The 144,179-nt window shown below is 39.9% G+C and overlaps 5 protein-coding genes and 1 long non-coding RNA gene across 10 annotated transcripts; 5 read left to right on the top strand and 1 right to left on the bottom strand.

The window, feature by feature from the left end:
- The first annotated feature begins 5,992 nt into the window (after positions 1-5,992).
- Positions 5,993-15,710, top strand: mip.L (major intrinsic protein of lens fiber L homeolog). Its single transcript, NM_001094835.1, is given in 4 exon segments — positions 5,993-6,569; positions 9,201-9,365; positions 10,882-10,962; positions 13,699-15,710. Coding segments are annotated over 4 exon segments (795 nt in total). The 5' UTR covers positions 5,993-6,206; the 3' UTR covers positions 13,885-15,710.
- A 12,103-nt stretch (positions 15,711-27,813) lies between these two features.
- On the top strand, positions 27,814-80,770 carry timeless.L (timeless circadian regulator L homeolog). 5 transcript variants are annotated; one of them, XM_041582524.1, is made up of 33 exons: positions 27,814-28,012; positions 28,154-28,246; positions 34,455-34,591; positions 36,643-36,796; positions 38,148-38,262; positions 40,084-40,146; positions 41,418-41,519; positions 42,924-43,079; positions 43,321-43,454; positions 43,854-43,941; positions 44,548-44,724; positions 45,845-46,062; positions 47,870-47,973; positions 50,413-50,582; positions 51,568-51,696; positions 51,799-51,950; positions 52,061-52,158; positions 53,831-53,954; positions 54,786-54,987; positions 57,060-57,211; positions 57,302-57,387; positions 66,160-66,283; positions 66,999-67,081; positions 67,471-67,613; positions 71,470-71,686; positions 71,844-71,912; positions 72,621-72,739; positions 73,139-73,337; positions 73,909-73,966; positions 75,124-75,194; positions 79,270-79,339; positions 79,982-80,058; positions 80,224-80,770. In XM_041582524.1, the coding sequence occupies exons 3-33, from the start codon at positions 34,495-34,497 to the stop codon at positions 80,337-80,339; spliced, it is 3,867 nt and encodes a 1,288-aa protein (XP_041438458.1). In that variant the 5' UTR covers positions 27,814-28,012; positions 28,154-28,246; positions 34,455-34,494; the 3' UTR covers positions 80,340-80,770. The 5 variants fall into 5 exon arrangements, 4 of the variants coding, with proteins under 4 accessions (XP_041438458.1, XP_041438459.1, XP_041438460.1 ...); XM_041582525.1 differs by lacking the exon at positions 27,814-28,012 and having other exon boundaries at positions 28,117-28,246; XR_005965507.1 differs by lacking the exons at positions 27,814-28,012; positions 28,154-28,246 and adding an exon at positions 31,886-32,040 and having other exon boundaries at positions 79,260-79,339; positions 80,224-80,278.
- Positions 62,195-66,150, top strand: LOC108708574. Its single transcript, XM_018247422.2, has 3 exons — positions 62,195-62,469; positions 62,694-63,984; positions 65,533-66,150. Exons 1-3 carry the CDS (start codon positions 62,195-62,197, stop codon positions 65,644-65,646), a joined length of 1,680 nt encoding a protein of 559 aa, XP_018102911.1. The 3' UTR covers positions 65,647-66,150.
- Positions 80,771-84,392: 3,622 nt separating the features above from the next.
- On the top strand, positions 84,393-87,408 carry LOC121400047. Its single transcript, XM_041582522.1, has 2 exons — positions 84,393-84,759; positions 86,158-87,408. The coding sequence occupies exon 2, from the start codon at positions 86,178-86,180 to the stop codon at positions 87,192-87,194; it is 1,017 nt and encodes a 338-aa protein (XP_041438456.1). The 5' UTR covers positions 84,393-84,759; positions 86,158-86,177; the 3' UTR covers positions 87,195-87,408.
- A 5,685-nt stretch (positions 87,409-93,093) lies between these two features.
- On the top strand, positions 93,094-123,023 carry stat2.L (signal transducer and activator of transcription 2 L homeolog). The gene is made up of 24 exons (XM_018247420.2): positions 93,094-93,236; positions 96,563-96,702; positions 97,086-97,230; positions 98,483-98,578; positions 100,270-100,362; positions 101,432-101,510; positions 103,167-103,252; positions 105,736-105,884; positions 106,514-106,672; positions 107,215-107,307; positions 107,405-107,464; positions 108,795-108,815; positions 108,991-109,078; positions 111,215-111,271; positions 112,055-112,138; positions 112,421-112,519; positions 114,136-114,271; positions 114,757-114,806; positions 115,636-115,730; positions 117,911-118,047; positions 118,502-118,690; positions 120,323-120,377; positions 121,725-121,822; positions 122,615-123,023. Exons 2-24 carry the CDS (start codon positions 96,572-96,574, stop codon positions 122,725-122,727), a joined length of 2,313 nt encoding a protein of 770 aa, XP_018102909.1. The 5' UTR covers positions 93,094-93,236; positions 96,563-96,571; the 3' UTR covers positions 122,728-123,023.
- Positions 123,024-132,329: 9,306 nt separating this feature from the next.
- On the bottom strand, positions 132,330-135,655 carry LOC121399660. The gene is made up of 3 exons (XR_005965246.1): positions 135,500-135,655; positions 134,453-134,623; positions 132,330-132,418 (listed from the first exon to the last, which is right to left on the bottom strand). It is a non-coding gene; the product is annotated as an uncharacterized LOC121399660 (long non-coding RNA).
- Positions 135,656-144,179: the final 8,524 nt, after the last annotated feature.

The raw sequence follows: 144,179 nt of genomic DNA, 5'->3' as shown, positions 1-144,179 counted from the left end.
TCCTGGGGTGCCAAATAAGGGCTGTGATTGGGCATTTGGTTGCCCCTATGAGGATTGTCAACCTACATTGAGGCTCTGTTTGGCAGTGCACCTAGTTTTATACAACCAAAACTTGCCTCCAAGCCCGAAATTCAAAAATAAGCTCCTTCTTTGAGGCCACTGGGAGCAACATCCAAGGGGTTGGAGAGCAACATGTTGCTCACGAGCTACTGGTTGGGGATCACTGGTATAGTGTATATGGTACACTCTCCAAATTATTTGCATCCAGCTGAGATTCTCCTATTTTTCTTTTCTTTTCTCTGCTCAGGGTCAGGTATCAGGAGGCAGTATGAATCCAGCAAGATCACTGGGCCCAGCACTGGTCACAGGCATTTGGGATCATCACTGGGTAAGTGGCTAAAAAATCATCAGTGTGAATTCACTGGAGAAAGACGTTTCTGGATTGCAGTTCTATGAAAAAGGATCCGACCCCTTTTTGATCACTATTGAATGTTCTTGCTGTTGTAAGTTATCAGATGTTTACATGAATATTCCTTATTATAAATGCAGTCTCTATGAAAAACAAACCAAATCACTTCTGCACCAATGGTAGAAAAAGGAATTCTACTGTCCTAGATCAAAGCTGTATCCAATATTTGAGTCTCTTTTAACAGTAAGAAACTTTAGCTGATTGACCAAGACCTTAATAGATATAGTTCTTAATGGATGAATTAGACAAAATTTCAATCTGACTGGGACTGAAGTTACATGAAAGTCATTTGTGTTCATTTTTGGCAACTTTAAGATGGTTACAAGTAATTGGAATCTGTCCATCATCATCACCCTTGGTAGAAGTAAACTTGAGATACATGAGGCAATCTTCGTACATCCCAACTGTCCTGTTTTCTGTGGGACAGTCCCGATTTTGACAGCTCAGCCGGCAGTTCAGTGTTTCTTACTGATATGTCCCGACTTTCTCTTTGATCTCCTGTAATGATGCCAGAAAAAGATACAAAGTTTCTGAAATGTAATTAAAATAAGAGGCTTTTTGGTAGAGAGCCCAGAACAGTCAGTAGCTGCACTTAGATACTTTTGTAACAATTTAAGATAAGCAAAGAAACAATTGTAACTATTTAAAATAAGCAGGTCTCTTCGGAGAACTGAGACTAGCAGCTGAAAGGGCAATTCACTTTCATTAGCAAAACTGTTATAACTCACAAAACATTGCACTAAAACTCACAGAAATATGTTTAAACTAGGGATGCACCGAATCCAGGATTCAGTTTGGGATTCAGCCTTTTTCAGCATGATTCAGAGTCAGCCCAATCCTTCTGCCCGGCCACACCGAATCCGAATCCTAGGGTGGGGAGGGAAATCATGGAAGTAAAAAAACTGGTTTCCCCTTCCCACCTCTCAGATTTGGTTCGGTATTTGGTCAAATTTTTTGCGAAGGGTCCGAGGGTTCGGCCGAATACAAAATAGTGGATTCGGTGCATCCCTAGTTTAAACTTTCTTAACCTGCCAAATTTTGTAAAATGGACATGGAAATTATGGGTGCGGCGTAGCGAGGGAATCTGCATAGGAGATTGTGTATTTGCTTTGATAATGTTTTATAGCATTCTACATGTTATTATTATCACATGTTCTTGCATCATATACCTTGTACTTACCTTTTAATTTATTTTCCTTTCTGTTTGTTTATTTTTGCTTGTATTGTACAATAAAAGCAGATTTGAATTGAAATTATGGGTGCGGCCATAACATTTTTGGTACATTTGCTGTACATTTTTCCTCCACTATTTGCCTATTTATTTTCAACTCTGTCATCCTTTCAGGTATATTGGATCGGCCCAGTACTTGGTGCCTTCCTGGCAGGTGCTTCTTATGAGTTCTTCTTTGCTTCTAGTGCCTCACGGGAAAAGCTATTTGCGTGTCTCACCTGTAAGGATATCGAAATAGTGGAAGCAGCAAGCATGTCACACTCTTCCCTTTCCACTGCCACACAGACTGCAGCTCGAACTAGGCAGCATGAGAACAAACAGGAATGCAGTTAGAAGAGCTTTGGGAGACAAGAATAAAAAAGATACTGCCATATCAGCGCAGTGCTCCACTCTAAGCTCTTCTGGCACCAATTAATGTATATATGCTGATCTTTAAGTCAAATTATTATGTCGATTTTTTAATACATTTAATCTGGTTCTGAGACTGTGAAAAGTCGGGAATGCTTTTAGAAAATTTAGCTAGATGGCTGGCCTGAATGGATGCCCCTAGATGCATTTAAGATTAGTATGCAATTGGTGCACATTGTCATTGGAAATAAACAAAATTAAAGGAACAATTGTTTGGACTGTTTGTGGGAGATTTAACCTTTTTCCTGAGTACAGTACATTTTCCAGGTATTTCAAGTGTATGAGGTTAGAATTGTGAGACAGAGGAAATAGTGTCTGAAGCTTAAAGGAACAGTAACATCAAAAAATTTGTGTTTTAAAGTAATACCAATATAAAGCAGTGTTGCCTTGCACTGGAAAAACTGCTGTGTTTGCTTCAGAAACACTACTATTGTTTATATAAATAAGATGCTGTAGGAATGAGGGCAGCCATTCAAAGGAGAAAAGGCTCAGGTTACACAGCAGATAGCAGATACGCTCTGTAGAATACAATGATGTTATCTGTTATCCACTATTTAACCTGTGCCATATATCTATCTATCATCTATCTATCTATCTATCTATCTATCAATCATCTATCTATCTATCATTTATTATCTATATCTCTATCTATCATTTATTATCTATCAATTATCTATCTATCATCGATCTATCTATCCATCATTTATTATCTATCTATCAATTATCTATCTATCAATTATCTATCTATCTATCTATCTATCTATCTATCTATCTATCTATCTATCTATCATCTATCTATCTATCTATCTATCTATCTATCTATCTATCATCTATCTATAATTCATCTATCTATCATTTACTATCAATCATCTATGTATCTATGTATCTATCTATGTATCTATCTATGTATCTATCTATGTATCTATCTATGTATCTATCTATGTATCTATCTATGTATCTATCTATCTATGTATCTATGTATCTATCTATGTATCTATCTATCTATGTACAGTATCTATCTATCTATCTATCTATTTATCTTTCTATCTATCTATCACCTATCTATCAATCTATATATATATATATATATATATATATATATATATATATATATATATATATATATATATATATATATATATATATATACAAAAGAATGAAACCGCACTCCTAGGACTTTGATGAAAAAACATGTGGTGAGTTTTATTTGAAATAAAACTCACCACATGTTTTTTCATCAAAGTCCTAGGAGTGCGGTTTCATTCTTTCGTTTGTATGCTGTATGTAACCAGCACCCAGGCATTTTGTTGGTTGATTGGTGCACCAGCTCTGAACTCTATATATATATGTATATATATATATATATATATATATATATATATATATATATATATATATATATATATATATATATATATATATATATATAAAAATATATATATATATATATATCTGCACCTGCGTTGCTATACAAGAAATATAAGAAATATTACAAAGCTCTCCAACCCCCATTGGGGAAAAAAATATTGAGAGTATCTGCATGTATATAATATATATATTTAATGAAGCACATTATTGTATTTTTGTAAATTGCTATTTATGTTTGGGGCTGTTCATTGCTGATGCTGCAGCACAGAGAGAATGGCAGGGATCTAAAATGAAAGAAACTTCGCACACAGCAAGTGCCTTTGTTCCACATGGTGCTCGCACAGCGCTTTCCAAACAAACCAAACTGCTCACAGGATAATCTAACAGGGGAGCAGTGGATTTACAATACCTCTGCAGACTAAGGGGAGCCAAAAGGTTATTCACAGCCACAAAATCCCTACTCAGATGCAAAGTGCCGTGCAATTAACCCATAGTACGTTTCATTTTTTTTCAGAACTTGATATCTTACTATACACTGTTCATGGTTAAATACTGTGGCTTCCCTCTAAAGATCACACACAATAAAGAAAAACAAAAAAAAAGATCACACACACATTGCACTACATGGATCTACTCCACAGCTACATGTAACATACTTTTAATGCTGAGAGAGTGTAGAGCTAGCTGTATTAATGGGAGTGAAAGTAAAAACGTTATCAAGTATTTGGTATATGGCCCTGTGCTAACCTTCAATTCCCAGCCTTTGAAGGGTTTCAGGTTGAGCTATACTCCGTGCTACTATCACCCTCATGATACAGCTGTTGTCTCACAGACACAGTCCTACAAATGCTATTTTCAACTACTATTATAAAAAGTATGACACACTACTATACAGGTACCTGCTATGCCACATCCATCCCAAAGGATATTATACCAACTGCTACTATAGGCACCATCTCTCCCTACTATACCTGTTATCCCACAGCCACAGTCCCATCCCAGAGACTATTATCCCACTGCTACTATAGGCCCCATCTCTCCCTACTATACCTGCTATCCCATGGCCACAGTCCCATCCCAGAGACTATTATCCCACTGCCACTATAGAAACCATCTCTCCCTACTATACCTGCTATCCCACAGCCACATTCCTTTCCCAGAGACTATTATTCCGACTGCTACTATAGACACTATCTCTCCCTACTATACCTGCTATCCCAGAGCCACACTCGCTTCCCAGAGACTATTATCCCACTGCTACTATAGACACCATCTCTCACTACTATACCTGCTATCCCACAGTCACACTCTCTTCCCAGAGCCTATTATCCCACTGCCACTATAGACACCATCTCTCCCTACTATACCTGCTATCCTACAGCCACAGTCCCTTCCCAGAGACTATTACTGTGGTGTTTATACAAGGGGCCTGTAGATGTCACTGTGCACAAGAGTTATACTGTGTACATAGTACTTTCTATACTGCTTAAAAGTATTAGAGTTCAGTGTAATGGCTGCATGAACCTGCTAATAAAGCACTGTTATACTCTACTCTACTCTACTCTACTCGACGAGATGTCTCTTCTACCTCTGCAGCATTCTCACTGCTACAGGTTCAAGTTCACTGTATTATATTTGTTTTGCCACAGCCACATTTCCATTACAGACTATTGCATTCTTTTGGCTACAACCACTGCTTGCACATTAAAGGTGTAAAGGTGTGGAACATTAGAAAGCTTTCTCACTCTGTACAACTTTTTGCTGCTCTGCAGAACCTTATTTGGAACCCTGCTTGGATCTCATTAAAGGCATCACTTACGTATGGTGAACCACCTTATTCACTTTAGAAAGCAGCATCACCTTATCAATCATAAAACAAAATATTTAGATATGTTACTATTGTTTTATATGTAAAGAGTAAAAGTTTGCCAGCATGCTGAAATCATATTAAGACAATCAGAAACCTAATACACATTACTTTTGGTTCCTCTGTTCCCCTTTTTCAGGCTCTAGCAGAATTCTGCACACATGCAGAAATAAAGCAAATTACTCTCTGCAGCATTAACCTCATCCTTTTCACTGCACACCACTGAACTGAATGGTATTTTATGAATGGCATCTGTAAATGTAGGCAGTTTTCTCCTTTTAAATGTTAGCTCTAACATATGTAATATTTAAACCCTTCAAGAGCACAGCAATTTAAAAATATGTAATCCACCTGTACAAATATATTATTTGGGTTTACATTGTAGTAAGTATAGATTCATTGAAAATTTTTTTATGGAAGATGAGATTGTGATGTGACAAGTTGATGTTGTTGTAGTCTTATATAACAATGTGCTTCCGAGAAAGAGAGGGTATTGTGTATGTGAAGGGTTAACCCTTGTGCTGTACCTCCCATAAGTGGGTGGTGTATAAATGGATGGAGGGATTAAACATGTCACGACCACTGCCCATTATAAATCCCCCGCCACTCTATAAACAGGTTGGGGGGTTAGTATCCACAGCATTTGGAAGTTTGAAGCTGTTGCTCTGTGGCTTTTTGGGTCCTCGTTTTTTTTTTTAAATAGTGTTTTAAATTTGCGTAAATTTGTGGTGAAAAAGTAGTTTCATTAATAATTTTTATTATTCATAGTTGTGCTCCCTATCCATTTTTGGGTTCATTCCTGGCCTCTGTTTGCTTTTTCCTAACCCCTAGTTCTTTTACCCTCTAACCACACACAACTTGCAATGATGTGGGAATTCCGCTCTTATTCCTTCTGGAGGGCGATTTTCGCTGAGTTCTTTGCCACCATGTTTTATGTTTTCTTTGGTCTGGGTGTATCGTTGAAGTGGGCAGCTGGACCAGTTAATGTACTGAACATCGCACTAGCCTTTGGCTTTGCTCTAGCCACTCTAGTCCAATCTGTTGGTCATATCAGTGGTGCCCACATCAACCCTGCAGTCACCTTTGCTTTCCTTATTGGCTCACAGATGTCTTTCTTCCGTGCCATATTTTATATCGCTGCACAGCTACTGGGTGCTGTTGCTGGAGCAGCAGTACTGTATGGTGTTACACCTACGGCAGTCCGTGGCAACTTGGCTCTCAATACGGTAATTACTGAATATGAAAAAACGTTTTAAAATGGGAGAAAATCTCTTTAGTTGCAAAGACATATTTGTATTTGAAATATTGGGGGGGGGGGTTAAAGTTAAGTAGTGACATGTTCTACAACAGCAACCAATCAGATATTTGCTTTTATTATTCTAGTTAAATTAGGAACAATGCAGCATAATTTCTACTTGGTTAAAATGAACTGCTGGAGTGAAAAAAAGTTTGTGTAAGGGTATTACATAAGTCTTTAAGTTTATTTATATTTCAGGATTCAGCTTTAAAATGTTTGGGTAACTCATTGAAGCTCACTCTGAAGGTATTTTTATTACCCCGACGTCGTTTATAAAGCAAAACTATAAGAAAAGGCTAATCAAATAAGGTCATTTATTAGACAAAGAAAAACTGCCTTGGGTTTAGCTTCTGTGTATCAGAGTGGGGCTCTTAAGATTTTATATTTGATTTATATTATTGTACCCTGTTTACCAGTTGTTACCCTTTTCCGATAGGATGTTCTCATTATTTTATTGTCAATATCAATATTTTATTGTCAACTCACAGATGTCAAATAATAGTATTTAAAGTGTCCATTTTATTTTACTTTTTATATAAATATACTTATAGTCCAGCTCCACAAAGGATCTGGAAATCAAACTCATCTCAATCAAACCTAGCATAATCAATTCGCTATAGATTTTATCTACGTTTTCTACTTCTTTCAGTTTTTTCTTGCGTAACAATGCCTGTAGTTTTCTGTTGTCTAGTTTAGTTTTTGCCTATGAGACCTGAGAAAAGCAAGAGCAAAACATAGTCATTTAAGTTCCATTAGCTGTTACTAATCTTTACACGTATATGTCCAAAATCACTACCTTCAAACACAACAGTTCATTGAGTACAGTATTACCAAGTGATAGCTTTGCAATAGCATCTACAGTTTTGCCAACTAGTAAGTTTTGTATAAACATGGCTGATATCAGTGGGGCAAATTACATGTTATGAAAAGGCACATTGTAACAATGTTAACAAATGTTGTTTGATGAAAGCATGAAAATTATATAAAAAAATAATGTGCAACAACTACTCCCTTACATACAAACCTGACTGTACAAACAGAATTCTTGGTGGCTATGAAAAACATACAATTTCCCCTATTTCTTTACTATTTCTTTTCTGTTTGAGGTCCTTGCCTGTTATTTTTATCCAATTGCCATTGTTATATTTTATTATGATATCTTTGGAAAATATTAGTGTCTTCTGTAACATAGTTCAGAGTAAGGAAAACATGGAAGCCATTACAATCTACGTGAAATAGACATGCATTGTTACTTTTTAGACTTTTCTATGGCACATATATCTTTTTTACTAATGCTACACCACATCCGCAATCATGTCCAGAAAACACTCTGGTACACATATTAGGGGATAGTAGTCAGTTCCGGTTGACTGCTGAGCTTTTCAATAATGTCCATGGATAATGACACAAGGCGAGTTAGAAGCCTTCACAACTGGTAGTCTCCACTTTTACAACTATGACTATTTATATGAGTATAGAGCTGCTGAAGTAACACACATTATTATATAGTTCTTTTCCCAATTCAAATCCTTGAGCAATCTCTTATTTTTCTAAATAATAAATTCTAATATAAAAGGTCCTGTAGTCAAGTGAGAACAAGAGAGAGAGAAGATTTTGCCTCATTAAAAACAAAATTTGAGTTTTAGTTTCTTTTATTAAAAATATCACATAGAGAAAAAGTGCAGTGTAGGATTTTTTATGTTTTTGTGTTACTGGCGTTATGGTGAGGAAGATATATATTTAATATCTTATATAATAATATATGTATGTATATTTTTATTTGTAAAGCGCTCCTTGAGGGCAAAGCACTGTACAACAAAACAATAAATTAGAAGTAACAAACAAGGGGTCATTGGAATAAAAAGTTATAATGATATATATAATATTGTATAATTAAAGGGGTTGGTCACCTTCCAAACATGTTTTTCTGTTCAATTGTTTTCAGATTGAAAAGGCTTTTTTCAAATACTTTCCATTTTTAATTTTTTATCGTTGTTTCCAAAATCTAAGTTTGAAGTTTAATTTCCCTGCCTCTGCTGTTTCAATCTGGCAGTTGAGTAATTCAGATGCAGACTCTAAATTGTTACAATTTTGCACCATTTGGTTGATACATTTTTCAGCAGCATCTCTGGAGTATTAGCAATTATTGTATCAATTATAACAGCCGCCTGTAATAAAATTCAGGGATTCTGCTCAGCAGGGACAAAGATAAGAAATGTATCAACTAAATGTATCTATTTAGAACAGTTAACAGGGTCAGTGACCCCCCCCCTCCCAGAGCTGATTTACTGTATAAGGTGAAAAACTTTTTACTTCAATTTAGAAAAACAGTCACACTTACAAAATAGAAAGTAATTGGAAAAAGTCTTTATTTCTGGTGAACTATCTGAAACCAACTGAACTGATGTCCCTTTAAGGATGTCAATGCTTCATTTAAGGTTCATAAAACTAAAATCTTCTAAATCTTCTTAAATTATAATTTGGAGACAAAAACAAAAATGTAACGTGTTTATGTATGTTTGTGTCATTATTTTGTTGTCCATTGTCATACCATGATTAGATCCATCCTGGATTGAGCCTTGGTCAGGCAACTACTGTGGAAGCATTCCTGACTCTTCAGTTTGTGCTGTGTATCTTTGCCACCTATGATGAAAGGAGGAATGGTCGCATGGGATCTGTATCCTTGGCTCTTGGATTTTCTGTTGTTCTGGGACATCTCTTTGGAGTAAGTGGCATAAGTATATTTGTACTGATTAATGTTCATCTTATAGAAAGAAGCCCTATGAAGTTTGCCCCTCCTCAAATTATATTTAAAGGACCAGTAACATCAAAAAATGTAATTGTTTTAAAGTAATAAAAATATAATGCAGTGTTGCCCTGCACTAGTAAAACTGGTGTGTTTGCTTCAGAAACGCTACTATTGTTTATATAAATAAGCTACTGTGTAGCCATGGGGGCAGCCATTCAAATGAGAAAAGGCTCAAGTTACAAAGCAGATAGTAGATAAGCTCTGTAGAACATAATGCTATCTGTTATCCATTATCTATCCTGTGCCATATAGCCGTTTTTCAATTTCCGCAGCTACCCTGCCATTGCAGCTTGTTTATATGAACTATAGTAATGTTTCTGAAGCAAACACATCCGTTTTACCAGTGCAGGGCAACACTACATGATATTTTCAATACTTTAAAACACTTTCAGTTTTTGGTGTTACTGTTCCTTTAAGGCAATACTTAGATCTTTAAGTGACTAAAAGTTTTGGTTTGTGGCATAAAAATTCTCTAAACAATGCAGATAAGTCATGGTTGACTTTTCAGTTTTCTAATAGGAGCTTTTCTTGAAACTAATTAATTTAAGAAATCTGAATCGAAAATGTTTTAGTTTACAGGAAAAGGAGCAACCCCATTGAAACTGAAATAGTTCCATTCATTTTTACTGATATGAATATTTAAAAATAAATACAAGCAAAATAGATTGAATGTTGAAAGTACAACTCTTATTGACTTCTATTGATGCTCAACAGGTTTTAGCTAACAAATTATTTTTTTTCTAAATTTTCAAGATTCTCGCATAAATCCTGATAATTCAAGTTCCGAAAATGCTAATTTGAAATTGCCTTTTTTTCATAGCAATTTTCTTGAATCATAAAAAAAACACACAATTCAATTTTAATAAACAGCCTACTAACCACTGTCACCAGAACACACAAATTGGCCATGCTGACAGTTGTTTTGGTCACAGTGAGGCTCATTTATCAATACTGGGCAAATTTGCCCATGGGCAGTTACCTATAGCAACCAATTAGTGATTAGCTTTTTAAAGTCAGCTGCAAGTAGAACAATGAATGCAGCAATTTGATATTTATAATTACAGAAAGGCCGTCTCCCTTAGACTCCATTATAATTAAATAATCCAGATGTTTAAAATTGAGTTCCTTTTCTCTGTAATAATAAAAACAGCACCTTGTACTTGATCCAAACTAAGATATAATTAATCCTTATTGAAGGCAAAATCAGCCTATTGGGTATGAAGGTATGAAGATCCAAATTACTGAAAGATCCATTACCCAGAAAACCTCAGGTTTCGAGCTTTCTGGATAACACGTTGCATACCTGTATATTAATTTATAGTTCTACATAACATATTAATATGTAGTTTGTCCATAACAGAATATCACGATTTGTGGGATTGAGCATTCTAGAGTAGGAAATAATTCCAGCTCTTTTTATGACTCTATCTAGATTTATTACACTGGAGCCAGCATGAACCCTGCAAGATCCTTCGCCCCAGCTGTACTTACCAGAAACTTTGTCAATCATTGGGTGAGTCAATAAAAGGAATGGCAGATGAAGAATATTCCGATTCTCCCAATGCACCCTTTTGTACATTGCTGCAGACAATAGATTTCATTTATGAATATAGTGCAATATGCAAAGTACAAAATGCCATGTTTTCTATTCACAATTTAGTATTTACTCCAGAATGCTTCACAGTACTTGTGGCTGAAAAAATTTGTGTATTTTTGGAAAATTGTGTGTTAACTGCAGCACTTGTTCTTCAAAGTAGGGATGACGTCACTTCCATGTCTTGAAAACTTGCAGTTATGTTCAATTCATATGGCAAAAATCAGCCACTAAGGTCAAGGCTGCCAATAAGTCCAGTCCAGGATTTCCTTGCATCCATGCAACAATTCATATGAGCAGGATGAGTGGGTTGCTCGTGATTGAATAGCATCCAATTTTGTGATCTTTTAAACACCCCCAGCCAGATACTGGAAGTGGTATCTGACAACCATATGAAGGGCCTTTAAAGGGATACTGTAATGGGGCTAGACATATTGTCAATTTCCCAGCTGCCCATAGTCATGTGACTTGTGCTCTGATAAACTTCAATCACTCTTTACTGCTGTACTGCAAGTTAAGGTGGCCATACACGGATAGATCCGCTCGTTTGGCGATGTCGCCAAACGAGCGGATCTCCCTCCGATATGCCCACCTTGAGGTGGGCAATATCGGGCTGATCCGATCGTGGGCCCTAGGGCCCAACGATCGGATCCTAGCGTTCGCCAAACGGGCGGTCGGATCGCGGGACCGCATCAACGAACAGATGCGGCCGCGATCCGACGGGATTTTTAATCCCATCCGATCGAGATCTGGCTGACTTTCGGCCAGATCTCGATCGGGGAAGCCCGTCGGGGGCCCCCATACACGGGCCAATAAGCTGCCGACACGGTCTGTCGGCAGCTTTTATCGGCCCGTGTATGGCCACCAGGGCCGCCATCAGGGGGGACAGGGGGGACAAGCGTACCGGGCCCGGGCATGAAGGGGGGCCCGGCAGCGCTGCATTTTTTTGAAGATCCGGGCCCCCCTTACGAGCGCCCGAGCCGTACGTCTTGCCTCTTCAGTGCCGAATGCGGAAGTGCCGAAAAGCCGAAGCCGATGCGACGAAAAGACCCGAAGTCACGGAAAAAGCCGAAGTCCCGAAGTCACGAAGCGCCGAAAAGACCCGACGTCACGAAAACAGCCGAAGCCGAAGTCCTGAAGCAGCGCAAAGACCCGAAGTCACGAAAACAGCCGAAGCCGAAGTCCTGAAGCGGTGAAAAGACCCGAAGTCACGAAAGGAGGCGAAGTTGAAGTACTGAAGCCATGAGTTCAATTCTACTGAACACCAGTTTGTGTTTTTTTTTTTTTTAATCCCCTGGCCACCAATGTATTATTTTAATATTCTATAGGCCCCTGCCACCAATCTTTTTTTTAAAACTTTTGTTTTTGGGGCCCCAATTTTTTTTTTAACTCGTAAGGGGCCCCTTGCCACCATTGTTTTTTTTTGGGTTTTTTTTTTTAAAAAAAAAATTAATTTTCTTTTTGGTGGCCCCAAATTTTTTTAACTTGTAAGGGGGCCCCTGCCACCAGTTTTTTTTTTTTTAATTTTTTTTGGGGCCCCAATTTGTTTTTAACTTGTAAGGGGGCCCCTGCCACCAGTTTTTTTTTTTTCAAAAAAATTTTTTTTTCTCCAAATTTTTTTTTGGGGCCCCAATTTGTTTTTAACTTATAAGGGGGCCCCTGCCGCCAATGTTTTTTTTTTTTTTTCAAAAAAAAATTAATTTTTTTTCAAATTTTTTTTTGGGGCCCCAATTTGTTTTTAACTTATAAGGGGGCCCCTGCCGCCAATGTTTTTTTTTTTTTTCAAAAAAAAATTAATTTTTTTTCAAATTTTTTTTTGGGGCCCCAATTTGTTTTTAACTTAGAAGGGGGCCCCTGCCATCAATGTTTGTTTATTTTTTAGGTTTTTTTACATTTTTTTTGTTGGGGCCCCAAGTTTTTTTTAACAGGGGGCCCCTGCCACCAATGTTTTTTAAAAAAAAAAAATTTTAATTTTTTTTTTTTTGGGGCCCCAATTTTTTTTATAAGGGGGCCCTGACCATCAATAGCTTTTTACAACTTGTGTGGGGGGGGGTTACTTTTTTAGCGCTGATGTCTGTGTGGTCTTTTAACTGCGATGTGGGCGGGATATGGGGCGGAGCTTGGTCGTCAGTTGTACGGGGCCCCGTGATTTCTAATGGCGGCCCTGATGGCCACCTTTAGAGTGATATCACCCCCCTCCCTTTTTCCCCTTAGCAGCCAAACAAAAGAACAATGGGAAGGTAACCAGATAACAGCTCCTTAACACAAGATAACAGCTGCCTGGTAGATCTAAGAACAACACTCTATAGTAAAAACCCATGTCCCACTGAGACACATTCAATTACATTGAGAAGGAAAAACAGCAGCCTGCCAGAAAGCATTTCTCTCCTAAAGTGCAGGCACAAGTCACATGACTGGGGGCCGCTGGGAAATTGACAAAATGTCTAGCCCCATGTCAGATTTTAAAACTGAATATAAAAAAATCTGTTTGCTCTCTTGAGAAATGGATTTCAGTGCAGAATTCTGCCGGAGCAGCATTATTAACTGATTCATTTTGAAAAAAATGTTTTTTCCCATGACAGTATCCCTTTAAGGTGAGTGCCGATGTGTATTAGCATTTGTTCTAACTGGAAATTATTTGTGTATTACTCACAGGTCTACTGGGTTGGCCCTATCATTGGCGGAGCAGTTGGAGGTTTGGTCTACGACTTTATCCTTTTCCCCAGGATGAGAGGCCTGAATGAGAGATTTTCAATCCTTAAAGGAGCCCGGCCAGCAGTGCCAGAGGGCCAGCGTGAAACAGCTGGCGACCCCATAGAATTGAAAACACAGTCTCTATAAATAAGACCTCTGCCCAACCACATAGCATTAAAGAGACATTAAGATAAGACACACACTATACATATACACAGTTTTGACCTATACTCATCATCGGAGGTGTGTTTGGGGAGAGGGATGCGGGTTATATTTTGAAAGATCGTTACTAGACAATGGGTACCTAGTTGAAGTAATGGCAAATGGACATGATTGATGCAAGAAGGAAACAGAGCTGGGAAGGTTAAAGGAAATACAAAAATCTATTTTGAAAAACGGGTTTAATCTTATATATCAATAAAGTATAAAACATCGATAGGCACCCATTCCCCTTGGGGAAGTGATTTGTTACTTGACAATTTTAGGCATTCAATGAAGTGAAGAGATTGCAACTTCCAATTTCCTCTCAAATTGCCAAAACTCTCCGATCGTTGCTGCTGTACATCTCACAAGCATTTTTTTGCTGACATTTTCCTTTTGTAATAGGTAGAACAAGAAGGCATGTACCAAAAATATTTTAAACATACCACATGTGTTTTCACATTAACATACCAAAAATGGTCTTTTCTAGCTTTTTACGGCCTGTAATGAAAGGTACACTCCTAGAACAAGGCACCACTTGGGTGTGTGTATTCAAAACCGTTTTCTATGAAACCAAGGATAAATGGTATCGGTAGGACTGCTCAACTAAAGGGAGTTTTTAATGAACCCAACTGCACAGACTATTTTATAAGACATCACACCTAGTAAAGAAGGCACATCATAAAAAGTACCCAATACAGAGAGAGTTGGGCAACTATTACATCATAGTATAACTAATTATGACTGCATTATAATGTCTCCCTTAAATGATATAGTAATAGGCATAGAATAATGATTATTTTTCCAACCTTATTTTTAATTTGTTCAGATGTCTATGATGCAACAAGGCTTTAGCCAGTTCGATCATCTGAAGAATCAATGTGGTTTTGACACTGACAAAAAGTCTTTTTGTACTGAGTGATTAAAAACCAGCTTAAAGGTGTGTTTAGTAGTGAACAAATAATTAGGGCATTTTATTAGGTTGTTATTCTAATTCATAAATAAGTATAATTTTTCTGATGTGATCTGATGTGTATTACAGTAGGGAATTACATGTACTGTAGAGTATTCCTCTCATAGTTGTAGTAAGAGAAGCTAAAAATTCCAGAAAAGATACCGGTTACATGTGACATCTGCCTATACATGATCTAGCTGTGTGTTTATATGCCACGTGTTTTTGTAAGGACATACTTTAATATGGGCATCCTTCTATTCCACGCTGGATAAAAACCAAATCTATCACAATATCATATTCACTAAGTCATGTCTAAAAGAAGAATGAAAGCTTACTTACTACCCCAGGCCCTTTCCAATAGGTCTTCCTCCCTGTTCCTGAACTGTTTATCTCACAACTGGATCTATATGTGCACCTGGCTAAAATGCAGAGTTGCATAATAGGGTTGACAGACGCCATCTCATGCCAGTTCTGGCCCTCTTTTGTGTGAGATTGCACAGGAGAATCTGCATTTGAATCTGCACCTGGTTTTATGTGAATGCTCTATCCGAAATAACAAAAAAAAATGTAACCTGAAGTGGCGCAAGATAGTGCCCGAAACCCTACTGTTCTGCACTAATTTAGCCATGTACACAGATAGGCCCAGTTGTGAAACTGGAGGTGAGGGAAGAAGGATGGCTTTGGAGGGGACCTGGAGTTGTAGGTAGGGGTTCATTCTCATTTGAGTACGCTATATCATATTTCCTATGCTATATAGTATATATTTATATAGTGTATATTTTCTTTGTTGTTTGCTCACAATAAAATCTGAGTCATATATGAAGAAAAAATCGGGAAATTAATAAAAAAAAGCAATATCAATGGGCTCAGACTCATACACATGGGCTTAGATAAAAGAATGTTCTTGAATATCAAAGAAACAACAGATAAATATTGAATCCAAACACACACAGGTCACTTTGGAGCAGCCCTGGCCCAATATGGTTTGACCAAGTTAAGTCAGTAGGACTAGACATATCACAATATCTATGGTAACTGTATTGCTCCGTACCCACTACTACCTAATCCCAGGGGAGTACTCGGTGTAATACAGATTATTCCATTAAGGTTAAGATCCCTCTTAAAGCATCTCCTGCTGCTGAGTCCTCAGAAACAACGGTAGTGTGATCTGGCTTAGCCAAACTCATTGGATAGCACTGTATTTAAAAGTGAATGAGACCTTAAACCAGAAGAGACTGCTTGTTCAGGGAACAAAACTGTGAAACAGCAATACGTAATACAGGGGACATTTTTTGGATGGGGTAGGAAGTGTACAGGCTACAAATTGGACATCTGTGATTTTTGTTAACTTTCTCCACTTCACGTAGAGACTCACTCCTTTATACATACAGGCAGCGTCGGACTTGAGGGCTGCTTTCTCAAGGCCCTCTGCCCCCCCGGACAACAAAGCCCCTCCAGGCTTAGTCACAATCTTCCTTCAGCCCCCATGCCGCACATGCGTGTGCGCAGGCATGTACTTGTATTTTGCTGCGACTGGGCAGGAGAGGGAGGTCAGGGCAGGTCCGGACTGAGAATTAAAATAGGCCATGGCATTTCAGGTACACAGAGACCCAATCAGCCCACACAGAGGCCCAAACAGCCCCCACCAGCCAACTAAATAATATGGGACCTTATATAGCAGCCCCTCTGGCATTAGCCAGAAACCACAGGTTGCCAGTCCGGGCCTGGGTCAGAGGCAGGAACAACAAACTGGGGAAAGGAGCGGGTCTGGGCAGACGGGGCCCACGAGAGCCCACATGGTTTTTTTACCTGGTGTCTCACGGGGCCAGTACGACCTTGCATACAGGCAGGGTTAATTCAAAGCCAAAATTGTTTTTATAGAAATAACCATCTCTATTGTATGAATATATATTTGCTTTTTGTTTTCAAAAATATTTTTTCCTCTAAAGGGAACACATTTTTGGACACATTTTTTATAAATATGGTTTATAAATAAGAATGCTACACAGACACATCATGAGCATTTCATTTTCTATTTTTAGTGGGTTCATGGAAATCTGTATTAAATCCTCACCCGAATCCAGTGGTGCAGTGTAAATGAATAAATGTTCATGCAGCAGTTGCCTTTTTTGATTTCCCCATATAAAGCAACTTAATCACAACAACCAGGTGCTTGGGTATCAGTATTTCCCAGCAAGTTGAAAATTTGGAAAAGAAGTTGGTCGAACGCATCTACCCATTAGAGCAAGATATTAGGGTATATGGTGCCCTGTTTACCAGCATTAATATGATAATCTTTTCTATTACCCAAGAATAACATAGAACAGTATATAGTGATATTTTTGTAAATGGGCTGGCACATGTCCTTCCTTTATATAAAGGTACAAGTTTTTTACAGAGGTTTTACAGACAGTGAGCAGCCATATTAAAGGTTCGACAGTTTTATAACATTGCCAGCACTAAGTAGGGTTTCATAGCTCCCTTTTCCCTGTTTCACGAGGTGCAGGTACCTTTCTCAACCTCTCACGTGGACCTGACACCTGCTTTGAGTTCTGACAGACCAGATCAAGTTACAGAATGTGTGGTCAGCTTAAATTTGACACAAGATGAGGATTTCACGTCTACTGGAACAACTATTATTTTTCAGTCAATAATGAACAGTCTGCTGTACATGTGAACTTATCTGTTTACATATGGGATGGAGCCACAAGACATGCAGATCTTTTATAACAATTACAAGCATGCAATAAAAACAATAGTTACTGAGTCAATTCAAGCACAAGTAAGCAAGAGAAAGGACACATTACCCCCAAAATTAAAAATCTAACTGTATTAATGGGCAAACAAACTTCCATTGATTTAGGTTTACAGCTCTTTATAATTTAGATTTGGGCAGTACTGCTGTAGATTTAGGTATTGTTTAGTGATATGTTTCCGTCCGCAGTTCATTTTATACAAGCAAGATATGTGCTTTTGGGCTGCAGATGTTTCTGCGGCCAAGATCGTTTATCACTAATAAGTGTTTGTATGTGAATCCTTTTCATGTTCCTGTACAGCACTTGCAGGTGTTTTCAGCATATTGGGAAACATATTGTGTGACCTCACTTAGGGGCAGATTTACTCAAGCCCGCAGGAACATCAGCGAAAGAGATAGATGCTAGCGCTCATTCACACTCTATCGCGAGGCAACAATTCCCTCGGGCAAATGCAGTTACTTTGCAAATTCACTAAAATGCAGATCACACGGTGATTTTAGCTTGAATTTAATGGATAGAAACTGTCTTTTGCCACATCATGCTTTATGGGGATTCTGTAGCTCTGATTAATGCTCAGGATGCTTTTAGATCAGGAAATGAGCACACAGCAAAGATACCCTCATATGTCTGCCCTTAGGCAGTATTCTCATGTGTCCATAAGAGAAAGCTGAAGGGTTCAGCCTCTTCATACGAGGCACAAACACAGAATGATGCAGTTTGTTGATCCAGTTTCAGAAGGGCAGTCAGCCAATAGCATCAAAGAGCACACTTCATTCAAGCAACTGTTCTGATTAGACTCCTTATGTAATGCCATTCATTAGTAAGTCGGCCACCAGTCCTCCTACTGTAGGGGCACCACTGAAAAATTTGACCAACAGAGGGATTGATGGGTTTACACTACATTGATAGGTTTCTCTTAAATATGCTTCTGCAATGCAAACTTTATGTCAAAAAATATAAAGGATAATGTATTATAAACATGTTTTTATAAAGGTTTATGGGATAAAAGAAAAACAAAATGAAGCGTATATGTTTCATGCTGGAATTAAAATATTAGGGTTTTTGTAGCTAATTAATTTTCCCTACATATAGCCTTGTATAACATATTTTCACAGAGTTTGTACACTTATCACCTATAACTCTGGAGCTGCAGGCTAACTTATATCCCCCATCATATGCTGTGCTCCCCACACCAGGAGTCCACTCTGGGGAACACGCTGCACATTATAAGTGAGTGTGCTGGATCTCTAAAATGTGCATGTGACTCCATGTAGACAGTTCCCTTATTAGAAAAGTATCAGAAACAACAGAATTATGATGGCGCTATATAAATACATGTTAATAATAATAAATAATAATAGTTTGGCAGTGGTAACTCCGCTAATGCTATCTGCAACTGTCTTAAAGGAGAACTAAACCCTAAAAATGAATATGGCTAAAAATGCCATATTTTATAAAATTAACTTATTGCACCAGTGTAAAGTTTCAGCTTGTCAATAGCAGCAATGATCCAGAACATCAAACTTGTCACAGGGGGTCACCATCTTGGAAAGTGTCTGCGACACTCACATACTCAGTGAGCTCTCAGCAGCTGTTGAGAAGCTTAGTTTAGGGGTCGTCACAAATTATCCAGCAGAAAATAAGTTTGGTCTGTAATATAAGATGATGTTACAGAGCGGATTATTAAATTATGATGCTAATTGCATTGATTTCTGTGCTGCCATGTAGTAATTATCGGTAATAATTATGAATCTGCCTTATATTGTGTCATTTCTATTCTATGTATATTGTATATTATGAGAGGGTCCCTGATGTCTTTAAAAAGGAGCTCAAATGTCTTTGTGTACGGGCAAAATATACAGGTCTTTTCTTGCTGATGCTCGGTGCATATTGATTTTAGAAATGTATGTGTCTTTTTTCAACCCAAATTAATTATGAAAGCACAGAATTAATGCAGGATATGTGGCGATACACAGAAAGATCTGAGCACTTGGCAATGTTGCAAAAATTAGTAAATCTTTGCCTAAATTGGTAGTAAATTCAATGTGGCATTAAGAAAAATGTGGGGTGTCAGAGCGTTAGGTTACTATCTTCAGCAGGGGGACGAGGGAGTGCAACAGGGGTAGGCAGATGGAAATGGTAAGTGATCAGTGCCCCTCTCACCTTTGCACATGCCTCTTCTGCAACCCTAGTTCCATCCCTGGTGAGAAATGGTCCCTTTCACATTTTCATACAGGTACATGAGAGGGCATTGAGAGGAAAGTTTCACCAGCAGCAAATTCACAAAGAGTGCAACTCAAATATATTTTCTGGCATTTTGGTATCAGTGGGGATAATGATTTTACATGGACAACAAATGTCCTGTCTTTAATTGCCATTAGATTTGTTTTATTCTCATTAGTAGAGTTTTATCAGCCTCAATCTTCTCTGGACAATTTCCCTTTAAATGTTGTACACTGACTGTAGGTATATAATGACATACCTGTCCCTTTCACCAAGCAACATGCTCTTTTTTTGTATTGCTTCCACTACGTTCTTATTTTATAGCTTGCCTTATTTTGCACATGCTGTCTATATAAGCCAGCAGTATCCCCTTCATACGGTGTACAGACATGGCTTGCTCTTTAATATTTGAAATACCAAACTTGCAGCAATTTTAGTAACATTGTTGGACTGTAACAGCTTTGTGATATTTAATCAAACAAAAAAGTGATCCCTTATCAAATTTATTTATCCTGCGGTAGAAGCAGAGGTCTGACCTAAGTCAGTAAGGATTATTCAAATAATAAAGGAGAAAAAGTACCCCACTTGCTTGAAACTCGCTCAGTAGTCTCACAATTATTTCAACTACATATTGGATGATATCTATATTGACGTGCAATGTTATTGATTACCTTAAAGTTATCACAAAAATAAAGGTATAAAGTGCTGTGCTATAATTTAACCGGTTAAAACTACCAATTAATTTCAACTTAATTTAATAAACTTAAATTGCAGGTACGATACAGTTCATTCCATTATATATAATAAGGCTTAAAAATATAGTGATATGATCTTTACTACAATCAATTCTACTCCACACTGATTTATATCCTTTGCAATAAGGTGTGTTATCATAGAAATTGCTAATATACCCCGAATCGGATTTAATTGCAATACATTTAAAGTGCTTGAGTGCTTACGGTAATAATTGATTGTGACTGGCAATTAACATAAATTAATTCAAACTTTAAAATGAGTTCATTAAGTTTAAATTCTAGACTGAAGAGAGCTATATAAGCCTAAAAAAAACACAAATCCAGAGAAAAGAGGTATCAGAGAAAGAGGTAGTGAACCGAGCACTGGTTGAGATTTTTATCCTCCCCACCCCTTCTATCCGGTCGAAACCCAATTGACTTGAAAGTAATTTTAAAATAAGGTTAAAAGAACTCCAAACGCCGACGCGCGTTTCGCAGTAATAGCTTTGTCAAGGCGTAATGGGCCCATGGATTTGAGTTTTTTTTTAGGCTTATATAGCTCTCTTCTGTCTAGAATTTAGATTAACAATCGAGACCACAGTCCCGGGTACTCTGCCTCCTTTGTCTTTGTGGTGTCCTAGGGAAATAAAAATTTAGGCAGTAGATTTGGGACAACTCCACCTCCTCTTTTTTTCCCTTTCTGGCTTAACTTTTGAACCTGAGCATTGTGTGTTTTTTTAGTATTTATCCTATTAATTGCGGTCTCTCTTTAAATCAATTACCTAATTTATAATCTATTGTTAAGCACTGCTAAGCACTTTAAACTTAATGAACTAATTTTTAAGTTTGAATGAATTTATGTTAATTGCCAGTCACAATCAATTATTAAGCACTCAAGCACTTTAAATGTATTGCAATTAAATCCTATTGGGGGTATATTAGCAATTTCTATGATAACACACCTTATTGCAAAGGATATAAATCAGTGTGGAGTAGAATTGATTGTAGTAAAGATCATATCACTATATTTTTAAGCCTTATTGTATATAATGGAATGAACTGTATCGTACCTGCAATTTAAATTTATTAAATTAAGTTTAAATTAATTGGTAGTTTTAACCGGTTAAATTATAGCACAGCACTTTTATACCTTTTTCTGTGATTACTTTAAGGTAATCAATAACATTGCACGTCAATATACTGTAGATATCATCCAATAGGTAGTTGGAATAATTTTGAGACTGCTGAGTGAGTTTCAACCAATTGGGGTACTTTTTCTCCTTTATTATTAGCTTTGTGATATTTATCACTTTGATAAATGGGCAACTCTGTATTCCAGCTGAGGAAATCTATAAACAGACTGCCCTGGGCTTGTCATCATTCATCTGGGAAGGGATTACAATAAAGAGATACTCCAGTTAGATGCAACGTTCTTTCAAACCTGCTGTACATCTTACCACATACAGCAAACAAATGGGAGAAACACATGGGATAGGCTGGCATGTCTGACACTAATTTGTTACCAATCCATATTAAATTTGGTCCTAGAAAGGATGCAGTTTCTAACCTGCAAAGGTGGAAAAAAAGTCCCAGACATCGCCACCCTGCTCAAGACTTTCTTCTGATGTTACTGCATCCGCCAGAAATTGACTGGAAAAGACACAGACTCTGCTGGGAGCTCCTGCTTCTTTCTTCTCCCACTTTGAAATAGGCTGGAGTGGGACAGCTCCGATCCTTAAAACTGGAACATCACCAGTGTTACAAAGTCTGGGAGGGAGCACCAACTGGAGGGAGTCAAGCGCGACTTGTGTAAACCAAGGACAATCCACAAGTTGATCAGAACCAAGAATGTGTTGAAGTCTGTTCCAGGGCTCCCATCTGTCACTGCAACATTTGTCTGAGAATTTGTTTCTTCAGACAGGCTAACCAACAAACACTTTGTATGGATGGCTATCCAAGGAGGGCTTCCATTTAGAACGTTCTCGCATGTCTATAATCTGTGCAGGTATCTGTGATTGCCCATGGTGCTTCATTCATAAAGAAATATCTTTGCAATTTTTTTGAACTGCCGATTTGCAGAGGCCCTGCTTTATGCCCTGGAAAATGAACTCAGAGACTGTGTGCCGAAAAACATTCAGTGCATTATCAGCTGTTTCACGGCACCCACACAGACAATCCTGGAAGCCTGGCACCTTATCTACTGTGTTAAAAGAACATTTTGTGGCTTTTCAGGAATTGCCTCATTCTGAGGACGGAAAGCAGCCAAGACTGTCCAAGACTGTTGCACGCTGATCCACAGCCTGCTTTGGGAATGCAACATAAGAGACAGTCTTGTGAAAGAAGAGGACTAAACCCCTCTTCTTCCCTCATCCTTGCCTCATTGTGTGTTTTTCTAGAAATAAAGCTTTGGGCCAGTGAACTCCACTACCCTTACTCCATTAACGTTTTCCCTATTCACTCCCCCTTCCCCCTTCCCTTCATAGCTTTAATATGTCTAGATTATTGTATCTTTGAAATGCGTTGTAATGCAAACTTGTTATTTCTATATTTTATATATTAACAAAATATATTTTTTAAATTAAAAAAGGATGTAGTTTTTATTAATTAAACCCATTCTGCATTTACAGTACTGTAACCATAACTTTTAAAGCATCCACCAGGCCAGCCTGTGTCTTTGTTGTCAGGCTCCCTTAAAGTACAGGAATGGGATCCGTTATCAAAATTACAGAAAGCCCAACTCCCATAGACTCCATTTTATCCAATTAATCAAATTTTTTTAAAAATGATTTCCTTTTTCTCTGTAATAATAAAACAGTACCTTGTTATTGATCCAAACTAAGATATAATCAATCCTTACTGGATGCAAAACCAGCCTATTGGGTGTAATTAATGTTTACATGATTTTTTAGTAGACTTAGGGGCAGATTTAGCAAGGGTTGAATTTCGAAGTAATGGGAGTTTTTTTGAACTCCTATAACTTCGGAATTCGAATAAAAAAAGCCCAATCGAAATTTATGTAAAAAATCAATTTCAGGTGAATAGACTGTATTTGAATAGTTCGAATCGAAGGTTTAGCGCATTTGAACGAATTTGAATTGAAAGTATTTGCCCCATAAAACTTTAAATTTTCAAAGTCCACCAAATGACTCCAAATAGTTTCTAGGTGGTCCCCCATAGGCTAAAACAGCAATTTGGTAGGTTTTAGATGGCGAATGGTTGACATTTTAGAGAGACAGTAAATGATAAATTTCGATATTCGAATAGTCAAATTTTTTTCTTAAAATCAAATAGAATTTTGGCCTATGCGATAGTCAAAGTACACAAAAATAGCTCAAAATTCGAATTTTTTTTTACTTCGGATTTTCACTTCAACCCTTGATAAATCTGCCTCTTAATGTATAAAAATCCAAATTACAGAAAGATCCATTTTCCAGAAAACCCCAGGTCCCAAGCATTCTGGATAACAGGTTCCATACCTGTACAATATATATATAACTCCTGCCATACCAACAGACACAACAGCCTATACACGCCTTTCCATGAACCCCATTCCCAACATTTCCTCCACCCCAAAGTTGGAATAATATATTATAACTTTAATCCTTTACTTTCAAATTACTGTTTTGCTGCTTGTTGAGCCAAAAGGAAGGACAAATATTGTCAAATTTGTCAACCATAGCCAGGCACATGTATCTGTACTTAATTTACCTACCTGTCATAAGAGCAGTCTCTTGAACCCTACTAATGCCAACTATATTAACGAATGGGTTCTGTAGCCTACTGTCTTTTTTGATGGGTAACTGGAAACTCAGCAAGAATTTCCCATTTTAGTATTTGAACAAGGAGCAGTTTCTGATTCCAGTATGATCAAGAAATCTTTTATATGCCTCAAGCAGTCAAACCTCCAAATAATCTGAGGGATTTAACCAAATAACTGTTCCCATCCTTTCCAACTCATACTTAGATCTCTTTATAATAAATCAACTGTAAATCTGTTAACAATTATGTCCACATCTGTTAACACTAACCCTTCGGGTCTTGCTTAGTCCCATGTTGCTTCCTCGCTCCCCAAAAGTATGCATGAATAAACACCAGCAGAGCAAATTCATAACTTTCTTGAAATAATCAAATGCTAAAATTGGATTTGTTTTATGTGTTCTTAAATGTTTCACAATATTTCCCCAGATTTGTTTTATGATACCTTCCTTGTTAAAAATGTTTTTAAAAAAATACAAGCTTGACATTTGCCCACAAAGCAACTTTTACATTGCAATTCTGAGGAATAAAGGCAGTATTGTTGATCTACTGGTCTATCTGGAAGAGGCAGCCCTTCAGTTGTTATGATCTACAGGAGGACAGTGGGCAGGAATTCTATGTTTTACAATGTGACATTACTGAACTGTGCAAATTTGACAAAGATTGTGTTTTTGCATTGCTCATTAAAAACTGCCAGCAAATGTGGCGTTTAGCTCCATTGCAGCATTTCCAGTAAAGTTGTGTGAACAGAACTAGAGCCAACATTCTAGGTATAGTGTAGAAAACTTCATTCACTGTTGCTGATTATATGCCAGCCAACTCTTTTAAACTGTCCAAGAGAAAGATGCAACTTTGCCTCTAGTATATATATATATATATATATATATATATATATATATATATATATATATATATATTGAATAAAGTACCCCTTTTTGTAAAATATAAGGATATTATAAGTTACCGAGGAGTTTCATGACCATATAAAAATACGAGGCCGAAGGCCGAGTGTTTTTATACAGGTCATGGAACTCCGAGGTAACTTCTAATATCCTCATATTTTACAACTGGGGGTACTTTATTTATTATAATACACAAATTTCAATGATTCATGTGACAGAAATGACATCAGAACTCACCGTTTATAACTGATGACATCAGAACTCACCGTTTATAAGGATATAATTTACAGGATATTCATGGCTTTTATGTATTATATATATATATATATATATATATATATATAATATCAAAACAGGGGGGTTGTGGGAGCACTCTAAAGGCTTTAAAGTATATATACAAGTATAATAAATGCTATTGCATATGTACCCAAAACAGGGGTTATTTTGTTACAAAGTTATGATCATAAAATTGATAAGCCACCATACCACGTCAAGGTAAACCCCGAATGGCGGTCCCTAACTTGTTTTATATTTTATGTGCATTTTAGCATTACCTGTAATCAATGTCCATTGAACGCTGTTTTTTCACTGAGGGCTGAATCCTCCCCAGCCAGCAATCAGGCTTTTAAAGGAGAGATATTCCCTTTAAAAGCCTGATTGCTGGCTGGGGAGGATTCAGCCCTCAGTGAAAAAACAGCGTTCAACGGACATTGATTACAGGTAATGCTAAAATGCACATAAAATATAAAACAAGTTAGGGACCGCCATTCGGGGTTTACCTTGACGTGGTATGGTGGCTTATCAATTTTATGATCATAACTTTGTAACAAAATAACCCCTGCTTTGGGTACATATGCAATAGCATTTATTATACTTATATATATATATATACTTTAAAGCCTTTAGAGTGCTCCCACAACCCCCCTGTTTTGATATTATATATATATATATATATATATATATATATATATATATATATATATATAAAATTGTAGAAAGGACCAGCACTCCGTTTTCCAAAATAATTCAATGGTTTATTCAAAACTCACAGTGTATATATATATATATATATATATATATATATATATACACTGCGTAGCTATATATGAATGTTTATTAATTGCCTACTTGGAGGAAGGCCATAATCTCACAAATAAACCCTTAGCTATGGAGAGTTATTGCTAAAAAATTCATTATTGTAAAAAATAGGGGAATGGAGCTAAATGTTCAGGCAACAGCCATGTGCTATGCAATCTGATATCCTGACTTATCTTTTTAATTCTCCAGTTCGCTTCGTAATATTACAGCTTTCTATTTCTATCCATGTGAAATGCATGACCGGTTTTTATATTTTTTTTCTCCCCCTGGCCTTGTCAGAGCAGCAGGATGGCTAGGAATCTAGGTCAGCAGAGAGAGGCCTTGTGGGTAACTAGATCTCTTGCATAACCTAGGTTATGTGATGTGCCTTCCCATGCTATCCCCACCCCCTGCCCAACCCATTGTATGAGCTGCTCAGTATTTCTTCCTTAAAGGGGAACTATCGCGAAAATAAAATTGTACAGATATGATGAAAATAATAATATATATTTGTTTACCAAAAATGCTTACTTTTTAAAATAAAAGAAATAATATTACATACTATTAGGAGCCTTTCTCTGAGAGCCAGAGTGTGGGTTTGGTATGCCTAGGACCAACACTAGGACTGTGCGGCAGCCTGGGGGCTGACGTGGGACCATGAGGCCTTGGGGTGCCGCTTTACGAAATCCAGCCCTGGGGCCAAGGGCAGTGAGGTGTCTGGGGCAGCATGTCGCCCAGCTGCATCCAGGTGGCCACTGGGGAGCTAGAACTCCATAGTGTCTTACCGTTCACAAGCATGCAGGGGGACTGTGGTGCGCATGTGCAGGGGGTGTGCGAGACTCGGCGCATGCACAGGGGAGGCGGGGGAGCGCCAAGCCTAGGGGCGCAAAATATGCAAATCTGGCCCTGCTTCTATATATATTGTGAGACCCCCTAACTGTACAAAGGCCGTGAAAGCCATATGGCTTTTTGGTAAGTGTTCATTCAGAAGAATCCGGCAGGGATAAATACAGTAGAACCCCCATTTTATATTTTTCAGGGGACCTGAAAAAATTGGTGTCAACTACAGGAAAATGTATTATGCATAATATAGAGAAGGGATCACAAAAAAAACAATGTCCAGTCCAGTGTTACCAGCACCAAAAGCTGTTATCCATCTATACCCTCATGTTTTTGTTTTTATTTTACTTTGTCAGTGCTGTGCTGCATTTATCCTTTTCTCCCCCTGCAGACAGACCCCTCACCACCCCCCAGCCAGTCTCAATACTTTAATAACTCCATTTCACTAAAAGCTGCTCTCCTTCTGCAGCTCCCCCCCCCCTCCCTCCCAGATAAGCAAAGGGAAAGAAAGCTCCGAAACAAGCTCCCCACCCCTGCAACCAGCCTCCGTAGCTTCTGGTCTCCCGTGTCCGAGTGCTCTGAGCACTGACATGCGCAAATGTCACATAAGAAGCAAAATTCAACTGAAAGAGCACCTATACTCGCGCGTGTCAGTGTTTAGCGCATAGAAAGGAATGTGCGGCAAGGAGCAAATACACAGCCAGCCTCCCTTTATTTCCCGTGCCTGGCTTTCCACAACTTATGATTGACAGCACTGACAGGCAATGAGCGTGAGGACAGAACTGTTATGCAAAGAAACCCGACCCCGACCTCAGAGCTGGCTAGAGGCAGGTAGAGAGAAGCAGCTGGGAATGGATTCCCTATAATGATTGCAATGTTTTTAAAACTGAACATTTTTTTAATACATTATAATTAGACATTTTAATAACTTCGTGCAATGAATCTTTTTACCAATTTTTAATTTCGCGATAGATCCCCTTTAAAGACACCAGCTGCTCCTGCTATCAGTTCTGGAAGAGACGGCAGATTCCAAGTTACAGAGCCAACTGCCACCCAGATTATCAGGTAATGCACATCCGACAGTCTGCTCATGGGCAGGTAAGGGCAGAGTTGCACCGCCAGCATGCAAAGAGGAAACTTTAGGAGCAGAGCTGAACAAAACAAAAATGAGTCTTAATCTCTCACCACTTAACAGTGATCATTTAGTTTTGACACAAATGTAACTTGCTAACTCTGTGTTGTGTAAATGTAATGCTACCCAAATGATTCAATTTGGATACAGTTATTTTTCATTGAGTTCTGTTTCAGTGTCATTACCATTTAACCTTGGTTATACCGCTGGCATCTGCAGTGGTAGGGGGGGTAACAGTGTGAAGGAGACAGCAAAATGCATGATGAGTATTAATGGATGTGTGATGGTTTAAGTGCATTAAAGTGAGGGGTGGGAACTTGGGAAGTGGGGAGCTAGAGGCAGGGTGACAAGATATGTACTAGTTGTGAATTGTGCACTCGGAGCACTGTCTGTGCTGCCTCTCAGCAGTTCCTTGTTGTTTTTCCCATGCGTAGAGAAGTGATCGAGCACCCCAAAGCAGCTGTCAGCACATATCACATTCACTTAGAAACAACAAAATGAACACTAACTGACATATACCTGTTATGAATAGGAAGGATAGAAACAACAAGCGTCCCATTGAGGAGGAACAAGTTTAATGTGCAGAATGTCCAGAATGCTCAGGACCTGTTATCCAGAATGCTCAGGACCTGGATTTGCCAGATAACAGATCCATCTGTTACTCGGATCTTCATACCTTAAGTGGCAGATGTATCAAGCGTCTAATTGAAAATTCGAATTTTAAATTCAAATTTTGAGTTTATTTTAGTGTAATTCAACTAGGGAATAGTCCAAATTAGATTCGAGTTAAAAAAAATTGAAATTTATCCTGTACTGTCCCTTTAAAAATTTGGATTCCACTACTCGCCATCTAAAACCTGCTGAATTTGTGTTTTAGCCTAGGGGGGACCTCCTACAATCAATTTGGAGTCTATTGGTGGACTTTTGAAAATCTTTTTTTTTAATTTTTTTTTTAATTCGATTCGAATTCGGTTAGAGTTTGCTAGTCGATCATAATAAATTTTGATTGTTTGTTTCTTTTTGAATTTCGACCCTTGATAAATATGCCCCTACTATGTCTACTAGAAAATCATGTAAACATTAAATAAACCCAATAGGCTGATTTTGCTTCCAATTAATTAGGATTAATTATATCTTAGTTTGTATCAAGTACAAGGCACTGTTTTATTATGACAGAAATCATTAAAAAAAATGTGGATTATTTGGGAGTCTATGGGAGACAGCCTTTCCATAATTCTGAGCTTTCTGGATAACGGGTTTCCAGATAAAGGATTCCATACCTGTACTAGTAGCATTGCAGTGACTTTGTAGGCAGCTATATACATTATCCCTCTCACCTCGCATTCTCTAACTCTATTTGTGGCATTTGAAACATAATCAACACTTCTAGAGAATCCCTATTAGTTCAAAATATTTATCTTTTCCTGTGTAGATATTAAGCTCTTCAGGGTAGGGACTGTATCTGTAGGAAATTAAAGGGGTAGTTCACCTTTGAGTTAACTGTTGGTATTTTGTTCAGAGTGATATTCTGAGACAATTTGCAATTGGTTTCATTTTTTATTATTTGTGTTTTTTGAGTTATTTAGCTTTTTATTCAGCAGCTCTCCATTTCAGCAATCTGGTTGCTAGGGTGGAAATTACCTTAGCAACCATGCATTGATTTGAATACAAGATTGGAATATGAATAGGAGAGTTCTTGAATAGAGAGATGAGCGATAAAAAGTAGCAAAATTAAAAAGTAACCTTACAGCTCACTTGTTTTTTAGATGGGGTCAGTGACCCCCATTTGTAAGCTGGAAACATAAAGGCAGCTAATTCAAATGGATAATAAAGAAAAGACGAAAGGTGAATATTTAATGTACTGTGATTTTGTGAACTTCTGACAAGGTGCTGCATTCAGTCTGTTCCACTCAGTGATGAAGTGCTCAACCCCTGTATTCTTTCCTTTTGGATCAGATGCCAAACAGTGTATAACCCAACCTGCCACGGGTCAGGAAAATCACATATAGTCCAAAATACTGTTGCACACTGACAGAGTGAATCAACTTTTTAGTTGTGCAATTTTATTGGCTCAAACAAAGTAGACAAAGGCAACATTTATCAAGCCTCAGGTGCTGCGTTCAGTCTGTGGCATTATGTTATTTTCAGGATGTTTCCTGAATTATTTTATTGCATTTGGTTGCACTCTACAGAATCACAAATTCCCAACAATCCAGCAGAAGGCAGTTTTGTGTGGTCACCTGGGATTGCTGCATGTAAAGTCATATCAGTGATTCCAGTAAATCAGAACAGCACGTATTTTCAGGAGGAAGACGTTTTAGTATGACATAGAAATTAATATTCTGAGACACATAGCATTTTTTTTTTGCACTTTTTTGTGGTTATCCGTTAATTTACATTTTGTTCGGCAGCTATCCGATTGGTAGGGTCATGTTTACCTTAGCAACCAGGCAGTGGAGTGAATGAGAGACTGGATTAAGAATAGAAGAGGGACTGAACAGAAAGACAAGGAATAAAAAGTAACATTAATAATAAAATTGTAAACTCACAGAGCAATAGGCTTTTGGCCAGGGGCGTAACTATAGAGGAAGCAGACCCTGCGGCTGCAGGGGGGCCCAGGAGGTATAGGGGCCCCATGAGGCCCTAATTCATATACAATTTCAATAAATATTGGAGAAACAAGTCAACCTCTAAACATTTTGGGGGCCTGAAAAATAATTTGCTGTGGGGCCCAGTAATATCTAGTTATGCCACTGCTTTTGGCTGCTGGGGTCTGAAGGGTAAGTTCTGCGCAAATTGGGGGCAGGCCAAGGGCTTTTTTTAAGGGGTATTACAAATTACCGGCAACTGCATTGCCGGTAAATTTGTAAAACCGGCCCTGGCCTTGGCAGGTGTTTTACTGGCTAAGCCGGTAAAATACCGGCCGGGTGGCAACTCTATCTCCAACCCTCCAGGACGCCCAATAGTCAGTGCACGTGACTCCATCCTGCAACCCTTGGCGATATTTGTGGACAGGGGCGATCCTGGCCCCTCCGCCACCTGAGGCAGCAGCATTTGCTGCTGCCCCCCCCCCCTCCCCTGGAAATTCAACGCTTAAAATACCAGGAGCAGCATTTTTGCTGCCCCTGGTACCTAGCTGGGCGCTGCCGCCTGAGGTGACAGCCTCAACTCGCCTCATTGGGGAAGCACCCCTGTTTATGGATTACTTCCTACAGCCTTTGGTACAAACCACCCCAACTTATTTGAAAGACACTGGTGACTCGGATAGCAAATATGTCTTGTAGTTATCAGGTTTATTGATCAGTCCCATTGTATACTATTTTAACTGATGCGACTATTTCCAACTTGTAGGATGAGCTCCTACACAATCTCATGTGGAGTTGACTCCTTAGGTGTAATTTTATGAGAGGCAGCAGGTATTGCCGACAAACAGGTTATACAAATATTTTATTTTTGTTTCCTCCCTGACACAGTTCTGATTAGAATAGACCAATTACTGTGTATATACTTTTGGTTACACCTCAGGAGGAGGCATGCGCTTCACCGCTCTTATATACATAGAGTGATGACGTCACCGTCTCGCGAGATGAGACTTGTACTCTCGGAAATAGCAGTCAGGCGGGAATTGAATATTAATTGTATTGCGGAACGTTCAAAAGTTGTTCCTTGACTGCGGGCTGTATTAAGAAAATCGGCGCTGTCCCGCGGAAAGCGGGACAGTTGTGCGGTAGGTAACAATATGTGACTGCTGGTAACGGAGACTCTGAGCCATAGCTGTTCGTGCTTCTGTATAGTTACGCTGGAGGTTTCTTACTTCTGCCCACACTTTAGCCGTGTTTTGCTACTTCCAATGAAGTTAGTAGGGTCTAACCATCTGACAGGGAGGTTTTCATTTCAGCGCATTCCACTTAAGATGGAAGTACAGCCACGAATTAGAAGCATTTCATTTCAAAGCTGGAGGCAATATCCATGCACTGGGGGAGTAGAGAGGAAAGCTCCATGTGCCGATGCTCTGTGTGTGTTTGTACTAAATGGAACACATTCTAACTTTCTTTCAGCGAATAATAATGACAGTCATACAGATTTGATCTCATCCAAGTATGAAGCACAATTAAAGGAGAAGGAAAGTCTAACCACAACGTTATGTATGTCAGGCATGTTGTGGAAAGAAACTTATCTCTCCCCAGTTTCTCTGCAATTCTTTACTTAAAAGCGATACCGACATGTTCCTATAAAAATCACAGGAACGTGTCAGCAGCAACTAATCGAGGCGACCAATAGGCTAAAGCGTTGAGTGAAAAAAAGACTTAAGCGCATGAGCGAAAAAAATACGTGCGTGAAAAAAAGGACGCATGTGCGAAAAAAGTCGAGAAGGACGCATGTGTGCTTTAGGATGGAGAGGCCGGCCAGAGCATCGAGACGGGACCGGACTAGGGGGTAGAAGGCAGAGAAGGTGCCTGTCTGGCGCCCTAGGCACGTGCCTACTCTGCCTACCCCTAGTTCCGGCCCTGTGTATTAGTATCAAGTATGTGCTGCACCTGGAATAGTTCCCCGCAAACCCCTCCCCTCAAAGCCAGCCCCGCGAACCTTGGTGCAGCAGACCGGCCGAACAGATCTTCCGTATTGCTACAGTGATGCTGGGCTGGGGGCGGAGCGATCCTTCCATATTCTGAAGTCCTGTTTTCATTCGTAATCAGCCTATGGAACGTTCACGCAGCCCCCCAGCACCGAAGATCATTTAGCAGTGTCAGAGGGTCGGGTTCATGCAGGTTTGTGGGCCTGGTGGCAGCTTTCAGGGGGGCTTTCATGGGAACTATTCTGGGTGCAGCACCTATTTGATACTGACACGTTCCTATGATTTTTATAGGAACGTGTCTGTATCGTTTTAAAAGGGGAGCTTTATTCTAAGCATCTTTTCAATTGGCCTTAAAGGAAACATATTATGTAAAAAACAAGAATGTACCAGTGCATTAAACGCTTTTAGCTATAGAAGGAATATGCTTTAAAAAGTTGTTTCTGACTACTTTATTAAACATTTCTGCATTTCTTTTCAATTTCCTGCTGCCTCCTTTCCCAGGCTGTGCAAGGGAGCCAGTGGCAGTCCCCACACTGCACTGAAGGATACGAATCAGCAGCTAGGCTGACCTGATAGGGAACCGAAGCCTGTTTTTGCTTGTGTGACTGCTGAACTGTGATTGGCTGTCCCCTCCTACAGTCCTGACAGGGACTATTAGGACACGACTCACCCTTCATTTTGACACCTCGACAGAAACCAGAGAACATCTATGGAGATCTCAAAAAAGGGGCTAATTTTGTAGACCATTTTAATTTAATTTTCATTTATCCTATATCCTTTAATATTTCCTTTTTTTTCTTTACTCTTTCCAGTTTTCAAATGGGGGTCACTGACATTGAGAATTACAAAAAAAAATTATAGTCATTCAGTTGGGGGATGCTCCTATAGCTGATAGTTGGGTGGGGGATGCTAAAGGGGCAGATCAGGGTTGGGTGAGGTCGACCCCCACATCACTATTGTGTTGCTTGCTAACACAACTGACTTTGGGGAAAGGCTACATGTAAACAATCTCCTAGCCAGTACTTTACCCTGCCCCCCCCCCAAGCCCAATGTAATATGACATGAGGGGGGCAGGAACTGTGGTACAGGTCTTTAAAGGGGCAGTGCTCCCCTTGTTCATCTGAAGATAAATGAATTGTGCTTGTGCTGAACACAGCTGCTTTGTAGCCATGGGGGCACCCATTCAAGCTGTAAAAAAGGAGAACAGTTAGGTTATTGCAGTGTCCTTAAATAATGATGCTGGCCACAGTTTCTACAGTCTGTTCCAAATCTTTTTTTTCTTTCTTAATTGCTGTATGAAGAAATATTTGATATAAACTTTATAGAGCCTTGGCAAGAGTGGGCATCAAAGAGTTTTTGCCATGGCCCCCAGCCTACCCCTTTCTTGCTTTTTATATATGACACTGTTTGTTTAATAGGACTCGCTGTACAATTTCTACATTGAAAATGGGAAGTGATGTCGAAGTTATACCTTTATTAGTTAACTTAATGGGTGAAAGTTGTTAAAAGCTATGCCTGTGCTATAATTAACAGCTGTTTTGTTGTTTTTTTTTGTCTTTTTTTAGGTGATCTTACTTTATTTTTTTTTAAAGCTGCAATAGATATATGGACTTGTACATGATGAATTGTGAATTGTTAGCAACGTGTAGCGCCTTGGGGTTCCTGGAGGGGGATACTTACCACAAAGAGCCTGACTGTCTTGGTAAGTTTCGACTGGTTTATACAAATAAAGTGAGTTGTCAGACCATTGATCTTAGAATGATTTATATGAGGTTTATTAAGGGACACAGTAGTAGATTTATCAAGTTTATCCAGACAAGAGAAACAAAACCGCATTCGCTTGAAAGCAATGCCTTTAATGTGGGAAGCATAGAGTATGGTTAACATAACTTTGATTTTTCTGAAAGGTTGACCTAGTTTAATGAAAACAGTACTTTAAAGCAGTAGTTTCCAAACTGTTGGGCTAGACCACCTGGGGTGGCTTGTAGCAGTAGCAGGGGGCTCTCAGCCTGAAAGCCTGGCTTGAAGGCCAGTTAGGGTCAGATTTTGGATGAAATTGCATTTGCAGTCTTAGATATTATACAGATGGCTGAATGACTAATACACCAATATGTTGCTATATCTGTGCTCATGTTATGAGCCAAGGGGGGTCCTGGCCAAAGGTTGGATCTTAAATTGGGACTTAAACTGAATGGCACTGCTTTAAAGTCAGTGACGCACTTCCAATTGTAGATGATATGTACTAGCATGTTCCAGATGACTACAAAAACATTCCAGGCACTGGCCTATTAATTTAACTACAGCAATTGTCCTCAATAGTGGCACAGATATTCTCCTATATTCTTTATTGAAAGCATGTTTTGTATTCACTGAATAATGGTATTAAGCGGGGAAGAACATTTTGATTACTTTGTTTTTCAGAGAACGACACATTGATATCTTAACAATTTCCATTAAACAAAGGTATATGTTGTTAATGGTATTATTGCTCAAAAATGCTGGCTAATTGAAAGGGAGTGATTCTAAATGTTCTCTCACCCTTCAAACAGGAAGGTGCTTCGACAACAAAACACATTATGTGCCCCGTGTGCCTGTACCTTTAGGGATGTTGCTTGTCAAGCCCAAAATAATTCTAAAGTGGATTTGCGCTAGCTAGATGGTCTGTCGATACAGAACTCCAATACCAACTTTTCCATTACCAAGCAATCTTATCCTTTTCTTAAGCTGTCCATGGATGATTGATTTCTTTGTGTTAGTTTCAGTCTAACGATCCGCCATTAACCATCCAGATGAAAATAAGTAGGAAAAGTACACCAGACATTGTTTTGGCCATTTATTGACAGGCAGCAATCGTACGAAAGTTATGTCCAACAAATACTACAGGTAATGGGACCTGTTATCCAGAATGCTTGGGACCTAGGGTTTTCTGGATAATTGGTCTTTCCGTAATTTGGATCTTCATACCTTAAGTCTACTTAATCATTTAAACATTAATTAAACCCAATAGGATTGTTTTGCCTCCAATAAGGATTCATTATATCTTAGATGGTACCAGCTACTTTTTTATTACAACAGAGAAATTTTTTTTGAAGAATTTGATTACAATGGAGTCTATGGCCTTGACGTAATTCTGATCTTTCTGGATAAAGGGTTTCCTGATAACGGATGCCATACCTGTAGTAACAGTCACCAGTACATGCAGTGATCCTATCGGTAGCTGATATAAATCTTTAACCTGTCCGTTCGACTGATAAATGCGATAAATGTCAGGACACACCTCACATGGTCCGAAAATCATATGGACCTTTGTTTCCCAGGACGATATCTTTGCATCTATTGTCCACTTTAGTCCCCTTTAAGTAATATGTTTTATGTGACATTGTTTTAACATAGTCTAGCCCATGAACATGTAAGGGATTATATACCAGTTCTAAGTACTATGCATGGTATCAGGCTTAAAATAAAACTCCTCAGCGCAATGCATCTAGCACTTGTACTATGTACATCTATAGAGCGCTGTGCTCTGCACCCTTGTGCTGTTTGCCCCGAATAGTGCACTGGGTGCAGATCATCATGGCTCGTTGTCTAAGGAAACCTTATAATGAGACATATACACAAAATGCTTTTAATTATTTATGGGGTAGAATGATGTCCAACCCACATCCCTCCTGGTGCAGTGGATCTATAACATTTTAATTTAGCATTCAACATCTTAAAGCCTTATATATAATCTTATAATGTTTCCTTTCATAGAGAGTATAAAAGATTTAATTCGTTACCTGCGCCATGAGGATGATACAAGAGATATTCGACAACAGCTTGGTGCTGCCCAGATACTACAGAATGATCTTGTTCCCCTGGTTATCCAGCATCACAATGATAAACAGCTGTTTGATGCTGTAATCAGGTACAGTTGACTTGTTCTTATGTAGATAATTACCATTACATGATTTCATATTGTTGTGCATTTTTTTGTATTTAACCATAACACATTACTCTCTTAAAGGGGAACTAAAGTCTAAAATAGAATAATGCTAGAAATGCTGTATTTTGTATAATAAACATGAACTTGCTGTACCAGACGCCTAGTTAAACACATGATTTATGCTTTCAAAGTTGGCTGCAGGGGGCTGTCGTCTTGTAACTTTGTTAAACATCTTTGCAAGACCAAGACCACGCACATGCTCAGTGTGGTTTGGGCTTCAGTTTGGAGGTTAAGCTTAGGGATCATCATAAATTATCAAAACCGCAAAAATATCTGCCAGATGCCGATACAGCAAGACTAATTAATAATCAAAATATGCAGACTGCCCTGGGTCTGCAGATACAAATCCCTACACAGTAGCCAGCTGCTTTATAGGGAAACAAACAAAGCTGCTCCAGGTCAGGGAAGTAAGGTGGGTGGCTCCCCTCTGCCGTTTGAAAATATGATTGTTTCCCTGCAGAGCAGTTAGGGACCGTCCGCAGTCACAGCACGTAAAACGAAGGGGGAATGTCACTGCATACAGTCAGGTTTTTTTAAAAAAACACTAGACATATTTTAATTAAAGTAAATTGGAGATAGATTTCTTTTTCATTAAAGAAAGTAAAAATGGGATTTTATTTTTACATCCTCTTTAAAGGAATTGTTCAGTATAAAAATAAAAACTGAGTAAATAGGCTGTGTAAAATAGAAAATGTTTTCAATATAGTTAGTTATCCAAATATGTAATCTATGAAGTCTGGAGTGACTGGTTGTTCAACATAACAGCCAGAACATTACTTCCTGTTTTACAGTGCTTTTGGTTTCCACAAATTGGTTACCAGTCACTACCCAATCAGTGACTTGTAGAGGGCCACATGGTTCATAACTGTTGCTTTTGAATCTGAGCTGCATGCTAAGGATAATTTGCAAACTCACTGAGTTGCACACCTGTAACATTTAGTGGAGGAGAAACAATGGTCTGGGGCAGTTGTTTTTTGTTCTATGTCTTCTGGTTAGTGTGAGTTTCATTTTCCAACAAGCAATTTTTAAATCCCGTTTGGCGTTTTTGTTGTAGATTTTTATTTTGCTGAAGTACAGAACGCTTTGTTATGGATTCCTTTCAGAAAAATCTCGTGTATTTTTATATTTGAATTGACACTTTGGCAGCATTTTCCAGAATTCCTTTGTTTTGTCACAAAATAAAATTATCCATTTAGAGAGAAAAAAGCTTAATGTAAAAGTAGTTCTGATCATAGCATCTTAATTGTTGTTGTTTGCTGTTATAATTTATCAGGTTGATGGTAAATCTAACACAGCCGGCACTTTTGTGCTTTGGGAAAGTGCCTCAGGATCCTACATTTCGGCACCATTTTCTGCAGATTGTTTCTTATTTACAAGCATACAAGGAGGTGAGTGTTCTGGACTCTACATCACCCATGAGTGTTATGTTTGACTTGAAGTACACTGGTGATTTTAACCATGGCTATCTCTTGTATTATAATATTAGTCTGTGTGTATTTGTACTATATATTGATCTTATACACACTCTCTCGTTATTTAAAGGAAATCTGTACCCCTCAAACAATGTTAAACCCTGCTTCATGTATATAAACCATTTTCATAATAATGTACTTTTTTAGTATGTGCCATTGGCTAATCAAAAATAGAAAACTGCCATTTAAAAAAAATAAGGGCATCCCCTGGGATAGTATTCACGGTGCACACAAACATACCTAACAAACTATACATGTTAGGTCACATGTTCTGTCTTTTGCTTCAACACTTCTTTCTGTTACAGTTAAGCTGGCCATAGATGTTGAGATTTTTAAAAGATCAGATCCTGATCGTGAGACCACGATCTTCTCAGAACAATCGTACGAATTGACCATCAACTAAAAAGACCAATTTGCCAGGAAAACAGGGAAACAAAGGGGAGCTGCCTGCTTGGCCCTGCAAATATAGATAGATTGCACTGGGGCCGACAAAGATTTTTTGACCTAGCCGATCAATTTCCTGACAGATGTCGGCCGAAAAATCGTAAGATGTACGATCGTTCCAATCCCACTAACCGCATGATAATTTCGAAGGATTGGTCGGGCTTCCCTAAAATCGGTCGTTCGTCAAGAAGAATCGTCGCGTCTATGGGGAGTTTTAGAGTTGTAGTATTTCTGGTCAGGTGATCTCTGACGCAGCAGACAGACCATCACAAAATGGTGGTTCAAGGCAAGAGATGTTAAAAGGCAATATTTACTTAAATATATATACCAGTTTGATAAGATTCTTTAATATGCCACTTCATTTGATATAAACTCTCTGTCGCTCAGGTATTCATTTTGGGGGTATAGTTTTCCTTTAAGGCTGCAGTGTGAGAAGCCATCTAGAAAACCTTCACCCACTGTAGTATGTCTTATTCTAACCCCACACAGAATAATGTCCACTGCAAGGCAAACGTAATTTTGGCTACTAGGTCAATGTATCATTTCTATTTTTATTATGAAGTAGATTTTAGATGAATAATTTCATAGGTAGTAAAAGTGGCATTAATATATGGCCTGTCATTTGCACTTGATCTTATATATAGGGGTTATTTATCAAAAGTCGAGTTGTGCTTTTCCTGAAAAATTCGAGTTTTCAAGGCTAGTTTCAGGAAAAACTCGAATCTTTCGAGATTTATTGTGCCCGGAAGCTGCAAAAAGCTTCAATTCAAAAATACTCCAGCTAAAACCTGTTGAGGCCAAACTCGAGCAATTTGATTTTTTTTTCCTGCTAACTCGATCAGTTTGAGTATTCAAGTTTTTCCCCCAGATTGCATTCATTCGAGGTTTTTTCATAAATAAGCAAACATTCGAGTTTATTCGAGGTATAAAAAAAAAAAAAAAACTCACAAATGCAACCTGTTTCCCTAAGTCTGCTGCCCTAGACCTGGGGCTGTTTGGCTCCAAGGATAAATATACCTATACTTGAAAAAGAATGGCCTATATGTGAATAATTTATTGTTTCTTGGTTTGATCTTTTTACCCATGAGATCATGCAATGTTATAACATGGCTTCTTGTCAGGTAATCTGGCTCTGAAACATGATAAACACAAAGCTTTGGTAATGACAGATCAGTTCTTCTCAGGGCAATGCCTTCCAGGTATTGTATCTCCCTTCTGTTGTACAGCTTTGCAAAATATGTCAGCACTGTATACTACTTGTTAATAACAACTGTGCTTATTTTCACTTCTCAGGCATTTGCAGATGAAAGGCTGTTTGGAGTCTTAAGTGAAAAACTGTATGATTTACTGCAGATGGTAAGTATACTACATGTGTGGCGGTCCTGTTAACTACAACCATCACAAATCAAGATGGGCAGCACTCCAGAATAAAGTTAAAAACGCCTTTATTCACAATCAGCAGGGCAGCATTTGCAACGTTTTGAGCTTAGCACGGCTCTTTTTCAAGCTAGCATAACATTGTACAGATTCTTCTTTTTATACTCTATTGTCATAGCACCCTCTAGTGAAACTGCAACATAATAGCCCAACACTTAATCAGTAACAACTGTTTCACTTCTCTGACACTATGTCAATTGGTAGTCCAGTTTCAGAAAAAGTAGCAAAATGTATCCTCAGGCTGTAAAGAAAGGAGAACATTAAAATCATATAAATTAACTAAAAACAGGAGATAAGTCATATTCCTGATTTTAAAAAAGAAAAACTTACACTCGCACACCCTGGCCGTCCAAAATCAAACGAATCCCAGGTGCTCGATGATAGAGGAATTGGGCAACCTCAAAAACAGCGTAGACACAGAACACACCGGCACAACATGGGTAATTCTAGCAGGTTTAACCTTGCTCGTTTATTGCGGATGCAACGTTTCGGGGCGTGACCCCTTTCTCAAGCATTGAGAAAGGGGTCACGCGCCGAAACGTTGCATCCGCAATAAACGAGCAAGGTTAAACCTGCTAGAATTACCCATGTTGTGCCGGTGTGTTCTGTGTATATTCCTGATTTAACCCATATGGTGTTAAACTATCCAATTTTCTATTCCACCATGCCTCTTTATATAGTAACTTTTTGACCCTGTTGCCTCCCCTTTTCATCCTTGGGACAGCATCTAGGATCTGGAACTTTAATTGTTGTACAGTATGCCCTAGTTCCACAAAATGTTTAGCAACCGGTTGGTCCAGTCTTTTGCATTTTATAGCTGATTTATGTTCCCTGATCCTATCTCTGGCCATACGGTCCTGTTAACTACAACCCCCAGCAACCTTAGCTGTCCTAAGACCAAGGCTTTAATTAGGTTTATAGGAATTAAAGACATAGGCATTTACAGATATTCTAACTATTTAAATAAAAGACAACGCTGAGTCTCGTTAACTGTTGGAGAATCTTTGTTCTAGTTTTCACTGCTATATCTGTAAATACTGGCACATATTTAAAACCCAGTTCAAGGTTTTATTTGACACAGATGATTAATACTTTTTATTTGTCTCGGAAGATTGAAAAGAACATCTCAAGTTAAAATTTGTTCAGAGTTTGTTCTTGACATTTACCTGTTTTCAATTTAAATTACTCAGGAATGGGAGCAACGAGAGGAGGAACATAATTTGCTTATAGAAAGGATTCTTCTGCTAGTGCGTAATATTCTCCATGTGCCCCCTGACCCAGAGGAGGAGAAAGTGAGTTTTAAAATTGGACATTATTTTATTATATACTCTTACTTTTTTTTTTAATAAAAACGCTGGCATGTGTTAGAGATAAATGTGAATATGTTTACATGCGTTAATCTGGTGTGTTATTTAGGGGCAGTATACCTCTGGTTCAACTTGTGTTCAATGAGTAGGACACACTTTTTGCCTATTGTTTTAATCATGAAATATCCATGCTTTTTGTTGTTTCTTGAGCTAAACAGGGAAAGTGAAGCTACTCCACATTTGCTTCTTGCGTTGTAGATAATCCGTTCACAGATAAACAGAAGTCTTTTATCAGACGAACCAAACATGAAATAACTTCATCTCTTTCGTTCAAGAAATTAAAAAACAGATATTTCAGATGTTTTCAGATTGTTCACCAGAAAAATATATTTTTAATTGCTTTCCCTTTTTTTATTTTTGACCATTTTCCCCAAAATCTAAACTTAAAGTTGAATGTTCCTATCTCTGGTTTTTCAGTCCGGCAGCTCAGTGATCCAGGTGCAAATTCTGAACTGTTACAATTTGCAACATTAGTTGATACATTTCTCAGCAGTCTCTGTGAAATATTAACAACTATTGTATCAATTCTAACAGCTGCCTTTAATGAAATGCTGGGCTCCTGTTAGCATGGCCTAACATAAAAATGTATCAACGAAACGAGTCGGTGACCTCCCCCCACCCTTCCCAGAGCTGCTTTAGAAAGACCTAAGAAGGTGAAAAATTTTAAGTTTAAACTTTAATACAAGAAAAACTGTCACAAATAAATAATAGAAATTAATTAAGAAAATTATTTATTTCTGGTGAACAATCTGAAAATTACTGAACTGAAAAAAAAGTATTGGAGGGTGAACAACCCCTTTTAAATAAAAAAAAAAATGAATAAACACCTATTGAAAGAATAGAAAATCCAGTCACCAAATGTCTACCAAAATGTAACTTAAAGGTGAACTGTCTTTATATTAATCTAGTGTCATGCTAGATTTCATTTTTTGTCCGTTAGAAAAGTTGACTTAAATTAAAAAGAAAACAATGTGTGGCCTTTTTCTATGGTTGCAAACCTTTTACACACTAAAAGTACCATAGCTGCAAAAAGTTAACAGGTTGCTATTTTATCTTCTGAACCTCACATAGAAACAATCAGGGTTTTCCCTCATAATCAACATTTTTGCACTGCAAAAAACCTTGGGCCCTTTTCTATGATTAGAAGTTAATTTGCTTGTTTTAAAGCAATGGGTCTCATTTCTGCGTCCGAGTCTGGACTCTTAAGTGTCCTTTAAAACATAATATAAGCAAATATCATTGAATTGTGCCAGCATTAAAATGAAAGCCTTGTTTTGAATGAAATGTTAAATGTCAATGGTTACATATGCCCTTATGTTTCCCTTTTAGAGTGTGGATGACGATGCGAGTATTCATGACAGAGTGCTTTGGGCAATCCACATGAGCGGGATGGATGATCTAATTAAGTTTTTGGCCAGCTCAGAGACCGAGCAGCAATGGAGCATGCATGTGCTGGAGACTGTATCTCTTATGTTTAGAGACCAGGTAACCTAGGAAGGTGATCTCCCATAGAGTCCATTGTAAACAAACATTTTAAAAGAAACCTTTTTAATGATTTGCAAAACAATTATTTTGGGTTTACTTAATGTTAAAATACCTTGTAGCAGATTTAAGGGATGTTGATCTAAATTACAGAATAAAAAAAAAAAAACCTTTTGCCAAAAACCCCAGGTGCTAAGCATTCTGAATACTAGATCACTTACCTGTATTTCCCTTCCCCCTTAAGATCGCAGAGCATTTAGCAGCAACTGGTCAGGCACGTTCAACCGCAGAGAGAGACACTGATATTAAAAACTTGGAGATCCTGAGGCAGCGGGAAATGGCAGAAAAGAAGAACCGAGCGCTTCAGCGTGGGAACCGGTGAGTTCTAAGACATCTTTTTTTCTACTGGTATTTTTTTAATATACATATACTGGCCAATTTCCCAGTTTTGTGTAGGAAAGTCAGACTACCCGCTTCCTCATTAAAGGATAATACAGGAGGATTTGTTAAGTCATACAGTGTGTTGAAAATGTTTAATTACTTTATTTTAAAAAGTTGCCTAAAATTGCCAAAATAAAAACATTAAACCCCAAAAATGTGTTTTAACAAGCGGAAATCCTCTCACTTCCATGAAATGCTTGGTTCTTTCTGGCACCTGATGATGCTCTGTAGAGGAGCACCAATTGCAGCCATAGATCACACTGTACTTCATTTTATTGTGCCAATGTCCTGTAATTATAATTTTTTCTGTGTTACGGTTTCCATGTCCTTCCTCAGGCATTCTCGGTTCGGTGGCTCTTACATTGTTCAGGGACTGAAATCTATTGGGGACAAAGATGTTATTTATCATAAAGGCCTTCAGAATGTGAGTGTGAGCTAGATTTCATGACATATTTTTCTCCCTTGTATACACTGAATCTGATAGTCTCGCCCAGCATGCTTAAAAGAAGCCTGACCAAGCTCATGTACTCATGCACCTTTAAACATAATCTAAATTGGTTCAGAGTATATTAAATAGAGGTGTATATTTTCCCTTTAGTGTACTGATATTTATATTTGCAACAAACTCTACATGATGCCTTGTGTTTCACTAATGTGGTATTGGTGACTATTTGCAGTTGATGTGAGGTGGGCTGCATCATTACTATTCTTATATATAAAGCACCATCATCTCCCACAGAGGAAGGGGATACAAGACAAAATTGTTTACATATACAGACAGACATTTTCCCCAAAACAGATGCACATAGTAACAGCTGTATATTAGGGGCCAGTTGGGAGAGGGCCCTGCTTGCTTTCACGTTTTTCACTGCAATATGCATTTTGTAGCTCAGTGGTGTTTAACTTGCATCATTCCAGCTCTTCCCAGCTGCGATATGTAGTCTAATCTGTTTCTAAAAAAACTGCTAGCTGCTTGATTCCATGTTTTTTTTTTTTTAAACTACTTGACATATATGACATTTCCTGACAGTTTAAGAATTACACTCATGACCTTGGAAAGGAAATGCGGAGAGTCCCTAAGAGAAAGCAGCAAGCCAAGGACACAGAGGCACGGCGCCGCTCTGCGCTCAATGTTCGATTGTTTCTAAAGGAGTTTTGTATTGATTTTTTAGAAAATTGCTACAATCGACTGATGTACATTGTAAAAGTGAGTGAGGTGTTGCGCTGTTCTTTATAAATATTAACAGTAAGTTGCTATTTCATTTTAATGCTTCTGTGTGCTGTGAATGCAGAGTGTCTGCAGTAAAACAGGTTGAGTTATCTATCTTATCGAATTACAATCCATATGAGGTTCAGGAGAAGGCTAGTAATCAGAAGGAGTATATAATAACATTAAATGTTTGCTGCTGTTTTATAGTATAGCTTGTTGTTTTAAACCGTACTTTTTCAGTTCAAGCCCTCCAAGGAGGTCTACCCTTTTATCCGGGCCCTTTTAGGTCATAACAATATTAGATTAGTTCTACACTGATGTAGTAGCTGTTCAGCAATGGTGCCAAGGATATCTAGGACAGCAAATAATAAATTCCTAACTGACCTAACTACTTTCTTACTACTTCACCTTTACCAAGTCTCCCCCCCCCCATATGCTGAATTATACATTTTAAAAACTATCATTGTTATAAAAAGGCTGTTCCTACCGAGTAAATTAAGGGTACTCCTAACAACCGACAACATTGATTCTTAAATCTATGGATGATATTTTATTTTGTCCTTAAGGGGTAAGAAGTACAGTAACGCCTGTTCATATGAATATATATAATGATAAATAAGGCTACGTGCAGAATCACAGATATCCAGATCAAAAGGCTCTGATTAACTACATATTGCAATAGTTTAAGAAAGATAAAATTAGATTCAACTATATCAATTTAAATGTACTCGTATGCTCTCATTATATTAGGGCAGATTGTATATGTATATGTATATGTATATATATATGTATATATATATATGTATATATATATGTATATATATATGTATATATATGTATGTATATATATGTATGTATATATATGTATGTATATATGTATATATGTATATATGTATATATGTATATATATATATATGTATATATATATATATGTATATATATATATATATATATATATATATATATATATATATATATATATATATATATATATATATATATATATATATATATATATATATATATATATATATATGTAAGTGAGTGTTACATTGTGCAATTTACATGCGTTTGGGAATCAAGCTAGCAAACAATGATTTCCATAATTTATTTGCAGGATAATCTTATTCGCGAGAAGGCGCAGCAGCATGATGAAACATACTACTTGTGGTCCATGGCTTTTTTTATGGGGTTTAATCGCCTGTTCCACTTCAAACCTGAACTTGTATCTGAGACAGTGAGCATAAGGACCTTCCACTTCATAGAGCAGAACCTTACAAACTACTATGAGATGATGCTGACTGACAAGAAGGAGGCCACATCATGGGCCCGGCGGTGAGTAAGATGCAGTTCTCTGTATAATGTTAGTAATGAGACTCTTTGGAGTACCGTCACTTTACAGTGCCTTGGACTCTAAATACTCTAAATGCACTAGTCTGTTTGCTTGTTTGTCACTAATTATAGGAGTTAGCCAATTCCACAATTCCAGATATATATACACATATATATATATATATATATATTCCACTGTTGTCCTATAAACGGCCACGAAACCTCAGGGATAGGCTAGTGCAAGCCGATCTGGGCACCCAACGGGTTAATACACAAAGGGTCTTAGCACCACTGACAAATGGTATGTTTCCATGTGGCAGGTGTAATCAATGTTCAAGTGTCATACGCACTAATGTATTTACCCACCCACATACAGGAAAGAAGTTCGAATTGCGAGGTCATTTTACATGTGATACCGAATATGTGGTCTATATGCTTAAGTGCCCCTGCGGGCTTGCATATGTTGGGGAGACTGTTCAACCCATACGAGACCGTATCAGTCAACATAAATCCACGATCAGAAAGGAGGTACTAAAACTACCAGTACCAGCCCATTTTCACTCAGCACGACATTCCGCGGCTACCCTCAGATTTCTTGTTTTGGAGTCTATTGCCCCCCCTCGCCGGGGGGGGAATAGACTCCTACAACTCCAAAAAAGAGAAAAAATTTTGGCTACATACACTGCAAACATTGTCCCCAAAGGGGCTTAACAGAGAGTATGATCTATATGCTTTCATGTGATTGCTATTAACCTCTGTAATATATTTACTTTGGGAGGTTGGGGCGAATTGAATATGTCATCACGTGTAGTCCTTATAACCTTTAAAACTTCTTGTTACATTTTACACATTGTTATCTTTGATCAATATGTTTCTTTTTGTTGGATGTTCCTATTATTATGGTCTAATTGACACTGTTATACTACATTGTTTCATTATATTGTCATTGGTCTATGTGTATTACATGGTTAACCACATCCCACCTATGGGAGTGGCTTGAACTTATGGCTTTAAAAGGATGTGATGTCATTTAAATCTTTATTGCTTGATAAAGAAGCGGGAGCTTCGAAACGTTGTACTCATTACTTGCTTGATAAAAGTTTTTTCTTGATGCACAAGCAAGTTGTCTGGACTTCTTTGATATATATATATATATATATATATAATCATTTATGCTGAATTGCTGTTGCCGTTTGCACCTTCAAATATCCCAACATTAATTGTCTTTACTACTTACTATGCTACCCAAGATTTATGATATATCTTTGTGTAGCCTAAAAGAAGGCCTGCTATGGCCCATGCTGTTTACAGCTCTGTTTGGTAGGCCCTCCACTCCAGTGATGTCACATCACATAATCTGGAATGAAATGTGGCACAACTTTTTGTAATGGGACTATAACCTAATAGTGGGCCTATGTCTACTAAGAAAAGAACAAAACAGACTCTGCTCTACCATTCATAAGATTAGTTTAGTAAGCACTAGGTTGTCCCAGTTCCCAGGCCCACCTTAAAACTGTATGTCATGTCTTAACATCTGATCCTAAAAGAGTCTCTATGCGCTCAGCTCCTTGTAAACACTGCCTGTATTAGAACACGTGTTTAGTTTGTTTTGTAATATAAAAGGAACACTGAAACACAAAACATATCTTCTGTTTCTCAATATTTAGCAATTATTTAAGATTTGGTTTTAATATTCAAATGCGGTTATTTTTTTGTTATAGACATTTACAGTATTATGATTAATTTTGGAAATATGTTATACAGTATTTAACCTTTTAAAGATGAAATGACTGTTTTCTTTCCTTGCCAGAATGCACCTTGCTCTGAAAGCGTATCAAGAGCTCCTGAGCAATGTTCATGAGATGGACCATTCCAAGGAAGAGGCTGTGCGGGAAAGCAGCAAAATCATTAAAAGTGAGAATCAATTAGTAACAAACTTTCGATAGTATATATCCTTCTATTAAACACCTAGGATAATTTGTAGTACACAGTTACCATTGGCATTTATTTTGGGTGTTATACAGTATAGTGCAACATTGCGTTTCTTTTCTTTTTAAAGTTTTTATTTAACATTTTCAATTAAACATTGCATAGCAGAACAAGTAGAAGTGGAAAGAGAATAGGAAAGAAAAAGCAAGGAAAGGGGAAGAGCCCATTTAGCCTTAGTAAATCCAATCCCGAGAGGTCTAACTGTCAGGTATTGCTGGGATTCCAGCCAGGGACATTTGTGTTTCTGGCTCGATACCTTAACCATTTGGCCAGGTGAGCAGCCTGTAGGGTTGCTCGCTATGTGTTGCCTGGACTCTGCAGTCCCAGCCCAGCTGCAGCCTGATTGGCTTCTCCAGCCCCAGCCCAGCTGCAGCCTGTTTAGCCTCTACAGCCCCAACCCAGCTGCTGCCTAGTTGCAATGAGGGCTGACTAATCCCTATTTAAGGGCAGCACTTGGAACACTCCTTGCCAGAGCATTACATTGTTTCTCCCTAGTACCGCGGCAGCGCCCCTAACTAGGTAGTTCTAGCTCTTGCCCCTTTTCCCTTATTCCTCCTTGCCTTTGTCTGCCTGTCCTTGTCTTGTCTTGCTTTACCCTTTCTTGTACCTTCCCAGCATTGTCCTTGATCTGACCCTTGCCTGTTATCATTTCCTATTCCACCTTGTACCTTTCACTCTCTTCATCTTGTACCTGCCTTGCCGGTTCCTGCTTCCTGACCTGCTCTGCCTTGTACCCTGTCTTGTTGCTTCCCTAGTCTCCCTCTGCTATCTTGATATCCAGTCTCCCTCTCTTGCTATCCTGCTCCAGTCTCCCTCTTTTGCTATCCTGCTCCAGTCTCCCTCTCTTGCTATCCTGCTCCAGTCTCCCTCTCTTGCTATCCGCTCCAGCCTCCCTCTCTTGCTATCCGCTCCAGCCTCCCTCTCTTGCTATCCGCTCCAGCCTCCCTCTCTTGCTATCCGCTCCAGCCTCCCTCTCTTGCTATCCGCTCCAGCCTCCTTCTCTTGCTATCCGCTCCAGCCTCCTTCTCTTGCTATCCGCTCCAGCCTCCTTCTCTTGCTATCCGCTCCAGCCTCCCTCTCTTGCTATCCGCTCCAGCCTCCCTCTCTTGCTATCCGCTCCAGCCTCCCTCTCTTGCTATCCCCAGTTTGATCTGATCTACGCCCGCACCGTCCTGTCCCATCCAGTCTGTTCCTGTCGTCACCCTCTTCTTCCTGCCTAGTCCAGTCCAGTCCTGATCTTCGCCCTCTCCGTCCTGTTCAGCACCTGATCCAGACTGACTCTTCGCCCTCATCAACCTGTTCCTGCTTTCCCTTCAAGTGTTCCCTAGGCACATACAGCTCCTGCCTCAAGGACTCGCCCTTTCCCTATCAGTCTCCACAGCACCCCCTACCTAATCTTTGACACTTACTTAGTGTGGGAATCGTTCAGGCTCTGCAGTATTATGTTCCAGCCAGTGACCCCATATCCCTTCAAATTTTCCAGGTTACCCATGTGCTTTGTATACCAGTATTTGTTGGCCAAGGTTGCATTTCTTACTTTATATTTATATGCGTGATAGCTTCTAACTGAAATGTGCATTTTGTATATCCAGTTGAATACATGCTGCTAAAATGGTTACAAATAAGAGTTATTGAGGCATTAGTCTCCTAGGTTTTCTTAAAGGGTCATTTTTTCTGCTGTGATGTGCTTTTCTCCATAGTTCTGTGACCCTCGGCTATATTCCTATGGCCTCTAACGTTGGCCTATGCTGCATGGAATCGGCTACTGAACATAATGGCTTCTCATTAAAAAAGTGTGCATAGGGTGAGGCAAGTTTGAGCTGACTTTCTGAGCAGGCCTTGTGCAGCCTTCCATTGTGTAACAAACTTAAATAAATAAATAAAAATTATAAGCATAATACTTAAAATGTATAAGGTAATCTATGACCACAGGTTGCTCATTTCTAAAAATCTTCGAGGGTATTTCTCGGTCAAAAATCTAAAAATTCGAGTTATTTAAACCAAAAAGATTTTTCGAGATGTATTATACCCTGAAGGTGGTATTAGCTCAAATCCGAAAATTGAGTATTTAAGTTTTTCACCCCGACACTGATTCGTTTTTTACATGTGAGTTTTTTCTTTAATAAGAAACTATTTGCGTTGTTAGTTCATTCGAGGTCTAAAATAGCTCACAAAGCTCTAAAATTCAGCCTTTTATAAATAACCCCCTTAGTGTTTAGTAGACTTATCCCATGCAGCACTTTGTGCAGCACAGATGATGTCCTTAAAGGATTCTAGTTATTCGGTTGCTTTTCTGTTTTTTCGAGATTTGAAATTTACATTGAACTTTTTCTTTGTATTGCTTCCTCCTGTTTATTCCCACAGATAACATTTTCTATTTAATGGAGTACCGGGAGCTCTTTCTAGCCCTATTCAGAAAATTTGACGAGACTAAGCAGCCACGTTCCTTTTTGAAGGATTTGGTGGAGACAACACATTTGTTTCTTAAAATGCTGGAAAAATTTTGCAAAGGGAAACAAACTGTGGTGGTGCAGGTGAGGGAGAATCAGGATTTCAAACTGCAGTAAATCTGTCCATTCTTTGTACTTATGTGTGTGTGTGTGTGTGTGTGTGTGTGTGTATATATATACACACACACACAGTCCCTTCAAAACAGCACAACTTTGTCCCCATGGACAGAATTCCTATTTATTTTGTTGTGACAGGGTTTATTTGGTGAGGGAATGCCATCAGAACAATACTACTAGTCTCATGATTTCTCATAATTGTCCTTAAATAGAGCTTAATCGAGAATATATTTGTTCACACAAATCTCCATTAAACTTGTCTTTGGGTTTATTTTAAAACTGGTGCATTGTTGACTTAACACATACACTTTTTAAAAGTTCCGTTCAAGATAAGGCTAGCTACTCAAAAATACTTCATTTAATTCATAATGTGTTCGCGATGGCACCTTTTATCATCAAAGGAGACTCTACCTACTCATACTTCTGGAAACTGAAAGGAGTCTCCTTCACAGTTCTTGAGTTGCATCTCATGATATCATACTTGTGTGTAGGGCTGCCATGTCTATCCTTTTTGTCAACAAATTGCTGTGAAATCTATTTACTGGTTTGTTTTACATGTCAATTTAATTAATAGCCTAATAGTATTATAGTGACATGGCAAAATATAAGTGGTAAGGAACAGAGGTGGTAGCGAAAAACAATATCTATAGCAACTATAAGGCTTTAAAACTTTAGAAAAGTGTGTGCTCTGAATTTAATGCTGATTTGAAACATTTAAGCTTAGTAATGGTAATCTTAACTTGTAACTGGCTTCCAGAATATTACTGATGGTTCAGGATCATTATAGCTACGGGGTCTGTTTTTCAAAAGTATGTTTACGCCAGTGTGAGACCAGCTTTGTTGTATAGATATTTACATAATTTGCTATACAGAGGAAGCAACTTAAAACTTGAGTGCATGCCAAGTAATTTAATACAATTTTGACATTGTTTGCTGTAATTTTATTGAAAAGAACCGACGTGTGAAACGAAAGAAGAAGAAATCCTCTGTAAGTGGTACTAAAGCGGCTCAACCGAAGAGCATAGAGGAGCTGGAGGCAATATGGACAAATGTTTCAGAGCAGCTCAGGACCTGCACATTGGTATGATATGATCTTATGCCGTTCAGCAGTGCATTAAACTGTTACTGCAGGCTTTTTCCTATTGTAACTATTCATAACTAGTGTCTCTTTAAATCCATGCAGGATTCAGCAAATCTACCCGATAGTGTTGTGCCTTTTGATGCTGCCTCTGAGATACCAGTAGAAGAGCAGAGGGCAGAAGCCTTAGTTCGAATCCAAGATGGACTTTTCTCTGGCCATGCATCAGAGGCCCTTGTTCTGCTGCGTTCTGCTAGGTAAGTTCTCACTGTTTCTTTATGTACTGATACTACTTGCATTCAGTACTTTTTTTTTTTTTTTAACCAAATTCTGCTTTATTTCTGAGCTTGTTAATTTGTTTTTTTAGAGAGGTCTGGCCAGAGGGGGATGTTTTTGGTGCTGCAGAAATAGAACCTGAAGAAGAGACTGAACTTCTGAAACAAATTCTCTTTGCAGATCTTCCCAGTAAGTGTGCCATTAGTGCAGTAATATGATATCAAGATTAATTTTGCTTTGAGTTTTTTAACCTACTTGCACAGTTCTAGTATTCTCTGTGAGAAAATGTATTGGTGTCTCACGTACAGTGGGATCAAGCCATGATCCCATGAGTCCCCATGGTTTTTGCTGTTTCAGGACTGCTTTGTGTTGTATGTCATTCCTGGATTTGCTGAACAGACTGGCGATACCTATTACTTGTTAAACAATGTGGCCTGCATAGCTTGCCTGTCATTACATTTGTCATATCTTAGATCTAAGCTTTGCTACTTTCCATTTAAGATCTGATTTTGTGCATGTGCTTATTATTATTGTAACATTATCCAAGATCCTGAGGTTTTAGTTAGATGCTTATTACAATGAAGATTTTTTTAAGGGGTTGTTCACCTTCAAACAACTTGTTGTTTTCAGATAATCATCAGAAATGCCGACTTTTTTTTAAATGTACAGGCAGATCTTATCTGACCCCGCTAAGAAAGTTCAAAATGGGACTGTTGGCCAGTCCATCGTGTTTGAGATGTTCAGCAGCTGATGCCTCCCTAATTCATAACATAACATGTGGCTGTGCCCATTAATCAAACACTTTTGGATGGAGGCGTATGGTTATTGGCATTCGCTGACCAAACAAAAAATCCAGCCGAACATCGAATGGGCTCTATTTAGTAAAATTAAGACTACCCAACAAATAACCAAAAAAGCCCTAGCGGAACGGTTAGCCGCAGCTAATAGGAAAGCTATACTACAGGAATGGCTGTCACCCACTCCACCCTCAATGAATCTAGTGAAAAACAAACTACATTTCCTGTTCCACATGGACTGTGGGAAGCATCCCTAAACAAACTATCCAATACTAATAAATTTTTTGACATATGGACCACCTACATCTTAAGTCTCCCCCCTGACATAAGAAAACTTGACAGTTTCCACATTCTACAAAACCACTTGGTATGACCTGGAAAGTCTCCGAGATACTAACCCTCTCATTCTAGCAATAACAACCTAAATAAGATAGATGTATTGGTGCCTCCCAGGACTCATGGACACACAGATACTGAAAGACTCATTAATGTCCCTTTTATAAGGGCGAGTAACGGGCTTATGTAACCTAAATGTTTTTATTTTATGTTGTTATTTTACCGGTTATACTTATTTGGAGTGGTAAAGAAAGGAGGTCTCCCATAATCACCTAGACAGAAATAGTGGTGAATTTATAAATGTGACCACCGCTACCAAACCTGTAATATTATGTTTATATTATCTTAGAACACGCAAACAAGATGGGCTTTTCTCAAAATGCTATTATTGTTTAATGGGTGTTCAACATGTTACAATTATGACATCAATACATAAATGCACATGTAAATCTGTGATGAGACTTCAATAAAAACAAATTTAAAAAAAAAAATAAAATGTCCAGGCAGATCAAATGAATAGCAGGAAGTGAAGAGGAGCTGCATTTCTTATTGGAGAACCTAGGGGGCACACAAAATCATTGTGAGGACTATATCTAAACCTATTAGCCTTCTGTTGCCCAGCATTGGGCTATATTTGACAAACATACTACATTTCTGAAATCCAACTAATTTTTTATAAAAATACTGTGCTTTACCCTTTGTTTATACTTTAAATTATTCTCATTTAGGATCAACACAGGCTGAAATTGAAGATCTGGGAGAGGAAGAAGAGGAAGAGGAGATTGAGGAGGAAGAGCTTACCTCGGTTCAAGTATCTGAGAAGGAGTTTAACGTCCTGGATTATATGAAACGGTAAAATGTACTGGTATTCTCAAAGGCATAGTACACAAAACACAGGCGATTGTAAGCTTTACCCCAAGTATATTGGAGATAGGTTTCTTTTTCATTGAAGAAAGTAAAAATGGGATTTTATTTTTTGGCCTTTTACATGCCCTTTAAACGAAATGTATTCTTGGATAAAGGGAAGATGAAAAAATACACACCATAGTTGTAAAATTAATGAATCGAATTTGTTTAAAGGAAAGTCCAATTCACTGGAGGGTGGCAATTTGTTGGGAACCCTCCAGTGACTACATTTTCTTAAATCTTACTCACGGCCAGCACTCCACGTCTGTAACAAAAACATCTGCCTGGGGCTCTTTCTATCAGAGCATCACAATTTTCACAGCCTTTTCCTTACTTTGTTCTATTGTGACATGATAGATTCTTGAAATCCCTCTACTTTCCAGTAGGAATGCACCAAATCCACTATTTTGGATTCGGCCGAACCCCCAAATCCTTCTCAAAAGATTTGGCCAAATCTGAATCCTAATTCGCATATGCAAATTAGGGGTGGAAGGAAAACATTCCAAATCCTGCTGAAAAAGGCCGAATCCCAAACCGAATCCTGGATTCGATGCATCCCTACTTTCCAGAGATTCTGTGAACTAGTATGGAAAAAGGATAGATGGATATCAATTAACACTTCTTATAAGGAACAATATTGTCAAATTTATTAGATTCTTGTTTGTTTTTTCTTTTTCAAAATATCTGTATGTATTCTGATATTCTGCACAATTTAGTGATCACAATTGCTTGATCAATCTGACTATGTTGGTCTGTTGTGATTAAATAATGTTGCAGGTTTGCAAACTCCAATGTGGTGAAAACATATGTCCTGCTGCTGAAGAATTACCAACAGAACAGTGCTCACACCAATCACTGTGTAGCGAAGATGTTGCACCGTATTGCATATGACCTCAAAATGGAGGCGCTTCTCTTTCAGCTTTCAGTGTTTTGCACCTTCAACAAGATTCTGGTTGATCCAGCAGCAAGTGCCTACAAGGTAAGGAAGTCACATGCTTGTACAAACTTTAAAGGGGTTGTTCACCTTTGCGTTAATGTTTTAGTAGGATGGGGATCATAATACTCAGAGGCCGTTTGCAAATGGTTGTTTTTTTTTGTTTTTTTTGCATTATTTAGTTTTTTATTCAGCAACTCTTCAGTTTGCTATTTCAGCAATCTCGTTGCTGGGATCCAAATGACCCTAGCAACAATGCATTAATTTGAATTATAGACTGGAATCTAAATAGGGCCTGAATAGAAAGATGAGTAATCAAAGGTAGCAGTAACAATAAATTTGTAACCTTATTGAGCATTCTTTTTTTTTTTTTTTTATATATATGGGGGCAGTGACCCCCATTTGATAGCTGGACAGAAGAGTCAGAAGAAGAAGGCAAATAATTAAACTATAAATAATGAAAACCAATTGAGTACTGGGGTGTTTTCTGAACAAAGATTTTTAGTGAAGCAGTATTCATTTGTATGAAATTAAATCAAATGTGAAAAACTGTCTGTGCAAAAATTTGGGTACCGTTTTAATTTTGCTAATCTGAATGCATGTAACTGCTCAATACTGATTATTTGCAACACCAAATTGGTTGGATTAGCTTGTTAAGCCTTGAACTTCATAGGCAGGTGAGTCCAATCATGAGAAAAGGTATTTAAGGTGACCAATTGCAAGTTGTACTTCTGTTTGACTCTTCTCTGAAGAGTGACAGCATGGGATCCTCAAAGCAACTCTCAAAAGATCTGAAAACAAAGATTGTTCAGTATCATGGTTTAGGGGAAGGCAATTTGCACAAAAAATGGCAGGGTGATGAGAAAGAAGCCCTTTCTGCACTCACGCCACAAACAGAGTCGCTTGTTGTATGCAAAAGCTCATTTAGACCAGCCACAGTCTCTTTGGAACAAAGTGCTTTGGACTGATGAGACAAAAATTTAGTTATTTGGTCATAACAAAAAGAGCTTTGCATGACAGAAGAACAACACTGCATTCCAAGAAAAACACCTGCTACCTACCTAAATTTGGTGGAGGTTCCATCATGCTGTGGGGCTGTGTGGCTAGTTCAGGGACTGGGGCCCTTGTTAAAGTCGAGGGTTGGATAAATTCAACCCAATATCAACAAATTCTTCAGGATAATGTTCAAGCATCAGTCACAAAGCTGAAGTTACGCAGGGGTTGGATATTCCAACAAGACAATGACCCCAAACACACTTCGAAATCTACAAAGGCATTTATGCAGAGGGAGAAGTACAATATTCTGGAATGGCCGTCACAGTCCCCCGACTTGAATATCATTGAAAATCTATGGGATGATTTGAAGCAGGCTGTCCATGCTCTGCAGCCATCAAATGTAACTGAACTGGAGAGATTTTGTATGGACAAATGGTCAAAAATACCTTCATCCAGACACTCCTAAAAGTCTATAGGAGTCGTCTGTAACATTTGCAAAAGGAGGCTCAACTAAGTATTGATGTAATATCTTTTTTGGGGTGCCAAAATGTATGCACCTGTCTTGTTTTGTTATGATGCATATTTTCTGTTAATCCAATAAACTTTGTTACTGCTGAAATACTACTGTTTCCATAAGGCATGTTATATATTAAAAGGAAGTTGCTACTTTGAAAGCTCAGCCAATGATAAACAAAACAACAAAGAATTTAGAGGGGTTCCCAAACTTTTTCGTATCACTGTAAGTGGCAATACACTGGCTGCCAGTTGTATCCGACTGATGGATAAAGCATGACTGGAGTTATTTCCATGGAGAATTTTCCATTTTAACTCCGTTCTTTTGGGCAGCCCCAGCCCTTACATTTAGTTGTGACAGGAAGCGAAGAGGACTCCACTTTCTTTATTGCTGATACACCATGCTCATGACAGCAAGGTACGTTGGCAGGTGACATTTTTGGTTAGACATATCGACTATAATTCACTTGCATCACAGGATGGCTGCTGAAATTGACTGAAAAAGATAATTATATCTGATAAAATCTGAATAATCTTGGCCAGCTTTACATTTGAACACTAATTTGTTAGGGCAGCATTAATATGATGCATTTATTCTGTTATCCTAGGAGTTGGTGGTCTTTTCTAAATACATCTTGAATAAGTTCTTTTCCCTGGCGGCAACAAATAACAAAGCCTATGTGGAGCTTCTTTTCTGGAAAAACACCAATGTGATCAGAGAAATGACAGAGGGCTATAGAAAACTTGGAGAAGAAGAGAGGTGAGGCAGTGCTTACTGACTGTGCCTAAAGGCTGGATGGAACCTTCTGAATTCTGAGAACCGTTTGCTCTTCTATTTTGTTGATTACAGTGAAGGGAACCGCAAGCGGATAAAGTGGACTCCAGAGGATGATGAGGAGCTCAGGAGTCTTTATTTGCAATTGAAGGAGGTTGAAGGTAAACGATCCGCCTAATTTTATGAATAGATATACATATATAAAATAAATGCTCTTTGTATACAGTTCTGAAATAGTAAACGTCTGAGTGGTTTTAGTCATTGTAATCGTAATCACTGTAATTATGATAATTTAATTGTGAGGGTTATTTATATGGCACTTTGTTGGGTAGTGTGATAGTCTTCCACAAAACAGCTTTTTATCCACCCATAGGCAATTACTGGAATTTGCAAGGTCTGAGCTAGTGAAGTAATTTCACTGAATTCAGAGTTTGTTAGAGCCAGGACAACAAAAATATAATTGTTCTGTCAAACAGAACAATTGTTTGGGGATAAAACTTTCTTTCGGAGCTTACAAAATAGATGAAGTTGAAAAATTTGATGAAACCTGCAACCTGTTCTATTGAATTTCTCTACTTGTATTTCTCTTCTAGGGACTCTTGATTCTTCACTTTTTGTATTGTTTACCAAATATATACAAATACATGTTAATAATAATTGATTCTGTGGAATTGTAGTGTCTCCCAATATCAGAGGGGAAGTAATTGTTTGAGAAGTTTTTTTGATAAGGGCAAGTGCAATGGCAGTCAGATTAATCTAATTGAGGAGAATAAAAAGGAACACTTGTATCCAGTTGTTATTTATAGTTAAAGTTGTTATATTGTATTGGTGTGTAGGCAGCCATCTCAGGTCATTTTGCCTGATCCTATGCTTTCAGAAAGAGCCAGTGCTGCACTATGGAACTGCTTTCAGATAAGCTGTTGTTTCTCCAATTCAATGTAACTGAAGGAGTCACAGTTGGACTTGGATTTGTACTATTGAGTGCTATTCTCATATGTACTAGGGAGCTGAAATCTTTTGGCAGGGAAGGGTTCTCTTGTTATGTCACCATTGTTCCACTGGTGGGGTGAAAAGGGAGGGGGTGATATCGCTCCAACTTGCAGAAGAATGACTGAAGTTTATCAGAGCACAAGTAACATGACTGAGGGCACCTGGGAAACGGACATGTCTAACCCAATACCAGATTTCAAAATTAAAAAATATCAGTTTGCTCTTTTGAAAAACTGATTTCAGTGCAGAATTCTGATGTAGCAACACTATATTTACAAAACATAAAAAAAAAAAAGCTTACATTTATAAATATTTCAATTGCAGCTATGACCCTAAAGACTGGCCTTGGCTCTTGTCAGTATGCACCCTTCAGACTCTCTTAAATCCAGCACTATATTGCACTTTCTGACACTTTTCCATTTACTAGTTATGACTATTATTAGCTCTCCCAGCAATAAATGTAAACAATCTCTTCTTCCTAAATGCACATTGCTGTAGCAATTTCTTATATTTACTTTTCTTCTTTTATAAAAAAAAAAATAAAAGATAAAAACCACCATGTTCCACAACCCTCCAAGTTTCAAACAGTATTAATCACAGCTTCAAAATTAGTAACATAGGGAGTAGTCAGTAGTAGCAGAGTCACTCCATATCCCAGCAGCTCCCCTGTATCTGTCCTCCTAATACTCCGACATGTATAAAGAAAGAAAAATGGCAATAGCATAATACTGTAACAGATCACACAGCCTTTGCCTTAACGAGTGGTTCCTACTGGCACTTTTCTTATTGCCTCTATCTCACACTATTATTCAGCTTCACTGTGTGAATCCATGTAAAGTTTAGCTTTTCTTGTTGCCCCCACACACAGCCTCTGCAGATAACCAGGGAAGGATTTTTTTTTGTAATTTAAGCATTTGATCAGCCTTTGTCACTTTTCAAATAGTAGGTGGGTGGCTCTACATTTATTGAAAAGATCTATAGTAGTAGACACTGCTAGAATCCAAGAACTGGGAGTGGAGGAAAGGAGTGTTGCCACAATTTTCAGAGCTTTTATAGTTAGTTAGTGTACAGGTACATTGGAAAATGTGTTGCATTTAGTTTAATAAGTATGCTAGGACCAGACAATTGTGGCAATATGAATACTGGTTTGAATGGTAAAGAAGTAAACTGATATTAATTTCTCTGTCGTCTCAAGGGGGAACTAGTGGGGGTTAAACGCCACCCTCTAGGAGGCAGGACACTTAGATTAATAAAGGGGCGTGCCAGGGGACTGGCTTAACCCCACACCAAATCTAATCATATCAGTTTTTACGTGTCCTGCTTCCTAGGAGGATTTATTCTCTTCTCTCTGGAAGATTTATTTATTTATAGTCTATGGGGTGTTATCAGGTGCAGGACTACCTGTATCCTCATTGCGTCCCTGCAGATGGGAACAGTCGGCCATTACAAGCTCTCTCCCTGACAGAGCTATAGCTCCTGCGCATACTGCGCTTCACAGGGAGGAGAGAGGAGGCCGCCATAATGTGTCCTTCCTCCCTCAGCCCTCACTATACCTGTGGCGTGGCAGGGAGGGAGGTTAGAGCCACGAGAACTTTGCGAGTGTGTTCCAGACACCATTTTGTTTTTCTTGCGCCTTCTGCTGGAATGCGCTCTGTACTGCAGGCTCTTCAGTGCTGACTACCACATCTCCCTCAGATTATCTCTTCTCCTCTACATAGAAAAGGAGTTTAGAGTCACCCAACTACAACAAGCTCCTAACTGTGCACGCTCTACAGTTCCCAATCTTATCAGCAGTTACCTCCAGATAATGGCAAAAGGTAAGTCAGTGGGACTGTTTCCCAGGATGGGGGGAGAACAAAGGTGGTTTCAGCCCAAATTACGTATTTTGCGTGTAACAACTGGCACGCCAAAATTCCTGGGGGTCAGGGGGAGCCCCTCTGCAGAACCTGCTCCAAGGGGCAAGGCACAGTTCCTGCCCAGGAGGTTCCCTTAATCCTACAACACCCCCACCTGCAACCTCTGATTGGGATGTGGATCAGCATGATACCGTGGCTGGCCCCTCTGTGGAACCTCCAGCTCCTCACTGGGCCGTTCAGATGTCTCGGTCTTTAACCTCCCTTCAGAGTCTACCCTCCATTGACAACTTGGGCAGAGCCCTTGCAAAACTTGGCTCCAAGTCTAGCGGCAATCGCAAAAGACCTGATTCGGCCAAAGCACACCATAGCACCCTTTCTCCTGATATTTCATCCGCAGACGAAAATTCCTCACAATCTGAGGGCGAGCTTCCCCCTTCCGATGTATCCTCAGGGGCGGAAGAGGAGACTGAGGATGAGACCAAGGGTCATGATATTCCACATGATGTTGAACATATCATCAAAGGAGTGATGAAGGTGTTAAAAATCACCCCCACTACTGAACAACAATCACAGTCAACGAGTTTGTTCAAGAGACCACACAAGTCCGCGGAGTGTTTTCCTTCTCATGACCAACTACTTGGCATAATACAAGAGGAGTGGAATTTGCTAGAACCAAAGTTTCAGGCCACCAGAAAATTTTCGAAGTCCTACCCTTTCTCCAAGGACCTAGTAGACAAATGGTCGATGCCCCCTACAGTAGACGCACCCGTGTCTCGGTTGTCCAAGTCCACAACTCTCCCGGTCACAGATGCCGCAGCCTTCAAGGACCCATCCGACAGACGCATGGAGGGGTTCCTAAGAGCGGTCTACTCCTCCGCCGGCTCTACCCTACACCCAGTGCTAGACTCAGCCTGGGTATCCAGGGCCACACAGGCGTGGTCCGAATCCCTGATCACGGACATTCAGAGCGGAGTATCCAGAATGGATCTTCTGTCTACAACTCAATCAATAGCTGAGGCAGCTGCCTACATATGCGACGCCACACTAGACACTGCACAAATTACTGCAAGTACATCAGCCCTGTCAGTATCAGCCCACCGAATCTTATTGCTAAAGAATTGTACAGCAGACACTAGTTCCAAAAAGTCATTAACATCTCTTCCATTTAAAGGACAATGCCTCTTTGGGGAAGAACTGGAAAAAAATATCTCCCCGGCCACAGGGGGAAAGAGTACCTTCCTTCCCCAGCCAAAGAACAGGCCATCTTCTTCATCCAGACGGGGCAGATCTTTTTTTTCGGGGTCAGTCCGGCCGATCCACACGCTGATACAGCCCACCACAACGCTCTAATTTTCGTTCAAAACCATCCGAAAAAGGGCGCCCTTCATGGAAGACTAACAAATTCCACAACAAGAGCTCTTCTGACAAGCCCACTTCAGGGTGACTGGGCACCCCCTCCGGGACGGCAGCAGCCCATAGGGGGCAGGCTGCTGCAGTTCCCGGGAGGTTTGGATCTGTCATTCTTCAGATGCCTGGGTCAACGGAATTCTCACCAAAGGCTACCATCTAGATTTCTCAACCTCCCAGAAAGTTTCTCATGTCCAGAATTCCTTCCGTTCCGGCAAAGGTACAAGCATTTTTAGACGGCATCCACAAGATGGAGCAAAATGGAGTTCCAGTACTCTCATCAGAGACATTCTCCGGTTTCTACTCCAACCTGTTCTTAGTGCCAAAGAGAGACGGTTCATTCAGACCAGTACTGGATCTCAAATTCCTAAACAAATTCATCCGATTAGTACGATTCAAAATGGAGACCTGGTGGCTGCAGCAACAATAAAACTTCATGGGATTTCATTAACACCGTACCTGGACGACCTTCTACTGAAGGCCAGGACGAAGGAGAAGAGCGAGAAGGACCTTCGCAGGACGATTGCTATCCTGCAAGACTTCGGCTGGACAATCAATTGGAACAAATCCAACCTTCTTCCCAGTCACCAGATGACTCCTCGGCCTTCAGTTCAATACAATCACACAGAGGGTGACTTTACCTGTAGACAAACAGGAGAAAATAATAGCTCAGATCGACCTACTTCACACCCAAAGACCTATCATCCACGTGGCAATGAGAGTGCTGGGACTAATGGTATCCTCCATCGAAGCGGTGCCATTTGCCCAGATTCATCTACGGCCTCTTCAATCCAACATCCTAACTGGCTGGAAGGGTGCCCCATTATCACAGATTCTGTTGCTTCTACCTGCAACAAGGGACTCACTCCTCTGGTGGCTCAACCCGAACAACGTTGCCTTAGGTCAATCCTTGGAGGCTCCGGATTGGACAGTAATGTCGACGGACGCAAGTCTACAGGGTTGGGGTGCAACGTGGAACAACCTGTCCAGGTCTATGGTCCTGTAATAAATGTTCCTACCGCACACTCGCCTTTCCTCTCACTGCGTTGGTGGTGCTGGTTTCTCCGTTGACCCCGGCCAGGTCCCTTAGCAACAGCAAACAAGAAACGTATCCGCACACACGCTATTATCAGCAGTTGGGGGGACACCCCTCTTTATTATATCACCTCGTGATAAACGTTTCGGGGGGATAAACCTCCCTTCATCAGGATAAGGTCTATGGTCCCCCAGGGAGGCCAAACTACATATAAACATTCTCGAGCTCTGGGCAGTAAGACTATCCCTCGCCCACTGGTCTCACCTTCTCCGAACAAGGGCAGTTTGAGTACAAAGCAACAATTCCACCACAGTCGCTTACATCAACCGGCAAGGGGGAACCCAAAGCAAACTGGCACTAGCAGAGGCCCAACTGATTCTGACCTGGGCGGAGTACAACTCCGTAAGAATGTCCGCCATTCACATTCCGGGAGTGTCCAACACAAGAGCAGACTTCCTCAGTTGAAACTTCCTAGACCTAGGGGAATGGGAACTCCACCCGGAAACATTTACGGAAATAACCAGTCATTGGGGCCAACCCCAGATCGACCTCATGGCGTCCAGAACCAATTGCAAAGTTGCAACATTCTTCTTCCGTTCACGGGATCCTCTAGCAGCAGGAGTGGATGCAATGACTCCGCGTTGGCAGTTCGATCTAGCCTATGTCTTTCCACCTCTTCCAATGCTCCCTCGGGTTTTAAAGAAGATCAGGCAATCACTTCGCACGGCAATCGTGATAGCCCCCCATTGGCCCAGAAGGACGTGGTTCTCGGACCTTCAAGAGATGTCCATAGCCCAGCCCATTCGGTTAACGGCCAGAGACGATCTGCTCCGTCAGGGTCCCATAGTTCACCACAATCCGTGACACTTATTTTTTTTTTTTTACAGGATGGCCCTCCGCTATTCCCGCTACAGGGAATAGCGGAGGATGTCATCGCCACCATGCTAAGGTCACTCAAGTCTACCTCATCAAAGGCGTACCGTAGAGTTTGGCGCACCTACTGGAATTGGTGCAGAGAAACACACGCAAACTTAGAGCATGAATCCTCTATCATGGACTGTAACATTCCAAGATTACTATCCTTCCTACAAAGAGGCCTACAGCTGGGCCTGAAGCTTAGCTCCCTAAAGGTTCAGGTGTCGGCTCTGTCAGTCCTTCTTCAATCACGTCTAGCCTTGGAGGAACTTATCCGGACGTTTCTACAGGGAGTACCGCACATTACTCCTCCGTTTCGTTCTCCAACTGCAGGATGGGATCTAAATATCATTTTAGAAGCCTTACTACATCCTCCCTTTGAGCCCTTAGGTACAATATCTGAGGAATGGCTAACCCGCAAGGTAGTATTCCTGGTGGCAATATCCTCAGCCAGACGAGTCTCGGAAATTATTGCATTATCCTGCGACCCTTCATTCCTAGTCTTTCATCGAGACAAAGCAGTCCTACGCACAGCCAAAGCATTCCTACCAAAGGTTGTTTCACACCTTACCTGGTAGAGTAAATCTCTTTAAAATGGTATTTCTCCCCAAGTTTCTATACGCCCTGCACAACTCTCCGATAACCCCGTGATCCCACTGGTATAATTACATCGACAGAATAATTAGAAGATTCCTTTGGGCTGGGGAACACCCCCGTCTCAATTTCAGGATTCTACAAGCCCCAGTTACACGTGGGGGTTTGGCCCTACCTAACCTAAGAATGTATTTTCTAGCTAGTCAATTGACATACGCACACTGGTGGTTATCCCCCCACCTTGACAATACCTCCATTATTCTAGAGGCAAATATAATGGGATCACTAGAAGCCTTGGCCAACCTCCCATACCGGGGACCTCCAACACTCCAAGCCTGTACTACTACAATGTTAACTGTGATCGCAGCCTTTCAAAAGGCTCTTAAACTAGCACAAGGGCGGGCTTTGGTGTGGTCCAAATGGGAACCCTTATGGGGTAACAAGTCTCTGCCCCATTTTTCCTCTCTCCCTGACATTAATGTATGGGCCTCGCGGGGCATCAAAATGTTGTGTGATATTGTATGGGAAGGAGAGATAAAACAATTCCAGGCCCTCAAAGATACTTACCATTTACCCCAATCCATGTTCTTCAGATACCTCCAGCTATCTCATGCCTTCCGAGCACAATTCCCGAACAGGCCGATAACTACTCTAGAGACTACTCTAGAAATTTACCTCAGGAGAGAAGACCTCACCAAACCCCTATCCCGCCTATATACTATCCTAGGGCAGACCTCCCAAGACCCCCTGGCAAAAACTTTTGCGAAATGGAAAAGAGATATTCCAAACCTGACTGAGGATTTATGGGAGGAGGCTCTGAAACAAATACCTGACTTAACAATATCCTTAAATGACAGGTATATTCAAATAAAATTCCTCAATCGGGTGTACCTTACCCCATATAGACTCTCGAAAATATTCCCCCAGACGTCTGATGTTTGTATTAAGTGTGAACAAGAAATTGGTTCCTACATGCATGTGTTTTGGCATTGCCCACTAATCCAGTCATTTTGGAGAAATGTTGTACACTATATATCTGATGTCCTTGATTTACCAAGAATACTATCGCCCCTGATATGCCTTCTCGGAGTTGAAGAAGACATGGACATCAATAACCACATTAGACTGTGTTATCTTCAACTTCTTTATTACGCAAAGAAAGCCATTCTCCTAAACTGGAAAGCTACTGGCCCACCATCGTTAACCTTCTGGCGAAATCTTATAAATAACTCATTGTCTAACCAAAAACTGACATATCTTGCCAGAGGTTGCCCGCAGAAGTTTGATGCAGTTTGGGGCACTTGGGTATCATGTCATGACGAGAACAATACTACTATTGTCATTTAACATAACCAACTTTGACATGTGATGTATAATTGTATGAACATCCTTCTCCTCTCCCTGCTCCACTTTTTCTTCTTTCTTTCTTTTCCTGCTTTCTTCTCTCTAAATCGCTGTTTTGTGTTAACCTAAAATGCAAAAATAAAAACTTTAAAAAAAAAAAAAAGGTTGTTTCATCTTTCCATATCAACCAAGAAATTGTGTTTCCTTCACTCTGTCCGGAACCCAAGAACGATGAGGGACGAAGACTCCACAATCTAGATGTGGTGAAAGGGCTTTGATGGTACCTTGAACGGTCCAAGTCCTACAGACTTTTCGTTATACCCTCCGGGTCCCGGCGGGGTATACCAGCTTACAAAACGTCAATTGCACGATGGCTGAAGGAAACCATTAGACAAGCATACATTTCCAAGGGAAGAACACTAACTGAGACGATCCAAGCTCACTCTACGAGATCAGTGGGAGCTTCCTGGGCATGGCGCAATGCAGCCTCCTTGGATCAGATCTGCAGAGCAGCTACCTGGTCTACGGTCCATACTTTTACAAAATACTATAGTCTCGACACGTTTTCCTCAGCCGAGGCCTCCTTTGGCCGTATGGTGTTGCACTCTGTAGTGCAATGATGTGTCAAAATTCTCGCAACCCACCCTGCTGTTCCGGGGCGGCTTTGTTAAATCCCCACTAGTTCCCTGTGTCCCCCTTGAGACGACAGAAAAAATCTTATTTCACTAAAGCCAACTTTATTACTAATGTTTATTTGTAACCATGTCTCCATTTAACCCTTGTTTTATCAGATGTAGATGTGGTGGATAATATCCTAGCCAACTTAAAACCTGGAACCCGCACTCGGAAGCAAGTCATAAACCATTTGGTGCAAATGGGGCTAGCCGACAGTGTCAAGGACTTCAAAAACGAAGTGTGGGTATATTGGATAGTTTCTATTAATCTGACTCTCTGGTGGAGAATTTTTTTATTTAGCCATATCCAAACATTATGGATTTGTAGTGCCCTGACTATGAAGTTTTACATGTCGTTTAATAGCTCTTCTACCTTTATTTTATGTCCCTGTTTCCCTGTAAAAATAGCACGGTGAATGTATAATAGTTTAAAGGTGGCCATGCACAAGCCGATAAAAGCTGATGATGGACAGCAACTGGCTGAAAATTGGCCAGATCTCAACCTGACAAATCAGGTCAGAGGAAGGACCATGTTGGTTCGTCGATGTGGTAATCACCTGTACCTCAAGGTGGGCATATCTGGGAAAGCTCTGCTTGTTTGGCAACCTTAAGTTGCCACTGTCTCTCAGACTGTCCACCAAAACCCCTTTATCAACTCTCATAACAGTCCTTTTATGTTATTATTGTTTTGTAAGAATCCAGCCAGCGAATTGTTTAATAGTCTAGTGAGTGTTCAGGGGAATGACTAGCTGATCAGGGCTGCATATGAAATATACCATTGCATGTGCTATTCCCTAAGTTTGTTTGTAGTCTGTATAAACATGTAAAACTAGGCCAGCATGGGTATCCCACTGTATATTCACCAGTTGAGAGGTTCCATTGTAAACCTATTTGTTGGCATGTATTTCTCCCTGTTATCATGAAGCAGGTTTTTTATTTGTTATACTCTATTACAGAAAAGGCACTCGAATTGTGCTCTGGACAGAGGATCAAGAACTCGAGCTTCAGAGCCTTTATGAAGAATTTAAAGACACAGATGGTATGCTCTACAGTCCAAAAATAAGTTCAATTCTGTCCTCAAGGATATGTACACAAAAAACCTGCTTTCTGGATTTTGGGTTTCCAGAGAGATCCCATTATAGTATACATTTTTGATGCATCTGTATATTTCATTGATATGCCCTGAAATGAGTTACCCTTTCCAAAATTCATGTGCCCTAATGTGGATTCATGTGCTATTCATAAAGCTAAATTTGTGTGCTTTTTTTATTTTTTTTATTTATTTTTTTTGCAGTCTATCAGCAGGAATTTTACCCACAGCTCTATTTAAGATCTTCTTTTCCAAAGTGGCTTTTGTAAAGGACACTAAAGGCTTGTATTACATTTGTGTATTTCTCACTGTGACACTGATTTTGTTGTTTTCCATAGATATATTGGGAAATATAATGAAGAATGTGACTGCAAAACGCTCCAAGGCTAGAATAATAGAGAAGCTTATCAGCATGGGTCTAGTATTCGATCGCAAAGAACTTTATAAGAAGAGAAGGAAAATGGGCAAATCGTCTGGCATGGTACTGTCAATAGATTTCTATTTCCTATTAAATTAACACGGTTACAATCAGGAGCAATTAGTTTGCTTTTGACTTTGGCTGGAAGGCAGGTGTTTATTATTAAATTCCTGGCTTAAAGGCAAATTTTAGATGCAAAAAAGCATGTGTACTGCTAAACAGAGCCTCCTGTAGGCTGCCAGTTCAAATAGGGGTTACCAATAAGCCAATTACAGCCCTTATTTGGCACCACCAGGAACTTTTTGATTGTAATGTTGCTCTCCAATTTTTTTATATTAGAATATTAGACTCATAAAATAAGGTTATGTTCACAGATGTTCACAGATGTGTTCAGAGGTTTGCAGTTTAACATATATGTTTTGCAGGGAGGCAAGTGTTTTCTTTATTTAATAGTAGAACTCCCAACTAGGACCTAAAAAGGCTGACTGAGTACATTTTATGCTACACCCTTTCTACCACAACCCCTTTGGCACTCTGTTTGCCAGCCATGACAGTATGGATTATAAGCTCTACAACAACACCAGGAGAAAGTTAAATTTGACGGGCACAAAATGCAACAGACACATAAGAAATATCCTGACAGATTGCAACATGCCTAGAGTTTGGAGGTGGCTGGCTCAGTCACCTTGTTCATGTGCTAGCATTGCCCTATTTCTTTTGACTACTGCTAATCCTATTGATCATTTATAAGTGAAACAGTTAGGCCCCGCTTCTAGAATCATTTGGTATTAAACTAAGAGACCTGTACAGGGCAGGACTGGGAGTAAAAATCAGCCCAGGCAAAAAAATCAAAGCAGCCCACATGTAAACACACAATGGTTTTCTACTCATCCACACATATAATGTTTAATGTACCCTAAAACTCATAACAGATGGCACAAAGGCATTTCCGAGTATAATACGCCAGAACTCATAGGAAGATGGCACAAAAACAATTCCGTGTATATCAGTCCTATTTTTTTGATAGTTAAAAATCAGAATGGCTATTTAAGGGAAGAAAAGGGTGAATGGTGTCACAGTGGGAAAACAGAGGAAAGCCAGCCAAATCCTTGCAACAGTTTTGATAAGGGAATTTTGGGGAACTGAACATAGTAAAGTAACAAACACCATAAGGCAGAAGAAATTAAGGGGGATTTGTATCCAGCATTCATCTGCACTGATTGTTGGGGGGGGGGAAGAAAGGGAATCTGTAAATTAGGGAAGTACCATCCTGCCTTTTGGTCTGTTACACAGTTAGATCAGGTTGAAAAAAAACAAAGTCCATCACATCCAACCCCTCCAAATGAAAACCCAGCCCCATACACACACCCCTCCCTATTTTCACATAAATTCTATATACCCATACCTATACTAACTATAGAGTTTAGTATCACAATAGCCTTTGTATTATGTCTGTCCAAGAAATCATCCAAGTCCCTCTTATAGTCATTAACTGAATCAGCATCACATCACCACCCGGCAGTGCATTCCACAACCTCACTGTGATGAACCCCCTACTCTTTAAATTAAACTTCTTTTCTTCTAGTCTGAAGGGGTGGCCTCTGGTACGGTGATTCTCTTTATGGGTAAAAAGGTCCCCTGCCATTTGTCTATAATGTCCTCTAATGTACTTGTAAAGTCTAATCATGTCCCCTCGCAAGCGCCTTTTTTCCAGAGAAAACAACCCCAACCTTGTCGGTCTCCCCTCATAATTTAACTCTTCCCTCATCTAACCAGTTTAGTTGCACTTAGTCTCTGCACTCTCTCCAGCTCATTTATAAAACCCCGTACCCCCCACCCTACGTAGACCTCCCTCCCTCCAGGCTAATTGCCCCCCGGGGAAATGCCCAAAACGTTATACTTACCCCTCTGCACAGATTCAGGCAGTGGACTTCACGGCATCCATCTTCCAGGTCTTCTTCTAGCGATTCGTCAATTTCCATTGAATTTGGTGCATGCGCAGTTGTCCAGACCGGCAAACAGCTCCAACTGCACATGGGCCTAAAATGCAGGTCTCCCACTCAGCTTACAGAGGACCCGAAAGATGGATGCCATGAAGTCTGCTGCCAGAATCTGCACCGAGGGGTAAGTATAAAGTATGGGACATTTCCCCCGGGGGGGGCAGTTAGCCTGGGGGAGGAGGGAGGGGGGTCTACGTGGGGTGGGGGGTACGGGGTTTTTTGCAAATGGGTTGAATTCTCCTTTAAGGACTGGAGTCTAAAACTGCCCCCATACTCCAGATGAAGCCTCACCAGGGACCTATAAAGAGACATAATTATGTTTTCATCCCTTGAGTCAATGCCCTTTTTATGCAAGAACTTTATTTGCTTTAGTAGCCACAGAATGACACTGCCCAGAATTAGACAACTTGTTATCTACAAAAACCCCAAGATCCTTCTCATTTAAGGAAACTCCCAACACATTGCCATTTAGTGTATAACTTGCATTTATATTATTTTTGCCAAAGTGCATAACCTTGCATTTATCAACATTGAACCTCATTTTCCAGTTTGCTGCCCAGTTTTCCAACTTAGACAAATCACAAAGTGGCAGCATCCTGCATGGAACCTATAGTTCTGCCCAATCCCAAAACCCACCAGCACACCCTGGCCTCTCATGCCAAAATTGGTCCGGTGCTCAGGAAAAAAAGGGGAATTGGCACCCTCAGCAATACGTGATAAAAAGAAAATTACCGGCACTCAGGACTCCATGCAAGCGGGCCAGGCACTGCGTGTTTATTAAACGTAATGTTTCAGGGGCGTACCCCTTCGTCAGTCTAACAAATGGGTACGCCCCCTGAAATGTTACGTTTAATAAACACGCAAGGCATGGCCCGCTTGCATGGAGTCCTGAGTGCCGGTAATTTTCTTCTTATCAATTATAATGAACTGGTCCCTATCTCAAGTGACTCTAGACAGCACAGGTGACTGTCAAGTGACTGACCCGGGAGGACAAGCAACCCCAAGGCAGCTGGGGGGGAGAAGGGGTCAGACGACCCCCCCCCCCCCCATGACTGGCAATACCCCCCCCCCCCAAACACACACACACAGAGCTCAGTAAACTGGCAGTTGTAGAATAAGGAAACAGAAAAGGGCAGCCATGGAAGCAGACTAATAATCCTCAGACAAGTCTATAACACACAAATGATACATTCCAGCTGAAATCCCTGTAATTCTCATGAGCAGGTCAGTCCCCTCACTTCATTCCCTGACCCCCGCCCCATATTCCTTCTGCCCAGAGACTGTCCTATGAGCAACATCCAGACAAATGACAAACACCACATGACACAGGCAGGGGCCTTTGCATTTCATGATAGCACAACTCACTAAAACATCTTTCTGCAGCTGTGCTGTCTCCTAACAATCGGCTCTCAGCTGACAGGCTGCAAACGGCATACGGTGCAATGTGGTGCTCACTCTGCAATCCACTGATCATGTCTGCTGTTTGTACTGCAGCCTGCTAGCCGAGAGCCGATTGTTAGGAGACGTACAGGAGACAGCACAGCTGCAGAAAGATCTGTGTCGCTGCTCCATAAAGTCAGTACTAAGGGCTGGGGAAGTGGACTTGGTCGGGTTTCTAAGAGTACTGAAAGTTACAAGTCCCCGACAATAAGATCAGGAGCGGCCCACTTAATAAAAAACAGAGCAGCCCCACGGCATTTGCCCGTTTAGACAGATTATCAGTCTGGGCCTGGACCTGTATATGGAGGAACAGGCATTTACAGACTTTTAACAAGTGAGATTAGAGTATTATGATGAGAAAACATGGGGATTTTTATGTGTGTTTCTTTCTTTAGCATAAATAACCCCATTTACATCAGATGGAGAGATTTTTAAAATATAAATAATAAATATAAATATTCCCGTATTTCTATTTTTAGTCTGAAGAAGAGTTTCTCCATGAACTAGAATTCGATGGAAAACACAGTGTGGAAGATGTAGAGGAAGATGAAGAGGAGGAAGAAGAAAGTGAAGAAGAAGAAGAACAGCGGGAAGACCTCAAGTATAAACAAAATGCAAAAGTGCAAACAGGTGGCAAAATGGAACCCTTTACTGATAAGAAGATACAGCATTTGGTGCACACATTGCAGCAGGAAGGTGAATGTCCGCTCAATTGCTAAGTGTAGAATACATAATGAACATCTGACTCTACCAATTCATGTATTGGAATGTGAATTGTTATAATACACTTATACCAAGTGTCTTATTTCTTTCTGCATTCTTGTTCACTTGATTTCTCCTCTTAAATTCACAGGTTTATCTGGTCCCCTCTTGTGGCTTCAAAACTGTTTAAACCGCACCGCAGAAGACAAAGAAGAGGATGGTGGGTAATTACTGCTCCATTACTGTATAGTGACTTAAGGAGGTGTCTTTACCATTTTCAATGTTACTGATAAAAACCTGTAACTGTAATGAATGTGCATTTTGTGCGTCAGGAATAAAGGTAGAATTTTGCACTTGCTAATACAAGATAAGGACCAGTGTGTACCATGCATACACTTCTAATCTATAAGACTATTTGGTCGAATATAATTAACTATATCCCATGCAAAACCAGTTTTTGAGTGTCAAGAATTAATAAAATGATGGGAAATGAGCTGCTACCAGAAAGAGGCAAAAATAGAAAAATGCAAAACATTCTACTGTTCCACCTATAACCTCTAACCATTGTTGCCTCAAATTTCCTGTATATGTGTGAGCAAAAACCTAATTTTGTGAACTATAGCACCCTTCTCACTAACACTAAAGATGAAATGTGAATAGCGTAAGGAATTCTGGGCAGGAACTCGGTTGCTATTTGCTATTTGCTATTTTAAAATTTAATTTGTCTTGGTGTTTTTTTTTTCATTGTATTCTAACCAATTTTTGTTAAAAAAAGTTCTAAAAATCTGGATATTTCTCTTATCGACGGAACAATCAGCCAAAATGTTTAGTAATTGGTATATGACATTATATTCCAAAATAAAGGAACTTTCTAGTTAAGTGATTGCTTTGTAATGTACAGTATTCGCTCTTCTTTGGTGACTGCCAGGCTCTTCTCAGGCAATCCCCCTTGTGCCTCTAACTGAAGACAACGAGGATGCTATGGAAAACAAAACATTCCAAAAACTGCTAAAGAAGTTGGGCATCCGTGCGCCAGCAAATGAGCAGGTAACCAGCCACTGATTAAAATGTATATATGAGAAATCCATACAAAATCAAAACCGTCTCTAATTATGCATCTCACGTTCTCAATGAAATTGCTCATACACTTATACTTTTATATAGTGCTGTGTGTATGCATCCTAGGCTTTGAAGTGTGCAGTACTATAAGGGCCATGTTGTATCACATCTTTTCCAGGGCTAGAGAAAGAAGCCAATTGAAGCATTAGTAGAGGTGACTGGAAAATTGCGTAGAAAGTTATTTAGCCGGAAGTACAAACATTTATTTTTGTTTTTTATTGTTGAATGAAAAGCTCTACAAAAATAGTTATGAGCGCTTTTTCCTTCAGAACCAGCTGCTTCAGTGATGATATTTTGCTTACACTCATAATTAAAATGCTTTTATAGGAATCCTTCTGGCGCATCCCAGGTAAATTAAGTCCAGAGCAGCTCCGCAAAGCAGCCTCCTGTCTTGTTCCCTTGGCTGCAGAGGTTGCCCATGATGTGCTTGCAAGCTCTGAAGAACAAGAGACAAATGTTGAGCAGAGGGCAGAAGCACTGCGTGCGCTTTTACTTGCGCGGAAAAAGAAATCAACAGTCCAGCAAGGTAAAAGAGGTTGTTTAAATCTTTAAACGGGTTGTTGTTTGAGTTAACTTTTAGTATGATGTAGAGAGTGATATTGCAAGACAATTTGCAGTTGGTTTTCATCTTTTATTATTTGTGGTTTTTGAGTTATTTAGCTTTTTATTCTGCAACTCTCCAGCTTGCAATTTCAGGTTGATAGGGTTCAAATTACTATAGCAACCATGCAGTCATTACAATAAGAGACTGGAATATGAATAGTAGAGTCCCTGAATAGAAAGATGAGTAATAAAGTACCAATAACAATAAATGTGTAGCATTTACAGAGCGTTTGTTTTTTAGATGGGTCAGTGACCCCTATTTGAAAGCTGAAAAGAGTCAGAAGAAGTTAAATCATTCTAAAATGTTTAAAAACAAATAATAAAGACCAATTGAAAAATTGCTTAGAATGGGCCATTCTATAACCTACTAAGTTAACTTAAAGGTGAACCACGCCTTTGATATGTCAGGCCCTCTGTTGAAGTCTTTTTAACATCCAAGATGCATAAGTAATATATTTTGTATAGCAGTAGTGAACCTGTGTTTCCCCTCCTAGAACTTCAAGAGGAAAAATCCCCAGAGAAGTCCTTAGAATCCCACACACAAAAAAGAAGGTAAGTAAAATATAAATTACACATTCTTGTCATTGTAATCTTTACTCTCATTTACATTCTTTGTCATAGTTATTTCTTGGCTAATTGGAAAATAAGAACAATGCATATTATATTTAAATAAATAACCATTCATTTCACAAGTTAAAGGGATCCTGTCATGGGAAAAAAAAAAATTTCTAAACGCATCAGTTTATAGTGCTACTCCAGCAGAATTCTGCACTGAAATCCATTTCTCAAAAGAGCAAACATATTTTTTTATATTCAATTTTAAAATCTGACATGGGGCTAGACATTTTGTCAATTTCACAGCTGCCCCTGGTCATGTGACTTGTGCCTGCACTTTAGGAGAGAAATGCTTTCGGGCAGGCTGCTGTTTTTCCTACTCAATGTAACTGAATGTGTCTCAGTGAGACATGGGTTTTTACTATTGAGTGTTGTTCTTAGATCTACCAGGCAGCTGTTATCCTGTGTTAGGGAGCTGTTATCTGTTTAACTTCCCATTGTTCTTTTGTTTGGCTGCTGGGGGGAAAAGGGAGGGGGGTGATAACAGTCTAAAGGTGGCCATACACGGATAGATCCGCTCGTTTGGCGATGTCGCCAAACGAGCGGATCTCCCTCCGATATGCCCACCTTGAGGTGGGCAATATCGGGCTGATCCGATCGTGGGCCCTAGGGCCAAACGGGCGGTCGGATCGCGGGACCGCATCAACGAACAGATGCGGCCGCGATCCGACGGGATTTTTAATCCCATCCGATCGAGATCTGGCCGACTTTCGGCCAGATCTCGATCGGGGAAGCCCGTCGGGGGGCCCCCATACACGGGCCAATAAGCTGCCGACACGGTCTGTCGGCAGCTTTTATCGGCCCGTGTATGGCCACCTTAACTTGCAGTAAAGAGTGATTGAAGTTTATCAGAGCACAAGTCACATGACTTGGGGCAGCTGGGAAATTGACAATATGTCTAGCCCCATGTCAGATTTCAAAATTGAATATAAAAAAATCTGTTTGCTCTTTTGAGAAATGGATTTCAGTGCAGAATTCTGCTGGAACAGCACTATTAACTGATTCATTTCGGAAAAAAGAATCCCATGACAGTATCCCTTTAAGATATTAGAAAAATGTGTCTTTAAAATTATTCTGTTTATTTAATTTAATAGACCAAAGACAGCAAAGAAGAGAAGTGTAATGGTTGACAGTGATGAAGAGAATTCCATAGAAAATACCAATGGTTTGTGACTTACGTTATTTAAATGTGGCACTTTCATTTCAAGCTTACCATAAGTCTCATATATAATGAAAAGGACTGGAGATCCTTCCAGTGTGAATAAATGTAGTGCGTAAATAAAAACTACATGTTTCAGACTACACGGGTCCTTCCTCTGGTGCAAGATACAAACATTGTTAACACCGTGACCTTTTAAACAATTATTTACCCCCAAGTGATTCCTCAGCTCCATCCAGTGGCCAGAGGACATAATGTATGAGCACATTATAATGAACAAGTGGATACTATGTTGCAATCTATCCAAAGAACACACCAATCATTTTTTCTAGTAGTTACAAGTTAGCAATATAAGTAATAAAGTATGTTTCTCTGTCGTCTTAGGGGGACACAGGGACCGATGGGGTTAAGCTCCATCCTCCAGGAGGCAGGACTCTTGAATAGTAATTAAGGGGCGTGCCCATCAGGCTTTACCCCTCACACTGTACATTCCTATTCAGTTTTTTAAGTGTCCTGCTACCGGGAGGCTGGTCCTCCTCTGTCGCTGCTTCTACGCTCGTTCACAAGGTACCTGCTGCAGTCTTCAGCGTTTTAGTTGAATGTGCACAGAGACCTGCGCATTTGTGTAGAAGTCTGGAGGCTGCGGGTGAGGTAGCTCCCTGACTGAAGGCTGCGGGTGAGGTAGCTCCCTGGCTGACCGGGCTAGTTATGGCTGAGTTCGGGAGTGCATAAGGGTGGAACGCATGCGTGGTCCATCTTCTAATCTCCAGTGGCCATTTTCTTTTGGCGCGAAGGAGGCCGCTTGTCTGCATGCGCACACGTAATGGAACGCAAGCGTGCGTTCCAGTGGCCATTTTACAGCAGCGCGAGTAGGCACAACTAGAGATCTCCTGAAAACGTTTTCTCTTAAGTTGCTCCTTCTCAGGCGATACCCACACTCTACCTCCTTCTCAACCATGGCAGAAGGTAGGCCAGTGGGACAATTCATGAGGTCTGGGGGGAAGGTCCCATCTTCAGCACAGGTGAGGAACCTGCTTGTACTAATTGCCAGCAAAAGCTGCCAGGGGGAGCCGCTGGGGCAGGGGGCAACCAGCGCTTCAGGGGGTCTTCCAGCTGCCCAAGCTGCAAATACACCACAACTCAATTCCCAGAATTTAGACTCTGGAGCATCAGCGGAGCCTCCTCCTCCACTCTGGGCAGTTGAATTGTCCCAATCCCTGGCATCACTACAGGGGTTACCTGCTATTGCAGACAACTTGGGAAAAGCGCTAGTTAGGCTCAGCCACAAGTCCAGTGGTAAGCGTAGCTGACGCTAAAGAGGATACTGCCAACCCTGCTCGGTCTGACAAATCATCTCCTGAGCAACACTCATCTCCCTCAGAAATTGCTTCCTCTGGTTCTACAGCTGCGGATGAGGAGGATTACCAGGATGAGGGCAGAGACCATGACAATCTACATGATGTAGATGCATTATTAAGGGGTACCTGAAGTTCTGAATATATCACAGGCAGATGAAGCACCTACCTGATTCAAGAGGCAGCACAAATCTTCAGTCTGCTTCCCATAACATTGCAACTGCAGAGTTTGATTCAGGACGAGTGGAATTCCCCCGAGCATAAATTTCAGGCAACTAAGAAATTTTCTAAATCTTATCCGTTCCCTAAGGAACTGGTCGACAAATGGTCTAACCTGCTGGTAGTAGATGCTCATAATCCACTGCCTTACCAGTCACTCATGAGGCAGCGTTCAAAGACCCCTCAGATAGAAGGTTAGATGGTTTTCTACAAACAATTTACACCTCCACAGGGTCGACGTTGCGTCCTTGTTAGGCGTCTGGGTGTCCAGAGCTATACAAGCATGGTCAGAGCCTCAAGTTAAAGAAATCCAGAATGGGACTTCCCGACAGGAACTGTTATGATCCATGCAAGCTATAGCTGAGGCATCTAGTTATCTTTGTGATACCACTCTGGACACATCTCAAATTACAGCACATACTTCAGCATTATACATAGTGGCACGCAGAACACTGGCTCAAAAAAATTGGTCGGCGGATCTTAGCTTCACGAAATCAGTAACTTCGCTGCCTTTCAAAGGCCAATGACTATTTGGAGAAGAGCTGGAAAAAATTATTTCACAGGCAACGGGGGTGGGGGGTGGGGAGTGCCTTCCTACCACACGCCTGAAGCACCTTACATAGGAGGGGGGCAATAATTTGTGGCCAAAGCGGCAGATTTACAAGACAAAACAGTTAACAAAGTTCCCATTTTCGCCACAAGGCCAGTGATAAAGGTCAGCCTACATGGAAGACCAACAGACCTCACAACAAAGCCTCAGGAGAGAAGCCCACTTCAGCCTGACTGGGCACTCCCTCCGGAATCGTTTGAATGGATTGGGGGCAAGTTGCTTCGATTACGGGAGGAATGGATCCATCATTCTTCGGATACATGGGTCAAAGAAATTGTGACAGAAGGATATCGCCTGGACTTCACAACTGTCCCACCCAGCAGGTTTCTCATTGTATAGAAAAGATGGCGCGAACCGGAGTAATAACTTCAGTACCTTAAATGGAGAGAGTCTTAGGTTTTTACTTGAATCTATTTACGGTCCCAAAGAAGGACGGTGCCCTCAGACCAGTGCTCGATCTCAAGGGCCTCAACAAATTCATGCGATCAGTATGGTTCAAGATGGAAACTTTGAGATCAGTCATTCGAGGAATGGAACAGGACATCAAGGACGCATACCTCCGTGTCCCAATATGGCCTCCTCATCCCGTTCTGACTTTTGTCTGCTCCCAGGGTGTTTACAGAGTTCATGGCGGTAACAGCAGCCATGTTAAGACTACAAGGGTTCTAAAAAAAGGTGTTGCAGTCGTCACTCAAATAATATGTAGCACATATACTGTAGGTATTGCACAGCTCACTCCCATCCTGCTGTTGTTGGGACTGCTTTGTTAAGTCCCCATCAGTCCCTGTGTCCCCTTAAAGGAAAACTATACCCCCCAAACAATGTAGGTCTCTATAAAAAGATATTGCATAAAACAGCTCATATGTAAAATCCTGCTTCATGTAAATAAACCATTTTCATAATAATATACTTTTCTAGTAGTATGTGCCATTGGGTAATCATAAATAGAAAATTGCCATTTTAAAAAATAAAGGCCGCCCCCTGGGATCGTAGGATTCACTGTACTCACAAACATACCAATCAAACCATACATGTTAGGTCACATGAGCCAATTAACAGACAGAGTTGTGTCTTTTGCTTCCACACTTCTTCCTGTTACAGTTAGAGTTGTAGTATTACTGGTCAGGTGATCTCTGAGACAGCACACAGACCATCACGAAATGGTGGCTCAAGGCAAGAGATGTAAAAGGGCATTATTTACTTAAATATATATTCCAGTTTGGTAAGATTCTTTAATATGCCACTTAATATGATATGAACTATCTGTTGCTTAAGTGTTCATTTTGGGGGTATAGTTTTCCTTTAAGACGACAGAGAAAACAGGATTTTTCTCACTGTTAAATCTGTTTCTCTGTAGTCGAAAGGGGGACACAGGGCTTCCCACCCTCGACGAGCTGTTGACGGTTTGGTCGCTTTTTGAATAGTTTGTTGGTTTACTTATACTGTCTGTTATTAGTTTCAAAAATTACATTAGCAGCTTTGGAACAAACTGAAAAGGAATGTACAGTGTGAGGGGTAAAGCCTGATGAGCACGCCCCTTAATTAATATTCAAGTGTCCTGCCTCCTGGAGGATGGAGCTTAACCCCATCGGTCCCTGTGTCCCCCTTTCGACTACAGAGAAACAGATTTAAAGGTATTTAAAATCCTTAACAGAGTCCATAAATCTGTCATCCAGTGTTTTTCAATTGTAAAGAATATATATAGTGTCAGCAGAAGATATTCATTCTTTAAACAACCTTATTGTTACTCATAAAAAAAACATTTAAGGCCCTAGGCTTCATTCATCCCAAGTGGTTCTACACAGTTCAGCCTATCCATCCATTTGGCTTCACATTGTAGTAACATTTTATTCCTATTCTTTGGATGTTCACAAATTTATAATCCAGACATTTCATGTTCCAGAGCACAAGGAGTCAGAGCAGCTGCCACCAGACGCCAATACAGAGACAGAAACCAAACTTAATAGGTAAGATCTATGGGAGAAACTCCAATCTGTTCAGTCGTGTGTCCCACAGTTTAGGATTGTAATGCAACGGCAAAGCAGTGTAATTAGGTAACACAGGAATAACAAGTTTAATGTCCCTAAAAGGGAGGGGAGGTGTCTGAGTTTTATAAAAAGTTTATTTAGTCAACCAATGCAACACGTAATAGAGAAACCTGAAAAATGTCATATGTCTTTATAACAAATAATTTCAATTTAAATACTAAATAATGCAAACCGACATATGAAGAAAATCTGTACTATCAAGTCACTCAACGACAAGCAGGGGACAGGCTATATATCAGAAAAGGAAAGAATGTTGATGCAATTACACTCCACATACCACACCAGCCACAAATTAGGTCAGCGTTGCTCGCTCTCTCTCTTCCTCTGAGCTTAACGTTACAATGCTCTGGTAGCTTATATTGTTGTCCAAAAATGTCAATGAGATATTTATATATTGTTTGCTGTAAAGTGTTTTGTGTGCAGCAAGCTTTATCAGGCCACACAGGTCATTGCACGTTCCAAATTAGTTTCATGATTTTATTAGGCTATATAAAATGGACTTCTCAACAGCAACACTATTCTGCCAAACAGATTTACATTTTTAGTTAAATTTTTTTATAGACCAAATAAATCCAAGAAAAGAAGTCGTATAGTGGACAGTGATGATGATGATGATGGATCCATGACAGAAGAGCAAGGTGTGTATGAATAAAGCATTGCTGGAGTTTGTATTTTCATCAATAGTGGCCAATTATTCACATGGGTTCGATATCACTGTTTCCGAATGTATTATTCACATTGGTTTCCATGTAAGGTTCAATGTATATTGCATGTAATTCTATTTCTTTCTATTTGTTTTTTAGGCAAGGAGCCTTTAGAACTAGACCAGAAAGGATCATTGTCTGAATCGGACACTGAGGAAAATGTTCAGCCTACCAAGAAAAAGCGCCTGATCATTGAGGATGAAGATGAAGATTGATGTGGGATGCATCTCACTAAGCATTTGGAAATGTAGAAACTCTGAGACGTTTCCTAGAATTCATGGAAAGGACAAATGTATTCAGTGAAGATGGAGGCATTAGGGGCACCTGTATCACAGCTTTTTCTCCCTGCCTCTGTGATAAGCAGATGTTTAAGCAGTGTAACATAATCTGCTGAAACAGGGACATTGTGCCTGTGTGCAGGACCGCCATCAGAAACCGCAGGGCCCCGTATGACAACATTTCCTGGGCCCCCTGGGCTGCGCCCACAACAAGCCCCACCTACAGGTCCACCCTCCCCACCACACAGTAAAAAAACAAAAAAAATATTGGTGGCTAGGGTTCCCACATGTTAATAAAAAATAAAAAGATATTGGTGGTCAGGGCCCCCCATAAAAAAACATTTGTGGCCAGGGCCCCCCCTCCATTCCTTCTCGAGGTCAGCAGCTCTCAGAAAGATGGGGGGCCTGGCTAATCAAGTAAGTGTGGCGTGGCTGGGGCCCCCCTTACCCTCGGGGCCCCGTACAACTCTCCCCCCTGTCCCCCCCCTGATGGCTGCCCTGCCTGTGTGTGGGGGGGACTGGAACTGGCCTTGCGTGTTTAGCTATATAAACAGGCACGGGCTTGTCCCTGCTTGCACCTGCCTTCGAGTGCCAGTTATTACTGTTTCTACTGTACAATAGGAGGGAGCCGATCCCTCCATCACCGAGCACCAGGCATTCATTTTGTAGGCCAGGGTGTGCGAGCAGACCCTCCGTTTTGGAACTGGAACTGGTGACACTGAAGGAGTATTCTATAAAATCATATCTGTTTTTAAACAAACTGGTCTCTACCATCGTTTGCATTCCTAAATCCTTGAATAATGCCACATTATGATACCTTTGCTTTGTTTTAGATTTAAATAGGTTTGGAGTTTGTTTCTTACATACATTTAGTTCAGTTAATAAACTTCTTTATAGTGTTTTGATACAGTGGACATCAGTTACTAAGGGGCTGTGTAAATAGAGGGCCAGTACTATGTGTCCTTATCATGGTTATGCAAAGCTTTGTAAATCCTCTACCTTGTGGAGCACCAGTTGATACTGAAAAAGTGAAGAACGCATCCTTTCTGGTGCTACTTCTATGCAAATTCATCTGGCATGGTTGGAATATAATGGTTATGCCACAACTAATACAAATATGGATAGAGTGTTTAGAATTTTCTGTTTACATTAGCTTTTTTTCCAAAATGATCATATGTTGTCACAAAAAGGTAAACTATGCTACAGCATTCAATTCATAACAAGGTTCAGGGCAGGTGGAAATAGGGGTAGGCACATGCATAGGGTGCAGTTGGAGATCGACCAGCAAACAGACCAGACCAGTGAGGAAACAATTGAGTTACTGGAGTGTAGCAATAGTGAGAAAGGATAGCGGGTGCAAATGTGTAAGGGCCCCAGGCCAGGTAGTATTGCTGTGGACTTCCGCACTCTGGCCTGGCTCAGAGAGGGTTGTTAAACTTTCTCCAGCTGTTGCTTACTTACAGCTCCTAGCATGAGCAATACATATAAAGCTTTGAGTAGTAATTAAAGCTGGACATCTCCATGTTATACACCTTAGTTATGGGCATGGTGGTTTGTTTTCATTACAATGCTTACCAGAAAGAAAATCTGTGTGTGTCCTCAGAATAATTCACAAAATGTCAGTATTTTAAAGGGGACCGGTTACCCAAAAAAAGTATTCAAAATCATAATTTATCACATTAGTCAAGCAAAATGAACTTTAATTACACTATATAAATTATTTGAATCTTGTTTCCTTCAGTCTGGAAATTGGTAATTATAGCAAGCAGGCAGGAGCCATTTTGTGGACACTCTTATTAAAGGAATTGTTCAGTGTAAAAATAAAAACTGGGTAAATAGGCTGTGCAAAATAAAAAATGTTTCAAATATAGTTAGTTAGCCAAAAATGTAATGTATAATGGCTGGAGTGATTTGATATATAACATGTCAGTCAGAAAACTACTTTCTTTTCAGCTCTCTTGGTTTACACTGACTGGTTACCCTGGTTACCAGGCAGTAACCAATCAGAGACTTGAGGGGGGGGGGCCACGTGGGTCATATCTGTTGCTTTTGAATCTGAGCTGAATGCTGAGGGTCAGTTACAAACTCACTGAACAGAAATGTACCATGTGGCCCCCCCCTTCAAGTCACTGACTAACTCAGTTATAGAGCAGGAAGTTGGATTCTGGCTGTTTTATTAGACATCTGTTCACTCCAGCCTTTATATATTACATTTTTGGCTAACTAACTATATTAGAAACATTTTTTATTTTGCACAGGCTATCTATTTACACAGTTTTTATTTCCACACTGAACTATTCCTTTAAGGCAACCCTTGCATCATCTTAGAATCTTGTTTGTGCACCAGAATGGGGGACCTGATGTCCATCCCCATGCCCTGGCTACACAATTAAACGTTGAAGAGCAGTGACATCTAAGAAGTGCTAAATTGAAAGTGAATTTTCTGCCCTGCCTATATGCCTAAAGGTGGCCAATACACGGGCCAATAAAAGTTGCAGACGGACCGAGTCGGCAGCTTATTGGGCCGTGTATGTGCCCCCCCCCCGACGGGCTTCCCCGATCGAGATCTGGCCCACGATCGGATCACCCCTATATTGCCCACCTCAAGGTGGGCATATCGGTGAGAAATTTGCTCGTTTGGCAACCGCCAAACGAGAGGATCTCTCTTGTGTATGGCCCCCCTTTAGGCACAGAGGAGAGGCAGACAATATTTGATTGACAGCTGAGATTTTTAAATGAGCTTACAACAGCTATGAATGCATTAATAAAAAATAGAAATTGGATTTCATGTTTAATCTGAAAAGGACTTTTATAATACAGCTTTTTGTGTATGGGTGACAGGTCCACTTTAATGGCTCTGCTGTACATGCCAAGCACCACAACACTTCATGTACAAATCAAGGGTCATAAAAATTGCTCACAGTTTCACATACATTGTGTTTTCAATAAAACCTTTATCAGGTCAAGGTACTCAAATTGGCAAACTTTGCCTGGGTTGCATAATTGAAGGCAACCCAATTAACACCTAGCTCTTAGCTACAGCAAATATCTGATTGCTTGCAGTGAGTCGCAAACGTTGCTCCTCTTAATACACTGATTCCAAATACAAGGTCAAACTAACATGGTCCAAGAACAATGGCCCTGATCACAATGCACATGTATTATAATATGCAGTTTCAGGCTTCTTTATGCTGAAGCAATAAGTGGTAAACCGTGTACCATCATCCTTACAGGAACTGATCAGGGTAGAAATGGGTAAATAGATGGGCTATGCAAAATAAAATATGTTTCTAATATAGTTAATAAGCCAGAAACATATCACCTATAAAGGCTGGAGTGAATGGATGTCAATGTAATAGCCAGAACGCTACTTCCTCATATGGGGCTCTCTAACATGTTACCAGTCGGTAACCAATCAGTGGCTTGAAGGGGGCCATATGGAACAGAACTGTACAATTAGTTTGCTTTTGAATCTGACCTGTGTACCAAGGATCAAAAGCATGTTGCTCCTTTCAAGTCAAAGCAGGAAGTAGTGTTCTGGCTATATTGTTAAACATCTGTTCATTCCAGCCTTTAAACATTAAATTTTTGGCTAACTTAACGGTTTTAAAAACATTTTTTATTCGTACAGTCTACCTATTTACCCAGTTTTATTTTTACACTAGACTCTTCCTTTAAACACTGTAAAATGTGGCACAGTATAGTATAGGGCTTAGTACTGCATAGTTTATTTTTTAAAGGGCAAGTCCGTCCAAAAAAATAAAAGTATTCTAAGCAATTTTCCAAGATGCATTTATTAAAAATGCTAGTGCTTTTAAAGTTATTTCTAAATACAGGTCTATTAATCATCTGCCTTGTCTTACATTGTTTCAGCAGTCATCAGGGCATATAGGAAGAGACAGACAAACACTGCTTTAAATTGCATTTATATATGCATAACTTAAAAACCATTAAAACAATTTTACAAATGTATATTGCAAAGTTTCTTAGAACTATGTTTCATTAGGGATTTTTTTTTGGGTTAACATTCCCTTTAAAGATTTTTGTCAGAAGGGTTATGTACATAGGTATTAATGGATTTTTACATAAAGACCTCCGTGCACAAAAATCGCTGCTGTGATTTGATTCATTAAAGGAATGATTTCAAACAAAGGTACAGGTATAAGCCAGAGAGAGACATTTCTGAGCCCTACGCTATTTGCTATAGTTATGTTTGCTAAAATGACACTGCAAGGACTTTAAACATGAGGGTGGAGTGACAATAACCAAAGATTACTGACCTGCTTGTTGCCAATATCAGAACTGCTAAGCGATATCCAGCAAGAGACCAAGCATTAAGCCTACAGATCTTCTTTCTGTAAGTGTCGCTCTTCTACAGGGTGTCACCCCTACCATCTTCTGCTTAGTTCCAATATAGGTTTGGGAGGAAATATTACTGTTTGTCGAATTGAGCAAAAGGGATTTTAAACCCAGTGTTGTCCTATGGATCCTTTCCTTTGAGTGCTCCATTAGCAACAGAATGAAAAATATTTTATGTGCTAAATAGTTTTTTTTTATGCAAACAAACATCAAAGTTTGTTGGGGACTAAAAATATAATTTATGAATGTCCAAAAGATTAAATAAGTGTGCTTTTTATATAAATATATTAATTATATGCAGTGCTTCTCAAAGACTGTATTAGTCAGTTGTATTCCCACAGTGTAAAATCAATGCTGCAGGCTCAGGGACAGTTGCATTAATGTAGATGAAGCAGGCTTTCCAGTTGCAGGGGGGCCTCAAACCATGTAGTGACCACCTCTGTAGCCACTGACAATAATATTCACAGGTGTGAGCGCGGGGCCCTACAAATATTTTTTTTGGGGTGCGGTGGGTTGTTATGCTACTGCTCAGGGAGATGAGCAAATATGTGCAATCGACAAAGGAATGGAAGTTTTAGGTGGGGCTAACATACAGTATAACCCAATAAATGCTGTGCCATGGGCTACAAGGAGTTAACAGAAATATTGCAAGAATAGAAACTAGTTCCAACAGAAAACATAGTTTCACTACTCACCTAAAAGAGTGGTTGTCTTTTCAGTTTAAGCCCACTTTGAAGGTCCTTCCGTTGGTCAGTTTTCCCATTAGGTTAGGAAAATACATAGTTTCAACTAAAGTTCCAAGAAGATCTAGGACAGCAAATATGTTTTCATCCTGAAACTGGGCTCTCATGGTCATGCTCTAGGTGTATCTAAGAAAAAAAACAGGCATTCTTCTCCAGTCTCATCCTAACTGGTTAATAATATGAGCCCACCCTGCAACTGCTTCAAGCCACCTCAAAAGGGCCAGAACCATTGTTTGGGAACCACTGTCCTAAAACATTTCTGTTGAGCAGAGGATTCCATTTGGGACTGGAGTCGCCACCAGAAATTACACCCAGGGCTCCATGGATCTCACAGTGTAGTATCTTAACCACCATTTCTCCTGACATCCCCCCCATAGTGTAACAATAATGCTGCAAAGCTTAACCATTGTTATTAACAGTAAATATTTTATTTCAAGGTAAAACTGACTCCTGTGCTTAAACACTTTCTGTACTTGAAGAATATATTGCTTTAACTCATTTCCCTGATTTTTGTCATTTTCCCAGATTTTATTTTTTCCTGGTTCTACTGTATTTGTATGATGCGGTTAAGTGCATTACAGCACATTGAGTGCCGTTTTCACATATTTCCTTTGTACCAATTTCAGATTGTTTTTTGCATTTATTCTTTCCAGGTCTCCTGGCTGCATGAAACATGCAATTCATTTCCATATTTGTGGTTTCCTTGTGGCTGGTACCATGTTTTAGCAAATCCTTGAACAACGGTGATTTTGATTTGTCCACTGAGCGGCTTGGGTCACCTGATAATCGGTTACCTACCAACAACTTCTCCTGGGCAAGAGGGAATGTACCCTGTTCCCAGCTCCTGAAACAATGCACGGAGTACATTCAGCTCTTACCGAGTCATGCAGAGCAGTTGGTACGTCCAGCAGTAGCGCTGGGTTTAATACAAGTAGGATGCTTGTCAGAGCATGACCCGTTCCTTGCAGAGCTCATTATGGGAGAAAATGCCACAAGGCTGTTCCAGTTGTTGTCTCAACAGTGGCAGACGTTTTCTTACACTCCTTATTGGAAGAAGAATACCTTGGACAATGAATATTTAAGGTTCAATTTAGACTCACTAGCTCCACCTTCGTTATCAAGACAACCCCAGAAATGCTCTGGTTTTTGGGAGGGTAAAAAAAATGTTGCATTGAACGGTGTGGATTTGAAGCTACACCAGTCATTGCATGATGCAAAATTGTACTGTTACATTCTGGGTGATTCATGTGCTGGTGTTACTTTAGATGGATTTGGGAAATATCATACTGTGGCAAGAATTGGTGGCCATATTATTCCTCAGGTGGGAGCACATTTATGGTTACATAGATGCACTGGTGCCCACGTAAGGCGACGGTCAGTCAGTTCCGAGTGCAAGAATGAGAGAGAAGAGAATATTCACAATGTAATGCAATGGGTTCCCTTGATAAGTGGTTGGTACAATGCTGGGTCAGCTATTTATTATGCCTCCAAAGGCTGCAGTGAGCTGGCTGAGGAACGAGCAGTAGAAGCCACGGTTGATTTAGGTTATGATACTCTTCTTTCTGCTACTGGTGGAGCATCTAGTGTTATAGGTTTGGGGGCCGGAGTTGCTATAAGGCCAGCATTGAAATCCGGTGTGCGTTCAGCCATAGCCTATTTTAAACAAGATCCACAGACAGCTGAGCAGTAACACAGTAAAACTGCAATTAAAAGTACATATACATTATATGGAAAGGGCAAGCAACTAAATTTATAACCAAATTTTAAAAAATTTATGAAAACCCAGATGGAATATTTTGCAAATGTAATTCTTACAAACTCTCCAGTATAAGTTAAACATTAAAGGGAAACTATACCCCCAACAATGTAGGTCTCTATAAAAATATATTCATATGTATAACCCTGCTTCATGTAAATAAATAATTTACATAATAATTTTCCTTTTTAGTACTTTGTGCCATTGGGCAATCCTAAGTAGAAAATTGCTATTTTAAATCCGGGCCTGTTTAGTTAGAAAAATTTTAGGGACATTTTCAGACCTATTGAACTATGTGAGGAGAAGCAGGGAGTGGGAACTATCTTGCTTAGTAGGTGGAGCTTTCCTTAATTTGGGGGTTGAATTCTCCTTTAAAATAGAATAATGCTAGAAATGCTGTATTTTGTATACTAAACATAAACATGAACTTACTGCACCACAGGCCTAATAAAACAAATGATTTATGTTTTCAAAGTTGGCCGCACGTGGCTGTCATCTTGTTACATTGTTAAACATCTTTGCAAGACCAAGACAATGCGCATGCTCCGCGTGGTATGGGCTTTAGTTGGGAGGTTAAACTTCATCATCAATTATCAAAACAGCACAAGTCAAATAATATCTGCCATAGAAGCTGATACAGCAAGACTGATTAATAATCAGAATATGCATATTGCACTGGGTCACTAGTTGCTCTACAGGAAAAAAAAACTAAGCTGCTCGAGTTCTGGGAAGTAAGGTGGGGCTCTCCCCTGTCGTTTGAAAGTATTATCGGCTCCCTAAAGAGCAGTTAGGGACCGTCTGACTTTTCCTATCTGCCAGAGCAAGTAAAACGAAGGGGGAATTTCACTGCACACAGTCAGTTTTATTATCAAAACGGTACACATTTTTTAATTAAAGTATACTGGAGATAGATTTAAAAAAATGGGATTTTATTTTTTTGCCTTTACATCCCCTTTAATTACAAAAGTTGTTTTTAAATGTAATTGCTATTGAACATGGTAACTGTCTGTTGCTGACCTAACAATAGAGGTAGAAGGCATTGAGATGAAACTTTGACCTCCACATATTGATAAACTACAACTTCTACAACCTCCCAACAACCTTTGGCTGGAGCAATGCAACTCACTCAGGTGCACAATAGTACAGCTCTGTGAGGCACATGCTGGGACCTGTAGCTTCACAAAAATGACCACAGATTGCACCTCAGATATCCAGAAATCTAACCAACATTAACATGTTGAGCACTAGAAAAGAATTCCTGCATCCTTTGGGATACATAGCCACTAAAGTAGCCATGCCCACATTGGCCACACCCATTTTACTAAAACACAACCCAAATTATAAATCCCTAAGTAAAATGGATAACGGCATATTAACCCTAGGCATGTCATTATAACTACCACAGAAAATAGATAATCAGCTTATTAACCCCAGCTGTACCAGTATCACTGTAGAAATGACCAATAAGCACTCTATCAATCTCAGACGTGACAGTAAGGTAACTGAAAAATGTCCAACAAGCACTCTTTTAACTGCACACATGCCAGTAAGATCAATTTGGGAGACACTCCTGCTAATAAACCACTCCCCATGTTACAGATATATCATCAGTGAATGGTATAGTGGCAATTCCACATACATATAATACCCCCAGAACTGATAGCAGAATGGCACAATGGCAATTTAATTTATAAATACCCCAGAACTCATAGCAGTATGGCACAGAGGCCAGTGGCATAACTAGATATTACTGGGCCCCACAGCAAATTATTTTTCAGGCCCCCAAAATGTTTAGAGGTTGACTTGTTTCTCCAATATTTATTGAAATTGTATATGAATTAGGGCCTCATGGGGCCCCTATACCTCCTGGCCCCCCCTGCAGCCACAGGGTCTGCTTCCTCTATAGTTACGCCCCTGACAGAGGCAATTCCATTTATAATACCCACAGAATTCATAGCAGGATGGCACAGAGACTATATAATGTATAAATACCCCAGAACTCATAGCAGTATGGCAAAGAGGCAATTCCTTGTATAATACCCACAGAATTCATAGCAGGATGGCACAGAGACTATATAATGTATAAATAACCCAGAACTCATAGCAGGACGGCACAGATGCAATTCCTTGTATAAATTCTCCAGAACTCATAGCAGGATGGCACAGAAGCAATTTTTGCCACGACAAGGAAAAAGGTTAAAGGACCAGTAACATCAAATTTTTTTTTTACAAAATTCGTTAGTATTCAATGAAAAATAAACACCAAGACATATTAAACTTTTAATTTGCAAAGCCTTTATTAAGAAATAACTTACCGAAACTCCACTTCCTGTCCTCTTCAGAAACGGCGAAAGGGCGACCATCCTTCCTGCAGTGATTGATTTCTCCTCCCTGGCTATTCTCTTACTCAGTCCATGTCTCCCAGCACTCAGCGCTGTGCTCAAGGTAGAGTGTAGGGACAGCAGCAGCAGCATGTCCAGCAGCAGCCCCCACAGCATCCCATCCAACAGGTCCACGAGTCTGGAGGCTGCATGCTGCTGCAGGAGAAGGCAAGGATTCAGGAAAGGAATCCTCCGCTGCGATTGCGGCGGCAGCGGCTACACGGGCAAGTGACTTGAGAAGGGGAAGAGGAGCCGCCGGCACATTCACTTGCTGTATCCTTGATTGCGGCGCTGGAGGAGGCGGCTACACGGCAAGTGACCTGAGAAGCTGAAGGGGAAGAGGAGCCGCCGGCACATTCACTTGCTGTATCCTTGATTGCGGCGCTGGAGGAGGCGGCTACACGGCAAGTGACCTGAGAAGCTGAAGGGGGAGAGGAGCCGCCGGCACATTCACTTGCTTTATCCTTGATTGCGGCGGCTGGAGGATGCAGCTACACCTCCTCTGTGAATGAATAAACGAGACAACTGCCGATCACCATTTGCCAAACGACAGAGGGAGGGAAGCGGCTGTAGTAAGCCGCCCTGAAGTAACTCTGCTCTCCGCGGCGGAGGCAGCAGTGGGCCCTGTTGGATGGGATTCTGTGGGGGCTGCCGCTGGACATGCTGCTGCTGCTGCTGTCGCCGCAATCGCAGCGGAGGATTCCTTTCCTGAATGGCGATCGGCGATGGCAAATGGCGATCGGCAGTTGTCTCGTTTATTCATTCACAGAGGAGGTTCCGTGTAGCCGCATCCTCCAGCCGCCGCAATCAAGGATAAAGCAAGTGAATGTGCCGGCGGCTCCTCTCCCCCTTCAGCTTCTCAGGTCACTTGCCGTGTAGCCGCCTCATCCAGCGCCGCAATCAAGGATACAGCAAGTGAATGTGCCGGCGGCTCCTCTTCCCCTTCTCAAGTCACTTGCCCGTGTAGCCGCTGCCGCCGAAATCGCAGCGGAGGATTCCTTTCCTGAATTCTTGCCTTCTCCTGCAGCAGCGTGCAGCCTCCAGACTCGTGGACCTGTTGGATGGGATGCTGTGGGGGCTGCTGCTGGACATGCTGCTGCTGCTGTCCCAACTCTCTACCTTGAGCACAGCGCTGAGTGCTGGGAGACATGGACTGAGTAGGAGAATAGCCAGGGAGGAGAAATCAATCACTGCAGGAAGGATGGTCGCCCTTTCGCCGTTTCTGAAGAGGAAAGGAAGTGGAGTTTCGGTAAGTTATTTCTTAATAAAGGCTTTGCAATTTAAAAGTTTAATTTGTCTTGGTGTTTATTTTTCGTTGTATACTAACGAATTTTGTAAAAAAAAATTTTGATGTTACTGGTCCTTTAATGGTGTCACAGTGGGAGAAATGGAGGAGAGCCAGAGAAATCCCTGTAAGAATCTTGTGATAAGGGAACAGTGGGGAAACACCAGGCAGAACAAGTTATAAAGGAGAGTTGTACGTATCCTAATAGATGCACTGATAATATTGTGATATTCGGTACGTGTATGGTGGGAAAAAAAGAATTTGCGGCTCAAATCCTATTGAAAGTCACTGACTGCGGGGAAATGTTTATTATATAAAATAAAGTATTAACGCTCAAAATGGTGAGAAAACTAAACTTATTAGGCTCACCCCAGAATACTTGTGACCCGGGTGTGTATGAACCCCAGGTCCTGCACGTATATTCAATCCCGCAAGTTAACTCACCAGCAGCTTGTATGGAAAAAGCACTCACAAAATGTGAACGGTGGCCCAGGTGCATCACCCCGAACCCGTAGCTGGGGTGAATGAAGAGATACTGAAGAAAACGGCAAGCACTCCTAAAGGACTGTATGCTTTTAACCAACTGAAATAAAGCTGTTTTTACCTACGATTGTCTCCAGGAGTGCTTGCCGTTTTCTTCGTGTATGGTGGGAGACAGGCTGACAGATATCAGTAGAAGACTTGGCTATCGGTCGGCTTGTCAATCAGGCTCAGTGTCGGACTGGGCCGGTGGGACACCGGGGAAAAACCCGGTGGGCCACAGGCTCTTGTGGGCCCCGCCGGCCCAGATCTACTTCTCAGTGGCCAAAAGAGGGATTGCATGCGCACTGACGTGGTGCGGAGCGGCAGGGGAGGGCCGGAGGGGGGCCCGGGGCCAGTAGCCCCGGTGGGCCCCAAGCCCACCAGTTCGACCCTGATCAGGCTGACTGGAAATATTTGATTGGGCGCCTTTGAAGGCACCAGAACATTGCCCAATGTCATTGTCAATTCTATTGTTTCTACCTGTATATCTGACGATTCAGCTCTATACGTGTTTATTGAAATAAACGATCATTCCTGGAAAGATCTTTTCAAGGTAAGATCGTAATTGTTACATCTATGGCCACCTTAACCCATTACCGGCTGGCAGCATTCTCTCTGCATTCTCTCTGATTGACTAGTAGTGGGAGGAGGAGTGGGGGGAATCTGGAAAAAGGTCTGAGGCACTAAGGGCAAAGTGGCATTTTTATGTTGCGTTTTTTAAAAACGTGGCGCTAAGCGAAAATATGTACAAAATTAAGCTCTATCAAAAATAATGGAATACGCACTAAAACGAGCCAACATCTGTCACGCAATGCCAATATGCTGAGGAAACGCCATTTGATTGGGCTCTGCATGTCTGGAAATAAACTTTGCTGAAATACATTGCGTATGTTCAATATGGTGGCGGAACTCTTGCGAGATGGATTGTGCGTGTAGCGTGTAGCGACTTGCGGTGCTGTATGCTTGGGAGGTCATTACATTGCATATTGATGATCACCTTTTTTTTACAAACGTTTTCTAATTGTAATTGTGGGGAACGAGAAAAAGCAGAAATGCATTTTGGTAAAATAAAACTGCAGGCTGAAAAATTCATAATATCATGCGTTTGGTTTCATTGGCGTATTTACGATTGACGTTTTTAAAAACACCATGCGTCGCCTTGCCACGGCTATGGCCACACAGACTGTTGTCAGCGGCTGTTTTCAGCCTGTTTGTGACAAATTGAAATGAATGGAGCAGGGACACTGAGCAGATCTGCTTCTCACAGCCTGCAAATTACACAGACGGACAACAGCTGAGCCTTCACACTGTGCCCATAGCCTAAGAATTTGAACGTTCCCTCCCTCTCACTTTATTTTGTTTTTGAAGCCATAACTATACTGTACAATGAAGCACTGCCTCTTTATTCACTGAGTCTAATGGAAACATCCATCTCCACAAGCACCACCCTGTTAGTGACATCATACCTGGGAAATAGGCTAGTGCAAAGAATGAAATCCATCGCCGCGTCCCACCCCTCTTCAGATTTAACCAATCACGTTTCAGTTTTAACGGTCTTTCTTCGTCTAACAGGTTGTTGAAGTGACAGGGGCGGAACCTCTTAAGCCATCCCATCTACCTTTGTCCCACCTCTATGAACAGACAGTCTTTGTCAAGAGGCGTGGCTAGGTGATTGACATTTTGTTAGTCCAATGACAGTCTAGTAAGATAAGTTTCGCTTTTGTCGTGACTTCCTCGGGCTGTCAGAGAGGTGGAATCGCTATTCGGGTGGCTGGAGGCTGACATCAGGTACGAATGAACTGCCTTTAATTTTCAGCTAGTTAATTGCGGCCCTGCAATTCAGAACATGAGGATAATAACTGGAGTCTGCACAAATGAATTGGAGAGCAGCAGGAACAGCTAACTCCATTGTTTACATATATAGTATTGGTTGTATTCAGGCAAGAGACAGAAACCGCAGTTTTACTTTCTGCTAAATATGCCAAAGTGGACATCTATCATATATTATCACAATGAAACAAAAACATCTGTATTAGATTCAAACTGTGCTCAACCCCCTCTCTGCAGACTTCTTGTCCTGGACTTTCCAGGATCAGCCTCTGGAGTTTGTTCCTTCCCTACAGACATCCGATCAGTCTAACTGCTTGTTTTCCCTTCCTTCAACTGCACCTTTCTGTCCCTCTCTGTCCCTCTCCCCTCACTGCATTGCTACTTTCTCTCCCTCTCTGTCCTGTTTGTTTTCCTTGCTCCTCCCCCTCCAGTCACTTCTTGTTCCTCTCCCTTGTCCTGCTATGATTAGGGGGAAACAAGTAAAGCAAACTGCTGTATAAATAAAACATAATCTGCTATTTTATTCTTTTCTGGGGGCAATGTGTATCAGCAGTTAGTGTAAATACTAGTCATGTATATGTTGTATACAAAAAGCAATCAACATATTTTGGGTTTTCCTTATATGTTATACAATTCCACAATATCAGATGCATTTATTCCCTTGCAACTCCCTGCACCTGAACCTAAATTGTTCCAGAACAGCTGCATTTATTCCCTTGCAACTCCCTGCACCGGACCATAAACTGTTACACAACAGTTCCACTTTGCCTTGCAACTCCCTGCACCTAAAAATAAATTGTTCCAGAACAGCTGCATTTTAACTTGCAACTCCCTACACCTGATTATAAATTGTTCCAGAACAGCTGCATTTATTCCCTTGCAACTCCCTGCACCTGATCATAAATTGTTCCAGAGCAGCTGCATTTATTCCCTTGCAACTCCCTGCACCTGATCATAAATTGTTCCAGAGCAGCTGCATTTATTCCCTTGCAACTCCCTGCACCGGACCATAAACTGTTACACAACAGTTCCACTTTGCTTGCAACTCCCTGCACCTAAACATAAATTGTTCCAGAACAGCTGCATTTTTACCTTGCAACTCCTTGCACCTGATTGTAAACTGGTTCCACAAGAGTTGCACTTTGCTTACAACTCCCTGCACCTAAACATAAATTGTTTCGGAACAGCTGTATTTCTACCTTGCAACTCCCTGCGCCTGATCATAAATTGTTCCAGAACAGCTGCATTTATTCCCTTGCAACTCCCTGCATCTGATCATAAATTGTTCCAGAACAGCTGCATGTATTCCCTTGCAACTCCCTGTACCTGATCATAAATTGTTCCAGAACAGCTGTATTTCTACCTTGCAACTCCCTGCACCTGATCATAAATTGTTCCAGAACAGCTGTATTTATTCCCTTGCAACTTCCTGTACCTAATCATATATCAATATGCAAGAAAACAAACCTACAACTGCTGTTCTGGAATTTGATAACAGTAAATACTAATGCGTACTGTTTGTATAACTTGTATAATTCAATAGAGGCAGGGAGTTGCATAGTGTATAACAATGTATTATGGACAATAGACAACCTAGATGCAGAAAGAGAAGAACTGTTAAACAGCTGGATTTCAGCATAGAAAATGGCATTTATTCATATTTTTTGAAGAAATAGGTAACTGCGATGGGTATATTAGGGGTTTCTGTGTTATGTGAGCCTCTTTGACAAATTTTGGTTTGGAAGCCGGAGTTCCCCTTTAAGGTTGATTGGCTTTCTGGATATGTGACACAGTGCTGATGCTGTGGAACTACAGGTCTCAGCATGCTCCTGACAGAGCTGTGTTTTTGTTCATACCTTGGTTGTCAGGAGCTTCCAAAAGTTGTAGTTGAAGGTTAGTGTCAGGGCCTCCTGTTACCTTTATGGTAATGCCCCTGCAAGTAGCCATGTGACTGAACTAAATGCTAATCTGCTACTATAAGTCTGCAGATGAGGTAAAAATAAATGGAGGTTAGGGATGCCAACCCTGTGAGCCTCCTGCAGCTGCTGAATTAACGTCCCATCATAAGCACTGTTGTGTGGATTTTGGGATGATGTAGTTTAACACCATAAAGGCTGGTGTAGTGATCTTTATGTTTGAATATCACTGGTTTGACAAATGTGTTCTATGTGCCAGTGTGCAGTGCATCAGCAGGTGAGAGAGTAAAGAGGAGAAATAGTTCGGATGATTCTGGCAGCTGGGCCAAATGAATAGAATAGAGTGTGTGTGTGGCCACCTATAATTAACTTTTAGCATGTTACAGAATGATAAATTGTTAGAAACTTTTCAATTGGTTTTCATTATATAATTTTTTCTAGTTATTAATTATTTACCTTCTTCTGACTCTTCAGCTTTTTCCAATGATACAGATGTATTGTTATTGCTACTTTTTGTTACTCATATATCTATTAAGGTCTCTCCTATTCATATTCCAATCAATGCATGGTTGATAGGTAAGTTAGGGTAAAAGATTGCTGAAAATACAAACTAAATACTAAAAGTTAATTCAAAGGTGAATAACCCCATCAACCCTGGATGCTTCCCTGCATCAAGCCATTTATGGCTCCTTATAGTGTGGTGTTTAATCAAGTTATATTGGTTTATCGTGGCATGTGCTGGTTAAAGTTCACCCAAAAAACTTTTTTTTTTTTCATAATGAATAAAATGTTATAAGCTACTTTCCAACATCCATGCATCATTTATTGTCATTGGCTTTGAATTTATTGTATATATAATTGCAGCTGTCTTCCAGGTTACAGGAGTCCAGGGTTGCCACCTTTTTTGGAACAAAATACCGGCGTTCCTATATATTTAGATGTTTTCCCTATTAATAACATTAACCCTACAGGAGTCAGAGCAAGGAGTGCAGAGAATATAACAACCAGGCAGATATTGCTTTTCACAAATTACATTTACAAAAAACATTTGAAATTGTTACTGAATGTACATTGGAATTTTGCTTAGAATTAAACGTTTTTTTCTGTGGTCACAATGATACTGTTCTGTTTGGACACGTTTCATTTGCACAAAATAATGACTCACCGTTTTTATTTACCATGGAATATCAACTTAAAACAATCTTTTGATGTAGTGTTTGGTATTCAAAAACAATTTACCAAATCATTTGAGTTGACGCTTGAGGCACAAACCGCTGCAGAGATAGATTTTCTTCAATACAATTATGTGGCCTTTGTGGATCCTTTGAGTGTCTCTATCACCTTATTTGTTTTTCTACACAATCACAGATTACAACCATGAGCCAGTGGGCCGCCATTCTGAAGCTGAGTACTGTATTCCAGGAGAAGGTCATGAGTCTCTACAGCCAGGAACTCTTTCCTATGGAGGTGCGACAATACCTGGCTTCTTGGATTGAATCCCAAGACTGGTAAGAATTCTCATTCGAGGGCATCAACAAGGTATTTGAGACATTGAGGAGAAAAACCTTGATTTGCTACTCACTTTGGAATAGGGACATTTTCATGATGCAGTGTTGACTTAAAGAAACAGTAACATCAAAAAATAAGTGTTTTAAAGTAATAAAAATATAATCCAGTGTTGCCCTGCACTGCTAAAACTGGTGTGTTTGCTTCAGAAACATGTTTATATAAATAAGCTGCTTTAAGCACCTTTAGATATATATAAAATGTTCTTGTGCATTTTCTTGAATAGTTTACGGTTACTTCTTTCACATGTGTGGCATATAGTGTGAATACACTGTCCTGTGATAGACACTTTCTGCTCATTATCCATATGTTCCTAACCCCATAGGAAGCAGGCAGCTAGAGACCTCTCCTTGGCTAATGTCCAATTTCAGAATCTACTTGAGCATCTGGATATCCAGTACAGCCGATTTACTCAGGAGCAGGAAATACTCCAGCAGCGCAACTTCCGCCGGTTTAAATGTGACATCCAGGTAACGACATTCAGGGGCATATTTATTAACATGGAGACAAACATCAACGGTGATGTTGCCCATAGCTACTAGTCAGCAATTAGATTTGCAGTCACCTACAAGATAGAAAACAAAAGCAATATCTGATTGGTTGCTATGGGCAACATCACCTTTGGAACAAGATAAAATAAATAGGCTGTGCAAAATAAAAAATGTTCCTATAAAAATTAGTTAATTAGCCAAAATGTAATGTATAAAGGCTGGAGTGACTGGATGTGTAACATAATAGCCACAACACAACTTCCTGCTTTTCAGCTCTCTAACCCTGAATTAGTCAGCATCCTGAAGGGGGCCACATGGGATATAACTGTTCAGCGAGTTTGCAACTGATCCTATGCATTCAGCTCAAATTCAAAAGCATGTGGCCCCCCCTCAAGTCACTTCTTGGTTACTGCCTGGTAACCAATCAGTGGAAACCAAGAGAGCTGAAAAGCAGGAAGTAGTGTTCTGGCTATTATGTTACACATCTAGTCACTCCAGCCTTTATACATTACATTTTTGCCTAACTAACTATATTAGAATTTTTTTTTATTTTGCACAGCCTATCTATTTACCTAGTTTTTATTGTATTGTTTTATTATACTGAACAATTCCTTTAATGTGAACTTTTGCACAATACATAGCTAACGCAAGACTAGTTAGAGTGAATGGAACTGTTTACTGTCAGTCACTATGTAAAGCTTTTAAATTGGATATCCAAACAAAACTTTTTTTTTTTCTTCAAAACAACACTAAGGACTAATCGCCTCTTCGGGGCAACAATCTCCCCGAACTGCCTTCCCCCTGCCTTACGCCTGCTATAATGAGAAATGCCAGTGCAGTGGCACTGCGGCACTTCGATTTCCGAAGTTGCCTCACCAGGAAACTTCGGGTGACTTAGGAAATCGAAACGCCGTGAGTGGATTGCCGCAGGCGATTTTTCATTTTAGCAGGGGGAAGGCAGTTTGGGGAGATTGTCGCCCTGAAGAGCCGATTAGTTGCTAGGCGACTAGATCTCCCCGAATCTGCCCATGTGCCCCTGACCTTATGCTACTATAGATTGTAAAGTCAAGGCTGAGATAACCTGAGAGGCTCAGAGTTATTTCTGCCTACAGGAAGTAGATGGAAGTAAAATCATATTATTATCATAGCTAAATTTTACTTTCTTATAAAGTAGTAGCATTGTGATGCATAAATTGCGCATATATTTATATTTTTCTAATTTTCATTTAAGGAGCGATATCAGGCAAATCCTCAAATGCTTGCAGAGATCATCCGAGATGTTTTACTATATGAAAAGCAGATCCTGTCAGAAGCCAGAGAAGTGCAGGTGAGACGTTTGCTTTATGCAAAATGTTATTACCCTCTTGAATACCAGTGATTTGTGAGACTTGTAACTGAGTATTTTACCTTAATTAGTGGCTTAACTAGTTGGTAATGGACTCCTCTGCAAAATCTTCCTTGTCACCATCAAACACTCGCATACTAGTTGAATAAAAGACCTGGTGGAGAACAAGTTCTCCCATTTAAACAGCATTAAGTGTTTTATATGTTATCTTATAATTGTAAACATTCCTACAAACAGTACTCTTGATGTAAGTATCTTACCAGACATCCATGTGCTTCCAGTATAGCTGCAAATACTGAAGAAGAGCTACTGTCACCTTCCTTACTGGTTATGAATACATACATCATTTATATAACCCTAACCCTACACTGATCTGTAACCATTCTAAAGTAATACTGTGATGTGATATTCAACAGTTTGAGGCAGTTCCTATGGCTGGCATATTTATAACTGTCTATTTTTTTTTTATCTTCATTTTAATGCTTCATCTGCGTTTAAAGAAGAGCTAAAGCTCAAAAACAATTAGGCAAGAAAAGCTACACTTTATATGTAGTGCTTATGTTTTAGTGCAAGGCCATACAACCCTTTAGCAGTGAAGATTTATGCTCCCAGTAGCTCCCCATCTTCATGTCTGCTGATTCACAACAAATGCACTGGACTACCTTTTAGCTAAGTTAAGGTACAAACTCACAATATACAGTATTTATAGACACAAAATAAAAGTCATGATAGAAGTCACACTAGTATTTTTTTCAGATTCACATTACATGGCAACATAGAAACCAGTACATTTTCTATCAGAATAAATTGATAATCAGCCATATAGCGTCAGCTACTGTGAGAGATGTTTCCTTACGCTCTGCATTCAGAGGGATAAAAAGTTCTGCTGCTCACAGCACAGCATAAGTTTTTGACCACGCCCATTTTGTGGCCACACCCCCTAAATTCCAAGTTCATTTTATAAAATTTATGGAAAGTCTGAACACAATTCTTGGGGTTTTATGGTCATGTTTATGTGTTATTGCAGTATTGTTAATGAAGGCAAATTGCCCTTTAAGCTGTAAATCTCAGTTCTCCCGAGAGGCTTGCTTATCTTAAATAATTACAATTGTGTCTTTGCTTATCTTATATAGTAACACATGTATGTAAGTGCAGGCGTGGCGTATTTTGGCCTCTCTGCCAAAAAGCCTCTTGTTTAATAAGGTTTTAGAAACGTTGTATCTTTTTTCTGCTGTCAAAGAAAAACTCAGGATATTTCTGTAAGAAACTCGGACTGCGGACGCAGGACAGTTGGGTTATATGCTTTAGTTGTTCCCATTGGCCCCTAAGCTTAGCTTTTCAATAGTGTCCGAGAGCACACTGAGCTTGAGCAGTGCCAATGACACATAAACGATTATTGAGATTAAAAGAGCTGCTGGGGATAAACTTGAGGGCATGGATCATTGCTGTTATAGGGCTGCTGAACCACTGCTCTGATATGGTAAGTTCAATATATGAAATACAGTGTTTCTAGTTATATTCATTTGTTTAGGCTTCAGTTGTGCTTTTTTAAGGATGGGGGGGGAGTGAACAAACACTGTATGATTCATAACGGATTTAATGTGTAGATAAATCTGATAAACCATGGTTGTTATTGCTCTAATTGCTTGTACTTGTACTCTCTGTCTTTACAGTCCCAGGCTGGCCAGCCTGCTCAGGTTTCAATTGAGACAGGAAGACAGCGTGAGATTGAGCAGCGTGTAAGCGAACTGACAGAAAAGGTGCAGGTAAGCTGGGTATCCAATGAATTGTAACTAAGGCAGGGTGAACACTTAAAGGACCAGTAACATCAAACATTTAAAAATTCGTTAGTATACATAGATAAATCGCAAAGCCTTTATTAAGAAATAACTTACCGAAACTCAGCATCCGCTCCTCTTCAGAAAAGGCGACACAGCGACGATCCATTGTGCGGCACTCAATTTCTCCTCCCTGGCTATCTATAATAAGGAAGGCAGGGAGGAGAAATTGAGTGCCGCACGATGGATCGCCCAATCACTTTCTGAAGCGGAGTTTCGGTAAGTTATTTCTTAATAAGGACTTTGCGATTTTAAAGTTTCATTTGTCTTGGTGTTTTTTTTTCGATGTATACTAACGAATTTTTTAAGACATTTTTTTGATGTTACTGGTCCTTTAAGCCTTAAAGTCAAAATGACATCTTCAGAAACAAATCGATTTCTTTAGTTGATAATGAAACCACAGATATACAGAAATTAAAATTGCTGTTTTATAATTATTGTATTATTGTAATGAGCAACAAAATTATATGTAAATTAGATACCTCTATCTCTGTATGATTATTGAGAGATGCGCTACTACTTTGAAAACACTGTCTCCTTTAGCATATATACAAAGCCCCTTTATGGCCACAATCTGATTCTCTTTTTAATAATTCCAGTGCTCATAGTTAGCCTTACAAGTTTTAGATATAATTATTTTTATGGGCTCTGTTATCCAGAAAGCTCCAAAATAATATTGCCATTCCTGACTGTTGACTGATTCACATATTGTGTAATAAATAAATATTACATTGTACTTCATACCCATTAAGCTTGCATAAATCTAGGCAGATGGCAACACTTCGCTTGGGTTTTATTAAAGCCTGTGGACATCATGTTCTGCACTACATAAGATCCCTTACCCCAAAAAACCCCAGGTCCCAACCTTCTGGGTGACATATAATCCATACACGTAATTCAAACTTTTTCAAAAAGTAGATATTAAAATTTAGGTTACTTTTTTCATTTAAAATGCTCCCTTCCCTTTAAGGGTTTTTTTTCTTTTTCTGTGTTTTAGTTAGTGGACTGTGAAGTGAAATTTTTAGAGGATCTGCAGGAAACCTTTGACTTCAAGTACAAAAACTATGAGATAGTAGGTGAGTACATCAGACACATTAAAGGGGTTGTTCACCTTCCAACACTTTTCTCATTTCAGTTGTTTTCCGATAGTTCACCAGAAATTAAGATTTCTTCCAATTACTTTCTATCTATCTGTGACTGTTTTTATAATATTGAAGTTTAAAGGAGACGTGTGAAAAACAAGAACGTACCAGTGTATTATACTCTTTAAAATATAGGAAGAATGTGCTTAAAAAAGTAGTGTTTCGGGCTGATTTATTGAATATTTCTGCAAAATCTCTACCAGTACCACCTTCTGCTACCTCCTTTCCAAGGCTGTGCAGGGGAGCTGGCAGCACTCAGCACACTGCACTGTAGGACAGGAACCAATTAGCAGCAAGACTGACCTGATAGGGAACTGAAGTTTGTCTTTGCTTGTGTGAATGCAGGACTGTGATTGGCTGTCCCCCTTCTACTGTGGCAGGGACAGTTAGGACACGTCCACCCTTCATTTGAAACATGGACAGGCACCAGACAACACGTATGGGGAGCTCAAATAAAGGGGCTAATTTTGAAGACAATATTAATTTACAGCCAAAAGTAAAACCAGCACCATATAGTATACATTATGGCCTACAAAATTAGGTTTTTTTGGTTTTTTTTAATATATCCTATGTCTCCTTTACAATTTCATGTTACCTTATGTCTTTCTAACCCTTGGGGGGGGGGGGCTCTGACTCCATAAGCTGTTCTAAATGATACATTAGCTGATATATTATCTTTGTCCCTGCTGAGCAGAATCCCAGGATTTCATAAAAGGCAGCTGTTATACTGTTATTGATAGAATATTTTCAAATATCCCACAGCTGCTGCTGAAAATGGAGCAAATTGTAACATTCAGAATCTGTTCCTGGATTACTGAGTTTCCAGACTGAAACACCAGAAACATTTAACTGTAAACTTAAATTTTGTAAAAATTCTCAAAAATAAAACATGGAAGGTATTTTAAAAAATATACTTTATTTCTGAAAACAACTATGAAAACAACTGAACTGTTAAGCTAAACAACCCCTTTTAATTGGCACAGTGGCATCTTTTTAAAATTCCTTTTTTTTTATATTTTGTTAAAAATGTTGCATGGTAAGATTGCAGTATCAACTTAATAAAGATCCTCACAGTCAGCAAGTCCTGAGGCATATGCTGTCTATGCAAGTGTTCTTCTAAAAGGTGACAGCTGCTACCCTCCCCACCTCAGTCTTAAATGCTTATTGGGGGACTAGAAATGACTTTTGCTTAGTTAGTAATCAGACACTTTTCCACTGTTTTTTTTAATAATCATGGTCAAAAATGACTGATATTACTGTCCATTGTCCTCTATGAGAATGATCTGAGCACTCTAATCCCTGCACATGACAAGGTGAGTCTTGATAAGAGCTGGTGCTAGCAGATTCTTGGAGCAATGGAAGAGTAATTTCAGTTGTTTTATGGGCCCTGGGTGTAAAGTCTCCTTAAACCATTGGGGGTAAAACCCCTGACATTTTCTGTGCATGATTGCTGCTACTTGAGCCAGAGGTTAGATAGGATTCTTCCATATATGATTATTATCAAGTGAGTTCATTTTATAATCTGCACATGCTATAATCTGTCTTTTTAAATTTGGCCGATAAAGTAATTTGTTGTTTGGTACCTTACAGCAAGATCACATCCAAATGACAAACATTTGAAGAAGAAGAGAGAGGATCTGCAGATTCTGTTGAATGAACTGGACAGAAAGCGCAAGGTCAGAGTTAAGTTAGAATTTGGTGTATAGTTGTTTCGGGGCTAGTAAAAATGTATTTCCCATTACAAGAACAGATCACTCCAGAATACGTCAATACCAAAGATCTATGATCTATTTCTGTGTTAGAACACCACAATTTTCCTCCTTTGCTGCATTAGCGGGGTAGGTTACATTTAAATTTTAATTTGTGGTTTTGTAATTATTTAGCTTTTTGTTCAGAGGCTGTCCAGTTTGGATTTTTTAGCATCTGGTTTTACTCAAATTTACTCTAGCAACCAGTCAGCAGTTTATTGAGAGATTGGGGATAACTACAAAGAGTGGTGGTAAATGGAACATTTTCTAACTGGACCAGTGTTGTTAGTGGAGTACCGCAGGGCTCTGTACTAGGTCCCTTGCTTTTCAACTTGTTTATTAATGACCTGGAGGTGGGCATTGAAAGTACTGTTTTTTTGCAGATGATATTAAATTGTGCAGAACTGTAGTTTCCATGCAGGATGCTGCCACTTTGCAGAGTGATTTGTCTAAGTTGGGAAACTGGGCAGCAAACTGGAAAATGAGGTTCAATGTTGATAAATGCAAGGTTATGCACTTTGGCAAAAATAATCTAAATGCAAGTTATACACTAAATGGCAGTGTGTTGGGAGTTTCATTAAATGAGAAGGATCTAGGGGTTTTTGTAGATAACACGTTGTCTAATTCTGTGGCTACTAAAGCAAATAAAGTTTTGTCTTTAACATTAACTCAAGGGATGAAAACATAATTATGCCTCTTTATAAGTCATTGGTAAGGCCTCATCTGGAGTATGCAGTGCAGTTTTCCTGGTTAGAGGGATGGAAGACTTAAATTATGAAGGGAGACTGTGAAGGTTGGGTTTGTTTTCTCTGGAAAAAAGGCGCTTGCGAGGGGACATGATTACACTTTACAAGTACATTAGAGGACATTATAGACAAATAGCAGGGACCTTTTTACCCATAAAGTGGATCACCGTACCAGAGGCCACCCCTTTAGACTAGAAGAAAAGAACTTTCATTTGAAGCAACGTAGAGGGTTCTTCACAGTCAGGACAGTGAGGTTGTGGAATGCACTGCCGGGTGATGTTGTGATGCTGATTCAGTTAATGCCTTTAAGAATGGCTTGGATGATTTCTTGGACAGACACAAAATCAAATGCTGGAAAGAGATTATTGTACCTTTGGTCACGATTGATCGCCTGTGTCACGGCCTCTGTCCCAGTTAGAGGCTGGTGCAAATGCAAAATCTTTAGAGTTGTGGACAAACAGGCTCAAAAACTGCAGATGCTGTGCTGGAAGTTTTATTTTTAACACCATTGTGTGTTAAAAATAAAACTTGCAGCACAGCATCTGCAGTTTTTGAGCCTGTTTGTCCACAACTCTAAAGATTTTGTAATATCAAAGGCTATTGTGATTCTAAACTCTATAGTTAGTATAGGTATGGGTATATAGAATTTATAGGGAGGGGTGTGTGTATGGATGCTGGAATTTCATTTGGAGGGGTTGAAGTTGATGGACTTTGTCATTTTTCAACCCGATTTAACTATGTAGCTAGGAGAGGGTTTCAAAAGTAATAAAAAGTAACATTAAGGATAGGGTCGAAAAGTTGCATCTCGGTCTGTGGAGAAATGCAAGCTGAGAATCCACTCGGCCACTGTTTTGGCATGAAATGCAATATCTCTTGTTTCAGCGTCAAAATCTGCTGCGTCTGCCTACACCCTAACGGAGGTAATTTATCCTGGTGTCGGCATGTGGACACGAGCAGCAATGGATGAACTGATTCTTGCCCTGAGTTTCTCCACAGCCCAAGATCCCACTCGTCTGGCCCTAGCCTAAAGCTGTATTCTCACATAGCAGTAGTTTTTTGGCTGCTGGGGTCAGTGACCAACCAGTTTGAAAGATGGAAAGATGCAGAAGTGAAAGGCAAATAACTCAAAAAGTATAAAATTGATATTCAATAACATGCTTAAAATTAAAGGTAGACAAACCCTTTAAAGATCAGTTAATATTACTCTGCATAGGGTTTTCAAATGATTCACATGGATAATAAAGTCGTGTTGGGGAAGCCAATTTCAGACATTTTGAGCATGGAAAAACTGAGGTGGGCAAAAAATACACCACAATCACTGGGGCTCATTTATCAACACTGGGCAGATTTGCCCATGGGCAGTTACATATAGCAACCAATCAGTGATTAGCTTTTTAAAGTCATCTGCAAGTAGAACAATGAATGCAGCAATTTCATTTGACCCCCACTGTGTTCCACCTGGAGACTCTATACTGTTAGCCAGCGACAAGGTCTGTATTTTCTTGCTCCTTATTTTACTTACTTGTGAATTTAAATCTAATTGAAACACTCACAAAAACTTGAAACTCTTCCACATTTTTGCTAGCCCTGAATATTCTGCACTGTTCTGTCTCTGCTAAATTGCTGCTGTAGACTTTACCATGTAAATGTTATTTTTACCTTCAGGAGATCCTGGATCAAATAAGGGGGCTCCTTGGGTTGTGCGAGACACTTGTTGATTTCCTGCAGCAGGAGCTAGACGAGTGGCTATTGAAGCAGAAACTGGCATGTATTGGAGCCCCAACAGAAACATCTCTCATTTTGCTTCAACAGTGGTGAGTAAAGAAAACTACTCCTACCAATTAATTTGACTTCATTACTGATCTGGGATTTAGCATGCCTCAAATGTATTTAGCAGTGCTGTTGATACTTTCTATATGTTAAATTTACCCTTTGAATGACAGACTGCAAGATGGATAGGAGAGTATCTGAATAGAAACATAGGTAATAAAAAGTAACCGTTACAATAAAATTGTAGCCTTAGGCTAATGGCACACTTTTTTCCGCCTGTGTTTTGTATGCAGACAGAGAAAAGTGGATCCTCTCCTTCATATAGCTCCATCGACCGGCACTGTGTTGGCCTGTGGCCAACTTGAGCGAGCAGTGAGAAAATGAAGAAGTATACATTATCAGGCTGAAATCTGCTTAGTGTAGCTGCAAACAGGCTAACACAGTGTCAGTGGAGTTACATAAAGAAGCGGATCTGTTTTTATCCACCTGCTTACAGATCTGCCTTAGCTTTAAAGATCAATATTTTTTTTTCAGTTGCTAGGGTCAGTGACTATATATTCTTAAATTATTGGAAATATGGTTGAAATAAGTCATTATGCCAAATGAATTATCAATAGCTAGCTTTAGTTGCAACAAATTCAGATACCCTACCCTTTATATTTTTTCTCTACAGGGTAACCAAGACTGCAGAGTGTTTTTTCCAGCTCCACCGTATTTTCAAGAATCTTGCAGAACTCCCATCCCGAATTTCTTATGACGGTGACCCACTAAAAACCGATCCCCCCAACCTAATAAAGAGGCTGAATGAATTGCTGTCCTGTCTTCTCCAGAGGTGGGTGGTCAGGGCATATTTGTACAGGATCACTGGGTTGTTTGCAATGCACAGCCTTACTGTAAACTTTTTTTCTTAAAGACGTTTTTATTTTGGTTATTTTTAGTTCTTGTGCTGTGTATTAAGCCTGATCATATATATACACACACAAATAACTGCTTTGAAAACCTTTCTGCTGATGAAAGGTTTCTATTTTCTCATTAGGTGGCACTTTTATCTTCGCTTGCGAATTTGTGCCCTAAGATTAATATCTTTCAGGGCAGACACATGTACCAGTTGTCCCCTAGGTGTCCCCTAAATGTCCCTTAAAGCACTGTGATGGCTTGTTTACATGAGAGTTCAATCAATTCCTTGAACATTCTTACGTATATAAATGCAATGCTGTCTCAAGGTATTTTGAAACAGTTTATGATGATGCCATTGTTTCAATCAAAATGCAGTTTTTTTGTTCTTGTAGTTTTTTCTTTCATTTCAGTTTTATTGTGTATTGAATAATTTACATTTGCATCCTTCTTGAGCAATGTCTATTTTTCCGGTCTTAGATCCTTTGTGGTAGATCGACAGCCAATCATGGCCTTTCCGTGTAAACGCCCACTTGTGTTAAAAACCAGCACTCAGTTTTCTGTGAGGGTCAGGTAGGTGGACTGTTTTGAGGAGAACCCTTAATGTGTGGCGGTCATGCATTTTATGGCATGCTACCTTTATTAACATGTGTTATTTTTCAATTTTTAGACTGCTTGTGAATCTACCAAAACTTAAAGACAACATGAAAGTCTCTTTCTGTGTGGATAAGTAAGTGTTCCTTTCTGCATTGCTGAATAATACCAAGTACCTATAGTATGTGGCAGCCTTGGTATGATAAACTTGAATGTGGGTCTCCAAGAAGTAGAGTAGTTACTCACCACATAAAGGAAGTGGCCCAGGTGCACCGCATGGGGAGCGGACAAACCGAAAAATATTATGGAGCAGGCACTCAAATGAAGGCAATCTTCCACCAGGTTGTTCAAACAAAGTAGAAGTGTAAAAGTAGAGTAGTTACTCACCACATTAAGGAAGTGGCGGAGTTGCACTGGCCTGAGCCCTCAGCATGGGGAGCAGACAAACCGAAAAATACTAAGGAGCAGGCACTCAAATGAAGGCAGTCTTCCAACAGGTTGTTCAAACAAAGTAGAAGTAGAGTAGTTATTCACCACATTAAGGAAGTGGCCCAGTTGCACCGCCCTGAGCCCTCAGCATGGGGAGCGGACAAACTGAAAAATACTATGGAGCAGGTTGTTGAAGCAAAGTAGAAGCGTTTGTATCCACAGCCTTACGCGTTTCGTGTTACAAACACTTAGTCATAGGCTCATGTGGCAGCCTTGGGCTACTAAGGTACACAAAGTGCTTTGTCCTGGCATTTTGCCTTGGCCCAAACTACTAAAAAGTGTTTTTTTTAATATATATAAAGTAAAATGGTTTTAAATAATTATACTGCTTATGTTCAAGTTTTAACCTAACATGCCTGGCAAGGATCATCATTAACTATTTATGGCAATTTAAGGGACAGTATCAGGATGACAGGATGCACTGAATGTCTGAATCCACAACTTTTGGAATCATCGCATATCAGATCCTCCTCCAAATATTAGCATATTAAAACGTAATCAGAAAGTGTCACGTTTAGTTCTACAGTGGTCTAAAGTCACATGACATGTTTATTTATGTAATTAAAGATGCAAAGTTGCTATAGGTCTAGTCACCTATAGCAACCAATCAGCAGGCAGCATTTATTGGTCACCTGTTTAAAAGCAATCATCTTAGTTGCTGTGGGTTACTGTACTTGGACAAATAGTGTGTTGTTTATTACATAAAGAGGTAAGGCTAGTGGCACACAAAGCGATTCTGCTGACTTTAACCCGCTGTTCTGCATGGCGTCGCACATGTGATTCTACGTAACTGAGAAAAAGTTGTATTTTCAGTGTGGTCAGGTACTCTTGCTTGATTTGAAACCTATAAAAATTGCTTGCATTCAGACAAATCCTGAAACGAAACCAGCATTTGCAGCATTCATTATTATTGTTGCGTGTTCATATACACATATACATGATCTTTGTTTATGATTTTATTTCTCTATTTTTTTCAGGAATGCGCCCAATATTAAAGGGTAAGAAAATCCATTTTATGCGTTGTTACAAACAGTAACAATGCATTGTAATGAATAGCTACAACAGAGTGTAATCTTTAGTTGATTGCTTAAAGACACAACGTGCTTTGTTTTCTTTTTTATAACTGAGCTGATAATAGGTGAGGCGAATTAACATTTGTACCTTTCTCCACAGCTATCGGAAATTCAATTTGCTTGGCACACAGAACAAAGCCATGGAAGAAATCCAAGGAGAAGGCCTGGTGGCAGACTTCAAACACTTGGTACACATCAGTTTATATTCTGTGTAAAATAGTCATAGTTTTTGATTTTTGTTTGTATAACTAAAAGTGTTTCTCCTACCTCACCCCAAAAGGCCATCAATGCGTAGATAGTCGTGACCTCTTAGATGGTAAATAAGAAAATAGTTTATTAAACAGGGATGCAAGGAATCCAGGATTCGGACAAGACTTGGCCAAACCAAATCCGAATCCAAAAAATCATGTTATTTAAATCAAATTGGGAGCAGAAGTAGTAAATACTATTAGTAAGCATGTTGGAGACCTCTAGTGACCAAAAAGAGGCAAAACCACAATCTCAATAATTTCTCCAAAACATGCTATTCAATAAAAAAATATATTTTATTCACATCAGTAGTTAAAAAACATGTATAGTAATCCCTCTAACGCCTAACGCGTTTCATGCTTACCCAGCACTTAGTCATAGGCAGAATCATGTGACTTTTTGTCACACAAATTAGAAAGTAAAAACAACTTTTTTTTTTTACTCTTTTTTCCCCCTCGTTTCCTTAATTTACATGTGCAAATTAAGGTTCGGATTCGGTTTGGTAATCAGCCGAATCTTTCACAAAGGATTCAGTATTCGGCCAAATCCTAAAATAGTGCATTTGGTGCATCCCTATTAGGAAGTGAGAGAATAAGACCTAAGCACCACCTGATGGGGTGAATCTAAATTATGACCCAGTATCAGTGCCTGCTGCTTGAAATGTCAATAGCAACAAATCCTTAGCAGCTTCTGGTAAAATGGACATCAGAATTAATGTGGTACTAGTGAGATAAGGGGTACAAGTAATCCCAAAAAACATCTATTCCACTCAAATATTTAGACAAGAAACAAGCCTTAAAGGAGAAGGAAAGGCTAAAATGAAGTAAGCTTTATCAGAAAGGTCTATATAAATACACCAGTAAACCCTCAAAGTAATGCTGTCCTCTGTCAAAAGAAACACAGCATTTCTTGCCTTCTATTGTGTACACATGAGCTTCTGTATCAGACTTCCTGTTTTCAGCTTAAACCTCCAGGGCTAGGGCTTGAGCATGCTCAGTTTGCTTCTTTCTCCCTCTACCTTTTCTCCCTCCCTCCTCCTGTCCCTGCTGTAAGCTGAGCCCAGAGTTATGAGCAGGTTAGAGACTCAGGAAGTGATGTCACACCAAGCTAATATGGCAGCTGCTATCCTAAACAAATAGAGAGAGCACTTGATCATGCTCAGTAAGCATCTGCAGTAGCCCACTGACTACTGAGCATGGACAGTGGCACCAACACTGTGGATAGATCTGACAAAGTTCACTAAAGACTTCTATATCTTCTATAAGGTTCTATATAGTCATAATGCTGCTGTACATTGTACATTGCAGAATGTGTTTCATCTTTACAGGTACAGAATGCAGACACTGGCGCCTTAAAGGGGTGATTGACCTTTAAGTTAACTTTTAGTATGTTATAGAATGGCCAATTCTAAGCAACTTTTCAGTTGGTCTTCATTGTTTATTTATAGTTATTTAATTATTTGCCTTTTTCTTCTGATTCTCTCCAGCTTTCAAATGGGGGTCACTGACCCCATCTTAAAAACAAATGCTCCGTAAGGCTAGAAACGTATTGTTATTGCTACTTTTTTTACTTTTTCATATTCCAGTCTTTTATTCAAATCAATGTATGGTTGCTTGGGTAATAATACAACAAATAATAAAAAGAGAATACCAATTGCAAATTGTCTTCGACTATCACACACTACATCATGCTAAAAGTTAATTTAAAGGTGAACAACCCCTTTAAAGTGGATCTAGCTGCCCTATGGGGAATCCAAAGCATTATCTTGGGGCCATAGCATTAAGCCCAGTTTGGTTGATACTTGTGGAAAATGTGAAACTCCTGGAAGCCAAACCTGATGGTAAATTAGGATGAGATTTGGGATGAACACTTAAATGATGCTTTAGGACATCTTAGGAGAATTATGGCTGAATAACTGAAATAACAATGTTTTCATATGCCTGTACTCTTGTTAAAAATCTAGAGGGGCTCTAACCCAAATACTGGACTTCAAAGGATGGCTTTACCCAAAAATCCAGAAAACCATCAGTGTTTGTTTATGATTGAAGTAATGTTTTTTGTTTTTTTCTCCTTAGACACTGAAAGAACAGAAAGCTGGTACTGGAGGCAAAGGTGGAAAAGGTGCAAATGAGGCAAGTGGTGTGTGTTTATACTGTATGTGTGTTACAATTTTGTATTGCAACACCATGGTACAACTAGATTAATAGTTGAAGAGCACATTTATACTTAAGATGGGAAGATGTTTTAGCATAAATGCCAAGATAAAACAAGGTGAGAGGTCTCTTATTGATACTAAAGTGAAGGCACAGGGTAGCAAAAGAAATTTAACAAAAGCAGAAATATTTTAAATATGGCATTTTAGTTACGTGTTATAAACACATAGCTGGCTATTCCCCTTTAGTAATACTGTAGTTGCAGATTTGTATCAATTAAACAAATGAAATCAAATGTGTGGGTATTGTGGGTCAATGCCCCCATGCATGTGGTCACCTAATACTAGTATTGCTGTATTGGCAACTGATTTTATTATATCTCCCAGCTCTATTTAAGGCAGAAAGTCATTGAATTTAAAGGGAGCAATTATGGTTGCGAGGATGATATTGATATTTGTCCTCCCTTCTTCAAAAATCTATCTTCTCTTATTCAAACTTACAAAGGAATTGTGGGACCAGGCTTTAAATGACTATTTTAAATATTACTGAAGTGATGCTGACCTGGGCAAAAATTGTTGAGGTTGCCAAAAAGTGCAGAATGTGAGATTTCAGATTGTGTTGTTATAATAACGAAGGAGTATTGATAAAGGCAGATTTTAGTCGAATGGCAGAAAGTAAAACAGGAATGAAGGAGATGCATGTTTACCCCCTTTCATTGATTGTGCTAATAGTTCCTGATTTTAATTGTACTGTATATTTTAGGGATCACTTAGTGTCATGGAGGAGCTCCACCTCATTACTTTCACCGTGGATTTTAACTATGAGGACCTGAAGCTAAAACTGGAGGTGAGGAGATCTGTGCCCCTTGTTAATTCTTTCCATTCATTTTGTTTGCATATATAAATCTCTGTTACCATTGGCCGTACGATGACATGTAATAAGCCACCATTCTCAGTCTTGTGATGCTGGGATTTGCGCTGAGAAAGTTGTCAGTAAAAAACGTATTATATTCAAGTTTCTGCCCATGCTTGTTGCTTTTATATTAGCAGCAATGCATTTTGCCTATTTCCTTTTTCCTACAGCTGTTGTATTTTTTCTTACATTTTATTGTGGCCTTATTTCCCCCAGACTGTCACCTTGCCGTTCGTAGTGATCTCCAACATTAGTCAGTTCATTGTTGCGTGGGCCTCAGTCCTTTGGTTTAATTTGCTGAGTTCTGACTACAAGGTAAGTTCTCTTCACATCATGTTCCCAGGCAGTAATTCATTTAAACCATTTGCAGATGTCATTTTCCATTTATATTAATAAACATGGAAGCTTTCTGCACACATACGGGGCAATGTAATTTGTTTGTGCAAAAAACATAGACCACTGCTAACGTTAGAGGCCAAGATTTTCATTGTTTCAGCACTTTTTGACCTATTTCAGGCCTCAGCGTTGGCTTTTGCAAACGTGTGCAGTGTAATAAAATTTCGTTTTTTTTGCAACAAATTATTTAATGAAACTCCAGAGCAGGTGTTAATGTTAACCTTTGCTTAGCGATAGGGAGAAATGTAATATTCGCCAGAGAATGATTTTACATTGTGAGCAGTGCTACACATTCTCAAAAATGCCATTTTGCAATTTTAATTGCATTCCCCGTATAGAGAGTGATATAAGAATATTGCCAACTGATATTTATCCTTACGCCTTGCACAGAGGGGCAGAGACTAGTTCCCCTGTTCAGTGTTAAGCACTAAAATAAGACTTGTTCCTGCTGTTGGAATGGGAGTCAGAAGGACCCTAACAGAATAAACCATGTCATGTTCTTGCCCTCTCGTCTTTTGCTTCCACTGGGAAGCTACGATAGATGTTTCAACATTTTTGTACCATATACATAAACATAGTAACATAGAAGGTAAGGTTGAAAAAAGACACACGTCCATCAAGTTCAACCTTTTAGTTTTTTAATCTGCCTAACTGCTAGTTGATCCAGAGAAAGGCAAAAAAACCCATCTGAAGCCTCTCCACTTTGCCTCCGAGGGGAAAAAAATTCCTTCCTGACTCCAGCCATCCAACCCCTTCTTAAAGCTATCTAATGTATCAGCCTGTACAGCTGATTCAGGGAGAGAATTCCACATCTTCACAGCTCTCACTGTAAAAAAACCCTTCCGAATATTTAGGCGGAACCTCTTTTTTTCTAATCGGAATGGGCGACCTTGTGTCGGCTGGAAAGACCTACTGGTAAATAAAGCATTAGAGAGATTATTATATGATCCCCTTGTATATTTATACATAGTCATCATATCACCCCTTAAGCGCCTCTTCTCCAGCATGAACATCCCCAATTTGGCCAGTCTTTCCTCATAGCTAAGATTTTCAATACCTTTTACCAGCTTAGTTGCCTTTCTCTGTACCCTCTCTAATACAATAATGTCCTGTTTGAGTGATGGAGACCAAAACTATACGGCATATTCTAGATGGGGCCTTACAAGTGCTCTATACAGTGGAAGAATGACCCCCTCCTCCCTTGACTCTATGCCCCTTTTAATACAGCTCAAGACCTTATTTGCCCTTGATGCTGCTGACTGGCATTGCTTGCTACAGCCAAGTTTATCATCTACAAGGACTCCAAGGTCCTTTTCCATAATGGATTTGCCTAGTGCAGTCCCATTAAGGGTAGATGTGGCTTGGATATTTTTACATCCCAGGTGCATGACTTTACATTTATCAACATTGAATCTCATTTGCCACTTAGCTGCCCACATTGCCAGTTAGAAAAAATAGAAAAGAACTGATTTAACACATTTGCTACATTATTATTAGTAATACTAAATTATTACTACAATTTTTCATATTAACAGGATGTAAATTTTTTCTCAAAACCCCCGATGGCTCCCTGGCACTTGCTGAAAGAAGCCCTGAGTTGGCAGTTTGAATGCAGCACTAAGCGCAGGCTGGATGCAGACCAGCTGGCAATGCTGGGGAAGAAACTCTGTGGTATGTCACAATATGATACCTACCGCTCATAGCAGTGTTCCACAGTCAGGATCTGATATAGGGCTGGACATTTGCTTTGGCTCCAAGTATCAAAGCAGGCCTTTGTAAAGATTAGGGAAAAAAGATTAGGTAAAATATAAAATCAATGTTGGCTAAACTGTGGCCGTTATTTTAAATTCAACTCTCAGCCCTTGTCTGCCATGGGATGCTGAAAACACATGGAGGTCTGCAGTTTGGACATTTTTGACCAGAGTTGGGGGATCTTTCTACCTTGCACATAGCCTTAATTTTTGTCTCCTGGCCAGTCCTGTTAATCCTGGCCTGTCCAGTCGTTTTTAAAAAAAGGAATTAATAAAATGAATTCATTTTGGTATGTTTTCATAGAACTGTGTACTGTGTTTGATTAGTTATTTATTGTCCTTCAAAGTTCTGTACATTTTTACACCATTTCAACATGTTTCCCTTTCTCCCATTTTTTTTCATAGAGGAGACCCCCAGAGAAGACAGCACTGTGTCCTGGAACAAATTTTGTAAGGTAAATGATGTATGAATAAGCGTGTGAACATTTGTAACTAATTACAGGAAACAGATTCAGACAAATCCAAATATAAGCAAAGTAAAAAAAAAAAGAATCATCTGGGATCCTTGAATGCTTCCTATCTATTTGTATGCAATGCGACAGGCCATCCTGGCTTGTTAGCAGATCTGTATGTGTTTTTCCAAGGGGTAAAGCTAACGGTGAGGACTTCTCCAGAAGAACCTGAAAAGTGAAAGGCAGGAGGACAAGTAAATTTAAGCTACATAGGATCAATATATATGTGTAGCTGTACAGCAGCCCTCATATTAAGAAAATAAAATGATCCTTTATTTGGCTCCTACTTGCCCTGTTTTTGAATCCTTCATATTATGCTAGTTGTAAAACTATAAAACAAAGTTTCTATTTTGCATGTGAGGCAGTAACTTGCAGGGCCATTCATCACCCCTACCCCCTCACCTTTACATTCACAAATTTCCTTGTGAGACTCGGCCGAATACCGAACCGAATCTGAATCCTAATTTACATATGCAATCCCAATCCCAGGCCGAATCCCAAACCGAATCCTAGATTTGGTGCATTTGGAACCAATGTGGATGTGGCTGGGTGGCATGAGCCCTAAAATCCTGCTTCCATAGGCCCGGGCCTTTGTGGCCTTCTCACAAATCTGGTAACTCACTTAGTACAGGAGCTTGAGGAGAACATATGGATGAATACCCTCAGCTATTGCAGGACAGCACAGTTAATTATTGAAGATTTGAATGTGTGATTATTACTCTAAAAATACCTGTTGAACAAGAACATAAAAATAAAAAATTTTGTTTTATAGGAGAATATGCCCCATGTTTCCTTCCCATTCTGGGTATGGTTTGATGCTGTTCTTACCCTGGTAAAAGGACATTTAGAAAACATCTGGAATGACGGGTATGTAGAAATAAAGTTAAAGACCTATTAACAACAAAAAAGTGCTAATTCTTTTTGCACATTTATGGACAACATTTAGTTGGTCCATTATCTGCAGCTGATGTATTTATCTATATAGCTCTTTACAGAGATTATACATCATTCTAATAAAGTCATCCTTTTATGGTTAATGACTCTGGAACCATAGATACATTGTGGACTGCATATATCACAACTGTTAAAGACATTTTCATGAACTTTTTTTGGGCAGATTTTAGACAGCAGAGAATCACATGGAGCCTTTATTCAAACAGTTCTTTCCATTGAAACCTTATTACCAGGGCCACCAGGGGGGCACAGGGGGTACAAGTGTACCAGGCCTGGGCCTGTAAGGGGGGCCCGGCAGTGCTGAACTTTTCAAAAGAACACCAGTGTGTGTTTTTTTTTGTTTTAATCCCCTGGCCACCAATTTATTATTTTAATACTCTATTGGCCCCTGCAATGTTTTTTTTTTAAAAAAATTTCTTTGGGGCCCCAATTTTTTTTTAACTTGTAAGGGGGGCCCTGGCACCAATGCTTTTTAAAAAAAAACTTTAATGGGGGGGGCCTGGTCCCAATAGCTTATTATGACTTGTGTGGGGGGTTACCTTTTTTAGCGCTGATGTCTGTGTGGTCTTATAACTGTGATGTGGAGTGGGCGGGATCTTGGCGGGGCTTGGGGCCAGAGTGGGCGGGGCCCCGAAAATTTTATGGTACGGGGCCCCGTGATTTCTAACTGTGGCCCTGCTTATTACAAAAAGCTACGAGTAAACTATCTTGTATGATAAAGCTGAAATATCAGTAAGTCAGTATGTGTATCAGATCCTTTCTTTTGTTTTAAATCTAAACCTTCTGTGAGCTGAACTGAAATGGGTCAGTGTCCTATTCATGTAAATGGTGGGAGGTGCCTAATTCTAGCTATAATCTTTGAACACATCTGTAGAAAGAAGTATTTACTGTCTCTGGATATTCCAAGTCAGACAAGGAAATACGTTTAACCTTTATGTTGGATGACATTTTGCTTACTCAGACACGCCTCTTTTCCCACTTCACAAATACTGTCCCAGTCCTTGCAGTGGCTAGATAATTCATTTCTACTACACATTAAGCCCTTAACAATGTTGCACCACCATGCATAACCCCTCTCAGGGCCGGATTTACATAGTGGGCGCCCCTAGGCCCACTACCGTTCTTCACCCCTGTCCCGGGAAATGTAACTCCCTTGTTAACAATAAAAAGATAAATAATAATGCAACTCTGTAAGGGCAGGGGCACACAAAGCTACTGGAGGAAATTAGTCGCCCAGCGACAAACTGCTTCTTCTTTGGGCGACTAATCTCCCCGAACTGCCTCCCCGCCGGCTAGAATCAAAATCGGCAGTGGGATGGCACTCAGAGCACTTCGTTTTCCGAAGTTGCCCGAAGTTTCCTCGTGAGGCAACTTCAGGTGTCTTCGGAAAACTAAGTCATCCGAATGCCATCCCGTCGGCGATTTAGATTTAGAGGGGAGGCAGTTCGAGGAGATTAGTCGCCCGAAGAAGAAGCAATTTGTTGCTTTGCGACTAATCTCCCCCAGTAGCTTCATGTGCCCCTGCCCTTAAGCTTCTAAACTTATGTAATGTCCCACTTTAGATACATTTTTATACTTCAGTCTTCTTGCCGAGGGTCACCCCCTTTTATTGGGGCAGAATGATAGTAAGCCAGTTATCAAAGGGGTCCTCCACCGAAAAAGTTGCTGGCTTGCAACATTGTTTCAGAAGTCAGCGCTAGATAATGTAAAAAGCCAGACAGATACTGCTGAGGTACAGAAGAATAAAGAGATAAGTGGGATGATAGATGGTCACACACGTTATAGAGCTACTCTTTCAAAGGTAAAAATTAGTCAGTTGACATATTACAGTTATTTTTGCTCACTTTTAATAAAGGAAAGGGCCAGTTACAGAAGAACAGTTACTTCCCATTCGCTTTAACCCTTTCTCTCTAGTAAGGCTGGATTCTGTTTATTTGACTAGAGACCAGATACGCTGACGCAGGCCGATTCACAGGGAAAGAGTTAAACGTCTGCCAGGATAACTAGCAATGCAAATAAACAAATGTGTTATGTTGAAATAAGGTCAAGCTTATCCACACACTTAGTTAACTATAATTCAAACTTACCTGCAGGCACGTGATGGGATTTGTAAGTCGCAGGAAAGAAGAGACTCTGCTGAAGGCTGAGATGTCAGGCACGTTTCTCCTTCGCTTTAGTGAAAGCATTTGTGGTGGGATCACGTGCACCTGGGTGGAACAGCAAGATGATGGTGAGTAGAATAATGTCTTGCAGGAAGATTTATATAATCACCCTAATAAAAAAAGACCCTTTCTTGGTTGAGCAGAACATACTTGGCACCTTGGAGAATCCATATATCTTGCATCATGTGATAGCAGCATTGATCTTGGATTGATTTGCATGCATTTAATGCTCTCTTTCCCTATTTGCAAGAGAAGTGTCACGCACTCTGCACAAGTGTCGGCTAAAGTGTTGGCTAAATGGGCCACTTGGCACTCACAGCAAGGAGATTGTATAGACACAAGTTCCTTTGTCCATAGCTTTTAAAGGGGCACATTTTATTACGCATTGCAATTCTTTTGCTGATTGAGCCATCTGCTTTATAATATGTGTGCTAAATATCAGCCAAAATAATCCATATTTTATGCTATACACCATGCAGCTCTTTCTATAAATACCCATTTTGCTATGTGCTCTGCCCACAGGAACTTACTCTATTCGTTCTGTCCAGCCATACACCAAGAAGGAACTCTCATCAATTCCACTCACTGAGATCATCAGGAACTATCAGCTTTTGGCTGACGAAAACATTCCTGAGAATCCTTTGAAGTATCGGTACCCCAACATACCAAAGGATGAGGCTTTTGGGCCATATTATGAGCAGAAGCCTGAATGTGAGTATCTCAAGAGGACTGAGTACCTTTAAAGGATACCAAATCCCTAAAAATCAATAATGCTAGAAATGCCATACTTTATATACCCATGTTATTGCATCAGCCTTAATTTTCATCATCTCTATAGCTCAGTGATCCCCAACCAGAAGCTCGTGAGCAACATGTTGCTCTCCAACCCCTTGGATGTTGCTCCCAGTAGCCTCAAAGCAGGGGCTTATTTTTGAATTCCTGGCTTGGAGGCAAGTTTTAGCTGCATAAAAACCAGTTGTACTGCCAAACCAAGCCTCAATATAGGTTGACAATACACATGGGGCTACCAAATGGCCAATCACAGCACTTATTTGGTACCCCAAGAACATTTTTCATGCTAGTGTTGCTCCCCAACTCCTTTTAATTCTGAATGTTGCTCACAGGTTCAAAAGGTTGGGGATCCCTGCTATAGCTAATTACACGTCAGTTAAAAAAAATCCTAGTGATACAGATAATTAATAGTAGTAGGATAATGGTGCAAAACCATGTCAACCCTTCTGTTAATTTCTATGTAATTTTTAATATATATCAATTGGTACTTGAACTGTGCTATTACATATTTTTCCCACTGTCACTGCTTGATGTCATGTGGAGCACAGTAGGTGGAGCTTTGGAGTAGATTAAAGGATTCTGTCATGACGGTGTAGTTTTATTTCACCGTTTACACTGCAAATAATTTACCATCTACCATATAAAATTTTATCTTTCAACCAACAATATTTTTTAGTAGTAAGCTATTTTTTTTTTTTTTTAGGCAGCTATCTCAGGTCATTTTGCCTTGCTTTCAGAATGAGCCAGTGCGGCATTATGGAACTGCTTTCTGACAGGCTATTGTTTCTCCTACTCAATATAACTGAATGTGTCGCAGTGGGACCTGGATTTTTACTATTGAGTGCTGTTCTTATATCTACCAGGGAGCTGTTATCTGGTTACCTTCCCACTATTCTGCTGATCGGCTGCTGGGAGGAAAGCAAGGGGGGTGAAATCATTCCCACTTGCAGCGCAGCAGTAAACTGTGACTGAAATTTATCAAAGCACAAGTCACATGACTGGGGGCACCAGGGAAACTGACATGTCTAGCCCCAAGTCAGATTTCAAAATAAAAAAATCTGTTCGATCTTTTGAAAAACGGACTTCAGTGCAGAATTCTGCTGGGGCAGCACTATTCACTAACTGTGTTTTCCAATGACAGTATCCCTTTAAATATGGCCCCTTGGAAATTATTGGGCTGAAAACATCCTCCATCCTGAAATACACCAACAAACAGTGTCTGGCCCACTCTCCCGCTTTGGCCCACTCACAACAATTACATACTGGCCTGCCTGGATATTGGTAGGCCTCTCCGATACTGGCAGCGAAGAATATGTGGCCATACACGACTGAAATATTAGTTGTTCTGTATTAGATGCAAGAGCATGGTGTATAATATAACATTACTATCGGCTCTGTATATGAAGTATTAATATGCAAGTGCATGGCTTATATGCTATTTTAATGCAGGTGCATACTCCTTATATCCAGGTGTAATTGTAAGCATGTGGAGGTTTCATTAAATAAATACCCAGTGCAAAATATTCATGTTTTTTACCCTTTTCTTTATAGTAACCCTGCAATATGAGCAGTACCTCCAGCGCAAACTGATTATTGTCTCTACAAGGTAAGGCAACCACAATATGACCAGGCCTGCTTTAATTAATTACCCCTCTCTTTTCCCATTTTATTTCTTCAATATTGTACATGTGTGTGTGTATATATATATATATATATATATATATATATAGAACTCCAATAGGTACACGCACACTGTTTCTTTGCAATGTTTATTACCTTTTCTAAATAAATCTTGACGAAAGAAACGGTGTGCGTGTACCTATTGGAGTTCTGAATTTGCCAATGCCCCTAGGCCCACTGCCATTCGTTGCCCCAGGAGCAATGGGGGATTGGCGCATGGGGAATTTAAAAAATGTTTGTATCTCCAGCGCATCCCCAGTGTTTTGTGAACCAATGTGGGTGTGGTTGGGCAGCATGCCACCCCCCTAAAATCCTGCCGCGCTAGGCCCGGGCCTAGGTGGCCTTTCCACAAATCTGGGCCTTTTTTTTTTTTTTATATATATATATATAGATTTTAATCATTCCTGAAATGTCCTCCTTTACAATCTTTCATATTTTTGCACTACAGCTTCTTATCTCTCTGTTGCCATTGGTATGCCCTCCTCTGACTCTTTTTTTTTTTTTTTTTTATTAGCTTTTATTTCATTCTATTACTTAAAGGAAAACTATACCCCCCAAACAATGAAACTCAGTATCTTTTAAATCTATTAAAAGATACTGAGTAAAACAGCTCATGTAAATTAACCATTATCATAATAATATACTTTTTTAGTAGTATGTGCCATTGGGTAATCATAAATAGAAAATTGCCTTTTAAAAAATAAGAGCCGCCCCCTGAGATCATACGATTCACTGCACATACAAACCACAAGTAAGGTCACATGAGCCAATTACAGACAGAGTTCAGCCTTTTGCTTCCTCACTTCTTCCTGTTACAGTTAGTGTTGTAGTATTTCTGGTCAGGTGATCTCTGAGGCAGCACAAAGACCATCACGAAATGGTGGTTCAAGGCAAGAGATGTAAAAGGGCAATATTTATGTAAATATATATTCCAGTTTGGTACGATTCTTTAATATGTCATTCAATTTGATATAAACTATCTGTTGCTTAAGTATTCATTTTGGGGGTATCGTTTTCCTTTAAGCAGTTTAAATACAGGGGGAAGGCATTCATTTGCACAATGTGCAGACCTCCAGACCTCTATGATGTACAGTGACGGCTCAAGGGCATGCAGTATATCCTGATAGCTGATTGTTTAGGGCTGTAAACAAAGAGACTTTTCATTAGGAGATATACATTCATGTATGTATTGTTTTTTATTCTGCTGATATGAGGTACATCACTATATACTGCACTACTTATGTCATTTTTCCATAACACACTTATGTTTCAGGCAATTTGATGAATCGGAGAGTATTCTCTCCCCTAGAATGTCTGAACATAATGACATGGATGAATGGAATGGCAACCTTGAAGAAGACGGTCTGGCAGGTTTGTCTGATATCTATTGATCTATATTCATCCCTTATGTACAGCACTCAGAATCCTCAGCTTTAAAGGGGTGGTTCACTTTTGAGGTATCTTTTAATATGTTAAAGAACGTCCAGTTCCTAGCAGCTTTGCAATTGGTCTTCATTACTTATATTTTATAGTTTCTACATTATTTGCTTTGACTCTTTCCAGCTTTCAAATGGGGGTCACTGACCCCATCTAAAAACAAATATAAATGCTCTGTAAGGCTACAAATGTATTGTTTTTGCTACCTTCTATTACTCCTCTCCTATTCATATTCCAGGCCCCTATTCAAATCAATGCATGGCTCCTAGGGTAATTTGGACCCTAGCAACCAGATTGCTGAAATTGTAAACTGGAGAGCTGCTGAATAAACCACAAATGATAAAAAATGAAAACCAATTGCAAATTGTCTCAGAATATCCCTCTCTACATCATACTTAATGTTAGTTTAAAGGCGAACAATCCCTTTAACCAGATGAAGCTCAATTCGGTGGTATCTACTGTATATGGTCTATGTTTGTTTGTAAGCTCTGAAGCCTGTAGCACAGCAGACAAATACTCTTCTCTCCCCTTACTGCTGAAATTGCTGACAGAGCCTGTTGGAGGGTAGCAAAGCAGCAATCATATAGTAAAATAATGTATTTACATTATATGAATACAAATTGAAATGTAAAACTGTTCCCTATGTATTAGCCCTGAGAGCTTAAATATTGTTTGCCATAATTAAGTCACCATTTGAATTTTGGTAACCTGTTTTTTTTTTCTTAGGTATAACCATGAACATTGATAACATTATGATGAATGCTGACAGTGACCCAATGCTGTCAGTTTCACCTGTGGAATTATTATATTCGGAAGTTGCTCTGTATGAGCGTATGTAAAAGATGGATATTGAATGAAATCGGCTTCTACTCAAGACAAGGGTTGTATGTCTTCTCCTGTCTTCACACACTGAGCCTGTCCTTTCAGCCTAAATAACCCGAACTGTGCATGATCAATAAGCCACCAATAGGCAAGGATGTTCCCCTTGTATTAATATTCCAGAAATAAATGGAAACATTGAATATACAAGTACAAGTTAAAGGGCACCTATCACAGCCAAAATCAAATTCATATGAACAATCTGACCAGTACAAGCTAAACACGTTTTATCAAACTACATATATAGTTTTTTGAAAAAACTGCAGGTTTTAAGAAAATCCCTTACATTGTCAAATGGGTTCTTTCACTGAGGGAGGCCATACTGAGACTCTAACAGAGACTATAATATGCAAATTTCAGGAGCATGCTCTGCTTTGAGTATTCTACCCAGAATGCCTTGTTTAAGTAAACTCCTCCACTAGAAGTATCATGAGATTTCCCTATCTTGTCCCCTGCTGGTAAAGTCATTATGCAAATGAAGGGCACACAGTAACTTCCATCAGGTGGCAGCACTACTGAACAGCAGCTAACACAGAGGTTTGGCTGATTTGAAAATAGCTTAGAAGGGTTGATAAGCAACAAGGAATTTCAACTGAGCATGTGTGAGATTTCAGAGCTACAGTTGGCTGGGAGGATATAGGTAGGAGGAGCCAGTGAAATCCAAGATGCCTGCCTCAGCTAGAACTGCAGGGGAGATAGGGGAGAACTTGCAGAAGGAATAGTGAGCTGATCATTTACATTATACAAACAATTCTAACTGTTTTAAAAATCAGATTTCTTGAACTTTCACATAGTGTATTTACTTAGGAAATGATTTTGGTCATGATTTGTGCCCTTTAAAACTTGCAGTTGAACGAGCAGTTCAGCATGTTTAATTTGGACAAAAAGGTTGAATGTCTTGTCTGTGTCTTTTCTCATTCTTAGCTTCTATTTTAATATGCAAATCTATGTGTCGAGACTAAGAGTGGGGTTAGATATCTCTTGTACAGCGAAACGTTTCATTTAGTATCTCTCTGGAGATCATGAGCCCTTTAGCAGAGATATTAAATACGAATGAATTGTTGGTAAATGGGGCTGTATCTAAAAATGGAAAGAGGGATCATTTTGTGACCATGGCCATTTTATGGCCACGCCCCCTAATAACCTTGTCTATTTTACAAAATTTGACAGGTTATGAAAGTTTGAACATATTTCTGGGAGTTTTAGTTCAATGTTTTTTGTGTTATTACAGTTTTGCTAATGAAAAGGAATTGCCCTTTTAGCTGCTAGTCTCCATTCTCTCATGAGACTTGCTTATCTGAAAAATTGCAGTTGTATCTTTGCTTGTCTTAAATTGTTACAAAAGTATTCAAGTGCAGCCGCTGAGTGTTCTAGGCTCTGACAAAAAGCCTCTTAATTTAAAGGAGAAGGAAAGACGTATCCCACTTGGGGGTGTCAAATGTTAGGCACCCCAAGTAATTGTATTTATTTACCTGACACTCCGGGCCAGTGCTCCTATCAGCAGAAAACTGCACCGGTCTGGGTTCTAGATAGTATCACGGAGTGATCCTCTTCTGGCTTTTTCTTTCTTCAAATTTCCCGGGGCAGACGCATGTGCAGTAGAATGAGATAGCCGACTTTTTTGTTAAAATTCAGCTTTTCTCTTTAATGCACATAAGCAGCTGCGAGAAGAAAGAAGAAGCAGGAAGATCTCTCTGTGGTGCTCGATGGAATAACCCCGGGCCGGTGTCGTTTTCTGCTGATAGGAACACCTGCCTGGGGTTTTCAGGTAAGTAAATACAATGGGGTGCCTAACATTTTGCACCCCCACGTGGGATATGACTTTCCTTCTCCTTTAATTAAGTTTCAAAATCTTTTTCTCAAGTTAGTGCAGGAGATCAAAGAGAAAGTCAGGACATTTAAGAAAGAGACTGCGGGCTGAGCTGTCAAAATTGGGACTTTTCCGCAGAAAACGGGACAGTTGGGAGGTATGCAATTGGTGTCCTCTCTGCTGGCAGAAAAACTCCAGTGGAGAAAATGGCTTAAATCTCTGTGTTCTGTGATTTTTGAACTATGTCAGCCTGTCAGGGCTCATACAGGACAGATTTTGGATCGTAAACACACACTTTTGTGTTTTCTGGCCTAAATACCGCTCCAAAGGTGAGTATCAATTAAGAGACAGATGAAGTAGGGGATGCTGGGAGCTAGAGTTCAGTAAGGTGGCTATACACTGGCTAACTGATCAGCCAGCATGCTAAAGGATGGATACCAAACAACTGGCCATACACATGGTAAGCCTTGTGTTCTGTTCCTTTGGATAGACTCAAACAATTGGACTTGACAATTGGATATGCAAAGGTGATTAAAGCTGTAGCAAACTTTGCACTTTTTATTACATAACCCCTTAGTTAATGCATCCCTTTAGTTTCCAGTTCAGATGATGGCGTTTGTGTATCTGCTGTTTTCACGATTTGTCAACTTGTAATGATGTAGGTACTCTGTAGGTCGCCCTAGGTCTACTGCAAACAAGCTATCAGTTTTAACATTAAGTACAAGCAAATTAATCATCTGTTTTCATGTTTCACTGTGTACCAATTACAATGGCTACCCAGCCAGTATACTTTTTTTTACATGCACTAACCCACACTCTCATATACAGGTATGAAATCTATTAGCCATTAACCACATTGTCTCTGCAATAATAAAGTAGCTGTACTTGATTGGTAACTAAGCTGCACATATCCACATTAAAGCTAAATCCTATTTGCAAAGTGTTGTATGATCCAGTGTTGTATACTCTTTTTATGCCAAATAAATGCCTTTGTTTATTGGAGAATGTTGTAATGCTTTTGTTTTGCCTTAAGGGCTAATAAGCTTCATTAAAGGGACAGTTCAGTGTAAAAATAAAAACTGGGTAAATAGATAGTCTGTGCAGAATAAAAAATGTTTCTAATATAGTTATTTAGGCAAAAATGTGATGTATAAAGGCTGGAGTGACTGGATGTCTAATATAATAGCCAGAACATTACTTCCTGCTTTGCATCTCTCTTGGTTTCTGCTTGAGCGGGGCACATGGGTCATATCTGTTGCTTTTGAATATGAGCTGAATGCTGAGGATCAATTGCAAACTCACTGAACATATATGTCCCATGTGATCCCCCCACCTTCAAGTTGCTGACTAACTCAGAGTTAGAGAGCTGAAAAGCAAGAATTAGTGTTCTGGCTATTAGGTTACACATCCAGTCACTCCAGCCTTTATACATTACGGCACATCTTTCCAAGGAGAACTTAAATGGATTCTGTCATGGTTTTTATTTCTGAATTACACTGCTTACACTGCAAATAATTCACTCTACAATATTAAATTTCATTCCTGAATGTGTATTTTTTTAGTCGTAATATTGGTGTGTAGGCAGCCATCTCAGATCATTTTGCCTGGTCATGTGCTTTCAGAAATAGCCAGCACTTTAGAATGAAACTGCTTTCTGGCTGACTGTTGTTTCTCCTGTTCAATGTAACTGAATGTGTTGCAGTGGGACCTGTTCTGTTGTTAGGCTGCTGGGGGGAAAGGAGGGAGTGATATCACTACTATAGTAGTAAAGAATTACTGAGGTTTATCAGAGCACAAGTCACATGACTGGGGCAGCTGGGAAATTGACAATATGTCTAGCCTCAAAATTGAATATAAAAAAATCTGTTTGCTCTTTTGAGAAACTGATTTCAGTGCAGAATTCTGCTGGAGCCGCACTATTAACTGATTTGTTTTGAAAAAAAAAACATGTTTTCCCACAACAGTATCCCAAGATTCTGAGTAGATCTGAGTTTTATTTACTGATCTTACTGCACCAGCCCAGGGCTTCAACAGTAGTAATGATCCAGGCCTTCAGATTGCCCTGGGTGTAACATGTCTAGCATAATTCTTTGTTCTCCTTTAATATATTCTGAAAAATATTCACAAAAGTGCAGGTTAGTGAGTAAGGAGAGTGTTTTGTATTGTCCCTGCCAATAATCTAGACCAAGCATGAATAATGTTTACCTTGGAGAGAGTTATTTGGCTGCAGTCCATCTGTTGCGTGCCACACCTTTAGTCACATGTGCGTGTATTATGGAGAGGACTTTCCTAGAGTCTGAGCTACATATTTGCCAAGCGATGCAATGGTACGAAGCAACTTGACCTCATGTTACCTGTGTGCAATTGCCCTTAAGCAGTACTTTCAGTTTCAATCATTTTCCCTGTGCAGGCATAGAATTATGGGAGGGCAACAAAGGCATAGACACACGGCCGGATTTACATAGCGGGTGTCGAAAGGCCCACTGCCGTTCATCGCACCCGTCCTCTCCCCTTTATTTGTGCAAATTTCATCATCGGGAAGGGATCAATGGGGATTGGAGCACGGGAAATTTTAAAAAATCATTATATCTCCTGCGCATCCCCAGTGTTTCTGAACCAATGTGGGTGTGGTTGGGCAGCAGGCCGACCCCTAAAAACCAACCGCCCTAGACCCGGGTCTTGGTGGCCTTTCCACAAATCCAGGCCTACATAGACAGACAAACCGGATGGCAAAATCTTTGACCCTCCCGGTCTCAAGTGTAGTTTTATTTGGATCAGGATGAGTTTGGTGTGAGCAGGAAGGAAAGGTGCACCATGGGGGGTTTGGGGGAGTTTGAGGTGCTAGCAGTGAAGGTGGTAGGGTGCAACCTGCAAGGTAAGGGGAAGTGACAGGAGGTAGGGGACGAGGGCCCAGACTAGTGGTAGGCAGGCAGAAGAGGTATGTGCCCAGTGCCCCCCATCATTGTGCCCTAAATTGTGACTCTTTGGTTCAAATCCATTTTCTTCTGATGTTTTTTTCTTAATCCCAGGTGTCTGGATCCTACTGAGTCTACAGTTACACACATACTGTATATGAATAATTGATAATGATTATATGCAAATCAAGTCACAACATAAGGAACGTCTTGTTTTGTGTGTGGAATTTAACTTGAATGTAACTGTTGGGTTGGGCTTTGGTCTCAGTTTTCATCTTTCGTCAGTTTCGCTCCAAAAAAAGTAAACGTGATGTAAGAATGAAAATCCCCACACATTTCTACATCAAAATAATTGTGTTACTATTGTTTATGTCTCCGAACAGGTACAGGTTTATGGCAACCATCAGATTCCCAGCAAAGTATGGTCATTAGGAGGCCATATTGGTGATATTTTTTCAGTACTCATTGATTGACAATATGAAGGACTGGGAAATCCATTGTTTTACTATCATTTAGTCCCCTCACCTGACCCCAGATGATGCTTTCCTTATTTTGGCTACTCCAACCCCAGAACTTGTAAATCCTTATCATCCATTGCTAGTCCAGAACTGCAATGTGCCAACACTTTTTCTATGCAGATAAATTCTTTAAAGAGACAAACACCATATGTATTGCAGGTGGGGAGCTTACCGCTTTTATTGTGACCACCTGTGCATCAACGTTTCGGGGGGGGGGGTTTACTCTGCCTTCGTCAACACTTTTTCTACCCTCATACAAGGGAAGTTGCTGTCCTTGATCACTCACATACATATTAGGAACATTAGCAGACTGAGTCAGCTTATTGGCTCATGTATAGGGCACTGGGGACTGCCTGACCTATATTTTGATGAAAAACATCCAGATATCTTATCAGACAGGTTTGAAAATCCTAATTGGTGAGGACTGCATCAGAATGTTATGGTCCTTGCACTACTGGCACTGTAGGCCCACAGTATGATCTGATCATTGGACTTCCCCAAAGCAGTGGTCGATTACATGTATGCCCAGCTTAAGTGTCACTGCAGTTATTACAAATAATATGACAAAGGGTGGCATCAGCACAGGCTGACAGATCAGGGTCAGAGATAAGGAGAATCTTCAGTGTTATACTCACCCTCAATACCTATCACAATGGTGCTATCAGCTCTTCCCTTATCTTAAAGCCCAGGCCAAAATATATGAAGACCAACCAACTGCAGCCAATAAGATTCGTCATGTGCAAAGACCCAAAGACTCCAGATAAAGCTCTGAATCATGTGCCAGTCCTTCACACTCCTCCCCTGGGTTCCTTTAGAGTGAGATTTTATTCATTTTAAAGGTGAGCCTCAAAGGAAACTAGGAGAGAAAAAAATTAAAGGAGATGCTTTTTAGAAGGCAACCCCTTTTGGGGTAGAGTCCTCTTTGCCTCTTGTATTGGGTATCAGCTGTATTTTTATTGTAATCTGTATGTACAGTATATACACCCATTAATTGTGCAGTTCTGCGGAATAAGTTGGCACTTTATACCCCTTAGCTTCAGCTAATGGAAAAGATAACCAAACTGAAAATCTGAACACACCTGTAGGAAATACAATGGCCTGTACAACAGCTACAGTAGGAGGTGACAGCAACCCTAAAAATACAAATAGAGTCTGAAGCCTGGATACAGTATCACAAAAGAATCCTCAAACCTCAGAATCAAATAACCAGCCCAAGCAAAATACAACAAAGACCAGTGACAGCTTAAACCTCTAGATAAAATCAAAGGGCAAAGATCTCCCCTAACACAAACTCAGACAGAAAACTGTGCAACCAGAGTGTACATTTAGGGGGCTCCCCAGGAAAAAAAAAATATTTTATGGGCACAAAATTGCAAAAATATAGTACTGCATGCCACCAGCATTCATCTCAAAAGCTAAACAGCCAAAATAACATTCTGGAAGCCATTAGCAAACAGCCATCCACTGCTCCTAATAAATGACAGCAATCCGACATTGTTCTTTTAGTGGACTCAAATGTAAACCTCACCACTCCTAATTTTTGATTTGCATTTTGGGCTAGTAAATAAAATCTGGGAGGTAGCGGAGATGAGGAAGATGTGAATTGCCCCAGAGTGGGGTATGTGGGGATAAAAGATATAGGGTTACTTTATTCACACCTAAGGCTACTTGCCAGGCCATGTATTGAGCGCAAAGGACAGGAGGCAATGAGTTTGAGACTTTCAGTTTGTTCATGGGACAGTGGGCCAGTGACTCTATTGATCCTAACAGTATTGTATGTAGGAGCATATTGGGATTTTCAGGGTTGTGATTATACCATTAATGAATATGGGACAGTTGAGCCACTATGTAGGACATCCAGTGGCGATATGCGGGCTGCTGCCGCCTGAGGCAGCAACCCCGATGCTGCCCCCTTTCCCGCTCCGCGCTTATAAGTTTAGCGTCGGAGCAGGTCAAAGTGGGCTGCATCGCTAGTGCAGCAAGCGCATACTGCGCTTTCTGCACTAGCAGAGCCGAATTTCCGAGTTACCCTTGTAACTGGCCGTTCACTGCCACCTGAGGCAAGGTGCTCACCTTGCCTCATGTCAGGCATGGCCATGAGTACATCCACAAATTAGGGAAATAGGAGCACCGTGTTGGTCTTCTGAAAGTAACCTTTTGGTATTGTAGTTGGAGCATTTCTGAAGAAGTATAGGAAGTTTGGGAGACAGATTATTTTAAAAATGTTAATTTTCCCCCACATGGTGAGTGGAAGTTTCTGCCATTGGGCAGCGACTGTCGTGAATTTTGTAATGGATCACGGTTGAGGTCCAGGAAATCTGCTGCATATGGTGTCACTCTGATTCCCAGATATTTTATTTGAGGCGCCCAGGTCAGGTTGCTATTTGTTGCTTGCTGTTATGGAGGAATGTTGTCAATTGGCATTATGAGAGATTTGTCCCAGTTGATCTTTAGACTGGAATGTCTACCAAAGTCCTCAAATGCTGCTTGGAGAGATGGGCCTGGGTCTGCCAAGAACAGGAGTATATTGTCCACGTACAGGGCTATACGCTCCTCACATGTTTTGTAGCAAAGACTTTGTATAGTAGTTGTTTTGCATAATGCTATAGCTAGAGGCTCTCTCGCTACAGCAAACAGTAGTGGGGATAGCGGGCAACCTTTTCGAGTGCCTCTGTGTAATCTGAAGGGTTTGGAGATAGCATTATTGACACAGACCTGTGCAGTGGGTTCTGCGTATAAAAGTTGTATTTGGGGCTGTTTTTTTTTTTAAACTTTAAACTTGGGAGGCCCTGGCCACTGATGTTTTTAACTTATAGTTTTTTCAAACTATAGTCTTGGCCCCCATCAGACTATAGTCTGAGGGACCATGCACTGACCCCCTGTTCAAAAAGTTTGAGGACCCCTGGACTACACATCAGTGCCTTCACAGTGACTCCAGAAACACTTGCCAGACCAAAACAAAATGTGCCCCATGATTCTATATTACCTTCCCATAGTTTTCATAAAGTCACACTGCTACTATAGGCATCATTTCCCCCTACTTTACTTGCTATCCCACAGCCACAGTCCCTTCCCAGAGACTATTATCCCACTGCTACTATAGGCACCATAACTCTCTACTATACCTGTTATCCCACAGTCCCTTCCCAGAGACTATTATCCCACTACTACTATAGGCACCGTCTCTCCCTACTATATCTGCTATCCCACATCCACAGTCCCTTCCCAGAGACTATTATCCCCACTGCTACTATGGGCACCATCTCTCCCTACTATACCTGCTATCCCACAGCCACAGTCTCTTCCCAGAGACTATTCTTCCCACTGTTACTATAGGCACCATCTCTGCCTACTATACCTGCTATCCCACATTCCTTTCCAATTGGGTAATTTTCACATGGATACAGTATAGGCACCACCTCATGAATGTTACCTGCAATTCTATATTCCTTATCCATGGGATTCTCTCCACCCTACTACGGAGAAGGTGCTATTTGCATAGTTAAGAAGTAAATTAGGGTCTTCCTGTCCATGAGCACCATGCCTGGCCACACACAGAAAATATAATTAATTAAAACTCTGGCAGATCTTTCAGTACAACTGTTTATTGATGTTCAGATATTTATTGTTGATATTCAGTACAAATTGTATCACAAAGACTGAAACATTTTGCATGGAAAAGCGGTAGTTAATTGTACACATATGACAACAGATACCATGTAACCACCTTCCATATTATTTGTCTCTATTGAGCTCCATAAAGAAGCAAAACATATAGTTTTTTTAAACAATGCTCACATGCTCAAACACTGAACATTTCAGTAATAAATAGCCCCGGCATTTTAAAAATATGAAATAAATATGTTAGCAATAAATAAATATATATGAATTTCTCAGTGAGGTTTAAAAATAAAAATAACATTAGTCCATAAAAGCATGGACTCAAAAATAACGTCAAAAGTATTTTTTTTTTTTTACAAGACACATACATAGTAGCATATTCACATAACAAACTGCCCAACAGTATTCACTACAGAACCTGTAAATATACAGATATATATTTACTCACACACATTCAGTCACATAAATACATGTACCCTATGTGCGTGAATATATTAAACATATATTAACCTGCACTGGAGGTAGAAATAATAATATTAAATATACAATATTTAATAGTTTGTGCTCGTTTAAAGTAAGCGAATACCAAGCTATCTCGTTGCTACTGGCTAATTGCTCTGAATGCTTGTAGGTGGCTTTTGGGGGTAAACGTGTGGTCACATTGGTGGAAGACACGCGCAATGATGGGAGTCACCCCCATAATCCTGAATGCAATCTTCTCTACAGTGATTGGACTAAAAGGCAGGTCAAGTTTATCCTCCGTAATATCCAGTCCATATCCTTTATGCTGTTAGGAGATAAAACACAATAGCTTTAGAGCAAACCACATATTCAGCTGACTATTTTGCCAAAACCATACAGAATAATGCTTTTACTTTTAGGTATAGTAGAGACAGATGGTGCCTATAGTAACAGTGGGATTATAGTCTCCTGGAAGGGAGTGTGGCTGTGGGATAGCAGGTATAGTAGGGAGAGATGGTGCCTATAGTAGCAGTGGGGATAATAGTCTCTGGGATGGGACTGTGGGATAGCAGGTATAGTAGGGAGATTGTGTCTATAGTAGCAGTGGGGTAATAGTCTCTGGGAAGGGAGTGTGACTCTGGGATAGCAGGTATAGTAGGGAGAGATGGTGTCTATAGTAGCAGTGGGGATAATAGTCTCTGGGAAGGGACTGTGGCTGTGGGATAGCAGGTATAGTAGGGAGATTGTGTCTATAGTAGCAGTGGGGTAATAGTCTCTGGGAAGGGACTGTGACTGTAGGATAGCAGGTATAGTAGGGAGATAGTGTCTATAGTAGCAGTAGGATAATAGTATCTGGGAAGGGACTGTGGCTGTAGGATAGCAGGTATAGTAGGGAGATTGTGTCTATAGTAGCAGTGTGATAATAGTCTCTGGGAAGGGACTGTGTGGAGAGCAAGTACAGGAGCAAAATCCCACATTCTTTGCATTAAATAATACACAGTCCATATAATTAAAGCTATGCCCAGCTGTTTTTTTAAATCTATTTTTTGGTTGCCAACTGAACGTCTCCAGTATGTGTCTGTCACAATCTATTGTGCTTGTTAGGTAACGATGCAGAAAATGATCACTACTACCCCTAGATGGCAGCAATGACAGCACTAGGCTGCTACTTGTGGCAATCGCTGTGGCAGAACTGTAGTAACAAAATTTACATTTATACAAAAATGTATCTTTCATCAACGTATGCTTCAGTTATGGAATTTTATTGCTGTGCCAGCCAACAGCCAAGAAACATGGAGTATCGCTGTGTAGGTGTAAGGAAGTGTGTTATCCACGAAGACAACCTTCATATACAGTATGTGAACGTCCGCATTACGAAATTTAAGAAACTGGTACATGAGCTGCTTTCCAGCTTAGTGTGAGACGTAATTTCCCCTGGTGTTCCTTTTCTCTACTAAGGAAAATGTTTCATAATTAAGGAAGCCAGAAGGCAGATGTTAATCTGTCTGTGAATTGCAATGGAAGGGATGCGCTGAACACATTGCAAATAAGAGGTTTATGTCAAATACTGGTATCTCTATAAGATATATGGGGCTGAATGCAGTGGGCACTGGTGGACTTGTCCTTGGATTTCAAGCCTCTAAAATATACTTCTGAGTTTACAAGAAGGTATGCTACAGACATACTTATATTTTGTGTTTATTAATAGGTGTGAGTCTGCCAGTGGTCTAAGACACACAGGGGCACATTTACTTTGCTCGAGTGAAGGAATAGTATAAAAAAAACTTCGAATTTCGAATGTTTTTTTTTGGCTACTTCGACCTTCGTCTACGACTTCGAATTGAACGATTCGAACTAAAAATCGTTCGAATATTCGACCATTCGATAGTCGAAGTACTGTCTCTTTAAAAAAAACTTCGACCCCCTACTTCACCACCTAAAACCTACTGAGGTGCAATGTTAGCCTATGGGGAAGGTCCCCATAGGCTTTCCTATGTTTTTTTGGTCGTAGAAAAATCATTCGATCCATGGATTAAAATCCGTCAAATTGAGATTTTTCGTTCGATCGCTCGATCAAACTAATTGCGGTAAAACCTTCGACTTCGATATTCAAAGTCGAAGGATTTACATTCGGCAGTCGAATATCGAATATTAATTAACCCTCGATATTCGACCATATGTAAATCTGCCCCACAGTGTCAGATGAAATACTATTACTACTGCGGCAAAATGGCTGTGACATGAGAGGAGAGCAGTCAATACCTGTATAGCACAGACATATACTTAGCAAGAGGCGCCTTTCCTGATTTTTAAAACAGAAACAATAAGCTTAAAATAAGAAAGTGCAGTGGTTCCTTACTTTGAGGCAATGCAGTATGTGTTTTATGGTGTTTCGAATTCTGTATGTGTCCTTCCTACTTTTGCTTAGCCAAGGTTCTTCCAAGACTTCAGCCTGGTCACTCGGGTGAAACACCTGACGTATACCGTCCTCATAGTAGTGCAAGACCCGGTAAATTCGCCGGAGGCATGGCTATAAAAAAAGGGGGAAATAAATGAGCAATTCAAAACAATGAGGGACTCATTTAATGCAACCAATCAGTGATCTCCTTTGATCAGTCTACTGCAGGCACAATAATGAAAACAAACATCTGATAGGCTGATAAAGTTAACTGCAATTTTAGACATGCACAGTTTGCTAAAGTCTGAATGAACTGTACTGCAAGTCTCATGTGTCCGAAGGGGTCTCTGGGAAAAGTGTCACATGGCTTAGACAGAAAGAACCCAGATATGGTGCTCTTTTTTTCCCAAAGAGGAGCACCAACCTGTGGGAAAAAGTATGCAAATTTATTTACTGGGGGGTGCCTAATATAGTGGTTCTCCTTGTCCTCTAATGCAACAGCTAAAATTTGTAAGTATTGTCACAAAAGTATTTAGTTGGCAGAACTCACATGGCAGTTTAGTGCTCAAGAGGAAGGTGTTCCAGGCTGGTTGGTTTTAAAAAAAGAAACACCGCATTTTTTTTGTTTTTGTTTAACTTTTGTTCTTCGTTAACTAGAAAAGTCCACAATAACAAGCAAGCACCCGTCTTGCCATGTCTGATATTCTATGTGTTTTAGGAAGGGTGGGACCATCAGCAGAGGATGCAGTGGGCTGCAGTCTCCACCAGGGAACTTAGAGGGGTCTCCCTCAATGTGGCCAGCTTAAGCTATAATAATATAATAAGCTATGAGCAGTTAAAAGGTATTTCCATTATGTATCTCCGGAATATTTATGTTATGCATAGGCACAAAGATATCCGATATAGGGAAACCCCGATAGTTGTGAGTTGGACTTCCTGCTTGGTGTTGCGTGTGCCTACTACTACTACTACTTCACAGTCCATATTGTACAGCAGGGTGCTCAGTACCTTTTCATCTGATGAGATGCCCTCTGGACCACAGTTATGCTCACAAACAATTCGTGGAATGCCAGATTCACCCCTTTCTGTAATCTTAGGTTTCTGCAAAAGAGAAGCAATTTTGAGTCACTGCATTAATAGCATCTTAATTAATATGCAGATAGAGGCATTCGTGCTCTTTTTTTATGGCTTGCAAATAAACAGTTGTCTTGGAGTTTAGGGCAAGGCAGATTATGGGGGTTTCATTATGTATACAAAGTACAAACTCCCCAACTTATGGCACACAGTCAGTGAAATACAACCCCAAGCCCCATCTGCTGATGGGAGCAGTGAGTTGTAGTATAACAGCCTACGGGATACAGGCTGGGTAATTAAATTATTACTATCTTGGTTTTGCCCTGCTGTCCCTAAAGCTGGACTTCGCCATCTCCCGACCTGCCACTAACCATTCCGATCAAATAAAGTAGAAAAGAACAGATCAGCCGATGTTCTCCCCCTAACAGCAATCGTGCGAAAGTTATGTCCTACCAAAGCTGGTGACAGTCTCCCTCTGAAAATCTTACGATCGGCAATACATGCAGAGATATTACCCGCAGCCGACAGAAATCTTTTAACCTCCCTAGCGACAATATTGTTCTTTTTTTTTATTGCTCTCGAGGAAAGAGGAATGCCCCACACACCGCAATGTTCACAGGGAAGTGACTGCAGTTTCTGTTTCGTGCTCCTGGATAAAGCAGTCCGTGAGCACGAAGAGTCCGTTAATTCTATTAGGCAAGAATATTAAAGAGTTAGACAGAGATGCCAGAAGCATCCACTTGTTTCTTTTCAGCAAGGCATCCCTGGCATTCAACAGCAACATCACTACAATATTGGACAACTGACAACCCTTGCATTAAAATAAACCCGTATCAATGCTTAATGCAGAGTAACCCCATGTCTGCCATCCTCTCGTTGACTTCACTGTAATTCAGAGAGTCCATCTATAGCCGAGCTTTAAGCAAGTACAGACTATCTGCTGGACCAATACCTAAAGCACCAGTCGCAACATCCAGGTATGTGAAACAGATACAGATGCAGCTACCTGCAGTGGTCTAATTAGAAAATACTGGGCATCACATCCATTTAGGTCCCTCAAACCTTTATGGAAGAAGAATTGTTTCACAAAAATATATTGAATGCACATAAATAACGACAGCTCTGTGCCCCCTTTGTCTGGGCTCCCCAGGTGGCACAGGGTTCTCTGCCCGTTTTTGTTACATACTGGGCTACCTGCTTTACAAATTAGTGTATAGTTCTTGTTAACGCTGCCCCCGAGTGCACATTTTCACCCATCAAAGTGCATATTTACCTATTCACACTCAACTGTCTGTGCCCTTATAGGAAGGGATACTCAGTTGAAAAAATAAATGAATAAACCCTGAAAATAAACCTGCATCTAACATTCTACAACTCTCAGAATCACCTGCCAAATACCGTATATGTTTTTTCTCATATCCCCTTTGGTTATATAGGGATAAAAACCATTACCAAATACAGGTGTGCTTGGTTTCATCTCTAGTACTGCATCCCCTGCATTATATAGCAGCCCCACACAAGGTCAAACAATTTATCTTACCCAGATCTCATTGTAGAAGTCCAACGCCTGATTGTTTAAGTCCCGGGAAGATTCCATAAGTTTATTCCATGAACATTTAGCAGAATGAGTGCCATTATGTAAAGGCATTCCGAGAACAAAACGTATGTTAGCCAAGTCCTGAGAGACTGTCAACAGGATGACCAGAAGCAGCAAGAAGTATCTGGAAAACATTTCCAAGCAAAGAGCAGCTAGTGTAGGTCCTGTGATGCTCTCAGTGAGGGATAGGTAGTTTTATTGGAGCCACTCAAAGGCTAGTGCTTTTAAGAGGTGAGGCTGAGTCACAAAGAAGGAGGGGGCATCCCCTAGTGACACTACCTGAGGTGTGGGGCAGGCCTAGGGAACACTGAGCACTCAGAGATGGTTGTCACAGTCCCTACCACAGAAGATGGTGACTAAACCATCCAATTGTTTCAGAGGGGACACTTTTGCCTGATTGTGTAAGAGTCTAAAATTTCCATCCCTGTAGGTCCTTATGAAACTCCTTTCAGTTTCACCCCATTTAACAATAAAATTTCCATAGAGAGTCAGGCCAGCCTTTATGGATTGTAAAATCCAAGTACCTTTTAAATATCCTTCTGAAACACAATAAAATAAAACAAGGAAATAATTTATTCCTTTATAGGATTCTGAAAAAATTCAGAAAAAAACACACATCTAAATCAGTAATGGTTGCCCCAAGCTTCACACTGACAGTCAGACAATCTCCAGCATCCCTATTACATCCTCTGCCCCTCCACTTTTAATTTGAGGTGCTGCATGTACAACATTTACCTGTGCCAATGCCTTGTAATCCGACTATATATGAATTTAGTGTTTGACCAGCCCAAAGAAAGAAGTAATGCTTAATTTAATAAAGTACATAGAGGCACATTGTTACTTGGTACCCGGTTGCTGTATAGATATACAAAATTGTAACCATTTGCAGGTCAGAGCAGATAGTGCTTTGTCGCCCACAGGAGAGGGTATCCCACTGGTGACAAAGCAACACATCTGTAAAATGCACAAAAGCAAATATGGTGCAACAGCAGATAAGATTTTCAAACATGTCCGATGGACAAAGTGGCCAATATCTATGATATATACATGGCAGTCGGGATTGTCCATATATGCAGGGAGGTTATAGGAGTTCTCCAGTCATGGGGCCCTGTTGCTGAGGTGGAACAAGTGCAATTGGAGGGCCACAAAGGAGGGAGGTTTGTTCGGTGTGGGTGAGGTTTGGTAGGATCAAGGTCTGAATTTTGCCATACTAAGGCATTGTCAGGGCAGATCAGGGGAGTGAACATGGTTTTTCCTTGGGATCCCATTCTACTTGTTGGCAGGAACCACCACTCAGGGGGCCACGGTGAGCTTGGTGGGCTAATGAGCCTTTGGATGGGATACCTGAATGTGTACACTGACTTTTTATGCATATCTGTGCTAATATACATACAGTACAGTCACCTCTTTCTTTCTTTCTTTCTTCTTTTCTTTCCTATATTTAGGGAAAATACATACTGCCTTTTTCTTAGGAGAGCTAAGGCAGTCCCTGTACACGGCCCCATATAATTGTGGCCTGGTCTTAACACACCTTTGGACAATATCTCAAACATGACAAGTAGTATATGATATGACCTGCAAATATACAAACGGTAGACTATACTCTCTGTGCTTCTTCTTATGGGAAAGTCTATGGGAGTAAAAATATAAATAAGCAGGGGACATCCATGTCCTGACCATGTACTACCCTCATGTATTAAGTGCTACATACATACATAGATTGTGTTTGGATTTGGCAAGCGCAGGTAGGTTTGCCACTGGGTTGGCATTTAACCAACAATGTTCTTGCCAGTAGATCCCCATCCTCCCCTCACCTTCCTTAACCTACCAGCCTGACCTGCCTGCTCTCCGCCCCTGATATGACCATTCCCTGCTGAGATTAAAACATAAAGGTAGCAGCTATAACGGCAATGTGCACTGTGAGCAAAAAACATGGATTAGTGTGTGCCAAATATCATAATTTGCACGTATAGTTTTGTGTGATCAGCAAAGCCCCTTTCCAGGGACATAAGACAGTGTCATTTTTGTTCTGTGTAGCTGCTGCTCTCTTATGATTAATCTGAGAATGTAAAATACTGAGAACCTTAATGGATCATCTGTAGCCACGGACACCTTCCCTGAAGTGAGCACCAATGCTGCATAGGGAATAAATTAGTCTTAAAGGGGTGGTTCACGTTCAAGGTAACTTTTAGCCTTTTATAGAATGGCCAATTGTAAGCAACTTTTCAACTGGTCTTCATCATTTTTTCTTTTACAGTTTTTGAATGATTTGCCTTCTTCTTCAATATATGGGAGTCACTGACCCCATCTAACAACAAATGCCCTGTAAGGCTATTGCTACTTTTTATGACCATCTTTCTATTCAGGTCCTCTCCTATTCAAATGCCAGTCTCTAACTGGAGAGTTGCTGAATAAAAAGCTAAAAAAAAAAAAGAAAATCACTCTCTACGTCATGCTTAAAGTTATTTCAAAGATGAACAACCCCTTTAAAGGTGGCCATACACGGATAGATCCGCTCGTTTGGCGATGTCGCCAAACGAGCGGATCTCCCTCCGATATGCCCACCTTGAGGTGGGCAATATCGGGCTGATCCGATCGTGGGCCCTAGGGCCCAACGATCGGATCCTAGCGTTCGCCAAACGGGCGGTCGGATCGCGGGACCGCATCAACGAACAGATGCGGCCGCGATCCGACGGGATTTTTAACCCCATCCGATCGAGATCTGGCCGACTTTCGGCCAGATCTCGATCGGGGAAGCCCGTCGGGGGCCCCCATACACGGGCCAATAAGCTGCCGACTTGGTCTGTCGGCAGCTTTTATCGGCCCGTGTATGGCCACCTTAAGTGTTTTTTCAGTGTTGGTATCTGACCCCATGGATACAGACCCATGTGGCTCAATGACATCAGTAAACACTTGGGTTGTCATATAATGATAAACAGAGAGCCAGTGAATCCTGCCCACAGGGATTTGTGATCATTGAGTTCCTAACCTTGACATTTTCCATAATGGCCATTTTTAACACCAGCCTATAAGTCACTGGACTACATTTAACCCCATTACATTGTGCTAGCAATTCTCATATATATTTCTTATGATCTTAGTATTACAGTTTCACTTATTAAGTAAATCATTTTCCTTTGTGCTTCCCTCAAGCTCTTGGAGAACACGGAGTAATTATGGAAACTACATACTGGGAGGAGTTGGGATACTCATTGAACAGGAATTCCCTTGGGATTTGCCATCCTGAATACCAGTCCTAGTGTCTATGGCATCATTTGCACTGCCAGCTTGTTTCTCACTGATTACAGCAGCATCAAAAACTGGATGAGACTGGAATATGTTGCAACTGGCCATGTGACTTGGTAAAGGTTTACAAAATAGATACACAAAATCTATTAATTCAAATTTAATTCAAATCTAAATTCAAACATCAGTTTTGTCATTGCCATTTAGACGCCATGCAAAAAATGCTCCCTCTAAGCAGTGTGCAGACTGAGGCTAGTCCACAAAACAAATTGTGGTGCACCCTGATAATATTGTATGAAAGAGAGGGGCCGGCAAAGGCTATATAGACTGATTGTGGTGCAGCTGTATATTCAGCTCTCTGGAGTCTCAAGCCGACTTGTACGTCACTGCGCTGCAATTATCACGTTAATTAATCAAATGATCGGAGGATACATCAATCAGTTTGTCACTGGGGCTTTTTCATAACACCAACACTTGGATGGAGGATCTATTTAAATTATTCTGTTTTTTTTTTTAAATTAATGTAAACGCCAAACAAGCCTGTTGTTCGCGTAAACTAAATCACAGAATTTGCAGTGTTTACTTGTACAGTGTTATCCAGAATGCTCGGGACCTGGGGCTTTCCGGATAACAGATCTTTCCATAATTTGGATCTGCATACCTTAAGTCTACTAGAAAATCATGTAAACATTAAATAATGTATGGCAGTTAATGGGCAAGTGAAGCCCAGGAAAAAACCAATGCAGATCCCACTTATGATGCCCAAATTCAAGTATGGAACTTGTTATCCAGAATGGTTGGGACCTGGGGTTTTCCGGATAACAGATCTTTCCGTAATTTGGATCTTCATACCTTAAGTCTACTAGAAAATCATGTAAACATTAAATAACTCCAATAGGCTGGTTTTGTTCCAATAAGGATTAATTATATCTCAGTTGGGATCACAAACAAGCAACTGTTTTATTATTACAGAGAAAAAGGAAATAATTTTTAAACATTTGAATTTTTTGGATGATATGGAGTCTATGGGAAACAGGCATTCCGTAATTCGGAGCTCTTTGGATAAGGGGTTTCCAGGTAATGGATCCCATACCTGTATAGCACTAAAGTGTTAATATTACAATACTAAAATTGTAGGAATAAACGTAAACAAATAAATAACTACATTTTCTCTGCTTGACTTTGTATCATAAATTAAATTGTGGTACTTAACCAAATAATGTTAATGGATTCATATTAATATCAGGGTCTCTACAGTATATTGTTAGTTTTCATTATCACAACATTTGAGAATAAACTGCCTTTTTTTCTTTCTCTCAATTTTTCAAATAAATATACCATACATGACTAGAGTATATTCAATGCTTGGTTCCCTTTGTACATGGATTAGCCTCTTGTACACAAAAGTTATACAGGTAAGCTAGTATAATTTCTAGTGAAGGAGCCTTATCATGAATTGCAGCCATTAATAGAAAACATGAATTCAATATGTTCTCTGGAAAGTTAAAGGTTGAATTGTTATTTATCAGTTGGTTAGATTCCTTTGTAGCGCAAAACTATAAACATTTTTTGTTTTATCACTGACAAATTTCTTTGTTTTATACCAAAGTTCTCTTATGTTCAGGCAGGACCAAAGATAACGAATAATGTCTACATTTTGTTCTTTGCATTTTGGACAAATCGAAAACTGTTCAAGAGTTGGTTACTTTTTCATAGCGCTATATCCCAGATGAATACGCCTAAATCGTTGGCCTTCGGAGTTAATAAGATGCTTATAACTATGCAAGTTAGACATTAGACTTTGTAAAAGAGGACCGTTTCTCTCCTGCTTTTCTTAAACCAATATCATTCTCAGATGGTAAATCAATGAGCATTTGGGAAAATAAGAATATTTATTTAAATTATTCCTATTCAGGTAAGGGATTTGTATCCAAATAATCCAAATACTTAAAAATTATTTCCTTTTTCTCTGTAATGATAAAATATTACCTTGTATTTGATCCAAACTAAGATATAAATAATCCGTAATGGAAGCAAAACCAGCCTATTTGGTTTATTTACTGTGTGAATGATTTTCTAGTAGACTTAAGGTATGAAGATCCAAATTACGGAAAGATCTGTTATTCAGAAAACCCCAGCAGGTTTCAGCCATTCTCGATAACAAGTTTCATACCTGTATTGCAGTTGGGCATCACGTGAGTAAGTGGGATCTGCATTGGTTTTATCTTGGGCTTCACTTGACCTTTAACTGACAGTTGTGGTATCTTCCTAATGGACAAATGTTCCCACCTCTAGTGTCTGCACTGCCAAGAGATACCTTTGCTGAGCTTAGAGGAGAACTAAACCCTAAAAATAAGTATGGCTAGAAATACCATATTTTATAAATTGATAATTTTGAGCTAGCCTAAAGGTTCAGCCTCTCTATAGTAGTAATGACTAAGGCCTTCAAAGCTGTTAGCGAGGAGCGTTTTTTTCCGCTAAGTTTCGCTACAGACATGACACCGATAGACTTCAATGGGAGAAAAAAATGATGCAGGTCAAAAAAATGTTGACGCCCATACGTTTCTGTGAATTTTCAGCAAATTTTTAGCAAAGCGAAACGAGTTAAATTCGTGCATCCCTGGTCACAGGAGTTTCCCATTTTGGATTCTGTTAGGAGTGTCTGCGACACACACATGCTCAGTGTGCTTTGAGCAACTGTTGAGCAGCTTAGGGGTCCTCCCAAATCATCAAGCAGAAAATGAGGTTTGCTTTAGTTCTCCATTAATGGAACATCATTGCTTCCAATTATACTGTCACTGCAACACATTGGGACCCCCAGCTGCTGTTTCACTGAAGACAATTTTGTTATATGCAAAATAACAAAGACCTCTTGAACCCATTTATATGAAACTTGTTTTATTATGTGGAACGTGAAATACTGAAACACAGGATATTAAGTACAGCTGTATATTTATACCATGAACACAGCTTTACTCATGCCCTTTAGTTTGTTCATTTTAACTGCCCAATCTCTGGATTTTTCTAGCCCCGGCTCACTTGTGCCCCCACAGATTTGCATCCGAATGACTCCACTCACCTCAAAGCTTACAGTTAGTTGTAAAAAAACACGCATGTCATACTTTATCCAAAAGACAGAACTATCCCAATGATACATTTGGTTTCTGCTCTGGGGGAGTTGTACAGTGATGGTTTCATTGCACGGACAGGGTAAAAAATACACACTATATGACACTATATACATTATATCTATGTGGGTGGCATCTTCAAATAAACAACTTCTTGCCTATCCAAATTTCCATATGAATAGTTTCTTCCTATTTGTTCATTGAGAACCGTGAGACACACTTGGAGGCACATTTCTCAAGGGTCGAATTTTTTGAATTCATGTTGTTCATTAAGTTTTTTAAAACTCCCATGAACTCAAAATTCGACCACTCGAAAATTATTTTTAAAGATGTAAAATATAGATATGATACAAAATAAGGAATATTTTAAGAACAGCAACCCGACCTGCAAACCCGCATCTATAGACGCATTCGTAAATCCTAACCGCAACCCACAGGTTACTCTCCTTTTGCGGGTACCTAACCTGCTGCAGGATTCTACCTGAATGCAAGTGCTAGTGCAGCAATTTAGTGCAGAGCAGGGTGCAAATGTGAAAAACACAGTGGTGTTACTGTAAACACTTTAAAAATTACCCCCAATATGTTTAGTAATGCTATGGGCTATGGTACACCTAGGGGGCACATTTACGACAGGTCAAATATC

This window comes from Xenopus laevis, chromosome 2L (genome assembly GCF_017654675.1).
Source record: "Xenopus laevis strain J_2021 chromosome 2L, Xenopus_laevis_v10.1, whole genome shotgun sequence".
Taxonomy (NCBI): Eukaryota; Metazoa; Chordata; class Amphibia; order Anura; family Pipidae; genus Xenopus; species Xenopus laevis.
Note: the sequence above shows the minus strand (reverse complement) of the source record. Positions and strands in the feature narration are given on the sequence as shown.

Excerpts from the sequence above, each read along its gene's own strand:
- timeless.L (XM_041582524.1), top strand. The coding sequence starts at position 34,495 with ATGGACTTGTACATGATGAATTGTGAATTGTTAGCAACGTGTAGCGCC. Across the intron at positions 57,212-57,301 it reads AAACTTGGAGAAGAAGAGAG|TGAAGGGAACCGCAAGCGGA; the intron begins GTGAGGCAGTGC and ends TGTTGATTACAG. Across the intron at positions 57,388-66,159 it reads GCAATTGAAGGAGGTTGAAG|ATGTAGATGTGGTGGATAAT; the intron begins GTAAACGATCCG and ends TTGTTTTATCAG.
- LOC108708574 (XM_018247422.2), top strand. The coding sequence starts at position 62,195 with ATGAGAGTGCTGGGACTAATGGTATCCTCCATCGAAGCGGTGCCATTT. Across the intron at positions 62,470-62,693 it reads ACGTGGAACAACCTGTCCAG|GTCTATGGTCCCCCAGGGAG; the intron begins GTCTATGGTCCT and ends CATCAGGATAAG. Across the intron at positions 63,985-65,532 it reads CCAAAGCATTCCTACCAAAG|GTTGTTTCATCTTTCCATAT; the intron begins GTTGTTTCACAC and ends AAAAAAAAAAAG.
- LOC121400047 (XM_041582522.1), top strand. The coding sequence starts at position 86,178 with ATGCAATTCATTTCCATATTTGTGGTTTCCTTGTGGCTGGTACCATGT.
- stat2.L (XM_018247420.2), top strand. The coding sequence starts at position 96,572 with ATGAGCCAGTGGGCCGCCATTCTGAAGCTGAGTACTGTATTCCAGGAG. Across the intron at positions 103,253-105,735 it reads AACTGGACAGAAAGCGCAAG|GAGATCCTGGATCAAATAAG; the intron begins GTCAGAGTTAAG and ends TTTTACCTTCAG. Across the intron at positions 120,378-121,724 it reads CTGATTATTGTCTCTACAAG|GCAATTTGATGAATCGGAGA; the intron begins GTAAGGCAACCA and ends CTTATGTTTCAG.